Source organism: Letharia lupina (genome assembly GCF_014066315.1).
Source record: "Letharia lupina isolate WasteWater1 chromosome Unknown contig_19, whole genome shotgun sequence".
NCBI classification, from domain to species: domain Eukaryota; kingdom Fungi; phylum Ascomycota; class Lecanoromycetes; order Lecanorales; family Parmeliaceae; genus Letharia; species Letharia lupina.
This window is the reverse complement of record NW_023502988.1, coordinates 203,797-347,975: the sequence shown is the minus strand read 5'-3', so window position 1 is coordinate 347,975 and position 144,179 is coordinate 203,797. Positions and strand designations below refer to the sequence as shown.

The window sequence follows — 144,179 nt, the reverse complement described above, 5'->3', positions numbered from 1 at the left end:
GCGATATCTAAGTTTCTTATCTTTAAATATCTATAAGACTAAATTTAATAATTAATTTTTCTCTAAAAGCCTATATTTCGTTCTATAATTTAAAAAAAAAATCTTAAAATTTTAATAGAAAATTAAAAAGTTATTCTAAAATTAAATAATATATATCTATTTTTTAATTAAAACTATTCGACTATCGAGCGAACTTTAATAAGCGAACTTTAATAAGCGATATTTAAATTCCTTACGCTTTAATAATTAAAAGATTAAATTTAGAAATTCTTTTTTTATCGGAAAGCTCACATTTCGTTCTATAATTTAAAAAAAAAAATTAAAATTTTAATAGAAAATAGTAAAGTTATTAAAGGATTAAAAGTAGAATAAGATATTTTTAATAGTTACGAATATTAATTTATTTATTTACGATAATTTAATCGATCTAATTAAAGAGCGTAGTAACTCTAAATTTATAATTAACTATATATATAAATTTAAGATTTTTAAGCTTAATTCTATCTTATTCTTTTATATATATTAATAATAGAAGTTTATATTAGTATATATAATAGAATAAGATAGAACTAAATTAGAAAATCTTAAATTTATATATATAGTTAATTATAAATTTAAAGTTATTACGTTTTTTAGCTAGACTAACTAAGTTAGCTCGCTAGCCCTTCTAAGCTCCCTTATTAAAAATTTATATATAGAAGTTTTATACTCTAAAATAATTAGCTCTCTATAAATACTATTTCTTTATAATTTCGTAAATTATAGAGCTTAGTATACGCTTTCTAACGCTATAAAAATAATAAAGTTTAGTCTACTATTAGTGAATTAAATTGATATTTAAATATCGTAGTTATATTAAACGCGTTCGAGATCGATTAATAATCCTTTCTTCTATAATTCTACTAATCTATTAATTATAAATAAATTCGCTCTCGATATCTCTCGTCTAAATATTACTAAATATCTAAGATATATATCTCTTTTATCTATTTTTTAAATTTCTTATTAATAGTAATCGAGATTGTAAGCGAGCTTAATAACTATCTACTATTACTTATAAACGCGTTAAACGACCTTTAAAAAGAGTCTAAACGGATTTACAGTTATCGTTCTCTTCTATATACTTCTTTTAAGTTAGCGATACTCGATTAATCGCTTAATTAATATTATCTACTCTATTAGCTTAATAATCTACTTAATTAAATCGTTAATTAATTATTTAATTATTTACTTAATTAGCTACTTAGCTAGCTACTTAGTCTAATACTCTATAAGAGAAGAAATAAGAGAAGGAATTATAATAGATAAATACGAAGAATATTATAAAGAATACTATAAAGAATACTACGAAGAAATTAAGTAATAATAAAACTATTATTATTAAGAATATAACTTAGCTCTTTAAGATCTTATATTATATATTCTCTATAGATTTATATTAAATTATTATTTAATAAGCGTTATTAGTTAATTATTTAGTTATTTACTTAATTAGCTATTTAGCTAGTTATTTAGTCTAATACTCTATAAAAGAAGAAGTAAGAGAAGGAATTATAATAGATAAATGTAAAGAATACTACGGAGAATACTACGGAGAATACTATAAAGAATATTGCGGAGAAATTAAGCGATAATAAAGCTATTATTATTAAGAATACGGCTTAGCTCTCTAAGATCTCACGTTATATACTCTTTACGATTCTATATTAAATTATTACTTAATAAGTATTATTAGCTAGTTACTTAGTTATTTACTTAATTAGTTACTTAGCTAGTTACTTAATTTAATACTCTATAAGAGAAGAAGTAAGAGAAGAAATTATAATAGACTAATGCGGAGAATATTATAAAGAATACTATAAAGAATACTACGAAGAAATTAAGCGATAATAAGATTACTATCGTTAAGAATACGACTTAGCTCTTCAAGATTTCACGTTAAATTATTACTTAGTAAGCGAAGAATATTACTATAACTTAATCTATTATTCTTATTATATTAATATAGTATATTACTATAATAACGTTATAAGAGAAGAATCTATTACGACGATTATAGTTAATTAGGCCTTTATAGAAGAAATATTAGATAATATATATTTAAATAAATTAAAATTATTCGATATTTATAGCTATTTTATTATTCGAAAGATTTTACTATAATAGAAGATATTATGAAATTCATATTACTAATTAATATATTATCTTTATTTCTTTTCGATATTTCGATACTTCTTATTATAAGAATATGGCCTTTCTCTATTTTTTATAGATAATTATTATAAATTAATTCTCTATACTCGATATACCTTTCTAATTAAATCTTAGCGCGCCTCTCTTTACATATATATATCTATATATTATATAGATTAAATTAATTTTATAGTAGTAAAAGTAAGTTAAAAACGTATAGCAAGCGATTAGAGTTCGATTTAACTTAGAACTAGAGCTAAAATTCGATTTAACTTAGAAAAATTTAACTTTATAAATTTAATTCATAGGCCTTTACTTGTTATTATACAATATAATATATAACTTAATCTTAAATTAAGACTCTCTATTTATAAATAAATTCTAAATAATATTATATTAATATTTAAATATAAAGCGTAAACTAAGTATTATATTTTATTCTTAAATTAATAATTAAATTAAGAGATAAAATTAAGTTTTTAAATATTATTTATAAATATATTATAATTATAAATTAAATAATTAATCTAAGATCTTATTAATAATTATATTTATATATAATAATAATATATATATAAGTATTAATAAGATCTTATAAGAGCTACTAATAAGATATATAGTAGATTCTAAAAAATACTTTTAAAAATAGAATCTTAAGAGAGAAAGTATTATTTACTATAGAGTAAATAGATTAATTATAAAAAATAAAATTATATCTAAAAGAATTATAAAAGCGAGTATTAAAATAATAAGTAAAGTATTATAATAATAATTATAAGATTATAATTTTTAAAAAAAAGAATAAAGTATTATTATAAAGTTTAAATATATATATTTTATAATTAAAGAAGAAACTTAATTATAGATAATTTAGATTTTTTAAAGTGCTAAAAAAAATAGATATATAGATTTATAAATTAAATCTCTCTACTAGATATAAAAAAATCTATTCTATATTTTATATATTATTATTAAAATCGTAATACTCGTATAATAATAATTTAAAATTATAAGTAATCTTAATTAATAAAGAAGAAGAATAGGAGATTAATAAGATATTAGATAAAAGAGTTTATAAGAGCGAGATTAAATATCTTATTAATTAAAAAGACTTTTTATCTTATAAAGCTTTATAAAAATTAATAAAGTATCTTAAAAATATTAAAGATATAATTAAGAATTTTAAATAAGTAAAGAAATTATATAAATTAGTATTTAAAATAAAATTAAAAGTATAATTATTAAAGAAAATTAAGAAGTAAGATAGATTAAGAAAGTAGTAATAGTAGAGAGTTTAGATAGATAAATAAAATTATAATTAAAAGATTTAGCGAATATAATTAAAAAGTTTATAGATTTATTTTAAAGCGTTAAAGCGCTATATAGAATAAGAAAAATAATTATTAAAATTATATATATAACTATTACTATCTAATATTAATCTATCTATTCTCTTATATTAAAAAATAATTTTTTATTTAAAAAATTTATTAGATAATAAAAAGATTTAATATAAAAAATAGCGAGAGAAGTAGTTAAAAGAGAAGTAAAGATAATAATATTATATTAAAATTTCTCGATATAATAAATTACTATTTATATTAACTATATACTTTAATATATATTAATTAAAATTTATATTATTCTATATTTAAAGAATAAAATAAATATCTTTATTAAAGCGAGTTATAGCGAAAATAGTAATTTAAAAATAAAGAAAAGTCGAGTTTAAATAATATATATAACCTTTATAAAAATATCGTCTATATTTACGCTAGCGCGAGCTAATAAAAAGCGCGATATAAATTATATAAGAATTATATATAAGTATATATATATAATAAAAATAAAAGAGGTCTTAATATATATTAGCGTAATCTCTTAATTATTTAATATCTCTTTTATTTATAAATAGAGATAAAAATAGCGATAAAAGAAGCTATTAAGTCTTATTAGCTAAGTATATATTTAAAATAAATATAAATATCTATTAATTATAGTAGAGATAATAGAAATTATAATAATTATAAGAATTTAATAGCTCGTAGAGTTATAAGAGTAAAGATTATTTATTATTATTAATATATTAATATACTTCTTATACTATCTAGAAAGTATTATAAAGTATTCTTTAAGATACTTATTATATATAAAAAAAAGTTAAACGACTTTAATCTTACTTAATTATTATTTTAATCGATATATATATTATATTATTACGATAATATATAGCTCGCTATCGCGATATTATAATAAAAATAAATAAAGATAAAATAATAGATATAAAGAAGAATTAAGTATTTATTTATATTAATATTAATATTATTATTAAAAAGAATAGAAACTAAATTAAAAAGAAGACTTTTATATTTATTAGCGCGATTTTTATAATTATAATAATAGAATTATTATAATTATTAAAGTAATAATAATAATAATAGTATATAATAATAGTAATAATAGTATATTATAATAGAGTAATAATATATCTATATTTTATTAATTAAGATAATAATATATATAGCGATACTATCGCGATTTAGTATATAAATATATTAATATACTTAAGAAGATCTTAAGATAAGTAATTTAAATACGCTATTATTATAAATGTTAGTTTAAACTATATTTAAATTAATAATAAATAATATATAAAAAATTAGTAAATTTATAATATTTAATTATAAGATATAATAATAATAAGATTTAAAGATTATATCTTCTAAGAGAGAATATAATTATAAGAATAAAAATACTTAAAGCGAATTAATAAGCTCGCTTATATTATTTATTAGACTATAAGCTATATAGCTAGAATAAATATTTAATATATTTAATAAAGTCTTAAATACTTATAAATTCTCTTTCTTCTTCTTTTTTTTTAGTTATTAGTTTATCTAGTAACTAATCTATTAATTCTATTAATTACGTATCTAGATCTCGTAATTATATAGTTACTACGTAGTTTTATTAAAAGAGATCTTATTATCTTATACGCTTTAATAATTATAATACTAAATTTAAAAATTCTTTTTTTATCTAAAAGCCTATATTTCGTATTATAATTTAGAAAATATATTTTAATATTTTAATAGAAAATAAAAAAGTTATTTTATTTATAAATAATATATATCTAATTTCTAATAAGAAGATATAGAAGAATTATCGAGCTAATTTAATTAATCTAATTAAAGAGCGTAATAAACTCGAATTTATAATTAAATATATATATATAAATTTGTAATTTTATAGCTTAGCTTTATCTTATTCTATTATATATTATTAAGAAATAATTCTAAGTAAAATTATATATATAAATAATATATATATAATATAATTACTATAAATATAGACTTATAGTAAAAGAAGTCTCTATAGTATTAAGATATTAAGCTTAATCGAAACGTCTAGTAAAGAAATTCGTAATAAATATTATCGAAGAAGAAAAATGATAGCGTTCTCGCTATATAAAGACGTTAGAGATAAATTATATATTATAAATCTACTTCTCTTAATTCTTCTCTAAAATATCTATTCTTAATCTATAGTCTCTATATCTTTCGCGTAGTAAATATAATTAAATAAAGAGGCGAGAAGAGAGATAAGAAGAGAGATGAGTAGTAGAGCGTTATTAAGGTGAATAAGAGACTCTCTATAATAATATATAGTAGCTTAATATAGAATAATAGAGAGCGTATTTATATTATTATAGTCGCTACTATTAATAATACTCTACTTCTCCGTAATTTTCTCCGTAGATTTCTCCGTAGTTTTCTTCGTAGTTTTCTTTATAGGTTTCTCCGTAGTTTTCTTTATAATTAATTATTACTATAATTTATATTAAAAAGCGATAATTTGATATTTAATAAAGCGATACTTAGCTTTAATAGCTATTAGTTTAATCTCGAAGACTATTATAGTTTAATTAATTACGTCTATAATTATAACTTATAAAGAAACTATTTACTCTATTATAAAACTAGATATAGAGTTAAAAATATAACTATTATATATTATAATAATAGAATAAATAGTCTAGTAAAAGAATTATTATAAGATAGATTAATATCTATAGAGTCTTAATTAGATATTAAATAAAGACGAGATAAACGTTTAGAAGACTTTAAAGATACTATACTCGATAAGAGTAATATTCTCTATAGATTTCTCTAATAATAAGTATTATAGAATTCGTATAGATATTAAATAAAGATGAGATAGGCGAATATAATAAGAATAGCTAGTACTAGATTTAAATCGATCGAGATATTACTATTATTATTAAGAAATAATTCTAAGTAAAATTATATATATAAATAATATATATATAGTATAATAATTCTATAAATATAGATTTATAGTAAAAGAAGTCTCTATAATATTAAGATATTAAGCTTAATCGAAACGTCTAGTAAAGAAATTCGTAATATATATTAATATATATAAAAGAATAAGATAGAGCTAAGCTTAAAAATCTTGAATTTATATATATAGTTAATTATAAATTCGAGTTTATTACGCTTTTTAATTAGATTAACTAAGTTAGCCTAATAGCTCTCTCGCGTTTTTCTTATTAAAAATTTATATATAGAAGTTTTATACTTTAAAGTACTTAGCTTACGATATATATAGTTATTTTATAATTTCTTAAATTATAAAGCTCGCTTTACGCTTTCTAACGCTATAAAAATTATAAAGTTAGTCTACTATTAATAGATTAAATAAATATTTAAGTATAATAGTTATAGTAGTTATATTAAACGTATTCGATATTAAAAAATAATTCTTTCATCTATTTATATAATTATTCTTCTTTTATTATTCTATTAATCTATTAATATAAATATAATCGTTTTCGATATCTCTCGCGAAAATGTTACTAAGTATCTAAGATATATATTCCTTTCGTTCGTCTTTTAAATCTCTTACTAACGTCTTTACTACTAGTAATTAAGATCGTAAGCGAGTTTAATAGCTATCTGCTATTACTTATAAACGTATTAAAAGACTCTTAAAAAGAGTCTAAATAAATATATTTTTCTCTATATACTCCTTTTAAGCTAGCGATAATATCTTTTAATTTAGCGATGCTATCTCTTAAAACGCGTCTTTCTTCTCTATTTATTCTTTATTATTCTATTTTAAAGTCTCTTAACGCGTATTAGATTTTAAATATTATTAAAAAAAAGCTTCTAAACGAGAGAAAGACGCTATTAAAAACTTTCTATTACGAGATCTATTATTAGACTTCTTTAATAATAACTCTTTTAATAATTTATATTCTTTTAATCTATCTTTTAGCTCTTATTTAAGTTTTACTTAGTCTTTAATAAGACTCGTTAACTATATCGCGTATTATCTATATATTATAAAGTCTATATAATATAATTTAAAAAGTTTAATCTATTATTAATAAATTAAATTAATATTTAAATATAATAATTATATTAAACGCGTTCGAGATTAAATAATAATTCTTTTATCTATTTATATAATTATTCTTCTTCTATTATTCTATTAATTCTATTAATTCTATTAATATAAATATATTTATTCTCGATATTCTCGTACTTAGTTAAATAAGAGAAGAATCTATAATAGGCGAATATAAAGAATATTATAAAGAATATTACGAAGATAGTTATTAGTAGTAATAATATAATAGACTTACTCTTTACGATCTTATATTAATTTACTTAGTTAATATAAGAGAAGTTAATATAGTAGATGAATACGGAGAATATTACGAAGAAATTAAGCGATAATAAGACTCTTAGTATTAAAAATACGACTTAGCTCTCTAAAATCTTATATTATATACTCTCTATAGTTTTATATTAAATTATTACTTAATAAGCGAAGAATATTACTATAATTTAGTTTATTATTTCTACTATATTAAGAAGTAAAAGAAGAAATTATAATAGATAAATATAAAGAATATTGCGAAGAATATTATAAAGAATATTACGAAGAAACTAAGCGGTAATAAGATTATTATTATTAAGAATACGACTTAGCTCTTTAAGATCCTACGTTATATACTCTCTACGATTTCATATTAAATTATTACTTCGAAACGATATATATTTAAATGAATTAAAATCGTTCGATATCTATAACTATTTTATTATTCGAAAAATTTCACTGCGATAGAAGATATTATAGAATTCACACCACTAATTAATATATTATCTTTATTTCTTTTCGATATTTTAATACTTCTTATTATAAGAATATAGTCTTTCTCTATTTTTTATAGATAATTATTACGAATTAATTCTTTATACTTAATATATCTTTCTAATTAAATCTTAGCGCGCCTCTCTTTATATATATATATCTATATATTATATAGATTAAATTAATTTTATAATAATAAAAGTAGATTAAAAACGTATAGTAAGCGATTAAAGTTTAATTTAACTTAGAGCTAGAGCTAAAATTCGATTTAACTTAGAAAAATTTAACTTTATAAATTTAATTTATAGATCTTTACTTATTAATATATATAAAAGAATAAGATAGAGCTAAATTAGAAAATCTTAAATTTATATATATAATTAATTATTAATTTAAGATTATTACGCCTTTTAACTAGATCGGCTAAGTTATCGCGAGTAAATAAATTAGCGTTCGCAATTATCAAAATCTCGCTCTCCCGCGCCTTTCTTATTAAAAAAATAGGTATATATTATTTATAATAGTAATAACTTTTTTATTTTCTATTAAAATTCTAAAATTTTTTACTTTAAATTTTGAAACGCTATTTGCGCTTTTCGAATTTTTAAGAATTTTGAAATTTAGTCTTATAATTATTAAAGCGCAAGGAATTCAAATATCGCTTATCAAAGTTCGCTTATTAAAGATCGCTTATCTACTTACTCGATAGCTCTAATTAAAAAAATAATTATAAATTTAATTCATAGATCTTTACTCGTAATAATATAAAAGAATAAGATAGAGTTAAATTAAATAATCTTAAATTTATATATATAGCTAATTATAAATTTAAATTCGCTATACTCTTTAATTAGATTAATTAAGTTAGCTCGATAGCTCTCTTACGTCTTCTTATTAAAAATTAAATATACGTTATTTATAAATAAAATAACTTTTTTATCTTCTATTAAAATTTTAAAGTTTATTTTTTAAATTATAATATGAAATATAGGCTTTTAGATAAAAAAAGAGTTTTTAAATTTAATATTATAATTATTAAAGCGTAAGGAATTCAAATATCGCTCATCAAAGTTCATTCGCAACTATTAAAAAAATAGGTATACGTTATTAACGTATAAAATAACTTTTTTATTTTCTATCAAAGTTTTAAGATTTTTTTTTAAAATTATAGAACGAAATATAGGCTTTTAGAAAAAATAATAGTTTCTAAATTTAGTCTTATAACTATTAAAGCGTAAGGCGTTTAAATATCGCTTATTAAAGTTTACTCGATAGTCGAATAGCTCTAATTAGATATATATTATTTGATTTTAGAATAACTTTTTTATTTTCTATTAAAATTTTAGAATTTTTTTTAAATTATAGAATAAATTATAGGCTTTTAGATAAAAAAAAGAATTTCTAAATTTAATCTTATAAATATTTAAAGATAGAGGATTTAGATATCGCTTATTAAAAACTTATTATTTTAATTAAGAATACTCTTTTATATAAGCTTAGATAATCGAGTAATAATAATTTTAATAAATTTCGAAACTATTTCGCTTCGTTCTCGATTCGAATTCATTAATCTCCCTCGCTAAGAAATTATAAAATTGTAAAAATATAAAAATATAAAAATCGTAAAATCGTAAAATCGTAGAATTCGTAAAAATTATAAAACTAATAAAAATTTCATAAACTATAAAAAAAAAAAGTAATTAATATGAAAAGATTATAATAGATATTAAAACTAACTTCTTATTAATTAAATTTAAATTATTTTAAAGTTAATTAACTTTCTAGAAATCTATTATTAATATAACTTTTCTTTTTTCTATTAAAATTAATTAATTTTTTTTTTAATTATAGAACTTAATTTACGCTTTCTAATAATCTAATTTTTTTTAAAATTTAATCTTACAATTCTAAGTAAATCTTAAATCAAAATCTTTTTACTCTTCGAAGTTCGAGACTCGAATTTAATCTCGAAATCAGATTTAAAAATAAATTACTTTCTATGAATTTAATTTATGAGTTTAAACTTAGTAAATTATATAATAATATAAAGAGTAAGAGAATATAAAAACGCTATTAGTTTTATTTTTATTATATTAAAGATAATAGAAGTAATATAGAAGTATTAAGTCTTATTAAATTTATAATATAGCTTTAATTATCTATTAGTAATAATAATAAAGATAGAATTATATATAAAGAACTTCTCGATAATATCTAGAAGAGTTTAAAAAATAGCGAAATTAAAGAAAATAGAATAAGAGACTTTAAGATTTAAATAAACTTTCTCTCTTTTATTAATCGAGAATTTAAAATAAATTATTAAATTATTAAAAAGAATATTAAAAGAGTTATAAAAAATAATTAAGATTATAATATTATAAATTAAGCTATTTTTAAAGTTTAACTCTTTTTAAATTTTAAAATATAATATTATTATTAAAAAGATAAAACTATTAATAAATAGATATTAGATAAATTATAATATTAATAATAAAAGAAGATAAAGTAAAATAAGAAAAGATAAAAATAAGATTCTATAAAAGACGAAGACTATTAATTTTAAAAATAAAATTTATAAAATTTTATAATTATTAAAGAAAATATAGAATTAAATAAGATAAATAAGAAATAATAACATAAAGCTAAGATTTATCTCTTAATTTCTCTTTTTAAAAATATTAAATAAGAATATAGCGATTATTAATATATATAAAAGAATAAGATAGAGCTAAATGAGAAATTCTTAAATTTATATATATAGTTAATTATAAATTTAGAGTTATTACGTCTTTTAGCTAGACTAACTAACTTATCGCGAGTAAATAAATTAGCGTTCGTAACTATTAAAATCTCGCCCTTTCGTATCTCCTTTATTAAAAAAATAGATATATATTATTAATATATAGAATAACTTTTTTATTTTCTATTAAAATTTTAAGACTTTTTTTTTAAATTTTAAAGCGCTATTTATGCTTTTCGAGTTTTTAAGAACTTTGAAATTTAGTCTTATAATTATTAAAGCGTAAGAAATTTAAATATCGCTTATTAAAGTTCGCTCGACAGTTAAATAGCTCTAATTAGATATATATTATTTAATTTTAAAATAACTTTTTTATTTTCTATTAAAGTTTTAAGATTTTTTTTTTTAAATTATAGAATAAAAAATAGACTTTTAGAAGAAAAAAATTATTAAATTTAGTACTATAACTATTAACGTCTAATAAATTCAAATATCGCTTATTAAAGTTCGCTTATTAAAGATCGCTTATCTACTTACTCGATAGCTCTAATTAAAAAAAAAATTATAAATTTAATTTATAGACTTTTACTCGTATTTAAGAATAAGATAATAATAATATAAATAATTTTTTTCTCTTAATTATTTTAGATAGAATTAATTAATATTAATAAAATAATATATTCTCTTTTTAAATAAATAGATAATACTCTTATATAGAAAGAGAGATTATAGTTTATCTTTTAATAAAATTTTAATAAAATTTTAGAAATTAATAAAATATTACATTGATTTTTATAGATAATATTAAGAAAATTACTATTATAATTTATCTATTTCTTTTAAATTTATTTAAAAAAAGAGTATTATTTCTAAAAATTTAAAAAAAATAATATAATAGTTTTAAAAAAATTAAAGAAAGATAATTATATAGAATCTAAATTATATAAATTAATAATACTATTAAATATATTAAAAAAGATATTTAAAATAATAATAATTAAACGTTTAAGTAATTATATAGAGAATAATAATCTTTTAACTTTAGAATAAAAAAAGATAAAAAAAAAGAGATTTATAAAGATAATATTAAAAATAATAATCGAAGTAATATATATAATCTAGAATTACGATAGAGATAATATTATTTATCTTTTATATCTTAATATAATAAAAATCTTTAATAACGTTTTTAAATAAAAGTTACTTTATAATTTTAGAAAGAAAAATATATATATTTATTAATAAGATAAATTAAGAGTTTTTTAAAAAAATATAGTTATATTTATTATATTAAAAAGAAGAACTAACGTAATAAAATTCGCGGAAACTAATATTCTATAGAGATTTTCGATATTATTAATTTTATTTCTATTCTTTAATATATTATTTATTAAGAAAGTATTTATATTTATTTATTAGCGTATAGAGAATCGATTAATAAAACTATAAAGTTTTTAAATAGATTTATAAGATTTATCTTAAATAAGTAAAAATATATAAAGTAATTATCGCCCTTAAAAAATACGAGTTAATATACTTTATTTATAATTCGAAAAAGTTTAATATAAAAGTTATTATCGATTTAGAAATTATAATTATAAAATTTAAAAAAAGTATTTAAATTTCAAATTTTTATATTAATAAAAAAATTAAATAAAAAAATTATATTAAGAAAGTTAAGATAAAGATTATATTTAATAAGACGAGATAAATATATAATATTATAATAAGATTAATAATAATTTATAATAGAATATAAGAAAAGAACTTTATATAAATAAATATAGATTTTATATAAATATAAAGAATCGATTATTAAATTATTAAAGATTTATCTCTTTAAGTTATTTAATTTTAATTTATAGCTTATAATAAATTAAATTACTTCGAAGGTTATATCTTAGTCTTTTAGATATATTAATTCTATATATACGCTAAGTAAACTGATTACCCTGGCACACCTGGGCTATGGCTATGTGGCTGTAGCCCCCAGCCACATTGTGGCTAATGGCTATAAGCCGTCAAAACCAACACCCACCTCCGTACTCTGTACGGGTATCTGATAGCGGAAGAACGTACGACCAGTAGGCTATGATAACTATGGCCATTGACTACTGCGAAGAACATGATAAAGAAAGCACGAAGGCGGTCATGCTCCAGTCTAGAGTATATACACGAAAATGCCCGGACATCGGTCCTTTGACATCAACCGGATCTCCATGGCAAAGGCTACGTAGGCTGGGCGGATCTATGGGCGCACTTTTCGATATCCGACATGCGAGATAAGCAAGGCAACTAACGAATGCCAACAATCTTGAGCCAATTTATTAGGCTGATGCCCATCCCACAGTGCCAGACCTCAGCCTGACCTTACCCAGCTTTGCTTTTATGATTGATCGCATTCTCTTTCCGGGCAGGCTGAGGCGCATATATACTGGTGCCTAAATTGACCCTGCAGATAGCCATGCATCTGTCTTCATTCCTTTCCGCCTGAGAAAAAGCCGCGGAGATTCTTTGCACGACTTGCTGCTTACCTCTCAGCACTCCGACAACGCGAGAAGACCCTTGTTTTTCTCCGAACCGGAAAGAGAAGACACACGATGGAAGAAACCAGCAGTTTTACAACTTCCAACTGCTGCAGCAGTGGCTTTTGGTGAGTCTGAACCTGTACAGGCTGAACCTGAACAGACTGTAGTACATTGTCAGTTTTGCCTGCACTTCCATGATCTAGCAAGGAGATAGACTGGGGCGGCGTTATTAAGCGATAGTGTGTTGCATTGCAATAACTCGGCTGAGTCTACTACTGCAGAGTCTCAGCCTGATCTGATAGATATTTTTGGGGCGGCGTTATTAAGCGATGGTGTGTTGCATTGCAATAACTCGGCTGAGTCTACTACTGCAGAGTCTCAGCCTGATCTGATAGATATTTATGGGGCGGCGTTATTAAGCGATGGTGTGTTGCATTGCAATAATTCGGCTAAGTCTGCTACTGTAGAGTCTTAGTCTAATTTAATAGATATGTATGCAGCGGCGTTATTAAGCGATGGTGTGTTGCATTGCAATAACTCGGCTGAGTCTGCTACTGCAGAGTCTCAGCCTGGTCTGATAGATATTTATGGGAAGGCACACCCCTCCCTTGCCTACATCCTTGGATAATACGCCTTCAAACCCACCAAGTCAACGTGCTCTTATCTTGGTACCCCAAGTACATTTGCGAGGTTTGCAGCGAATTTAGTCGTCCAAGTATCGTCAATTTGCCCTGAAGAGATTTAAGGTCCATTTACTCTGAGTTCGCTCAAGATGAGGATTGAAGTGTTGTATCCCTCGACTGGAGATGATCTCAGAGCGCAATCTTTGAGTGTTGAGTAAGACAGCGTCCTTCACATTTGTATCTATTGCATTGCGTTTTGTGCGGCAGAAATGGCAAAACGGATTCCATCGCATGCTTCGTTGTTTAGAAACAAGTTGATATTCAAGGCGTTCGGAACCTTGAGCATCGCGCCGATGGAACATAGACGCTGAAGGTTCCGGCTTTACTTGACAACGTCATCATTAGTCTGGTCTCGACGAAGAGTTGCGATACAGTTTGTCGGATGCTGAAGTCATCAGTACAAACATGGAAGCCCCTAGACCTTGCTTCTTTATTATGGCAATAATGTATCGCTAAGATTCACATATTTCTGTAGTATCGTGGCTGTTCATGGCCTCGGAGCGAGTTCCTTCGACACTTGGTCATGTGCAGCGAAGTCTACCGAATCGACATCCTTCAGCTTGAAGGAAGCGGTCCCTTCGAATACCGTCAAATCCGGAGACACCGAAAAGGTATCATGGCTAAAGGATTTCCTGCCATTAGACTTACCACATGCTCGGATCATGACGGTTGAGCACGACTGGAATTTGCTTTCCAAGGATACAACAAGTCTCGTTGACGTTGCAAAGTCCTTGCTAACCAGCTTAATGGATAAGCGAAAGCACCCCTTTGTAAGCAAAAGGCCTTGATACTCTTTGGTACGCTCTAATGTGCATTGCTCTAGGAGCAGGAACGACCCATCATATTTGTGGGCCACTCTCTTGGAGGACTAATTATAGAGCAGGTGAGAGCGCCGTACTCGAATGTGGTTCTAGCATAGATCCCGAAAAGTTGCTGATCATGTAGGCTCTCTTATATGCCCACAACGAAAGTGTGTTTCACGAGATCGCCAAGTGCACGACTGCGATCCTATTCTTCGGAACACCGCAGAGAGGCATTGAGCGAAGCAACTTTACAGATGTTGTCGGCTCTTTGACACAGATACTGCCAAAGGAAACAACTCGCATTGTAAGTGCGTTGCAGGAAGGAAGTGACACTATCGCAAGATTGCACTCGGAGTTTGGACAACAGATCTCAAAATACAAAGTGGTCAGCTTTTATGAAACGCGGGAAACCAAGCTACCTTCGTCGTCATCAGCATTGGTAATTAATCTTAGCGGCAGATAACAGGATCTTTGGACTGACGTTTGTTAGATTGTTGAAAAGCACTCTGCTGTCCTGGATGTGACGTGGGAGTCTCAAGTAGCCGTGAACACAGACCATCAAAACATGTGCAAATTTGCATCTCGGGAGGATTACACATATCAGAAACTCCTGAAAAGCATCACCAGTATTCCTGAAACCCAAGCCGTTATGCACAAAGTGACTCGTAAGTACTAGGATCAGAAATGACAGGGTCTTGTTGACACCGAGTCTCAGGGAAGAACACGAATGGCAATCAATACTATGTAGTCCCTTTCCACCCCACAGAAGAGTACACAGGTAAAGCATATCTTGGAGCAATGCTCAAAGAAAAATGTCTCCCCTCAGGGAGGACAGAGGACTTCAATAAGATCTTCGTTTTGTTGGGGGTGGGTGGTATAGGGAAGACCCAGGCCTGCCTTAAATTTGCTCAGGACTGGCGTGAAAGGTAAGCCATGAGCTGGAATGCTTGTCCTATACTTCACAATCGATGAGCATGTTGTGCTAAAAATCTGCAGCTTTTGGGGTGTCTTTTGGATAAATGGTTCCACCGAAGCAAGCATTCAACAATCATTCTTTGACATCGCTCGAGCGTTCGGACTCGAAAGAGACATTGGAGCAGTAAAGCGACAATTATCAAACGCAGCAGAGTGTTGGCTCCTGATCATCGACAACTTTGATGATCCTTCCATAGGCTTGTCAAAATTTCTCCCCGCCGGCAATCAAGGATCGATTCTTATCAGCAGCCGGAATTATCAAAGTAAAATACACGAAACGGTCGGCTCATACAAGGTCAGGTATATGGACATCCGAGATGCCGTGGAACTTTTCCATCGGACTGCGGGCAGATTCGTTCCCTCCGATGACACGGCGGGGTTACGCGACGTATTATCGAGAGTGGAGATGCTATGGCTAGAAAAGATAGTGCTGATGCTGTGCCATCCCTTGACAATATGTCTTGCTGGTGCCTACATAAGAAATAGTACCTCCACGATGGAAGAGTACTACGAATCTTATCATCGAAAACAGCATCGTCTACATGTCATCCAAGAGCGGAGCAACAACTATCCCGATTCTACGCTACTTCCAGCGTGGGAGATCTCTTTCGAACATATAGAAAGACTAGGTACTGAGGTCTCTCGTGACGCTATTGAACTCTTCGATTTCTTCAGCTTCATCTCCTGTGATGAAGTCGATGCAGAGGAGCTTCTCAAGCAGGCTTGGAATAACTTTATGATGCTCGAAAAGCCCTCTCGATTTCCGAGGTATCAGCTACGTGTGCTCTACAATCCGACAAGCACGGAGTGGCAACCATCTAGGCTACAGGAAGCTCTCAAACTATTGGCATCATTCTCGCTGCTACAACAAGATCGAAATACCAAGAAAGTTTCCATGCACCCTCCTTTTCGCGATTATGTAACTCGTCGCCGGAACGAAGAGGATTCGTCCAAATTATCATTCATCACCGCCTCGACTCTAGCTTCTGCTACGAGCGCAAATTTTGAAGAACTGGATTACGGCTTCCAAGAAGAACTCCTGTCACAAATTAGCTTCCTTTTACGCCGTCATAACAATGATTTCGCCAGCGACATTAGCTTCGGGAAATGGCCAGAGGCCTTGAGCTCGTTTTCAATGGCGTTTCGCAACGGCGGGCAACGCGAGAGGGCTCTGGAATTCGAACTGACAGCGATGGAGCTGAGGAGCAGACTTCTTGGGAGTGAGCATCCAGATACCTTGAGATCAATGAATCGTGTGGGACGCTGTTTGCGTGAGCTTCAGCGCCCCCAGGAAGCGGTCGCACTAGACACACAAGTTTTGGAATCGCGAAAGAAACTTTTCAGTTACGAGCACCCCGAGATTTGGGAGTCTTTGGAGTGCCTAGCAACTAGCTACAACATGCTAGGCCAACTGCAAGACGGGGTGTTATTGATGGAAGAGGTAATGGCTGTAAAGGGGCTGATCTTTGAAGAAGCGCACATTGAAAGGCTCACGACTATGACCCATGTTGCCAGCTGTTACCGTGGGCTTGGTCGATACAAGGAAGCATTGAACCTAGAGCAAAGAGTGTTCTCGCGGAGACGACAGACCTTCGGCGAGGGACATCCGGAAACCTTGAACTCGATGAGAGACCTTGCCGTCACTTACGGCGAGCTTGGCCAGGATCACATGGCAGCCGAGCTGCATAAAAAGGCTTTGGAAGTCAGTTTGCGTGTCTTAGGCGACAGACATCCCGACTCTGCAACTTCAATGCACAATCTACTGGTCAGCTATAGTAAGCTCGGAAAACACGAAGAAGCAGCAGCTCTAGCAGAGCGAGTACTCGACCTGAGGAGGGGTCTCCTCGGCAATGATCATCCAGATACGCTCCAAGCAGCAGATACTCTTGCGAAGGCCTACGACACCACCAATCGGCACCGAGATGCCCTGAGATTGAGGGAACAACTGCTGAAACTAAGAGCAAGACAATTGGGCACTGACCATCCGGCTACTCTGAGAATAATGGCTGGGCTTGCCGCATCCAACGAGAAGATTGGTTTTTACCAAAACGCTATCCAGCTGAGAGAGGAATTGCTACTGCTATCTAAACAGCAACTTGGTCCTGAACATCCAGACACGTTGATCGTAATAGCTGACCTTGCCACTGCCTACGAGAGTACTGACCGCCGCCCCGCAGCGGCAGAGCTGAGGGAGTTTTTGTTGCAAACAAAAGATAGTACTGCGGGCGATCATGGCACACTAAATCCAATACGGAACCTAGACGTAGGCTCTGCTTCCGATACATACAGCAACTCATCTGACGACGAAACAATTGGCTCTAAATTGTCCAACGTTTCCAAAGATCCAACTATCTCGACCCAAACGTCTTCCGGGTCCGATCGAGTGAGTGTTGCCGAGCGTCTCGCTGTAGCATTTGAAGATGATCTGAATCTCCTCCTTTCTTATGAGGATTCACTGTTGATCATGAGCCGACGAAGATTTGTCCGAAGTCACATGCGCCTATTGAAGGCCTATTTCAAGGACGTACGTATTACGACATCAGAGCACCACCAGGCAATTAGATATCTCTGTGGAGTATCACAACGAAGAATGATAGCAGAGAAGATTTGTAACAGAAATTCAATCGATACTACGACCCAACAAGCAGCAAAGCAGACACTAGGGGAACCTTTGCAACTCAGTCGATTCCAACTACCTGGCAACCCAGCCGGCGAACTCACCGGCTTGTTGAACAATGAGCTTGAAGAACCAACTTCTTTGGACGATGTTTCTAGTGACGACAGTGATGGTTGCGACCGAGACACTTCCGATTCATTCGATGAAACCAATGTCACGGAAGTTGACAGATTAGTGCAATTACTCCTAAATCATGTTTCATTCTCCAAGTATAGAGACAATCTTCGAAGCTTCATCGGCCGGCGATACTCTCCGCGTACGCTCCGCTATGCGCTAAGTCTCGGTAATGTGAACGCTGTACGCGGCGTGATCGAGAGGCATTTCGAGGCAGTAGCAAAGGACGAGTACGACTGGCTCGAAGAGCTGAAAAGCCTCGGCTATGGCTCTTACGACATCGCGGAACTCCTTTTGGACGACTTCAACAAAACGCCATGGATCTTTTTCCACGCCCCAGAGCCACGAGAAGTCCTCGGTTTTCAAGATCTTCATCGACCAAACTGCGTCCACCAAGGAGTTAAGGAAATCAGTTCCGCGCCAAGATTGATCATGACCGACTACGAGAATGCTGAGGATGTGAAGAGATGGATAGCTGAGCAATGTGGTATTGCAGGAGTAGTCCCAAAATCTCGCAAGCTCGAAGATTGGACTGGCGATGTCACTTTTGCTGGTGACGCTCAGTCCGTGGCCTCGATTACCTATTTCATTGCTGGTTCTCATTTTGACATGGTATCACGCGTATGTGGAGCGCTACAGAAATTCTGCGGAATCGTGTCATATCTGAGAAAGAAAGAGTTGTGCTGTAATTCTTTCACTCTGTTGCATTACGCTTTCGGACACGACTTCCCGGCAATCGAACTCTCTCAAGTCAGTTTTGAACATGCTTTCAACCTCCTCGTGCAGACGCGGCTACTCCTACACAACTGGGAAAGTCCCGGTATTGTTCCGAAGTGCTTGCCCGAACTCAACCGCACAGCAGATATCATAATCAAGACTGTATGCGACACGAGAATACATGATCGGGAGGGTGAATTGGATTTCGAGAAGTGCTTCCATACTGTATCTTTGGCTGTTCAGATCTTGAGCCTTGGGCTTTACTTGTATAGTCAGGCCCACACGGGTGCTGTGCATCCTTTCTTCTTGGTGCATCCGCTACTTCGAATCGGCCTTTTTGGTGCCCAACCACCTCCCTTGGATTCGGAGAAGGCACATATATATGTATCTTTGTCTCAGCTTACATGCATGGCTGGGGTGACTGGAGATCTGGTTGCTGTTTTTGGATCGCGCCGTTGCTCAGAAGCGGAGAGTGCTCAGAGAGCCTACGACCTGCTAGCTTCCCCCGAGGATCTCGCAGACACTTGGGACGTGAGGAGGCTTGTTACTCATGGTGGAAGACCGGATAAGCACACTATCAATGCAGTGGAGATAGGTGATGGCCTCATCAGCTCCACCGACGAATTTGAAAAATCAACAGATCATGAGAATCCCATTCTGAGACTTCACTGGAGCAGAATAGACGAACCAGTGGATCTCAAGAAGTCTTTTCACTTGCGTTCGAAAGCATTGATTGGTACTACAACGGTCAACGCCGGGTGTCCTGTGGATGAGGATCAGAGCTGGCTGCTTGCGCAGGAGCAGATGGAGACTTTGGGTGCGGAAGAGGATTATTGGAAAGTCTACTCGAAACAAGCGGGGATTCAGGGTGGGAAATACCTTGTTGCCGCAATCAACGTCACCTGGGTCAGACAACCAGGCACGACTCTCAAACATATCCATCTGGGGCCCGATATCACACTCCCATTTCTCCAGTCTGACTGGGGACTCCAGATCAGCTGTTGCACTGGCGCCGCGCGGAGAGTTTCGCTTTGCAATCTACTTGCCGATGTGGCACCAATCCTCATGGATGCACTTGTCCAGAAATTGCCTGGTTGGAATAGCTTGCAGGTGCGGCACAACATGGCCGAGGCTTTGAAAGGAGACCATTTCAGAGATTGGTTCGACGGCTTGCCCCGTCGTTTACAAGGCGATGCCATGCACATCATCCGCTACGTCTTGCTAACGATTCAAGACACTGGGATCGATCGCTCTAATAAAAACCTTGTCGTTGCTTGGCCCCAAAAAGGCAACCCACTCGGGTGCTTCAAGATTCCTTGTAGAAAGACCAACTCCTGGGCACTAATGCTAGCCGACTCTGCACATTGCGCGACGTTTGCTTATGTGACCCCACTGTGTCTGGAGACGGACGAGTGCAAGTGTCAAAAGAGTGAGTCAGCACGTTGGCAGAACACCACCGCCGTGCTCAATACTGCTGTCTCTCTCTTCATCGACAATAGAAAAGTATCTGCGGTCTCGGTTAAGTCATGGGCATTGAGACATGAGGAAAGTTACCTAATCGGCAAGCCGGGGCTGATTCTGTATGGGAAAGTGGGAACTCCGACGTCACTGATTACGGTACATAATTGGGCTCGTCTGTACCTCTCGACCAGCAGGATTCCAAAAGCATTTAAACGAGTAAAACCGGAGCGAATCCGAGAAAAGCAGTGCACAAGTACACGATCGCAGCAGGTTATGGTCTTGGCGAAACACTGACGGCTTTGCTGATTTCTTAGAAAGGAAATGATAGATAGTGGGGTGCTTTTGCCTTTCATTTTCTCACCTGGATCCTGACATTCTTTTTTGTCATGCTTGTCATGTAATACCGCAGTACAACCTTGATTCCATATTGCAAGTTTCCAACCACAAGCTTCAGCGCATCCTGGTGATACAAAACTTCCATTTCTCTTTCAAGATTATGTGCATGCTAATCCAATATACAGCTCTTTTCATCGCAGCCAATCTACGTCGAGGATGTCCGGCTGGCGAGACGGAAAGACTGCATGCGATGGTATAGGCACATCGTGCTTGAGAACAGGCACCAAATGCTTCTATCACTTCTGTTCCCGTGGATGCAAGCCATCGAAGCTTGTCCAAGTTTGTACCCCGGGAGGATGTCGCATATCAGACTTTCCTGGCTAGTATCTGCAAAGATGTGAGGCTTCTTTTCTAGATTGTATTGGAGTCGTTGAGGATCAAATCAATTCTACACAATAAAAAAGCAAGGAAAAAAACGGATTTGACTGCTTTCATAGTTGAAGTTCCAAATACTTCGGTTGGGGCGGTTCTGCAGAGACCGGTATTGACAGCTTAACACTAGAGAGGTTTAGCAGTTTTTTTAAAAGAAATAATTTAAAATGGAAATAGTCTTATCCTTCTATCGCTAACTCGATTAAGTAATATTATGAACTTTAATAAAACCTTTATCGAAGAGTTATAAATCTCTTTAAATATATATATATATATCTTTTTTTACTATATATATATATTATAAACTTCTTTAATAATAAGATCTTCGTTATAATAATCTTTATAGTTATATTATTAGGCTATTAAGCTATAATCGCTATTATATTATATTATAAATATATCTTTCTAATAAAGTATAAGTAGATTAAGTTTAATTTAGATTTATAGATTCTTAAACGATTATAAAGAACTATACACTTTATAAAAGATAAATTTTTTTTTTTTTATATTATTTTAATTTAGAAAGTATTAATTATCGATAGAAAATTCGTCTTAATTTTAAATTTACTTTATATTTAATATTATATAAGCTTTTATAATTTAAATTATTATATAAATTTATATAAATCTTTAAATAATTAGAAGTTTATTTATTTATTATTTTTAATAATATATTTAAGTATTTATAAAGGCGTTATAATTTAATATTATTATAATATTTAACTCTCTCTTATAATTAAATTCGATTATACGCTTATATTATTAAATAACTTAATAAATATCGTAAATGAAGTATTATTTAGATTTTTATTAATAAAATATTTTAAAGAATTATAAGATTAGAAGATAAGAAGAATTTCTAATATTTAATTTATAAAAAATTTTATAATATAATATAGATAATAGTTATATGTCTAGATAATCTTATTAAAGCTATTTATAGCCCTTATAAAGAAAAGATAGTAGATATAAAAATACTTTAGATATCTAAAGTGCTTAAAAGACTCGATTAAGTATTTAAAGGAAAATCTAGATATTATTATTATTATCTTTTTAGAAATAAAGCTTATATTTATTAACGCTATATTATATTTTTTTTATAGATTTAATCTCTATAAAAAAATACTTTAATAGAATAATATTAAATATTAAAGTTATAATAAAATATAGCTTTAAATAAATATAAAATCTTTAAATCTCTAACGCTTTTAAATAATAATTAAAGATAAATCTTTAATTTATAGAAGATCTTTATCGAATAGCTATATTATTAATAAATTATTATATCTATTTTAGAGATAATAAGAATATAACTTATTTCGAAATTCGATCTTTTATTATATATTAATATCTTAATATTATAAAATAAGATTTTAATATTTAAATTATTTATATACTTTTTATAATTAAAGTTAATCTTTATTAAGTTCTTATCTTTATTTTATTATATATATAGATTATTTAAATTATCGCTTAAGCTATTAATATATCTCGTTATTATTATATAATTTTTAATTAAAATTTATATATTAAGAAAGACGAAGTCTTCTTTAAAGTCGCGAGTAATTAGACTCTTTATATTTATTTATTTAATCTTCTTATAAGCGATATTTATATTAAGAGTAAATAATAAGACCGACACATATAGAACTAAGTACTCTTATTTTCTACGCCCTCTATTTTCTAAAGTTAAACTTTATCGAATTTTTATATAACTATTTATTAATCGTTTAAGACGTTATAAAGAGTATATATATATCGAATTTTATTCTTTCAAGCGCCCTTAAATCCGCCAAGAGTTTATTTTATAATTTTAAATATATTATAAAGGAATTTTATCTAAATTTATAAGTATAATTATATATTTTTAATAGCGATTAAAGAAATCTTTAAGAAATTAATTAAAGTCTTAATTAAAATATAATAATAATATAAAATATAGATATTTTTTACGTAATTTCTAGGCGAGTAGATATATATTTTATATAAGACTATACTTTTAATATAAAGCGAAGGAATCGTTTTTCTATAGAAGAATATTATAACTTAGATTTAAATTTCTTTAATTTATATACTTTCGATAAAGCTTCTAATATATTCTATATATTATTTATATATATATTTTATAATCTTAAGAAGTTATTTATATATCTCTATATTACCCCCGTCGACCTCTAAAATATTATTTTACTTATTATATATTTTAAGTTCTTAGTCGATAAATAATTATTACTCTTTATTATTCTTTAATATTTATTAATAAATTTTCGCTATATTCTATATAGCTTTAATAAGAGTATATATTATACTATTTTTATAAATTATTAAGCTCTTAATAAGACTTTTTAATATAAAATTTTATATTTTTTTTAGAAGCTTTTAATTTTCTATTAAATACGCTATCTCTTTTTTTATATCAGCTAATATAAAAATAAGTTATTTTATTTAATTCTCTATATATCTAATATAAATTAAATAATTTTTTATATTATTTTAATAATCTTTAATATTATTAATTATAATATCTAACTATTCGTTTATTTAAATTTTATTAAATAATATTTAAATTTAATTAGATTAAGCTAACGATTATAGAGCTAATAATTAATATATAAATATTATAAGCTAATTTATTAGACGCTTAAGATATATAATTAAAGTTATTTTTAATTCGATAATTATAATTTTATAATTCTTCTTCTTTTTATAAGACTTATTAAAGATTTTCTTCTTCTTTTACTTCTTAATTCGTTTACGTAATATATTAAATAGCTTACTTATACTATTAAGATTCTTAATTATAATATATATATATAAATCTAAAAAATCGTTACTAGGGGTAATATCGTTTTTAAAAATAGAAGATTTTTATCTTAATATTAATATTAATAAGTTAAATAATAAGAGTTTAGATATAAAGCGATTACGTAATATAAGAAGATCGTTTAATAATATAAAAAAGTTATTATTTAAGATCTTATTAATACTACTCTCGTTATTATCGTTATTATTTTAATCTATAATCTTATCGCTATTAAATATATTATTCTTTCTCTTCTTATTATTTATTCTCTTATTTAGATACTTATAATCTTAATTATAATTTTATAAGTCTTATAACTTCTTTTTCTTCGCTTATTTATTAATATTCTTCTTCGCTTTATACTTCTTATAAGGTAGTAAGGTCTCTTTTAATAAAACTACGTAGTAGCTATATAATTACGAGGTTTAGATACGTAGTTAATAGAATAAATAGATTAATTACTAGATAAATTAATAACTAAAAAAAGAAGAAGAAGAAAGGGAACTTATAAGTATTTAAGACTTTATTAAGTATATTAAATACTCGCTTTAATTACGTAGCTTATAGTCTAATAAGCGATATAAGCGAGCCTATTAATTCGCTTTAAGTACTTCTACTCTTATAATTATATCTCTCTTTTAAAAGATTTAACCTCTAAGCTTTATTATTATTACATCTTATAATTAAATATTTATAAATTTATTAATTTCTTATATATTATTTATTATTAGCTTAGATATAGTCTAAACTAATATATATTATAATAATATATTTAAACTTCTTAGTCTAAAGTCTTCTTAAATATATTATTATATTTATATACTAAATCGCGATAGTATCGCTATATATATTATTATCTTAATTAATAGAATATAGATATATTACTATCTTATTACGATATACTATTATCGCTATTATTATATATTATTATTATTATTATTACTTTAATAATTATAGTAATTCTATTATTATAATTATAAAAGTCGCGCTAATAAGTATAAAAGCCTTACTTTTAATTTAACTTTTATTCTTTTTAATAATAATATTAATATCGACGCTATTATAAATAAGTACTTAGTTCTTCTTTATATCTATTATTTTATCTTTATTTATTCTTATTATAATATCGCGATAGCGAGTTATATATTATTATAATAATATAATATATATATTAATTAAGATAATAGTTAAATAAAATTAAAGTTATTTAAATTAACTTTATATATAATAAGTATCTTAAAGAATACTTTACGATACTTTTTAAATAGTATAAAAAGTATATTAATATATTAATAATAATATTAAATCTTCGCTTTTATAATTCTACGGGTTATTAAATACTCGTAATTATTATTATTTTTACGCCCTTCGCTATAACTAGTAGATATTTATCTCTACTTTAAAGATATACTTAGCTAAGAAGACTATTAGCCTCTCTTATCGCTATCCCCTCTATCGCTATTTCTTCTATTACTACTTTAAACGCTATTTATAAATAGAAGAGATATTAAATAACTAAGAGATTACGCTAATATATACTAATTTCCTTTTACTATTATTATATATATACTTTCGTATATAACTCTTATATAATTTATATCGCATTTTCTATTAGCTCGCGCTAGCGTAAATATAAGCGATACTCTCGCGAGGGTTATATATATATTATAAACTCGATCTCTATTTATTAGATAAATATTCTCGCTATAACTCATATTAATAAAGATATTTATACTATTCTTCGCCGTTAAATTAATATAAATTTTATTAATATATATTAAATTATATAGCTAATATATATAGTAACTCGTTATATTAAGAAACTTCGATATAATATCGCTATCTTCGCTTTTTTTTTAATTACTTCTCTCGCTATCCCTTATATTAAATCTTTTTATTATCTAATAAATCTTCTAAATAAATAATTACTTTTTAATATAAAATAATAGATAAACTAATATTAAATAGTAGTAATCTTATATATAACTTTAATAATTATTTTTCTTATTATATATAGCGCTTTAACGCTTTAAGATCGACTTATAAATATCTTAGCTATTTTCGCTAGATCTTTTAATTATAACTTATTTACTTTATAAAGTTTCTCTATTACTATTATTTTTTTAATCTATCTTACTTCTTAATTTCTCTTAATAATTATATCTTTAGCTTTATTTTAAATACTAATTTATATAATTTCTTTACTTACTCGAAGTCTTTAATTATATTTTTAGTATTTTCGAGATATTCTATTAATTCTTATAAAGTTTTATAAGATAGAGAGTTTTTTTAGTTAATAAAATATTTAGTCTTATTCTTATAAACTCTTTTATCTAATATCTTATTAACTTCTTATTCTTCTTCTTTATTAATTAAAACTATTTATAACTCTAAATTATTATTATATAAGTATTACGATTTTAATAGTAATATATAAAATATAAGATAAATTCTTCTATATCTAGTAGAAAGATCTAGCTTATAAGTCTATATACTTATTTTCTCTAATACTTTAAAAGACTTAAACTATCTATAATTAAGTTTCTTCTTTATTTATAAAATATATATATTTAAACTTTATAATAGTACTTTATTCTTTTTCTTAAAGATTATAGTCTTATAATTACTATTATAATACTTTATTTACTACTTTAACGCTTACTTTTATAATTCTTTTAAATATAATCTTATTTTTTATAATTATTCTACTCGCTCTATAATAAATAATACTTCTCCTCTTAAGATCTTATTTTTAAAAGTATTTTTTAAGTCTATTATATATCTTATTAATAGATCTTATAAGATCTTATTAATACTTATATATACGCTATTATTATATATAAATATAGCTATTAATAAGATTTTAGATTAGTTATTCTACTTATAATTATAATATATTTATAAATAATATTCTAATATCTAATTTTATCTTTTAATTTAATTATTAGTTTAAGAATAAAATATAATATTTAGTTTACGCTTTATATTTAGATATTAATATAGTATTATCTAGAATTTATTTATAAATAAAGAGTCTTAATCTAAGATTAAATTACGTATTATATCGCGTAGTAATATAAACTCTTACTATAAGATATTAATAAGACTATTAATCTTTAGATTCTTTATAATAATAATATATATTATATATTTAATTAGCTTATTTATTAAGATTAAGATAATATTATAAATTTTATTAATATATAAATCTCTTATAAATAATAGATTTATAATAAAATCTAATATTATAATATAAAATAGATTTATATTATTTAAAGAAATTAATATTAACTCGCTATACGACTTATAATAATAAATTTATATTTTTTAATAATCGAGATAAATACGAATATACTTTATTATATCGCTTATTATATCTATCTAATAATACTTAAATCTAATATTCTTTTTAATATACTTATAAATAAAGTATCTAATATTAAAATTATTATAATTTATATAAAGAATCTCTTTTTTTATAATAGAATTATTAGAAATATAGATTGCGAGGCTACGATATAGTAGTTTATTTTTATTAATTCTTTATTTTAAAAGTTTATTCTATTTAATAGCGTATTTCTAGCGTTATTTCTTATTTATAATAAAAGTATTTTTATATTATAATTTAAGTAATTATATTATTATTAATTCTTATAACTTTAAATAAAATCTCTTCGATTTTAAAATCTAGTAAATTAGAAGTTAAAACGATATTATAATATCTAGAATACGTATTTATCTATTAAGTACTCTCTTATTTAAATTAATAATTTAAGTATTTATAATAATAATATCGTTTAGTTACTTTATTAACGCTATAAATTTAATTATAATAAATATATTATTATATTTTTATAGATTAAATTAATATTTCTAATTGCGAAGTTTATTTTATAAGATAAAAAGAAAATTATTATTATTATTCTCGCTATTATTCGATTTAATAATATTAAACTTTCTTAATAATATATTTATAGAATTAAATTTTCTTTTATAATATTTAATTATAAAGTTAAACGTAATTAATTTCTTAATCTAGCGAATTTACTTTATATTAAATTTTTTTATTATTATAAAATAATATAAATTATTATAATCTAAAATTATATAAATAGAGTATTTATTATTTTATAAATAATATTTTTAATTCTTAAAGTCTAATATAATTATATAGAGCTTTTTATTATATATATCTTAATAAAATTTAATATCTTTAAATTTATAGCTAGAAAATATAATAAGATATTATTATCTATTCTCGCTTAATTAATTAAATATATTATCTATATTTATATTAAAAGTATTAATCTCTATAATAAATAATATTTTTTAATTATAATATTCTAGTATAAGTATAATAATAAATACTCGCTTAAGTATTTTAAAAGTCTTATATACTTTTTTATTAAATACGAAGAGTAATCTAATTTCGCTTTTCTTCGCTTTTTAAATTAAATTTATTAAAAATATAGCTATCTATAAAAAGTCTTATATAAATTATTAATAAAAATCTATAAATTTTAAAAAGATTAGAATATTCTTAATAGACTTTAATTCTAATTATTTAATAATAGTCTTAATATATAATAGCTTTATTTAAATATCGCGCTAGTTTATTAAAAACTCTAGAAAAATAATCTTATTATAATTAAAAGTATATTTCGATAATTTTATATAGAGTTAATACTTTAATAGTATATATAGTACTTTATATATATACTCTTAATATAACTCTTTTATTTTAAAATAGATTAATATATTATTTAAGTATATTATATAGAAGATATCGATATATAATTTAAATACTTTATTTATATAAATTTAGAAGATTATAAGAGTATTTATAAAATTAAAAGATATTATTTAATATTCGAATTAATTATAATAAATTCGAAAAGCGATTTTTTATTTATCTTTTTTTCATATTTATATTTAATAATATATATTATAAATCTTAATCTTAATAAAGTACTTTATATATATAAATCTTTCTAAAGTCTTTAAGAGTAATAATAATAGATAATTATTCTTAATAATTATTTTATTAGATTCTTAATAATTAATATATAATTATAGCGAGCTATCTAATTTCTTAATAAATAGTATTAATAAATTAATTTAACTAATTAAGAATTAAATTTATTTTCTCTTAAGCGTAATATTTAAATAATCTCTAATCGCTATAAGTTTATTATATAATATATTATAAATTAAATTATTTCTAAGTAGCTTTCTAGATAGTAAATTAATAAAATACTTAATTTAATTATATATATTAAGATTATTAAATAACTTTTCTAAAAAAACTTTTAATAGATTTTTAAGTTATTTAGATACGCTAGAGTTATCTAGCTATATAATATTATATTATATAGCTTTATTATAATTATCTTTATTACTTTTAAATAAAATCTAATATAAAAATATAATAAACGCTTATTTTAGATTATATATAATTATTATATTAATTAATAATATAAATTACTCTATATTTACTATTACGATATCTATTTACTTCTTATTATTTATAAAAAAATCGCGATAGATCTAGAATTATTTATATTAATAAATATTTAAATTAATATTATAAATTTAAGAAAAATTAAGAATAAGATTATATTTTTATATATTTATAATATATATCTTTAAAATTTACTTTTACTTTTTTTCTTAATTATTCGCGAGATTAAAGATTAAATTATACTTTTTATATAAGAGTATTTAATAATTATTAATAATATATATTATTATTAGCGCGTATTTAGATTTAGAAATCTATATTTTTTTAATAAAAGATTATAATATAAAGATTTTCTCGCTATTAATATCTATTAAAGTAGTTATCTTACGCTTTTTATTTAATATAATAATTTCGCCTCTTAATAATAGAGAGTAAGATTGTTATTTAATTAATAGCGTGCTTAATACTATAGCGATAAATATTAAACTTTATTTTTTATTTTATTTAATTTATAATTATATATTTCGTTATTTATAATATAATTTAAATATTTAAAAGAATTCTTATAATATCTTAATTATTTATAATTATAATATTATATTTTAATAAAAAACGTTTTAAACTTAATATAAGAGTTACTATCTTTAAATTTAATTTATATAAACTTTTAATCTTATAACGTCGAAGAGAATAAACTTTTCTTTTAATCTTATTAGTTCTTTATATACTATTTCTTAGACTTTATATATTATTAATTACTACTTCTCTAATTACTTATCTTATTATTAAAGCGAGTCTTATTTAGAATAAGAAACTCTTTTATTTTTTATAATCTTTATTTTATATTCTAATATTATTATAATAATATAATATAAATAATAAATTAAATAGCCTTCTTTATAGCTTTTAGAGAAATTTTCTCTATTACTCTATTTTATAGATCTTTTATATATTCTAAATCGATTATATAGCGATCTCGCTATAATTAGAGTATAATAAGATAATTATTAAAGCTAATTATTAATTACGCGTTTTTTATAATTACTTTAACTAATTAATATTCTATATTATAAAACTTAATAATTAAATTATAAACTTAATTTAAATATTATTCTTTATATTCCTTTTAGATAAATTTCTTAATATCGCGTAATATTATATCTCTAATATTTCTCTAGATCTACTTCTTAGTATTTATTAATAAAATAAAAGCTTAGCGAGTCTTTTCTTTATTTATATAAAAATCGATATAAGATATCGAGGCGATAAAATCGTTATAGTCTTAAAGAAATATAATTATTAAACTATAATTATTAAGATATTATATATTAGATATTTTAATAACGCTTATTTTCTTATAGCTTAAATTACGATAATAATTATCGCTATACTTATAACGATATTCTTATATATTCTATATTTCGATTAATTTAATTTTTTTAATAATTAGTTACTTTTTAATATTAAGCTCTAGAAGTTAATAGCGTTAAATTTAAATTAAGTTTATAAAATAAGAGTTTTTATTTATAAATAAAGAGTTATTAGATATAACGCTTTAACGATTATTATTTTTATTAATAATATTATTAGAATTTCTATTAATATTAGAATTAATATTATAATCGCTTAATTACGTAATAAGCGTATTTTAATAAAAGTTATCTATTAAATTAGAAATATCGCTAATTAATTATAATAAGATATTTCTACTTCGTAAGTTAATAGAATTAACTCGCGAGTTACTTATTATAATTAAATTAAATAACTTTATATAAATAAAGTTATTAGAATTATAAAATAGTAAAATCTCTTTTAATAAAACTATATAATAGTTATATAATTATAAGATTTAGATATATAGTTAATAGAATAAATAGATTAATTATTAGATAAATTAATAATTAAAGAAAGAAGAAGAGAAAAGAAGACTTATAAATATTTAAGACTTTATTAAGTATATTAAATATTCGCTTTAGCTGCGTAGCTTATAGTCTAGTAAGCGCCGTAAGCGAGCCTATTAATTCGCTTCGAGTACTTTTACTCTTATACTTCTATATTATCAGTTTCTAATTATTTATTATTCGAGTCTATAGATTCTTACGCGTTTAATAGCTATATTTTAATTTAGTATTCTATTTAAATTAATAATATCTTCATTTTAGATATTTCTTTATTCGATAATTAACACTATAAAAAGAAAACTCCGCGTTCTTTATATACTTTTCTTATACTCTTATTTAAAATATATATATCGATTTTACTTTATATCTCGCTTAGTATTTTAAAGTAATATTTATAAGAAGAATCTTATTATCTTTTATTATACGTTTTTCTAAAATAAGACGATAATTAGATTATCTTCTAGAACGACGTTTTTTTAATATATAAGATTAAGATTAAGAGTTAATTAATATAGACTAATTATTATATAGCTTTATAGCGTTAAGATCGTTTATTAATAGTAAGTTATTTTTATTACTAGCTAATAATATATATACTCTCTCTTTATCTTTTTTATTCCGCTTATTATTCTTTCTTTTCTTTTAAAAAGGCTTTAAATTATATAAATTCTTCTCTTTTTATTTATAAGAAGTTATATTTAGATATTACGAGATTATAGTAATATTAAAAGATATATATATTATAAAAGATAGCTAACTTCTTAATAGAGTAGAGTTAACTTTAAATAATTATAAGATATTAATTATAGATATTTACGTCTTTATAAGCTATATAGCGAATATATTAATATCTAAAATGTGTTCTCGCTTAGCTATTTTATATAAGAAGTATATATAATAATATTTAGATAGATAGATATAGTAAATAGATTATTTCTTTATTTTTACTATATTTAAATAAGTAGTTATATTAAGATCTAATTAGATAAGTAAAGACTTATAAATTAAATTTATAAAGTTAAATTTTTCATTTTTCTAAGTTAAATGAAGTTGAATTTTTCTAAGTTAAATGAAATTTTAGCTCTAGCCCTAAGTCAAATCAAACTCTAATCGCTTACTATACGTTTTTAATCTACTTTTACTATTATAAAATTAATAAAAAAGATAAAAGCTCTAACTCTAAATTAAATTAAATTCTATTTACTTTCTATACGATAAATAATCTACTTCTATTACTATAAATCGCTAATTAATTATATCCTTATTTAAGAAAGTAGTATCTACTTAATAATCTTATTTTTAATATACCTCGCTAACTAAATAAGTTATCTTCTTAATAAATTATTTAAAATTATAATTAATAGACTAGTCTTATTAATAACTCGACTTAAGATTATATATAATTAACTATAAATAAAGATCTCGAAATATAGATATAAATCGATCTGCTATAATAACTAGTTTTAGAACTCATTAAACATTATACTAAAAGCTAATTAGATTAGAAATTAAATATATTAAAAGAAAGTATATAAATTATTCGAATTAGACGGAATTAGAGGGATATATAATATATAATATTATTTATTATTATATTCGCCTTTAAAAATATAATAATTAAATATCTTAGATTTAATATACTTAATTTATAAACGTATTTTATTATATAAATCTATACGCTACTTTAAATTCCTTAATAATATTACTATATAATTCTATTTTAACTTTAAATAATAAAATAAAAGTAAAATTAATTTAAAGATATTTATTATTTTAATAGATAGAAGAAAGCTATTTTTCTTATTAACGATTTAATCTCTATTATTATAAATAATCTTAGCTCTAAGAAACTTATTAAAAATTTAACTATTAAACTAAGTAATATTCTTATTAAAAATATAAAGAATTATTCTAAATATATAGAAATTAGCTATTTAATATAAATTAAGATTATTATAAATAATATTAATTAGCTAAGTAATAAAGTTATCTAATAATTACTTAATAGATTAATTAATAGCTTTTTATTCTTCGAAGCTTATTAAGATATTATTATCTATATCTAATAGCCTTTAAGCGAATTTCTTTATATTAATTTAATCTTAATTAATTAGATTAGAGTTTCGAAGCCTTATATTTTCTATTAATCTAAGAATTTAAATATAATTTTAAAGATAAAACGCCCTTAACGTAGCTCGAGCGATACGATCTAACTTAATATCTTTAATAATTAAAAGAATTTAATAAAAGTTACTATAGAAATATATAACTATATTATTAAAAGAAGTAAAATTCTTTTAAATATCTTAAAGTATATAATCGACGGCCTCGATATCGTAGCGATTTTATATAAAGATCTTATTCTAGAAAATAAGCTTAATTATTTTTAATAACTAAGCTAAATTAGACTCTATCGATATATTATAATTAAACTAAATAATAATATTAAGAGAGATCTTAAAGTAAAAATAAGTAATAATATTATTTTAAAGAAGAATAAAGATAATACTAGATAAAGTTATAATAATAGCTATTTTAAAGTTATTTTATATTTTTTATAATATAATATTTTAAAATATAGTCTTATTAATATCTTTATAACTATTAAGAAAAAAGAGTTAGCTATTAAAATAAGAGATCGTATTTTAAATAACGTTAATTATAATAATTTAATTATTATTAAAATTTATTTATATCTAATTCTAGATATTAATTCGATAGCTATATACTTTATATAGAAGTTAAGTTTAATTATTAATATAATATTATTTATAGTCTCGCTAGATTACGAATAGATTAAAGCTAATAGTAAGACTAATATTCTTTATAAAGCTAGTATTTTTTTCTAAGCGAATTTAAATCAAATAAAAATAGAAGTCTTTAATAATAATCTATTTATATTATATATTATTTAATAGAGAAAGAATATAATATTAAGTCTAAAGAATATAAATAAGATTATTAAATAATTTAAATAAAGAATAATAAGTATTAGTTAAGAAATATATATAAAGTATAAGTAAAAAACTAAATTATTTATAAATAAAAAAAGAAAAAATATATCTAACGCGAAAAGTTTTAATAGCTAAAAAAAGAATATTATATTAAAAAAAGTCGCGATATTTTATAATTATCGTTAGCGCGATAATCTTCTTATTCTATAACTTAAAGCACTTTAACTTATTAAAGAAATTACTAAGAAAAAATATATCTAGTATAAAAAGTTTTAGTATATAAAAAAAGAAATACTATATTAAAAAAAGTCGTAATATTTTAATATCACCGTTAGCGCGGTAAGCTATTTATATTACACTTAAAGTATTTCTATTCGATAAAGAAGAAATTACTTATATATCTTAATTTATAATTATTTTATAAATCTAGAGAGTTATTAGGCTTATATTATAGTAGAATTATTACGAAGAGACTTTATAAATAATATTCTCTCTTTTAAATCGCTACTTTATTTAATACTTAATCTTATTTAATATTATTATAAAGTAAATCTCTCGCTATATAGATATTATAATAGAAAAAAAGAATATTATTATCTATTATACGTAAGTCTTTAAAGAATATAGAGTTTAATATATTTAGAAGAAGATATTATAGATAGAAGAGCTTCTTAGCGTTTAAATTAATATAGTATATTCTTATAATAATACCCCTACGTCTCTAACGTAAACTTTATTTAAATATATCTCGCTTATTCTTTTTCTAGATATATTATATTAATAGATCGATATAGAAGAGATCTTCTACTTATCTTCGCTATTAATATTATTAATTTAACTAAAAGAAGACTATTAGCTTAATCTAGCGTTTATCTACTATATTAATTATTTAATTTAGATTATTATTATTATTAAATATTATATTATATTAATTTAAGAGATAAATAGATAATCGTTTAATAGAAGGATTATAATTATATAATTTAAAGCTAAAAATCCTTTAATAGACTTTCGTAGAGCCTATCTACCGTATATTTTAATACTCTTAAATCTTATTTATCTAATCTAAGCCTATATTATTCTAATTTATATCGCTTTTATACTTTATTTAAAAACTAACTTAATCGCTATTCTTATAAATATACTTAAAAATATATTTATAGATTTTAATATTAATATAAATCTCTATATTAATATAAGCGTTATACTTAATCGATAAATAGAGATTATAGAGTATTACTTAGTAATTCTACTTAGATTTATTATCTAGTATTTTAGTAGATCTATATCGATAATATATAGAATACTTAAAGTCTAATTTAAAGACGATATAGTTATTAAAGTCCTTCGAAAATTGCTTATTATATATATTTTTATCTAAGTCTTAATAAGATAAGATAGTATCTATTCTATTAATAATATATTAACTATAATTCTTATAAAGTATATATCTAATAACGATTATATAGAGATTAGAAAATAGATTTTAATTAGAAATCTTAGTATTAATAGCGATATTTATCTTAGTAATATTAAAAAATTAGTTTTTAAAGTATAATATAATAAAAATATAGATATATAATAAACCTCGTTTTTAAAATTCTATAATATAGATATAGGTGAGAACTCGATTTATTACTCATAAAGTTAGTTAGAATTAGAGCTAATCGATATTTTAACCGACCGTACTTCGCCTTTATAGGGGTGGAAAAAAAATAGATAATATCGTAGGGCTAATCGATAGAAATTATAGCGTGTAAAGGGCTAAATTATATTAGAAGTACTCTTAGAGATTATAATCTATATTAATTGCTTAATTAATATATTATTTAAAGAGCTACTCTATTAGATAGAAAGAAGGAAGACTACTATACTATAATGGGGGGTAAAAAGAATAGAAATATATCTAATATCTTCTTCTTTAGAATATTATTTATAAGAGTTTTTAGCTTTAATCTAAATACTCTAATAATTAAATTAAGTCGATTAATAACTCGTTTATCGAGTAAAAGATTTTTAATAATTTTAATTTATTTTAAATTATAGATGAAAGTTATAAAGAGATTTAACTAGCTAAACTTAGTAGATAAGATAATAATATTCTAATAGAGTTATTTTATAAATTATAAGTCTTCTTAATAGAAGAAAGAGAGAACGATACGTTATTTACCAGTCTAATCACCTATAATAGCTTTATCGACATAAGTATTAACAACTACTTAATAGATATTAGTCTAAATAATCTTCTAATTCATCTTTAGTTAATAGAGTTTATTACTTTCGATAGTTATATAGATATCGTAGATAAAATACTATAGTAGTTTATTATAATAAAGAAAGCGATTAAACTTACTAAGATAATTTTATATTATATATTTATAAGAAGTTAGCGACTAATAGAATAAAAGAAATAGATAATATAAACCTATAATATAAGATAAGCGTTATTCGTATAAAGCTATCTTAGCTAGTAATTCCTCTAACTTATAAGATAACTTCGCTATTTCTACTTCGCTAGATAAAAAGACTCTTATTTAATATATTATCTATATAAAATATATTATTATATTATAAATATTTATTAAATAAGAAGATAAGAGAATAGCGTAGAGGTATATAGATTAAATATTAATATAAAATACTAAATCTCTTATTATTTCGAGTCTTTATTAATATATTTCTAGTCTTAATAAGAGAGTATTAGAAGTTATTACCCTCGAGATTTACCCGGCTACTACTAACTTCCCCACTAAAATACTACTATAAATACTTCTAAATAGTTTATTATGAAGTATAATACACCCCCACATACGCCTACTCATAGGCCTCGTCGTCAGGAAGCTACTACTCGTAAGAAAGCCAAATTCTATGAAGCTATTGATACCCGGAAGGACAGCGGAAAAACAATGAAAGATATATATATAGAAAAGAATATTGTATATGATATAGGCAAATATTGGGTGAAAATGAGACAGCATTTGGGCTCCCCCGGTACTAGACGACATGGGAAATGGCGTTCCGGACGTCCTTCCAAGGTTAATTAATCTATATACGATACTCTACGCGGCGTCAATAATCCTGTACGCAATCAGAAGCCTGAACGCCAGCTTCAATATCATACTATTCCAATCGCCCCCCGCACGCTACGACGACACGCTTTTAAGTACACTTAGAATACTTAGATATATAAGTAACGACTAGTCAAAAAAGTCTCGGAGTCGAATGCGGAGAAAAGGCTAGAATATGGGTATAAACATGGTCGAGAGTATTATACGATGAACGATTTTTGATATTTTATTATATAAACGAACGAAAAGTATTAAAACGTTAAATTTATATAGTAAGGCCGCATATTTCGAGACGCTGGTACCGCTGAGAACCCTCAAAACACACAGTCTATACCCTCAAAGCAAGGTACCTCAATTCACATATCCGCGGATATCTTATAATATTATAAAGATAAGCTACGATTCTATTATAACGAGCTTAATCGACCTTAAATTATAATCGAAAAACCCTTGAAACCACGTCGTCGTCCAAAGAATGGCAACGAAGAAGAATATCAAAAGCGTGTCCGTCAGTGGGAAGCGAATCTTCCCCATGATCCTGATATCCAGTCGACTGGAAACAGTATGACAATGGAGTATTACACCAAACATCAGCTTCCGGACTACTGCGAGAGTGTGAATTAACTATAAATTAGATACGATTATGATATTCTATAAAAAGACGATAATTTAAGTTATAGAATAATTCGGAGTAAGGAGGACATTGAGGCTGATACGGAAAACATCGCCACACAGCTGAAATTCGATAATTGGATTGAGACTCTAGAACATTCTATATAATTATCTAATCTCAATTTAATCGAGACTATTTAAAATCTTCTAAATGAACGGGTTCATCAACGGCAATGGAATGATCAATACGAATATCGTACGGTGATTCAGGAGGAATGGGATCGAATCGAACTCAGTGAAATTCAGGCCCGAATTGCTGAAATGCCTTGGCGATGTAGAATGCTACGAGAGGGCAATCACACCAAGCTTATTAAGTCTAAGCTGTGGTAGAAATGTATGTATTTAAAAGATAGAAATGTATGTATTTAATAGGAAGTTAGTAGTAGTCGAGTAAACCCCGAAGGTAATAACTTCTAACACCCTCGTGAAATATATCTAGTAAATTATTAATATTACTCTTTTAGATGATAGCGATTTTATCTAAAGTAAAATGATTATAGATATATAAATTATAATATTATAAATTCTTATAAAATAGCTTATAGTCTCTTATATTTAAATTAGCCTTTAATCTTTTAAATATTAATTTAAGAATATTAATATAGAGATTAATACTTTTAAAAATTATAGTTATTTTATAATAAAGCGTCTAATTAATATAGTTATAGTAGCTATATCTAATAAAGTTAATATAGAAAACGTAATTAAAAAGAAGTTATATCGTATTATAAATTAATCTTAAATACTATTTATAATATAGATTTAATTAAAGATTAATTTTTTACTCTTTAAAGATATTAAGATAAATATATAAGTAGTAATTACTCTCTAGATTTTATATATATAGAGGGCGATTAAATAATTAATAGTAATCTACTATAAAGCTATAAAGATTATATTATTATACTAAACGCTATAATAGCGAAATTCTTTATAATTATTAATAAAATTTAAAGTCTCTAGCGTTAAAGAATAGAGGATTTAATTAATAATATACTCGCTAAGATTAATCGAATTATTTATACTTATTTCGACGCTCTTATAACTCTATTCTATATTATTTACTTCTTAATTAATATCTATTTTAGATATATTAACTTTAGTCTTTTCGCTATTATAGTATTACTCGATAATTTTATCTTTTTATAATATCGCGCTATAGCTATTATAAATCTAATTTATAAAATTTAAATTATATTATATAGATTTTATAATATATAAATAACGCGTAATATAGCTAGCGAGTCTTATTAAAGACTAAGTAGGAGTTAAATAAGGGCTAAAAGATAAATTAGAAGAACGTAGACTATCGAAATCGTTATTAAAGAAGTCTACTAATAAGTCTCGTAATAGAGAATCTTCTATATCGTCTTTCTCTCGTTTAAAAGCTTCTTTTTAATAATATTTAGAATATAATACGCGTTAAGAGACTTTAAAATAGAATAATAAAGAACGAATTAAAGAGGAAGACGCGTCTTAAAAGATAGTATCGCTAAGTTAAAAGATATTATCGCTAGTTTAAAAGAAGTATATAGAGAAAGATATATTCGTTTAAACTCTTTTTAAGAGTCTTTTAACGCGTTTATAAGTAGTAGTAAGTAGCTATTAGACTCGCTTATAGCCTCGATTATTAGTAATAGCGAATTTATTAAGAAATAGCTTAGAGGCGTTAATAGAGACTCTAAGAGGCGAATAAAGAAGTATATATATCTTATAGATCTAGTAATATAAGAGCGAGAGGTAGAGATAGTAAATATATTTATAATTAGTGAATTAATAGAATTATAGAAGAAATATAATTATATAAATAGATAAAAGAATTATTATTTAATCTCGAACGCGTTTAATATAACTATAATATTTAAATATTAATTTAATTTATTAATAGTAGACTAAACTTTATTATTTTTATAGCGTTAGAAAGCGTATATTAAGTTCTATAATTTACGAAATTATAAAGAAATAGTATTTATAGAGAGCTAGTTATTTTAGAGTGTAAAACTTCTATATATAAATTTTTAATAAGAAGGCTTAAGAGGGCTAGCGGGCTAACTTAGTCGATCTAATTAAAGAGCGTAGATCTAATAAATTAATAATTAACTATATATATAAATTCAAGGTTTTCTAATTTAACTCTATCTTATTCTTTTATATATACTAATAATTAAGCTTTTAAATTAATAATTTAAATTATAAATTAGTAATTTAAAAGCTCGATTAAGTTTTAAACTACGTACTATCTTATATAATTAGTTGATAGCGTTATTACCCTTTTTGGTTTTAAATCAGTCTTTTAAATCAGTTGCTAAACCTCCCTACTGTCGCAAAAGGTGCCCCAAGCAAGTTGCGAAGGATGGTAAATGAGGTCCTGTGCGGTTTGGTAGGAGCCCCCCACACGGTCTCATGCGGATGTTCGGTTCCGGGCGCATGGAAAGAGTTCAACTCTGACTGTATCTACGCATGCTACATGCATCAAGAAGGTGCGCTGACCTGCAGATGCGAGAGTAGCGCAGCCCTTGCTATAGGTGTATAGTCCAGCCCGGCTCTGGTTAGTGGTCGGAGGGATCTGCGCCGCTGAAGAGATGACAATGTACGGAACGATCGTAAACCGCCTGATAAGAAAGAGTCTCAAATGTTGGTAGCCATCCATCGAGTACTATGCATTGTCCCCGCTACCACATCACATAGATCTTCTTACTTGGCGAGGAAGTTCTCAGAGAAATTAGTTCCCGAACATGAGCAACGATGTGAGGCTTTTTTAGAGTTGCTGGACTTACAAATCATTTCTACAAAGTAAACGGATCCGACTACTTCAATGGTGGAGGACATGTGTGAGATTCTCTGACGGTGTTTTAAGACAATTCTGTAGAACACGGATGAAACTACCTCAATGATAAAGGGTGTGAGAGACTTTCGGCGTACACTCGGGAACCTACATTTATGAATTGCAAAACTAGTACTGTCTCGCGTAACGTCCCATGAAAACTACACGCACAAATGAGTTCTAAATAATAATTAGCTAGATCTTAAGGCCTAGCCGCATATAGACAGCGATTTACTATATAGCTTAACTCTAGAAAAACTCCCTCTATGTAAAATAAAAGACCTAGAGTCTAAATATAAGAAAACGCTAAAAAATAAAGCGCGGGTAGATAGAAAAAGTTTAAAAAACCTCTTTTTATAATAAGAGGAATAAGAATAAAGAGTAAGAAACGAGAGGAATATCGTCTATTTAAAGCTCTTTTAATATAATAATCTCGACTATTCTATTATAAATATATACTATATCTCTCTTTTACTAGCTCTTAATTAAGCTATAGCGACTAATATTATCTTATATAATATTCTATAAAAACTATATATATAAATAAGTTCTAAATAATAATTAATTAGATTTTAAGGTCTAATTATATATAGATAGCAATTTACTATATAGTTTAAACCTAGAAAAACTCTTAAAATAGATTTATATCTAATAAGAATTATTAGCTTTAAATTAAATAAGAACGCTAAAGATAATATAATACGACGAGGATATAGACTAGATATATTTCGATATATAGATAATATAAGTTAGACTTTTAATAGTTAAGTAATTAAATCTTATTATTAATTAAATCGACGTTTCTCGCGAAGATAGCGATCTCTCTATAAAAAGAGTATTTTAAATAGTAACTCGAGTAATTAAGTATATATAGAGTACTATATAGCGATAACGTATTATCTTATAAAGATCTTATTTAAATTAAATAATAGTAATAATTTATTAATAGAAAAGCGAGTAAATAAGTTTTATAGCGAATAAATAAAATAAGTATTATTATTTATAGCGGTAATAAATAGAGTAATCTCTCTTTTAAATAAATTCGTCTTTAAGATTAATAAAGATAGTTTTATATAATAACTATAAAGCGTAACTAAATATCTTATAATATATTATTATTCGAAGTCGCTATTTTTAGATTTAATCTAAGATTATATAAATTCGTCTATATAAAGAAATATAGTAAATATAAGATAAAAGAAAGTATATAAGATAACTCTCTCTAAGAAAGTCTTATTAAATTAGATAAGAATATAAAGTAGTAGATCTTATATAATTAAACGATATTCTTTAATATCGGCCTTACTACGTAATCTATAAATATTAATAATTATTTACTATAATAATAGATAATAAAAAACCTCGAGATTCTCGAATTCTATATTTATATAAACTAATTAAACGTCTATAAGATAGATCTTAATAGATTTAATCTAAATATAATAGTTAGCTAAATATACTATTTAGTTAATAAATAATTAAATAATAGCGAAAAACGCGATAATTCTCGATAGAGTATAAAATTCGATATAGAAGGCCTTCGCCGTTTAATAGCTATTTCTTATTTTATTAACTAGATCTTATTAGAGATATCTCGCAATATTATAATTTAAAGAAGTTTTCTTATATTATAACTTAGATAGATTATAGCTTAATAATTTCTATATAAATTAAAAGCGCTTAACTATAAATATAAATTAATAATTTTATTAAATTTAAAGCGAGAGAGTAAGTTAACTAAAGTATTTTACTTAATAGAAATTTAAATTATATTATAAATAATATCGTATTAAGCGAATAGTATAACTATTTATCTAAGCGATATTATAATTAATTTATATATAAAATTATTATAAATACTCTTAACGACGATATTATTATTATAGTAGAGTATAAGATATAATTAATATAAGTAAGATAACTATCTATAAATAGTTATAAGAATAATAAGTATCTCTTTAAATTAAATATCTTTCTTATAGTAGCGAGTAGCGAAGTATATACTAAATATATTATCTAATTTAAGACGAGTAATAATATTCTTAAAAATATACTCTCTTATTTTATATTTATTAAAAGCGTTTATTTATATAAAATAATAATAATATATAGCTATATAACGAAGTAGATATATTTTATTTTATCTAAATAGAAAGATATCTTATTAGCGTAGATTCGCTGCGATTGCGATAGTAATATAATAATATTCTTATTTTTTAAATAGTGCGAAGTAAAGCTTTCTTAGAAAAGCTTTATTAAAGATTATTACTTTAATAGAGAAGAATAATAAATCTATCGCTAACTTAAGCTTATTATAAGAAATACTCTATCTATTTAAAAGGACTTTTATTAACTTTCTCGCTTATTTTAACTTATCGAGAAAAAGTCTAATTTTTATCTTCTCAATATTAAATTAGATTTCTAAAAATTTAATAAAAATATTTTTCTCGTTTATAATATAATTTATCTTTAAGTTATAATTATTATAGACGATATTAAAGTCCTCGCTAAATTAAACTATATCGCTATTAGACGAAAGAATAGCGAAGAAATCGTTTAAATAGTAAAATACGATACTTTAGAAGAGAATAGTAATAAGTATTTAATAAAGGGTCTTAGCGAATAGATTAAAAATAAAAGGCGCGATACGTAAATTAAATAATAAGAATCTATTAATATAATAGAAGTCGTTCTAAAAGAAACTTAATAGCTAAAAGTTCGACTTAACTATAGAAATATATCTAAATATATTAATAAGATCTTATTTAATTATAATTATATTCTAATTCTAAATAAGTAAAATATCGATAATATCGTTTAATATAATATACTCGAGTACTTTATAAATCTTATAAATATAATAATTAATAAAGTATAGCCGTAGAAAAAAAAGATTATAAATTCTTCTTTAATTATTATTATACTTCGAGATAAGATCTAATAAAGACGAAATAAAGTATTTCGAGAGTTTTATATCTAATCTTATTAGATAATTATTATTTTTCTACTTTTAAAAGTCTTTAAATAGTATTTTAAGTATTATAGCGATATTAAGATAAGATTTACTTAATAGTAATTAACTAAGATCTTAATAATCTATTTTAATATTATAGATAATAATTGCGAGTAAGATATTAACGAATATTTAATCGAGATAATTCTTAAGCTATTTCTTTTAGTTATCTTTCTTTAATAAGTTATATCTCTTTAGTAGAGACTTACTTAGCAAGATAAGTATATATAAAAATAATTTAATTATAGACTTAAGACTTCTCGATATTAATTATAATTAAGAGATAAGAGAGAATCTTATACTTAGCGAGATAGTATTAATAAAGACTTTATTAATATAACTAATAATAGAATATAATTAATTATATATATTATATATATATAAATAGCGATAGCCTTAAACGTTATAGAATTTATTATAATTAAACTAATTATAGTAGAATAATTAAGAATTTTAAATATTTTAATAAGAAGATATAAGAGTAATATTACGATATATCTAGAATAAAGTCTAATTTAGATATAAATTATATAATAAATAAACTCTTAATTAAATCGACGAGGATCGCTATCTTAGAATTCGATTTTCTAAATAATTATTAGATATTTACTATATATAGATATCGTCTTAATAAAGCTAAATTTTACTATAAATAAAGATCTTATAAAAATAATATATTAATTAAAAGATATAGATAGTTAATAGATTAGAAATATAATAGTAATAATTTAATAGAGCTTCTTAAAGAGATAGAGTAATTATTTTATAGATAAAGAAATATATAATTTAATTATAGATCTTAAAATATTAAAGAAGCTCTTTAAATTTCTTAATCTTCTTATTATTACTAGCGAGATAATTAATAAAGCTATTAAATAATTTATTAAAATATTTAATATCGAATATTCTATAATTACTAGCCGGAAAGATATAATATATTTTATGAAATATTTCATACTAAGTAATATTATATCGTATTCGAATATAATATAAGTAGGATTAGATATTATTTTATTTTTCTAATATAAGTTTAGAATCTTAACGAGATATCTTATAATATAATATATCTATAATATTATATTATAATATAATATATATATAAGATATCTTAGTTAAGATTTCTATATTTATAGAATAATCTAATTAAGATATATAGAATATATTTATTCTTCTTTATTAAGAGAGAGGGAATATAAAGAGTAATTTAATATAGTTATTTATCTTTTTATTAATAGTAATAATTAGAATAATAATTAGAATTATAAGCGTCTCTATTATTTTTTCTAAAATTATAATATAAAAGAATATTCTAAATTTTAAATCTTTAAATATTATAAAAATAAAATTCTATAATTATCTTTATTTATATATTTATTTTAACGCGTTAGATAAACTTAATAAATTTTATATTTATTCTTTATTTAAATTCTATTTTACTCTTTTATTTTACTCTATTTTAATTCTTTTAAATATTCTAAATCTATCTCTATTTAATTAAACTTATTAATTATTTATAAATAAATTTATTTCTCGAGTTATTTTAGATCTCTTTATTAAGATTAAATTTATTATTATTAATTCTCTCTAATTATAAGCTTATTAATTATTTCTTTATAAAATTATAAAGTATTAGCGATATATCTTAATAAATTTATAAATATTAGATTTATTAAAATACTTTTTATAAGCTTATTATCTTCGCTAATATAATTATTATAATTATTAATTAAATTTTTATATAAAGTATTATTAGCTCTTTTAATCTAATCTAATATACTAAGATCTTCTTTAAAATTAAATTTAATCTATTTAAACTTATTTTTTTAATATTTTATATAAAGAATTATTATTAGAGTATAGAATATCGCTAATAAATAATACTTCTAAATATTATAATATCTTTTAGTTATTAAGAAATATCGCTTATATATAATAATCTTCGTAAGAGAATAAAAAATATTATAAGCTATTCGAGCGATTATAATATATTTAAATTTTTATTTTTATTATTATTTTAGAATTAAAAAGTTCGCTAGATTAATAAAAGAAGCTTTATAAAAATTAGAAGTAAAATTATAATTAGAATAATAATTAGAAGACTTATTATTTCTTCTATATTATTAAAATTAATTATATTTATTCTTATTATCTAAATTCTTAATCTCAAATTTTATTATTTAATTAAGCGTATTTTTATTTAATTAATTTATTCGCTTAACTCTTTATAATTAATTACTTATATTAATATTTTAATAATTTTAAAATATTCTTTTAAGCGCTTTTTAATAGATCTTTATTTATAATTTCTTTTTAATATTAATCTTTTAATTTAATTTTTTTAACTTTATATTATTATAATTTAAATATAAAAGTATAATTTATTTATATAGATAGTCTAAATTTAATTAAATTCGATTATAATAGATAATTAATTTCTTATAAGCCGCTTTAAAAGCTTTAAAAAATTCTTTTTTTAAAGAAACTCTCTTTCTTCTTAATTTTCTAAGCTTTTTATTTATATAATTAAATAAATAATTATAAATATTAAAGACGTAATAAATTATAGTCTTCTTTTCTTTATTTATTAATTTTATAAATTTATAAAAAGATTTAATAAGCTAAATTAAATATTAAATCTATTAAAAATTAATCGAAAATTATTTAGATATCTAAACTATAATTTCTATTTATAATTATTTTTTATTATTTAATTTTAAATAAATTATTTATTTATTTTTTAAAAAGTATATAATATTAATATAAAGAAGTAAAGCGCGAATTAATATCTAATAAATTAAATCTTAATAAATCTTAATATTTTAAAAAAGTTTAAAAAAGCGTTTTTAATAATATTACTTCTTTTTAAAAAGTTAATATTTATTTAATATTAAAATATTCTTATTTTAAAGTCGTTTAGCTTATAATATAAAAAAGATCTCTTTACACTAGTTATTAATATTAATATATATAATAATTTTTTAAATTTTAATATAATTAATAATATAATAATTAGAATAATAATAAGAAATATTATATTTTTATTAGAGTTATTAATAAGTTAATTATATTTATTTAAACTTAATTCTTATTTTCTTTATTATCTTCATTTTTTTAAAAATTTTTATTTATTAAAATAATTTTAATATTATCTAGAAGTTCTTTTAAGACTAATTAAATAATATATACTATATAAAAAATATATTATAAATAATTTAAAAACTTAAATTCTTTAATATTAAGTAAGTTATTTATTATAAAAATAGAAAAATAAATAATTAAATTATTAAAGAGTATATTATTATTATTAGCGTTATTAATTATAAATTTAAATATATAAAATTAAATCTTATATTCTATAAGAATTAAATTAATAATATTTATAAATTTTTAATTAATATATTTATCTTCGATATATTTAAAATCTATAAGAATTTTATACTATTATTAATTAATATTAATAAAAAAGATTAGAATTATTATAAATAATTAATAATTATAAAATAATTAATAATTTAAAGTTAAAGAGATTTTAATATTATTAATTAATAAATTTTTTAATAATTTTATCTCTAGCTTTATAACTTTTTTTATTAATTAATTCTTTATAATAAATATTAATTTTAATTATATATTAAAGTTAAGATAATATAAAAGTTATAATATCTTAAAATTATTAATAATTATAAATAAAATATTAATATTTATAATTTAGCGATAAAATTATTCTAAAAAGTCTTCGCGTATAAACTTTTAATTTTCTAATATTATAAGAGAATTTTAATATTATTTTTTCTAGAGTAAATAGTAAGCTAGATATTTTATTTATTATTTTATTTATTAATAGTTTATATCGTCTAGTTTAGAAATATATTTAATTTTTATAATTATTAATTAGATTTATTTATTATAAATTACTTAAATTAGATTTCTTAATATATCTCTTAAACTTAATATATACTTTTATATCGCTTATTTTATAATCTATAAATAAATAAATTAGAATCTTATTATAGTAATAATAAATAATATATAACTCTCTAAAATTCATAAGCGTATATTTATTAAATTATATTTATTTCTAGAATTTTCTAATTTTTAAGTCTTAATAAATAAGTTAATAATCGCTATTAGATTTAAACTAATTCTATATAATCTATATTATCTTTATTTACTATTATATTTATTATTCTTTATTATTAATATTAAAAAAAAAATAAGATTTATTATTATTTTTATATTAAAATATATTTATTAATATCTTATATTAAGTATTATTAATTAAGAAAGTTAAGCTTATACTAAATAAAGATCTAATTAATATCTTAAGATTAAGATATTTAAAAAGAAATTAAAAGAGATATATAAATAAATAAAATATTAGAAATAAAATAAAATTAATATTTAATATATAAATTCTATCTTCTCGCTATAATAAAAACTTATATTACTTTAATAATATATCGCTATATTATTTTTAATATTTTAAATTAAAGACTAATTCTTTCTAATTAATATTATAATTAATAATTATATATTTAAAAGTATATAATAATATTAATATAGAATTAATATTTAATTTTATTAATTTAAAACTCTAATTAGTTTAATTATTAACGCTTCTCTACTTAATATAATATATACTTTATTTATTTTAATATTAATATTTATTTACTATTATATTATTTTAATTATTAGAATTAAAAATTATATCTATTTAATTAATATTCTAATTATTAATTATATTAATAAGAGTATATATTAATATCTTAAAATTATTAAATTAATTTTATTAGATATTAATATAGAATTAAAATCTAATTTAAACGCTTTAATAATTTAATTAGCTAGATTAATTATTATCTAAATCTTCTATATATAAAAATTAAATCTTTTATCGCGCTAAGATTATTTTTAAATTTTAAAATCTTTCTTATTAATATAACTCTCTCTTATTTAAGTAATATTATAATATCTTTTATTTAGATATTAAAATATTAAAATATTATATTCTTCGCTTTTAATTAGATAATATTATTTTTAAATTAATATTTTTAATTTTATAAAAATAGTAATTAATTCGTTATAGACGAAGGCGAAAAAGAAATAATATCTTCTTCTATTTTTATAATAGAAGAAGAGAAAAGAGTAAATAAATTAATTATAAGCTATAAACGATCTAATATCTAAGAATAATAAATTAATAAAGTTATAATATTAAAATAAAGAGCTTTTTTTATAATTAGTAAATATAAGATTAAATAGAAATTAATTAAATTAATAAGATTATCTTTAATAGATATATCGCGTATATAAAGAATATTAAAATATATGAAATATAAGAGAGAGCGTATATATATAGCTATAAATATTTAAAGTATATTTAAAATATAGAAAGAAGCGCTTATATATAGCTTTATAATACGTATTAATAAAAAAGAAATTAATTTCTTTTTCTAATTAGCTTTTTAATTAATATTTAAATTTAATTTATTTTTAAATAGTATTTTATTTTAATAAGATTTTAGTTATATAATATTAATTAGTTTAATAATAAATATTTAATATTATTCTTTTCTAATTTACTCTTTTCTTTTTTAAAAATTCTTTTTATTATTATAATATTTATATTATAATATACTTATTTATTATAATATTATCTATATCTAGAGAAAATAAAATTATTTTCTTTATACTCTATAATTAAATTAGATTAATAATATTATTTTTATAAAGTAAGTATATATCTAATAGCGCTATATCTTTTAATATAATAATTAATTATAATATTAATTATAATTCGTTAATATATAATATTATTATTTATTAAAGCTATTAACTCGATAGTTATAAAAGTTTAGAAATTCTTAATAATTTATTAATTATTAATTTAGATTTATTTAAATTATCGAAGTAAAGTAAAGATAAGATTTCGTAAAAGTAAAAATTAGAAGATTATATACGAAGTTTAAGAAGTATAATTATAAATAAGAAAAGTGCGTAGTTATATTAATTATATATATTTAAATTAGATAATAAATTAATTATATATATCTATTATATTATTATTAATTAGATTTTAAAGTTTATATATTAAAGAAAAATTATAAATTATAGAGATTAATAAATTTAATTATTTTTTAAATTATATTTATTTAAATAATAAAGAAGATTTTAATTTATATAACTTTAAATTTAATTAGTTCGCTTTAAATTTAAATCTCTATATTAAATATATTTTAAGAAATTATAAAGATAAAATTAGCGAGTAATTTTAATAATATAATTTACTCTTTAATAATTATAAATAAAGAAAATTATTAACTAATATCTAGCGACTTAATTATATATATTTTATATAAAAAAAATTACTTTATAATTAAAAGATATATAGCTTTTTAAATAATTATAATAAGATATAAGTTTATAAATAATAATATAATATTATTAAAGTCTAGATATAGTTTTTATAAAAAGAAAATATATAATAAATAAAGAAAAAATTATTCTAAGTTAAGAATAAGATATTTTAATTATTATTCTATTTATTATATTTAATTAATAATATTTAGCTATTATACTTAATCTAATAATTTTATATATTTTATATTTATAAAATAAAACTTCTTAAATTAATTTAAATATAGATATATATTTATAAAAATACTATTACTTTAATAAAAGAGGTTTTTTATTCTAAAATCTATATTAAATTAAAGATTATATTCTTATATTTAATAGCTTTAATTTCTATAATTACTATTAATATTATAATTAAATTTATATAGTAATAATACGTCTTTTTTATTAGTGAGTATTTTTATATTCGATAGTTTTAATTCTTATAATTACTATTAATATCGCGATTAAATTTATATAGTAATAATATATCTTTCTTATTAGCGAATATCTCTATATCTAATAGCTTTAGTTTTTATAATTATTATTAATATCGCGATTAAATTTATATAGTAATAGTATATCTTTCTTATTAGCGAATATCTCTATATTTAATAACTTTAATTCTTATAGTTATTATTAATATCGCGATTAAATTTATATAATAATAGTATATCTTTCTTATTAATAAGTATCTTTATATTTAATAGTTTTAGTTTTTATAATTATTATTAATATTATAATTAAATTCGTATAATAATAGTATATCTTTAATTTTCGTTATTATTCGCGAAGAATAAGAATTAATTAATATTATTTTAAATAAATTTATTTAATATAATAGATTAAGAAGTAAATTAATAAATTATAAAAGAGTTAATATAATTATTAAAAGATTAGTTTTTTTAGAGTTAATTAATATAATTATAATAATAATTAGAAGTATAATTATTATATTATATAGCGTAATTTAATAGATTAAATTTAATAGATTTCGCTAATATAATATTAGATAGATTTTAAAATATTAAAATTATAAGTAGAAATTCTCTCTTTCTTTCTTTCTTATTATCTTATTATAAATTAAATATTTTCTCTTATTAATATTTTATATTATAATTATTTTATTTTATTTATTTTAATCTAATTTAATAATAATATATTATTAATAATTATTAATCTTAATAGTAATTTTATTATATTATTATTATATAGAGATAGCGATATCGATCTATATATTAAATTAGTTTATTTAAAAAATAATATAAATCTTAATAATCTTCTTAATGATATAAATAATTAGTTAAATAATTATCTATTTAATCTTTATATTAAAACTTTAAATTAAAAGAAAATTTTAAAGTCTTCTAATTATAAAAAGATAATTACGAAAAAAATCGAATAAGATAAGTCTTTAGTTATTCGCGCTTTTAATATAAAGATTATAAAAAAGAGTATATTAAGATCTTTATTTATAAAGATTAAAAATTAATATTAAAAGTAAGAAAGTAAGTATAGTAATATAATATATTAATAAGTAATATATATATATAATTAATAATATTTTAGCTATTACTTTATAAGAGATTAAAAAATATTAAAAATTAATTAATTTACTTTTTTTAAAAAGATCTTTTACTTATATAATATAAGAGATTATTAATATAATATTATTATTTTATTATATTATATAAATTTAGATTTTTATATTAAATATGTTATAAGAAGCTATTAAAGTAGCTTTAATATCGAAATTTTATTATATATTAACTTTTTATTAAATTATTATTCTATTAATAAATTATATAATTAATAATCTTTATACTATTTATAATAAAAAAATTATATTAATAATTAAGAATATAAAGCTTATATAAATAATATATTAATATATAATAAAAGAAAGTGCGTAAAAAATAAGAATAAGATAATTAAAAATACTTTATTTAGATAGAAGAGAGTTAAAATACTTAATATAGAATAGAATTCTAATTATTTTTTTAATTATTAAAAAATGTATAAATTTATTCTTCTAATAATAATCTCTTTATATTTTCTTTATTAATAAGAATTTCTTATTTAAAGAGATATATAGTTAACGATCTTAATACGGAAAATAAGATCTTAAATTTTTAGATTTTAAAGTATTATAAATTAAATAATAGTTATAAAGAAACTTAATATAAATTAAATTAGAAGTAAGAATTTAATATAATAATAGAAATTAAAGATATTATCTATAAGATTAAAGAAGAAAAAGTTAAAAAGTTAAAAAAGAAAGATAAATATAAATTTAATAGAAATATTAAAGCTAATAAGAAGAAAGATTTAAAGAGAATAAAATATATATTTAATAATTATAGATATTTAAATAATTTAAATAGTTTTTTAATTAATAATATTTATAAAGATATAGATATAAATCTTAATTAAAAAATACTATTTATTTCTAGATATATCTATAAAAAGAAAGCACTTATCGCGCTTATTATTAATATCTCTTTTAAAATAACGAAAAAAGATATTATAGTCGAGAAGAATTATATTTTAAAATTAATTATAATTTTTAATAGAAATATTAAAGAGACTTATAAGATAAATAGCGTAAATAACTAAAAACTTAATAGTATAAAATTATCGCTTTATTATTATTAAGTATAAAGAGTAGCTTTTATAAAGAATTAAGAGATTAATAATAAAGAGCTATTAAGTAATATATTAGTAAATTTATTATCTTTTAATTATTTTAAAAAAAATTTATAGACTCTAAAACTTCGAAGAGAGATATTATAGATCTTAATAAAATTTTAATAATAATTAATTTAATTAAAAGTAGATAATAGCTCTCTTATTATTAATTAGATATTTTTTTTTATTCTCTATTAGTTTTATCTATAAAGAGCGTTAATTAATATCTCTTTAATAATACTAGCTAATTCGCTATCTCTTAGCGAGAAATATTATTAAAATATATAAATTTAAATTATTATATTATTTAATAGTTATAAAATTAATATTATTAATAAAAAAATTTATTTATAATTTTTATTATATAGCTTTTTAATATCTATATTATAATCTATAAATATTTATCTTATTTAATAATAGATATCTTTTCTAGCTAATATAATTATTTAAAAAAAAATTATTTTCTTTTATATTTATTATAAATTCTTATCTTTTTTAATACTATAACTTATTTCTTTATTTAAATTTTAAACTTATCGCGATATTAAAATAATCTAGATTTTAAATAAAGAATATAATATATAATATAAGAATTAGTATTCGATATAAAGAAAAAGAATTTATATTATAGAATTCTAAATATCTTTTTAATTAATAAATAGCGAAATCTATTATAATCTCTTCTTTTAAACTTTTATATCTAAGTATTTATATCTTAATAATAAAAATAAAAAATAATTTAAAATTTTATTATTATAATTATTAGCTATTATTTAAAAGATTTTTTTTACTCTATTTTTATTTTTATTTAATTTTTATTTATTTAATATATAGTTATAATTTTTTAATTACTATTTAGTTAAGTTTAATAAATTTAGAAAATTATTATTATTTATATTAAATTATTATACTATTAAATTTCTTTATATTATATATTTAATTTTATTAAAATAAATATATAAAGATAATAAGTTAAATTTTAATTAATTAGTCTAGATAATTTTTAATATACTTTTATTAAAGAGAGAGTAATAAATAAAAAAAGTATTTACTATAGAATTCATTTATATATAATTATATATTTTTCTAATTTAAAAATTATAAATTAATAATTTTATATACGCGAGAAATAATAATAATATATCTTATAATTAATTTTAGAAGAATAATCTTATATTATAAAATCTCTATATTTATATATTTTAATTATATAATAAAATTTATAGTTATAAGAGTTAATATATATTATTTTCGCTTATAAAGATTAATAAGCTTTTTATTAAAAATTTTAAATTATTATAAAGATAAGAAGTAATCTTTATTTATAAGATTATTTAATTATATTAGATAATCTAATTAATAACTTTAAATTATTATTTAATAATATATTTATCTCTTATTTTTTCTCTTTTTTTATTTATTTTAAAATTATAAGATAAATAAAATTATTTAATATTTTCTTCTTTATTAAATCTTTTTATTATAAAATTATACTCTTATTATTATTAATAGCGCTTTTTTATTTTTAATTATTTAAACTTAATTATATAATTAATATAGATATATACTTTTCCTTTAAAATATTAAATAAAAAAATTATATATATTAATATCTAATAATATTATAATATAGTCAATCTTATTATTTATAGAAATATATATCTTTAATCTCTTATAATATCTTTTTCTACTTCTCTAAATTTATATTTTTAAATCTATTTATATTTTTAACTTTATCTCTTATAATTAATATTATATTAAAATTAATATTATATATTTTTTATAAGCGAGCTTTAAGTAAATTATATATTTCGAGAGTTATTATATATTAATAAGATTTAATAATATAAGAATTCTAAGAGAGCTCTTCTATCGCTTTATATTTATAATTTTTAATATTAATTAAATAATTATAAGATCTTAATAGCGATAAAAATAAAAAGAATTTAATTAAAAGATTATTATTATAAAGTATTTATTAAAGATTATCTATATTATCTACTTCTATATATATAATTAAAATTATAAATTTAATTTTACTTTATAATAATAAAGAATTTTATCTTTTATTTTTAATAATAGATTATTTATAATTCTATTATTATTTATTTTCTCGCTATATAAAATTACTATTATATTAATTTTATAGTATATATATTTACTAGATCTATAAATAATAGTATTTAAAAGATATTTTATAAGAAGAAAATAAAATATAATTTCTAAGTATCTTTCTAATTATCTTTCTAATTATTATAATATTATAATAAATAAAAGAAAAAAAGAAAAAAAGAAAGAAGTAATATATAAAAAGTTTATTATTTTTATTTTAATTTATAGCGCTCGCGTAAAATTTAAGATAATAATTAATATTATAAAATTATAAGATTTTTAGATAAAGAAGAATAAAATAGATATAATAAAAAATTTAAAAAAGAATTTAAATTTAAATTTAAAGAAAAGTTTATAAGTTTAATTATATATTAATAAATTAATTAATAATTAATAATTAATTTTATTAATATATATAATAGAATAAGATAGAGCTAAGCTTAAAAATCTTAAATTTATATATATAATTAATTATAAATTTAGAGTTATTACGCCTTTTAATTAAATCGATTAAATTATCGCGAGTAAATAAATTAATATTTATAATTATAAAAAAAATATAATCAAATAGCTCTAATTAAAAAATAGATATATATTATTTAATTTTAGAATAACTTTTTTATTTTCTATTAAAATTTTAAGATTCTTTTTTAAAATTATAGAACGAAATAAGAACTTTTAAATAAAAAAAGAATTTTTAAATTTAATTTAATAATTATTAAAGTATAAGAAATTTAAATATCGCTTATTAAAGTTCGCTTAATAGTCGAATAACTCGCTTATTAAAGTTCGCTTATTAAAAATTATTTATTTATTTACTCGATAGCTCTAATTAAAAAAATAATTATAAATTTAATTTATAAGTCTTTACTAATAAAAAATATAATATTTTATAGATTTTAATAGAATCTTTTATTTTTTAAGATAATAATAGAAATTTATTATTAAATATAATATTTATTAATTAAATAAGAAAATAAGATATTTAAACTATACTTATAATACTTATAATTTTATAATAATAGATTTTTTTTATAATTTAATAGAATATAATTTTTAATATAATATAATTTTTTAAAAGTATAAATTAAATACTTTATATAGTATTAATTATAAAGATAATTAGAATTCTAAATTAAATACGAATTTAAAATTAATATAATAAATAAATATCTTATAGATTTTAATTAAAATCTTTTATTTTTTAAAATAATAATAAGATCTATTATATAAATATAGTATTTATTAATTAAATAAGTAAGTATAATAAATATATTTTTATATTAAAACTATTATTATAATATAGATAATTTTATAATAATAACTTATTTTAATTTTTTAATATAATATAATTTTTTAGAATTATAAATTAATAATTTTATATAATATTAATTATAAAGATAATTAGAATTCTAAATTAAGAATTAATATAATAATTAAATATATATAAATTTTAATAAAATCTTTTATTTTTTAAAATAATAATAAGAATTTATAAAAATATATATTTATTATTAATTAGATAAGAAAATATAATATATATTTATATTAAAATTATAATTATAATATAAATAATTTTATAATAATAAATAATATTAATTCTTTAATATAATATAAATCTTTTAAATTATAAATTAAATATATTATATAATATTAATTTTAAAGATAACTAAAATTCGAAGTAGAATATAATCTTATAAATAATATTATAATTAAAAATTATATTATAAATTAAAAAAGTTAATAATTTAATTATAAAGTATTTTATTTTATTATTTATAATAATTTAATAGTTTATCTAAACTAAATTATAAGCTTTTAATCTATCTTTATACTTATATATAACTTAATATTATATAATTTTAGAAGTTTATATAAAAGTAGTATATTCTTAATCTATAATATTACGTATTTACTATAAATTATTAATAATTAAATATTTATATTTTATTATTAGCGAATTTTATATAAGAATAATAAAAAGTTTTATTTAAAAAATTATTAGATAGAAAAGATTCTATCGCCTTCTATATCGTCTTAATAATAAAATTTTATTAATAATATTTAATATTATTCTTAAGTTTATTTATTATATTTAATAAAAATTTTTAAATAAATTTTTAATATAAAGCTTTCGAAATTAATAATATAATTAATTTTTAAAAATATTTAATTTCGCGAAGAGCGATAATTAATAGATTATAATTAGAAAGATAATTAGAAGTATATATAAAGATTAAACTTATTATTTAAATAAAATCTATATAGTTTTTTTACTTTAAATATATAATTAATAACGCTTTTCTTTTTATCTATACTCTTTTCACTTATAATAGATTTTTTAAAAATCTTATTACTCGATTTTCTAGTTACTTTTACTATTAATAATACTTAAAATATTCTTTTATTTATTATAGCCGCCGCGAGAAGTATAATAGATTTCCTCTTTCTAAATTTCTTATTATATTTTTTTTTTTTTTTAGTAATTTACTTATAAATAGATATTCTTTAGCTATTATAATTTTAATATTTTTATTATATATATTATTAAAATTTCTATTTTTATAAATAATATCTTAAGATTAAAAATTAATCTAATCTTAAAATAGAGTTTTATTATTATTATTAAATATATCGTTATTAAATATATATATTAACTCTTTATTTTTATTAATATATTTTTAAATTTATTTAATTTAGAAAATTAGATAATTAGAATAATAATTAGAAAAGAGAAGATTATATCTAAATTCTTTTTTATTATAATAATTAGAATTATAAGAATTATTTCTTCTTCTTCTAATCGTATTAATTACTTATATATTAAAATTAATAAATTTATATAAATTTATTATAAAATTTATTACTAGATTATAATATTACTATTTTTATTATATATTAGAAGTTTTTAATCTCCAGCTTCTTTCGTAATAAAGTCTATCTCTTCTTTTTTTAATATAATTAAATTTATTAATAAATTATTATTTAAATCTATTAATTAATTATTTCTAGAACTTTATAATTAATTACTTTTAGAATTTTCTAATTAAGTATTTTTAGAATTTTCTAATTAATTACTTTTAAAATTTTTTAATTAAATATCTCTAAAACTTTCTAATTAATTACTTCGAGAACTTTTTAATTTATCGCTTTTAAAATCTTTTAATTAATTTAATATTTTTTTAGAATTAAAAAATTAGATAGCTAGTTAAGAATTTATTAATAAAAATTCTTAATTAAAAGTATTTATATTTATTATTATATCTTTTTAAATATAAATATAAAATAAATAATATTCTAAAAATAAGCGATTTAATTAATATTTTAATTATCTTTCTAATAATTCTTTAAAAAAGAAAATATATATAATAAATCGAAAGTATAAAATAAAATCTTAAAAAAGATAAATTTATTTTATAGAATTCTTAGATCTAGATTTTTAGAAGCTTAAAATAGATATCTATTATTATATAAAAGTTAGAAAAAGTTTATTATTAATAATAATCCTTAACTATTCTAATTAGATTATTAAATTTAAAAAAATTTAATTAAAATTTAATTTTATAATATTAAAGATTAGTATTAGATATTTTTATAAATAAGATTTTAAAAAAAGCGAAAATACGCTAATAAATTAGCCTATTTTTTTATTAACGTATTTTTAAATTTTCTTATATTTTAATTTTTTCTAATACTTTTTTTAATTATATTATCTTTTATAATAATATAATTCTACTTAAATTTTTTTATTATTTCTATTATAATATTAATATACTCTTTATAATATATTCTTTAATATCTTATAATAAGCTTTTTATACGAAAATTATTATTATAATTATTTTAAATAAGAATTTAATTAAGTAAGTAAATTTATATATTTTTTATTATTTTTTAATATTATAAAAGCTAATATTATTAATAAAGATAATAATTTTAATTCGCTCTATTATATTATCTTTAAAAAAATAAAAATATTTTAAAAGCTTTAATAATAATAAGATATAAAAAATAGTAGATAAATATTTTAAAAATAAGAATATAATAAAGTCGCGTTAATATTTAATAAGTTTAAATATATACGAATTATTAAGAATAACTTTAAGAAAATAAAATAATATAAATATAATAGCGAAATCTATAATTAAAAAAAAACTTTTAACTTTCTTTAAATATTAAATAGCTACTTTTAAAAAAAAGAAGAAAATAAAAAAAAGAATTATCGAATATATTATATATAATTAATATATTTATTATAAATTCTAATTATTATTATAATTATTTTTATATCTTTCTAATATTATAGCTAATATTTACGCGTAATATTTTATATATTATATCGAAGATAATAAATTCTATAAACGATTAAATTTATTAAATATAATTTTAATTTTAAATTTTATTAAGAATATTAATATAGAGTATAATAAGTAATTTAATATAAAGAAAGAAGATAAAGATATAATTATCGATATATAGTTAAATATTATTAATTAAAAAATTAAGCGATTTAAAAATCTTTAATTTTTTTTAAAGAATATAAATTTTTTAATAATATTAATAGAAAAGATATAAATATAAAAGATTAAAATATTTATCGATATTTTTTTATTATAATAATAAGTATAATAAATTATAATTAAATCTATTAGAAAGAAGATTAAATATCTAGAAATTTTCGAAGATATAATAAACTCTTAAAAGAATATCTATTCTTATTACGTAAGAGTCTTATATAATTTATAAAAATTTTCTTAAAAAAGAATCGCTAAAATAATATTTATTAATATAAATTTTTTTTTATATTAATTTTAATTTTAATATTTTAATCTATATTTAAATAAACTCGTTATTTATATATTAATTTTATTTATATTAAACTTATTTATTAATTATCTTTAATTATAAAGTCTAAAAAAATTTATTATCTTTTTTTTTCATATATATTTTTTATTAGAATAAAATATATAATTCTTAAAAATTATATAGTATAGGCGCTTAAGAATAAAAAAGAATAAATATTATTATTAGAATCGACTAGATAATAATTTAAGAATTATAATATAATAAAATATAGATTTATATTTAATAAAGCGAGCGAAGAAATATAAGAGACTTTTAAGCTTATTAGTATTAAATTAATATATAAGAATATCGCTAATATATTTAAACGATCTAAGCGCTTTTATAAGAATATAAATTATTTAAATTTAAAATCTTAATAAGTTAATTATATAATTCTAATTCTAGATTAAAAATAAGAATATAAGTATTTTTCGCTATTATAATTATCTTTAAATAATAATAATTAGAAAGATAATTAGAATTCTCTATCGCTATAAAAATATATATCGCGATTTATAATTTTTTATATAATAGATTCTTTTTTTAATTAGATTATATTTAAAAGTCTTAAATAATAAGATATTATTTAATACGCGATTAGATATTTATATAAAAATAATATATAAACTTTAATCTAATTAATAGATTTAATAAGAAAATAAAAATAAGCTTTTAAGTAGATTAGATAAAATATAATAGATAAATAATAAATAACTTCGAAGTCTAATTATTATTCTAATAAGTATATTTATATTTTAATAATATTATATAAAAAAAATACGCGAGTATAATTTAGAGAAAGTCTAGAGTTTTACTTATTACGTAAATTATTATATATATAAATAAAGATAAGAGCTTAGATTATAAAAGTATAAATAATATTAAAGCTAAATAAGATATAAGTATTAAGAATAAATTTATTATATATACTAATAATTAAATAAACTTTATCTTTTAAATTACTTAAAAGCGCGATATAAAATTTAATAATAAGCTTTATTATAATTTAAATATAATAATATTAATACGTTAATTAATAAATATTAAGCTATTATAAAAATCTTAAAATATTAAATATAATTATATCTAAAAGATAAAATTATAAATCTTTATTAATATATAATTAATCTAATATATAATAATAAAAAATCTATTATAAAAGCTACGCTATTTAAGTTAATACTTTAATTTTAATTATTATTTTTATTATTATACGAGTAATATAAAGCTATTTCTTATTTAAGTATATTTAATTTTTAATTTTAATTATTATTATAGATATCGTTAATTTATTCTAGAATTATTAAATATACTTTTATATACTTTTTATATCTCATCTTTTTTTTAATTAGATAGCGATTAAATTTTAAATTAAAATAAATATTTAGAAGAGAAAAGTTTATAAATACTTAATTATATAATTTTATTTTTTTTATACTTTTTATAATTATTAGAGTAATTAATAATATATAATTATATCTTATAATTAATTTTATAATAATTAATTAATTTAATAGCTAAATTATATAAAGATAAATATATTTTTATTTTTAATTTAAATAATTTAGCTAAAATAATTATAAAATCTAAATTCTTTTTTTATAATATAACTCGCTTTTTATATATTATATAAAGATAAATATTTATTTAAATAGAGATTATTAGAGCTAATTATAAAGCGTAATAATAAAAGACTTACTCTTAAACTAATAAATTAGAAAAACTTTTATTATTTTATATAATACTTTAAAAGTAAATTTTTAAATATAATAGCGCTTTAATAGATTTTAATTAAATATAATTTAATAAATTAGATATTAAAAGAAGAGTTTAAAGATTATAAGATTAATTAATTTTTAATAGTAATAAATTTTATATAAAGCTTAAGTTATAGCTTATATTAATTATATATAATAAGTATAATAATAATTAGAAGAATATATTATTTAATTTTTATTAATACTTTAATATTATTAAAGTAAAGATAATATTTATTAAAGTAAAAATAATATTTATTAAAGCGATAATAATAGCGATTAAAGTAATAATAATATTTAATAAAGACTTTACTCTAACGCTATATTTAATACTCTAGAATAATATTAACTTTTTCGAAGAGCTATTAATAATAGATTAAGTATATATAAATTAAGCTCTTTACGCGATCTATCTATATATTAATTTAAAGTTATTAAAAGATAAAGAATAAATATATAATTTAATAATTATATTATATTTTTAATATCGCTATAATAATATTAAATTATTTAAATAAAAGTTTAATATATAAAGAAGATAGTCTAATAATAAGAAAGATTAATATAAAAAAGAAAGTTTTAAAGAGAAAGAAAAGAGAAAGAAAAGCTTAGATATCTATCGCGTATATTAAATTTTTAAATTATTTTATATTATCTAACTTAAATTAGATATTAATAAAATACTTTCTCTTTAATTTTAAAGATTTAAATTTAAGCGAATTATACTTATTAAGCGCTATTATCTAATATAATCTTAATTACTTTTATAATAATTATAATTATTATTATAATTTATATAAATTAAAAAATAAAAGATTTAAAAGAGTAAATTAATAAGTAATTATCTTTATCTAATTTAATTAGCGTTAAATTATTATAATTTATTAAAATTTTTATATATTTTATTCTTACTTTCTTATCTTTAAGTCTTATTATCTTTATAAAAATAATTATTTTTTAAATTAAACTTTATAATAATATATTTAAAATAGCGTATAATATATATTCTCTTTATTTCTAATATCGATATTTACTAGAATTAACGTACTTTTTAATAAAATAAATTTTAATTAAAATTAAGAATAGCTTAATATTTATAGATATTCGTATAAGCCCTTTAATTCTTTTATATATATTTATTAATTTATTTTTTTATAGTAATTAAAGTAGAAAAGATTAAGTCTAATAATTTATTATAATAAATATTAAATATTAATAATAATAATAATATTAAAAAGTTTTAATATAAATTAATTAAATAATAATTAAATTCTTAATTAAATAAAAAGCGAAGAATAAATTTAATTAAAATAAAAATATTAAGAAATCGCAATAGCGAATAAATATATTTATATTTAAGAAGAAACTAATTAAAAAAATAAAGAAAGTCGATATCTTAATTATTAATTATACTATAATTATTAAAAAGTATAAAGTTAAATATATTAATATATTATTATTATAATAGAAATAAGCTTTTAAATAAATTAGATAAGATATAATAAATAAGCGATAAATAGCTTCTAATTCTAATTATTATTCTAATAGACTTATATTTTAATAGTATTATATAAAAAAAGTACGCGAGCATAATTGCGAAGAAGTCTAAAGTTTCGCTTATTATATAAATTATTATATATATAAATAAAGATAAAAGCTTAAATTAGAAGAAAATAAATAATATCGAAGTTAAATAAGATATAAGTATTAAGAATAATCTTATTATATATATTAATAATTAAGTAAATTCTATTTTTTAAGCTATTTAAGAGTATAATATAGAATTTAATAATAAGTATTATTATAATTTAGATATAATAATATTAATACGCTAGCTAATAAGTATTAAGCTATTATAAAAATTTTAAAATATTAAATATAATTATATCTAGAAGATAAAATTATAAATCTTTATTTATATATAATTAATCTAATATATAATAATAAAAAGTTTATTATAAAAGCTATACTATCTAAATTAATATTCTAATCTTAATTATTATTATCGCTATTATATAAATAATATAAAATTATCTTTTATTTAAGTATATCTAATTTTTAATTTTAATTATTATTATAGATATCGTTAATTTATTCTAAAATTATTAAATATACTTTTATATACTTTCTATATCTAATCTTTTTTTTATATATCGCGAGAAGGTAGTTTAGAGAAATATAACTTATTATATTAAGCTATAATACTTTTAAGAGAATATTAAGAAATATATTAATTTTTCTAGATTAATAATTTAATAAAAAGATTATAATTATAATATATATAATTTTATACTAGATAGCGATATCGAAAATATATAATAGATATATAAAATTATTATTAATAGTTTTAATTATGAAATATTGGCGGATTTCGCGTAGTTAATATTAGAAAAAGATAAGTTTTTCTTATTATTAATAGATATAACTCGCTTTCTTTTATATATATAAAGTAATAAAATATAATTATATTTAATTTTATATCTTATTAATTTAGCGTAATTATTAATTAGAATAATAATTAAAATAACTATTTCTAAATATAAAAATCTTAATCGAGATATTCTATATATATATTATTTTATAGTATAATATTATAGATATATTATATCGTAGAATATCTTATTAAGATCTTATATTATACTAGATATAAAATTATATAAATCTTAATAATCTATATTATATTAGAGTATAATATAATAGATTAATATCTTATATTATATTATATCTTTTCGACTAGTATCTATAGTAGATTTATTTAATATATTTAAAATTCACCGCTTTAAAACGAAGAAGAAGGGAGATTATTATAAGATTATTATTTTAATATAAGAAGAAGCGACGCGGTATTACTTTCGTCTTAGATAATATTAATATTCTCTACTACGATAAGACTAAAGTTAATTATAAGATCTAAAAAAATATAGATAATAATTAAGAAGATAAAGTAAATAGAAATAACTAATAAATTAATAATATAAGGGCTTAGAATATAGACTAATATAAGATAGAGATAGTTAATTAGCGATAAATATAAATCTTATTAATCTCGCTTTATATATAAGCGAGTTTATTATAATTCTAAAATATATTATTTTCGTCGATCTATTCTCGTTTAAGTTCTTAATAAGCGAGTTATAATTAAATAATATAGAGATTAAGAATTAATTTTAATAAGATAAGAGATTTTATTAAAGAATCTAGCTAGTAAATAAAAGATATAGCGAGAATAGAGGAAGGTAAGAGTTTATTAGAGAGCCCTTCTATGAATTTAATAGGCGATTTTTATAAGAGTAATAATCTAATAATAATAGTCTAACGTATAACTATAATCTTTATAATAGACTTATAAGAATATTTAGAAGCTATTAATAGTAGCTAATTAGTAATAATATAGATAGAAGAATAATATATTTTTTAAATGAAAATTACTTTCGTCTAATATCTAGAAAGAGAAAAAGATTAAAAAATCTCTTCTTATAACGAGAGGAATAAGAATAAGGAGTAAGAAACGGGGGGGACACCGCCTATTCAAGGCTCTTCCAACATGGCAATCTCGGCTATCCTACCATAAGTGTATACTGTGCCTCTCCCTCACTAGTCTCCAATTAAGTTATGGCGATTAAATAAGAATACTTAATAAAACTAATTTAGCTCCGCCTCCGACTTTTTATTAGCGCCATTTATAGAAAATTATAGAGAACGTACTTACTACTCTTATAAAGGTTATAGAGAAGATAAAGGATTTTAATTAATATTACGTAGTATTTTATTATAACTACTCTATTATCTCCATAGTTAAATACTTTAAATCTCGTTTAAATATCTTAATTTCGTCGTTAAATATATAGTCTATAGTACTTTACTTAAAATACTTTATCGCAAATCTATTACAGCTACTAATATCGATTATATACTTTAGAAATCCTTTAAAATCGTTCTAAAAGATCGTTAATTTATCTTAATATAGCTACGGCTTTTAACGCTAATAATTAAAAAGAGCGTCTAAAGTAGTAGATAAGAGGCTACGATATCGCCCATATAAATATATCTATTATAAGGAATTACGGTGTCATTATAGATAGTAAGATTTCGCTCTTATCGATACGCCGTTAATATACTAAAATAGATATTCGCAGTTACGACTTTAGATCGCTAATAAAATTCGAGTAAGAGTTAATATAAGATAGTAAGATCTTCTTTAATAAAACTACGTAGTAGCTATATAATTACGAGGTCTAGATACGTAATTAATAAAATAAATAGATTAATTACTAGATAAACTAATAACTAAAAAAAAAAAAAAAAAAAAAAAAGAACTTATAAGTATTTAAGACTTTATTAAATATATTAAATACTCGCTCTAGCTATATAGCTTATAATCTAATAAATAATATAAGCGAGTCTATTAATTCGCTTTAAATACTTTTATCTTTATAATTATATTCTCTCTTAGAAGATTTAATTCTTAAATCTTATTATTATTATATCTTAGAATTAAATATTTATAAACTTATTAATTCTTTATATATTATCTATTATTAGCTTAGATATAGTCTAAATTAATATATACTATAATAATATATTTAGACTTCTTATCTTAAGATCTCTTTAAATATATTAATATATTTATATACTAAATCGCGATAGTATTACTATATATATTATTACCTTAATTAATAAAATATAGATATATTATTATTTAATTGCAATATACTATTATTACTATTATTATACGCTATTATTATTATTATTACTTTAATAATCGTAATAATTCTATTATTATAATTATAAAAGTTATATTAATAAGTATAAAAGTCTTATTTTTAATCTAACTTTTATTCTTTTTAGTAATAATATTAATATTAATACTATTATAAGTAAGTATCTAATTCTTCTTTATATCTACTATCTTATCTTTATTTATTTCTATTATAATATCGCGATAGCGAGCTACGTATTATTATAATAATATAATATATATATTAATTAAGATAATAGTTAAATAAGATTAAAGTTATTTAAATTAACTTTATATATAATAAATATCTCGAAAAATACTTTATAATACTTTTTAAATAATATAAGAAGTATATTAATATATTAATAGTAATACTAAATCTTCGCTTTTATAATTTTATAGACTATTAAATACTTATAGCTATTATTATTTCTACGCCTCTCGCTATAACTAATAAATATTTATATCTATTTTAAAGATATACTTAACTAAGAAGACTTAATAGCTTCTTCTATTACTATTTCTATCTTTATTTATAAATAAAAGAGATATTAAATAATTAAGAGATTACGCTAATATATATTAAGACTTCTTTTATTCTTATTATATATATACGCTTATATATAACTCTTATATAATTTATATTATATTTTCTACTAGCTCGCGCTAACGTAAATATAAATAATATTTTTATAAGAGTTATATATATAAAGTAAATCTAATACTCTCTTATTATTAGATTATTATCTTCGCTATAATTTACTTTAATAAAAATATTTATATTACTCTTTAGATATAAAATAATATAAATTTTAATTAATATATATTAGAGTACGTAGTTAATATATATAATAACTTATTATATCAAGAAACTTCGATATAATATCGTCGTCTTCGCTTCCCCTTCGACTATTTCTCTTACTACTCTCATTATTAAATTTTCTTATTATCTAATAAATCTTCTAAATAAAAAGTTACTTTTTAATATAAAAGAATATATAAATTAATATTAGATAGTAGTAATTATATATATAACTCTAATAATTACTTTTTTATAGTATATAACGCTTTAACGCTTTAGAATATATCTATAAATATCTTAACTATTTTCGCTAGATCTTTTAATTATAACTTATTTATCTATTTAAGCTCTCTATTACTACTACTTTCTTAATTTATCTTATTTTTTAATTTCTCTTAAATATTATATCTTTAATTTTATCTTAGATATTAATTTATATAATTTCTTTACTCGCTTAAAGTTCTTAATTATATCTTTAATATTTTTAAGATACTTTATTAATTTCTATAAAGCTTTATAAGATAAAGAGTTTTTCTAATTAATAAGATATTTAATCTTATCTTTATAAATCCTTTTATCTAATATCTTATTATCTCTTACTCTTCTTTTTTATTAATTAAAACTATTTATAACTTCGAATTATTATTACGTAAGTATTATAACTCTAATAATAATATATAAAATATAAAATAAATTCTTTTATATCTAATAAAAAAGTCTAGCTTATAAACTTATATATTTATTTTCTCTAATATTTTAAAAGACTTAAGCTATCTATAATTAAGCTTCTTCTTTAATTATAAAATATATATATTTAAACTTTATAATAATACTTTATTTCTTTTCTTAAAGATTATAGCTTTATAATTACTATTATAATACTTTACTTATTACTTCGATACTCGCTCTTATAATTTTTTTAGATATAATCTTATCTCTTATAATTAATTTACTTACTCTATAATAAGTAATACTTCCTCTTTTAAAATTCTATCTTTAAAAATATTTTCTAAATTTACTATGTATCGCATTAATAACTCTTATAAGATCTTATTAATATTTATATATATATTATTATTATATATAAATATAATTATTAATAAAATCTTAAGCTAATTATTCTATTTCTAATTATAGTATATTAGTATATATAATAGAATAAGATAGAGCTAAATTAGAAAATCTTAAATTTATATATATAGTTAATTATAAATTTAAGATTATTACGTCTTTTAATTAGACTAACTAAGTTAACTCGCTAGCCCTCTTAAGCTCTCTTATTAAAAATCTATATATAGAAGTTTTATACTCTAAAATAACTAGCTTTCTACGAATACTATTTCTTTATAATTTCGTAAATTATAGAGCTTAGTATACGCTTTCTAACGCTATAAAAATAATAAAGTTTAATCTACTATTAATAGATTAAATTAATATTTAAATATTATAGTTATATTAAACGCGTCCGAGATCGAATAATAATCCTTTCATCTATTTATATAATTATTCTTCTTTTATTATTCTATTAATTCTATTAATTTTATTAATATAAATATATTTACTCTTAATACCCTCGCACTTAATTAAATAAGAGAAGAATCTATAATAGACGAATATGAAGAATATTACGAAGAATATTGCGAAGATAATTATTAATAGTAGTAATATAATAGATCTACTCTTTACGATCTTATATTAATTTACTTAGTTAATATAAGAGAAGTTAATATAGTAGACGAATATAAAGAATACTATAAAGAAATTAAGTGGTAAATAAAATCTTTAATACTAAGAATACGGCTTAACTCTTTAAAATCTTATATTATATACTCTTTACGATTTTATATTAAATTATTACTTAGTAAGTAAAGAATACTACTATAACTTAGTTTATTATTCTTACTATATTAAGAAGTAAAAGAAGAAATTATAATAGATAAATACGGAGAATATTATAAAGAAATTAAGTAATAATAAAATCTTTAATATTAAGAATATAGCTTAGCTCTTTAAGATCCTATATTATATACTCTCTATAATTTTATATTAAATTATTACTTAGTAAGCGAAGAATATTACTATAACTTAATCTATTATCTCTACTATATTAAGAAATAAGAGAAGAAATTATAATAGATAAATACGAAGAATATTATAAAGAAATTAAGCGGTAATAAGACTATTATCGTTAAGAATACGACTTAGCTCTCTAAGATTTCACATTATATACTCTTTATAGTTTTATATTAAATTATTACTTAGTAAGCGGAGAATATTACTATAACTTAGTCTATTATTTCTACTATATTAAGAAGTAAGAGAAGAAACTATAATAGATAAATGCGGAGAATATTACGGAGAAATTAAGTAGTAATAAGACTATTATTATTAAGAATACGGCTTAGCTCTTTAAGATCTTATATCATATACTCTTTACGATTCTATATTAAATTATTACTTAGTAAGCGAAGAATACTACTATAACTTAATCTATTATTCTTACTATATTAATATAATATATTACTATAATAACGTTATAAGAGAAGAATCTACTATTATAGTTAATTAGATCTCTATAGAAGAAATATCGAACGATATATATTTAGACGAATTAAAATCGTTCGATATTTATAGCTATTTTATTATTCGAAAGATTTTACTACGATAAAAGATATTATAGAATTTATATCACTAATTAATACGTTATCTTTATTTCTTTTCGATATTTCGATACTTCTTATTATAAGAATATAGTCTTTCTCTATTTTTTATAGATAATTATTACGAATTAATTCTTTATACTTAATATATCTTTCTAATTAAATCTTAGCGCGTCTCTCTTCGTATATATATATCTATATATAGATTAAAAACGTATAGTAAGCGATTAGAGTTCGATTTAACTTAGAGCTAAGACTAAAATTCGATTTAACTTAGAAAATTCAACTCTATAAATTTAATTTATAGGTCTTTACTTATTTATAGATAATATTTTAATATCTAATTTTATTTTTTAGTCTAATTATTAGTCTAAAAATAAAATATAATATTAAATCTACGCTTTATATTTAAATATTAATATAGCGTTATTTAGAATTTACTTATAAATAAAGAGTCTTAATTTAAAATTAAGTTATATATTATATTATATAATAATATAAATTTCTATTATAAAATATTAATAAGACTATTAATTTTTAGATTTTTTATAATTATAATATATATTATATACTTAATTAGCTTATTTATTAAGATTAAAATAATATTATAAGTTTTATTAATATATAGATTAATCTATAATAAAATCTATTATTATAATATAAAATAAATTTATATTACTTAATAAGATTAATATTAGCTCGCTATACGACTTATAATAATAAATTTATACTCTTTAATAATTAAAATAAGTACGAATATACTCTATTATATCGTTTATTATATCTATCTAATAATATTTAAATTTAATATTCTCTTTAATACGCTTATAAATAAAGTATTTAATATTAAAATTATTATAATTTATATAAAGAATCTCTTTCTTTATAATAAGATTATTAGATATATAAACTATAAGACTATAACGTAATAATCTATTCTTACTAACTTCTTATTTCGAAAGCTTATTCTATTTAATAGCGTATTTTTAACGCTATTTCTTATTTATAATAAAAGCGTTTTTATATTATAATTTAAGTAATTATATTATTATTAATTCTTATAATTTTAAATAGAATAAAATCTTTTTAACTTTAAAATCTAATAAATTAGAAATTAAGACGATATTATAGTATTTAAAATATATATTTATCTATTAAATACTCTCTTATTTAAGTTAATAACTTAGATATCTATAATAATAATATTATCTAATTACTTTATTAACGCTATAAATTTAATTATAATAAATATACTATTATATTTTTATAGATTAAATTAATATTTTTAATTATAAAGCTTATTTTATAGAATAAAAATAAAAATATTATTATTATTTTCGCTACTATTTAATTTAATAATATTAAATCTTCTTAATAATATATTTATAGAATTAAATTTTTTTTTATAATATTTAATTATAAAGTTAAATATAGCTAATTTTTTAATCTAGCGAATTTACTTTATATTAAACTCTTTTATTATTATAAATTAATATAAATTATTATAATCTAAGATTATATAAATAAAATACTTACTATCTTATAAATAATATCTTTAATTCTTAAAGTCTAATATAATTATATAAAGCTTTTTATTATATATATTTTAATAAAACTTAATACTTTTAAATTTATAATTAAAAAATATAATAGAGTATTATTATTTATTCTCGCTTAGTTAACTAAGTATATTATCTATATCTATATTAAAAGTATTAATCTTTATAATAAATAATACTTTTTAATTATAATATTCTAATATAAATATAATAATAAATACTTACTTAAATATTTTAAAAGTCTTATATACTTTTTTATTAAATACTAAGAGTAATCTAATCTTATCTTTCTTCGCTTTTTAAATTAGATTTATTAAAGATATAGCTATCTATAAAAAGCCTTATATAAATTATTAATAAAAGTCTATAAATTTTAAAAAGATTAAGATATTTTTAATAGATTTCGATTTTAATTATTTAATAATAGTTTTAATACGCGATAGCTTTATTTAAATATTACGCTAGTTTATTAAAAATCTTAAAAAAATAATCTTATTATAATTAAAAGTATATTTTAATAATTTTATATAGAGTCGATATTCTAATAATACGCGTAGTATTTTATATATATACTTCTAATATAACTCTTCTATTTCGAAATAGATTAATATATTATTTAAATATATTATATAGAAGATATTAATATATAATTTAAATACTTTATTTATATAAACTTAAAAGATTATAAAAGTATTTATAAAATTAAAAGATATTATTTAATACTTAAACTAGTTATAGCGAATTCGAAAAATAATTTTCTACTTATTTTTCTTTTATATTTATATTCTATAATATATATTATAAATATTAATTTTAATAAAGTATTTTATATATATAAAACTTTTTAAAGTCTTTAAGAGTAATAATAATAAATAATTATTTTTAAGAATTATTTTATTAAGTTTTTAATAATTAATATATAATTATAGCGAGTTATTTAATTTTTTAATAAATAGTATTAACGAGTTAATTTAACTAATTAAGAGTTAAATTTATTTTCTCTTAAATATAATATCTAAATAATCTTTAATCGCTATAAGTTTATTATATAATATATTATAAATTAAATTATTTCTAAATAGCTTTCTAGATAATAGATTAATAAAATATTTAATTTAATTATATATATTAAGATTATTAAATAACTCTTCTAAAAAGACTTTTAATAGATTTTTAAGTTATTTAAATATATATAAGTTATCTAGCTATATAATATTATATTATATAACTTTATTATAATTATTTTTATTATTTTTAAATAAAATCTAATATAGAAATATAATAAATACTTATTCTAGATTATATATAATTATTATATTAATTAATAATATAAATTACTCTATATTTATTATTACGATATTTATTTATATTCTATTATTTATAGAAAAATCGCGATAGATCTAAAACTATTTATATTAATAAATATTTAAATTAATATTATAAATTTAAGAAAAATTAAAAATAAGATTATATTCTTATATATTTACGATATATATCTTTAAGATTTACTCTTACTTTCTTTTTTAATTATTTATAAAATTAAAAATTAAATTATATTTCTTATATAAGAATATTTAATAATTATTAATAATATATATTATTATTAGCGCGTATTTAAATTTAGAAATTTATATCTCTTTAATAAAAGATTATAATATAAAGATTCTTTTACTATCGATATCTATTAGAATAATTATTTTATACTTTTTATTTAATATAATAATTTTATTTTTTAATAATAAAGAGCGAGATTATTATTTAATTAATAGTATATTTAATATTATAATAATAAGTATTAAACTTTATTTTTTCTCTTATTCGATCTATAATTATATACTTCGTTATCTATAATATAATTTAAATATTTAAAAAAAAACTTATAATATTCTAGCTATTTATAATTATAATATTATATCTTAATAAGAGATATCTTAAACTTAATATAAGAGTTATTACTTTTAAATTTAATTCGCTTAAACTTTTAATCTTACGACGTTATAAAAATAAACTCTTCTTTTAATCTTATTAACTCTTTATATATTATTCTTTAAATTTCGTATAATATTAATTACTATTTCTCTAATTACTTATCTTATTATTAAAGCGAGTCTTATCTAGAGTAGAAAGCTCTTTCATTTTTTATAGTTTTTACTTTATATTCTAATATTATTATAATAGTATAGTATAGATAATAAATTAAGTAGTCTTCTTTATAACTTCTAGAAAAATTTTCTCTATTACTCTATCTTATAGATCTTTTATATATTCTAGATTAATTATATAGTAATCTCGCTATAATTAAAGTATAGTAAAATAGTTATTAAAGCTAGCTATTAACTATATATCTCTTATAATTACTTTAATTAATTAATATTCTATATTATAAGATTTAATAATTAGATTATAAACTTAATTTAAATATTATCTCTTATATTTCTTCTAGATAAATTTCTTAATATCGTATAATATAATATTTTTAATATTTACTTAAATCTACTTCTTAGTATCTATTAAGAGAATAAAAGTCTAGCGAGTTTTTTCTTTATTTATATAAAAATCGATATAAGATATTAAGATAATAAAATTATTATAATTTTAAAGAAATATAATTATTAAGCTATAATTATTAAGATATTATATATTAGATATTTTAATAACGCTTATCTTTTTATAACTCGAATTATAATAATAATTATTACTATATTTATAACGATATTTTTATATATTCTATATTTTAATTAGCTTAAATTTTTTAATAATTAATTACTTCTTAATATTAAACTTTAAAAATTAATAGTATTAAATTTAAATTAAGTCTATAAAATAAGAGTCTTTATTTATAAATAAAGAATTATTAAATATAACGATTTAATAATTATTATTTTCGTCGATAATATTATTAAAATTCTTATCGATATTAAAATTAATATTATAATCGCTTAATTATATAGTAAATATATTTTAATAAGAGTTATCTATTAAATTAAAAATGTTATTAATTAATTATAATAGAATTAACTCGCGAGTTATTTATTATAATTAAATTAAATAACTTTATATAAATAAAGTTATTAAAATTATAAGATAGTAAGATCTCTTTTAATAAAACTACGTAATAATTATATAATTATAAAATTTAAATATATAATTAATAGAATAAATAAATTAATTACTAGATAAATTAATAATTAAAAAAAAAGAAAAAAAAAGAGAACTTATAAATATTTAAGACTTTATTAAATATATTAAATACTCGCTCTAGCTACGTAGCTTATAGTTTAATAAGTAATATAAGCGAGCCTATTAATTCGCTTCGAGTACTTTCACCCTTATAATTAGATACGCTGGCGTATAGAGGGATCCTTTCTAAATAGTAACATCGCGTTCGAAGTAAGAGCTGGCGATATAACTATTACACGCCTAAGTTAAAAATAAAATATTAGAAAAAGCGTATATACTCACTAGCTTCGATATTACGAATATTTAACTAAGATAGTAGACGATAATAACTATTGCAAGAGTAACAAGTACATTCTCTACAATTTTCTATAAATAACGCTAATAAAAAGTCGGAGGCGGAGCTAAATCAGCTTTGCCAAGCATTCTTATTTAATTTGCAATTCATAAATTCATTAGGTTTTTATTTGCCGTGTTCTTCCGACATCGCCTCGACTTGCTTTTTCAACGCACGATGAATTCACGTTCGCGTATGTTGATATTGTTTCAAAATTGAGTCTTAGAACTCATGGCAATACTCTGATCCTCTCTGCTTTGTCTTGCCTTCCCAAAGGTTTAGAAGAAAACAACAAAGATGTCGTGTTCTTTGGCCAATTCTGAAAAGTTCCCTCTACTATTTAAAGAAGCCGTCACGTCAGCAACTACTTCCGAACGTGACGTTCTTGTACTCGACGCCGAGCACACAGTATCCGATAAGCGTCGAGAGGCAACAAATTTAGCCCTTTGTTGCCTCGGCGTTTATCGTATACCTCTGCTTTGCAGGATGACGCAACTAATGCCGATCCCTTGCTGCAATGTAACGTCGCGCTGACCCCCGAGAATGAGCGATTGTGTTTCGTCGTAGGATACCTCTAGAGATCCTTCAGCTCGGATGAAGCAGTTTCGGAGGCCGCAGGATGGTGGCGCAGTGCAGCTTGCATGTAAGCTACCAGATAGCGCTAAAAAGGCGCAATGGTCTTTTTCTTCCAGGCGCAGCTTGCTACCACGCATGCCAGATTGCTGCCCTGCTATCTTAGCAGCACTGTCCTACGTCTTCATGCATATTCTTATGAGGCATCCGAGCCACTTCCTCCTGGAACTTGATTTTCCTTCTCTTTTGTGCACTGTATTTTCATCTGGTTCTCGCCATGGTTCTGTATCTGAAGAAACTGTTCATCATCTTCTTGGTCCGAAGATTGTGCTCGGGTCAATCAACGTCAGGTGGGTGTCGATCAGCGTAATGAAACTCTCGACTGCTCATTTTGTCAAGGAGACTATTGCAGTACTTGTAGTGCAGCACCAACATGCACAGGCTACAATGTGAACGCAGATGTGGTTACCTCGCGCGGCACTTCTTGGACTTATTTTAACCCCTATGAACCTGGAGTTGCGTAAGCATGAAACCCTGACACTGCTATATTGCGGCTAATAGATACAACGAGCAGCACTTCTTTTACTGACTATAACCCCGCATATGCGTAAGTGCGAAGCTCCGATTCCGTTATCTACAACTGAGATATACAATCACAGACAAGCATTCTTGCAAGCTTCTCTCATTTTTACAGCATACTCTGTCACCTCGACCTCATCAGTGACAGGGAACTGCCTTACATATACTAGCTCACCGGTCCCATTGGTCGATGCACAAATTTTCCCCGTTCCCTTGACTGTTGAAACTGAGAACTACAGCAGCTTCGTGAATGACGCATACTCCTCTTTCTATGCCACATTAGGTTACAAGGGATGTATTGCTGCCTTGACGCCAGGTCAATCATTACCAACATACCAAGGAATGTTCATAACATCAACCTCAGCGACGACACTCATCTCGGCAACTGCGGCAGAGACCTCAGCAACTACATTACCGTCGGTGACGTCGGCGAAGACCGCAGTACTCTCGCAACATGTCCACTCTACGCAAATCATCATCCTCTCTATTGTAGTGCCAAGTGCTGGACTGATAATACTCCTCCTTTACTTCATCTTCATCCGTCGATACCGGAAGAAGCGAAGCCTGGCAGCGTCCACGAACCATCCAGCAATGACATCGAATGTGCAACTTTACCTGGACCAGAAAGCGGAACTAGAAGATGAAGAACGAAGAAAACACGAACTAGATGCAGGAGGAAATACGTATGAGATGGAAGGAAAAGACTGCATATTCGAGATGCCAGGCGCCGGAAACACAGAAACGAGGTCAGCATCGTGTGACAAGGTACACGAGTTGAGAGGCGCGGAACATTCGAGAGAACTCGAAGTCCTCGGTAAAGTTGAGGCCGCAAGTGGGAGCCCGAGGTGATTATGTACGAAGTCATCAAGGGGGATCGCGTTTGCAGCACCGCGAGTATTAGGTATGTGGGATCTCAGCCCTTTTTCAGTTAGTACAACATACGAGCTGGAGCTACGCTCGCCTTTTCATTCTTTGATCGCAGACACGGGACGCGTTCACACGTAAAAAGTTTGACGACTTCTCTGGAGTGGTCTGTCGCGCAGAGAGCCGGAGACATCGATTGAAGGCGGGAGAAAAGTGGAAAACAATGATCGTGTAACGGAGATGCCAGAGGAGAGGGGATCAGGGATGCGATATTTGCCCGTGGGACACGAGTTGAATGGCAATGACCGTTTGAAGGAAATGTGAGTGCCTTCGTGCTGCTTCAGCCGTCGATGATCTTCCTGCAACCGACGTCTAATAAGAATGAGGCAGGGCAACACAAATTCGAACTCTAATAGGACTATCCTAAAACTGGCAAGAATATGGATGGTACCGTTCCTCTATGACGCATTCTTATGTCTTAAACTGCGTTTCGGATCATCGACACCAATCGCGTGCTCGTCCGCGCCGTGCGCATAATGCACGCCTGCAGATTCAAGCGAGCCAACGATACTCGCTTATAGACCTCCATGCCGTGACACCAAGTGGGGTTAAAAGCAGGGCGCACACTGCAACAAAATGTTGGCACAGGGAAAGGTAGTCAGCAAGCCATGCGATTGGAATCAACTTAAACCGGAGGCACTAGCTCTCGCAAGCACATCCCCTTTCGTCAATAGCAACCGACTTATTCACTAGCGCTACTACCCATCATGCTTGGTATGGGAAAAACCATTTTTGCCGCAACGGTCTTCTCTCCACATATACCTTACAGAGTCACAGAATGGCTCGGTAGACTGGAGGAAAGAATCTGTTGGGCATGGTCTTAAGACCATTCGGATTTCTCGATGTATTGGAAGATGACCCTACTGATCGCTTGTGTCATCCCGGGCTTGGGCTTTTGCTTTGGTCGGTCGGTATCAGCTCTGGGAGCCGGTAAGCTTTGACCACAATATTTGCATTATCAACATGGGCGCAATCCAACTTTTCTATGACAGTGAATCCAAATTCTACAACTCCCACGAGCATTTCGTCATTGAAATCGTTCGGTGCAGCTCCAACAGCACTACCAGCGTCACAAGCGACACCCCTAAGCGAGGCGGATGGTCAATCGGCAGCAGCCTCATCCGTGAGGGCATCGGCGTCCATAAGCTTATCATCCGCAGCATTGTCACAACTAGCCGCAGCAGCATCGTCACAAGCAATAGCAGCCGCGTCAAGCTTCACCAATTCTGGCTCCGAAGTGGGCATCTTTGCTCAGGTCATCATAGCCATTGGTGTCCTTCCAATCGAAGTACTTATCGTGACAATTGTGCTTGGAATCCATAGGCTTATGCATCGAAAGCCATCACGACCTCTCCGGACTAGGGTCGATATCACGAAACCAAAACGCGACTCACTACCTTACCTCCAGCCAAAGGCAGAGCTGGAAGATGAGCAGAGAAGAAGGCATGAGTTACATGGCGAGCACCTCGTACATGAATTGGATGGTAAGGATGAGATCTATCAGATGCCTGACGAGACGGATAGTCTGGTCCTGCCTTTGCAGGGAAGACCAGGCATACATGAGATGCCAGAGGGGAGTCATGTGAGCTGGGAGATGCCTCTTCAAGGAAGGCATAAGGTGATGGGTTGTGAGAATGCTCAAGAACTCGAGTCTCCAGCCCAGAAGAGAAACGAGTCCATCAGAGTGGAACGTCCGCAAGAGCTTGAGTCTCCGGTACGGTCAAGGAATGAGCCCATGGTGTTAGAGTCCGCTCAACAGCTTGGCTCTCCAGTAGGAGCAAAGAACAAAGTGGAAGACGCTCAGGGTCTTGCCGCTCCGGTTGAAGATCCCGTTACAGACTCTACGCATGTCAACCCAAGTCGAAGCCATTTCATGTTGAGGCAGCAACAAATGTTAGACATCGATGCTGTAACGGTAACAGCTCAGAACGACGCCAGTGAAGCATGATATAACTTGGATATGCCACTTCAATAAGAGAGAAGAAGTTGTGTGAAAAAATTTCGGAATATTGAGAGGAGATATGAGCTTCTGGTTAACGATCTACTCAAGTATCTATGTTTCATTCGGCGCGATTTTCTTTTCACGATTCTATACCAATCTGCACCACCGTTAGCAATACATGGATTTTGAAAGCTTGCGGACCGGTGTTTTCGTGTTCATAGTGTTTCGTTCTAAGATGTCAAGTGCTTCTCTCCCAAACAGGAGTCTTCGACACCCAGAGAATTCAGGACCCAATTCTCGAAACACTCGACTGTTGGACAGGCTTGTGGCGTCATAGGCACCAATAACGGCCGTTCATGCAAGATATGATGCGTGGGATCACCTTCGCAGACGCTTCCAACGAGCTCCTGATCTAGGATCTGGGCTCTAACGTTCGCTGAGTTGATGGAGTCTCTTCGATGTGCACTCGAAACCTCATGTTGCTTCCGAAATTTCACCCCCTGTCGCTCGGAGACGGCGTCGGGTGACCTTGTTCCGCGACACAGAGGCATTCGGACACTGCTTTCTCGAGCTAATCAGAGTCCGAGGCGTCGGCACCGCGCACTTGGTATTGAGATGGTCCTTGTGAAGCTAATCCAAGGACATGGTTTCCGTCCTGAGAATGATGTTTAAGGGGAACTGGGTTTGGGCAACATTCCAGATGCCTTAGAGAGTACAAGAGTGCTCATGAGGAGGCGCAGAAAGCTTGACTGTATGTGGAGAGATGTCATGTAGAGGGGACGGACCGATCGGCACAAGTGAGCATCTGGAATTAGGAGCTAGTCTGCATCTTTATTTGGTGCTTATATTTAGGCTATAGATGTCGCAGTTGGCAGTGGGTCGTCTTTTGAATGTAGTTGGACGTCGGTACTCGCATGTAGAGCCGATCTTGATTCATCCAAATGATGCAATAGGCAAGACGAATCTTCTTCCCAGCCACCACTTAGGCCGCGTAAGAACTGGATGGTTTCAGAGGCAGCCCAGCTTCTTTGCAGGCTCCATCCATCATCTCCATCTGCCTGATAGAATCCTCACCATCGATCCATACTCCGGAACCGTGTCTCCCTTGCACCCGGGTCACAAACTGCTCGAGTTGATGCCGGTACGTGCTCCAGGAAGCATCACCAAAATTGCTTGAAATATGTGTTTTTTGTCCACTGTTTTTCAACACGACTACCTTTCGTATGCTGAAGAGTATGATCTTCTATAATGTCAATTCGATGCCATATCGATGCGAGAAGGGCGTCCCAAATAATGACAATTTTCGTAGTAATCGTCTCCATCTCTTCCAATGTTGGATATCGGATAGTCTTTTCACGATCTTTGACTGAGCACATAGGAGCCTTGATTGACGGCAGACCGCTCGTTAGCCAAGGAGGAAATGGCCTCCTGTTGCGGCAAAATCTGAGACAATGTTCCCAATGCCGCCATTTGGGAATATCCAGCTGGCACCGAACGCCTGGTCAGTGTTCTGATCTAATCCGTTCGGCATACGTCTCACACTAACTGCGAGGCACTCGACAGGCTCAGTGCCCAAGACTTGCCGTGGCATTTGCACGTTGTAGGACCCAGAATCCATCAAGGGGCTAATTACCGAATCATACCCCTACACCAAAATTTGGGGTATGATTCGGTAAGGATTCATAGTCTCGGGGTATGAATTAGTAATTAGCCCATCCATCAAGCAACCCCCAGATAGATCATATTGGAACATCGCTGGGCATAAGACCCTTGGGAAGGTGGTGTGTAGATGTCGCTTCAACGATTTTGACGAGTCTATAAAGGAGAGAAATTTCTGCCACGCAGGACGGAATCGGATGTGGACGGCGTCCAATGAGATTACCGCTTGCAGAGAAGATTTTCCACCTTTCGCTACAAGCGGATTCCGGAGAAGACTACGCGCCTCTGAAGGGTTAGATCCCGAAGGCTTTTCGAGTGAAACATGTTTCCCAGCCTTGAGTGCTTCCATAGCAGAGAACCTAGAATACACAGCTTGCAAGAGCTCAGGGGCGAAGAGCATTCGGAAGAGCTAGAAGTTCCGCAGCGGTATAGTTGAACGGAAGGATGCTGCGAGCCTTCATGAAATTTCCCTGTGTCTTATATGTTCTTCGCAGAACCACCTCCCTTCATGGCCCGCGCCGTACCGGAGCCTTCTGCTCCTTGCGGCGCAGCCATGCATAACCAAATAGCACATGAAACCAAACAGCACATGAAACCAAACGATATCCGGATAAGATTTTACATCGATGAACCCAGTTACAGATTTGGCACAATGAAGGCACAGTGCAGCTAAATCTATGCGCTTGGAGGATTTCGCAGTCTATTCACTTCTATAACATCTGAGCCCCGACATTTTGCTCTGGAAGCAGCGTCGCAGGCGCAGTGCATGCGTTGAGTGCAGATCAGTAGAGTAAAGTGCTTAGATGTCCCGCTGTTTTCTACCCATTTATGCTTCTTTTCCAAAAATCCCAGCTAGTCTTCGTAAGTGTTCGCAATTGTTCTGTCTAGCATGTGTAAGTAATGCTCTGTTCCGTTTGAATCGTGCTTGGCGTGGTCTATATCACAGGTTCGTTCGGACTATGCACAAGCTAATAGCCGATGTATGTCGCAGTCGCCTCGCGTAGCCGTCTATCCTAATTGAGACTAACCTTGGATCAGCATGAACAGCACCCCTACCTTCGGACTATGCGGTGGGTGTATAATAGAGCCAATGTACCCTGATTGTGCTTACTCGAACGGCAACACCATTGTCCAAGGACCTCCTGATCACCCTCCTATCTCCTTTGAGGGCTTTGGCGCTGGGTAAGCGTCACTTGCACCCCCAAGTTAATCTATTTCAACTGATCTGCTTGTGCAGTACGCCGTTTACTACGATTGGGTATGATTTCGTAGGATATACGTCTTTCTCTGCATATTCGAACGACACAGGGTGCACAACGAGCTCAACCGAAATCCGTTTATCGAAGACCTTCTTCGTCCCCACACCCTCTGGTCTTGACTGGAATTATTGGCTGTCGGCGGCGGAAACATCATTCGTCTCTAACCTAGACTTTCCGTCGTGTTCCATGAAAGTGCCACCCGTTGTAATTCAACTCGGCGCTGCGCCAATCCCGGTCTTCCAGACATTAAATTCATCGCACACACTATCTTTGTCATCTTTCCCACGATCAGCAGTACCGTTTCGACCTACGGCTACGCCGTCTTCATCGTCATCTTCGCGGTCGGCGTTACCATCGCAGCCTCTAGCTACAACGGCAACCTTACCACCGTCGCAACATACACAGAGTTCGTCTGTAAGCACGCGAGAGATGAGTAAACTTGTCGTCGGCCTCGCCGTTGGAATCGCCGTCCTGGTCCTACTCGTCCCGATAGGTCTGGCTTTGTTTTGTACCATTCGGAGACGGCGGCGAAGGAAAGACAAAGTTGCCACAGTACATCAAGGCGTTGATAGGACGGGCGGCGAAGGGGAAAGTCCTCAATCGTGTTTTCAGCAGAATGTGGAATTTGTTGATGAGCAACGGAGACATGAGATGGAAACCATAGAAATCAGGTACGAGTTGCAAGGGGAGGATGACATACATTAGATGCCGGTAGAAGAAAGAGGAAGACTTTCTCGCGGACGGGAGCTACGAGGTGAGGATCATTCGAAATTAGTTGATCACAGAGTTTTGGGACTGTCGCTTTTCGAAGGTATTGAAATTTTCGCCAATACTATCAGCGTCACTGAGGTCTCAGAAGATCAAAAACCCAGTCAAGATACGCCGAACTCGAGTTCGTACCCCCAATCCAGCTCGAATCGTGACAGGAGGCCGTGAGTGTTTCAAAATACCTGATGGTCACAGTGGGACTGGAGGTTAATGGGTCTCATGATATTGACGCTGTTTTAAGCCCTTGCCAGGTACCCTGTAAGGGGTAGGAGACGGGTGTCCTCTACGAGCTATGTAGTCACCTTTTTTGCAATTGTCAATGGCTCTTCATTCGATTTCGTCTCTTTCAGAGCCATTGCAAACTTTTGTCCCACACACCCACGCCTGTACCATTTCACTTCAAGGTCTATGCCATAGGCATGGCATTTTCTTTTACGCTGGGGTACGAGAATATGCCATTCCATGCCTCTATTTTGGCCTGTCCAGGCTTGCTATCCCCAGCGTGAGAACGCCCAAACACTTATTCACATCCTATGTGGGCCCTATTTGGACATGTGATGTTTGTTTGGCCCAAATGGGACAACTAAGTCTTTATAACATCCAACCCAGTCTTTTGTATGAACACCCAATCCTGGTCACAACGTTAGTGTACGCACTTCAGTATAGCGCGATTCAGCTTAACTGACAGTTACCAACACCGGGAGCTTAGACAATGCGAAGCGCACTATCGAAGCATATCCGCCTCTCCAAATCTGCCCCCTGGCCCCTCCCATAATGTCGCCCACAACCTTCTCAGCGTAGACCGAAGGCACCATCCGTGGCGTTCCGTCCTCGCCCCTCGCTCGACCCGCTATATCTTTCTCAATACTCTTGTACATCGAATTAGGCGGAAGTTTGAAGTTGGTGCCGTTGGCAAGACCATTCGTTTTGACAGCTCCAGTGTTGACTGTCACAACCGCAACGCCCAATGGCGCTAGCTCAAGACGAAGAGCCTCTGTGATTGCGGTCATGGCAGCCTTGGACCCTGCGTAGACGCCTATTCCTCTGGGTAAGGGGCGGACGACAGACCTGAGGGCTTTGGGAACTCACCCATCCAAGGCGTGATCACGCTGGTAGATATAGAGCCAATGCTCACAAGGGTACCTTTGGCGGCTACGAGCAGCGGCGCAAATTCCTGCGTCACGCGGACCATGCCCCAGACATTAATGTCATACATCTCCTTTGCAGTCTCAATGTCGAAGTCCAACGTTGGCATGATGGTCGTCTGGCCGGCGTTGTTCACCAGGTAGTCGAGCGTTCCCCCAGTCTGAGCGCGCACAGTTTCGACGGCGGTCTGTACACTGGCTGGTGAAGTAGGATCAAGCGAGAGGAGCGTCACATTGGGTATCTTGTCTAGTTGTGACATCTTGGATGGATCGCGCGCGGTTGCAAAGACATGAAGATTGCGCTTCTGGAACGCTTCGACCAAGGCAAAACCAATGCCCCCTGCACTACAGCCCGTGATGAGGACCGATTTGAGCGTCATGGTGCGAGTGAGAGGTGTCACAGTACGTTGAAACTACTGGCGAATAGGTGGTGGGTAAGCTATAAAGATTGGAGAGCTCGAATGTGGGAGCTACAGCCTACGAGTTTCGTAGGGTGGGATGCCAGTGAAACACAGTCGCGTGACTACAGAGAGAAGTCTCAGCGAAAAGATGAAAGTCTATGCCAAGCCACTAATCTTAGAGCGGGCTGCCGGCTGAGAGTGTCTGTCTGCGTGTTATGCAGGTATCCTTCGGACCTTGTCCAGGATGGCATGTGATTTCACAACGCAGCCAGAATCAGCACTAAAGGCATCAGGATTCCAGCGTCCAGCCCTAGGGAATTGCCAAGGGTTCTATCAAGAGTGGGCGCAGGAAATGCTTCGACAAAGGCTAGCGCTCTTGATCTATTCTTTCTCTTCCTACCACCGTATATTTCTATCGATTCGGAACGGGATATGACCAGGTTTCTCTTCAGGCGAAACTTCCGTGTCATAGCTCCATTAGAGCCGAGCCTCTACAACCTAGCTTCTCAGACGATGTCGAGAGTTCCAATGATGCAAGAGAGACACCCCGAGCTCTTCATGAGCTTCAACCAGGACCTGCGAAAATGCAGGCGCGTAGTGCCAATGGGAGTTCTGAGTCCGAGAATGCTGCGTACGGGAACAGCGGAACAGCGCGTATGACATCCCCAAACGATTGTACGCTTTCTAGACTGCTGACCTTGCACTTAGGAATGCAGCTCGCTCTGGGCATGCAAGGGTATCCGTGCTATTACGGTCTCACCCTCACCACCAAATTCCGCGATACCGATATGAGGATCGATCACTAAACCCCCAACCTCCCGGGATGAGTTGTTCATCGGTCAAGACAAGAGGTTTCTCAGTATGAGCTCTCAAGATTGGCGCAGCTAGAACAACATAATTTTTTGCTTGACTTCTAGAGTTCGAATGAGTTAGTGTAACGTAATGTCGTAGTGGAGAAGCGCGAAAAGAAGCGATCTCAACTCCTCAGTGCTTGTAGTGAAAGCTGGTCCCAAAGTGGCATACTTCGAGGAGCACATTGGAGTCCATACGAAGCCATTCTAACCTTGGGATTGAGTCATACGAGTATTGTGAAAGTGGGACAAAGAAGGTAAAGTGCAGTTTTGGTCCCTAGTTTGGCACGTCTGAGAAACTGAGGCAAAGCCTTTGTCCTCAGGAACAGCCGTCATACGCAGTGGAGGGGGAAAACGTGAGCTGAGCATATATGAGGAGGGTTTTGAGCAATCAGGACATCCTTAGGATCAAGATCGTTGAGTGGAAGTATATATCTTTGAGACTTTCCTCAAGCTCAGAAGATATGGCACTCGAAAGTTTGGCATCGCGCTGGCACTTGAATATAAGATATCTCCATGTATAAAGCGCTCGAATCGGTCAATGGGTCAATCAGTCGTTTATTGAGTCTTTCGAGCCTTTGCTTGCTTGCAGCTCCAGGTGGCATTGGGTCCCTGAGCGAATCCCAAAGACTTCCGTTTCAGACCTGCCCTGAAAATATCACCACGCCACCATGTTTTAGATTAAGAGGCAGAGAGCTCTAGATGTTGAAGATATGGGCAAGTAGTGATACCGGCTTTTGTGGTATGCGACTTGCCGAATGGCAAATATCGGACCACCAGACTGTGGAGTTAGGTTTCGGATCTCAGGGGTAAAATGCCGTGATACAAAAGGAGTAGGTACTTACCACGCTGTCGGTAACCAAGCAAGAGTTTGAAATTCCTCGGACGTAGGTGTGCCATACGTAGGCAGAACTCCCCAATCCCGCCTGACGCTCCTCGCGGTGGTGGTGGAGTCACGGTGCCGCCTTCGACATCGGATCAAATGAGTTAACCACGTAATTACTAAATAATCGAATGCTCGGAGCGCCTGGTTCTTGCAGCCTCGCCGCAGCGATCGCATCATAATATTAGCCTTTCTTGAACTTTTCATTTCGCTTCTTTTTGGTGTGTTTTCTGACCCCTGCGTACAACAATGCGTCAATCTCAACAACCCGGTGATGGGAACATCGCAGGGATCGCATTGCTGCTATGGTGATTTGCTTCCAGCACCGAGCAGCCAGGTTGCCCACGCTGATTATCGCTCGAGTTGTACTGGATACGGACCCGACTCGTGTAGGTCCATGCAAGATTGGAGGTTGTGGGCCCAATGCCTTGTCGGTCAATCTGACTGGACTTGACGGCAACGTGGGCAGCAACAATTCGAGCTTAGACACGAATAGAACACTAGCGGCCACTGCGGTCTACGGTATTGTAAGTAAAGACTCTTCGATCGCTTCCACTATTCGCAACAGTGGGACTGTGGGTTAGTGGGTCCATTATGAGGCCATAGCGTTGCTCGGGGGCGTCAAAAGTCACCGTTTTCCGAGGTTTACCCAGCCACTCTGGCATCCCACCAAAATAGTAGTGTAAACATTTCTAAATAATCAACAATAAATCATAATGAACCCCCTCATATACCTATACGAAAGCCTTATCGTTAGGAGGCTATTATGCGTAAAAAGGCTAAATTCTATAAAGCTTATAATACTTAGGAATTCGGAATTACGCTTAAAGATCTTTGTATTTAGAGAAATATTCTATCTAGTATAAGTAGAGATTAAATACGACTTCGAGAGATTTAGAACTCTCTCGGTATTAGAAGGCACGGTAAATAGCGTTCTAGATATCTCTCTAAAGTTAATTAAGCTATTTATAATACTCTATAAGATATTAATAATCTCGTATAAGATTAATCGATAAAACGTTAAGTTAAACATTATGAGATTCTTATTTATCCTCGAATTATTAAGCGTAATCGTTATAAATATATTAATAATACTTAATTATATAAGTAACGTTCGACTAAAAAAGTATTCGAGTTAAATGCGAAAAAGAGATCGAAATATGAGTATATATATAAAGATAACACTATTAAGAATTTTTAGTAATTCGTTACTTAAACGAACGAAAAGTATTAGGACGTTAAATTTATATAATAGAACCGCATATTTCGAGACGCTAATATTGTCGAGGACCTTAAAAATATATAGATAATACTTTTAAAAAGAAGGTACCTCGATTTATATTTTTGTAGATATCTCTTGGAATCATAAAGGCAAATTGCGCTTCTATCATGACGAGCTCGATCGACCTCGAGTTATAGTCGATAAGCCTCCGAAGTCATATCGACGTCCTTAGAATAGAAATGAGGAGGAGTATCAAGAGCGTGTACGTCAATAGAAAGCTATTATTTCTTACGATCCTATTATATAATTATTCGAGAATAGTATAATAATAAAATACTATATTAAGCATTAGCTTTTAAATTATTATAACTCGATTAATTAGCTTCGAGTTAAATACGAGCGTGATATTTTATAAGAGAACGGTAATTTAAGTTATGGAAAGAAATAGAGTAAAGAGAATAAAGAAGTCGATATATAAAATATAGCTACGTAATTAAAAATCGATAATTAGATTAAGATTCTCGAGTATTCGATTTAATTACCTAATCTTAATCTAATTAAAGCTATTTAAAATCTTCTTAACGAATAAGTATATCGAAGAAAGTAAGATAATTAATATAAGCTTTATACGATAATCTCGAAGAAATAAAAGCGAATTATATTAAAGGAAATCTAAGCTAGAATAGCTAAAATGCTTTAGCGATATCGTATATTATATATAGATAATTACGTTAAGCTAATTAAGTTAAAGCTATAGTAGAATTATATATAAATAACTTCATATTTGATGGGATGCTAGAGTGGCTGGGTAAACCTCGGAAAACGGTGACTTTTGACGCCCCCGCGTTGATGGCTATTTGATCAGCCGTTTCATCATTATGCGACTATGCGATATGCGATAGTAGAGAGATAAATAAGTATAGCGAGTACTATTTATATAGCCATTACACCAGAAGTAAGCTCTTTATTCAAATTATTCTCTTTAGAGTTATATTATTATTCTTCTTTTTTTATAGTTAAATTTATATATATTAGCTTTATTTAATTATTATAAATATATTTTATACTCTTATATACTTTATAATAGCTTTCGCTAATATTATTAGATTTAAAAAAGCGATTATATAAATTATATTTATCTTTAAAGTTATTAAAAAAATCTTTAACGTCGCTAATAAGATCTTTAAGACCTCTAAAATTAAAAAGATTATTAAGATTAAAATATCTCTTCTTTATAAGAAAATTCTTATATATAAAACGCTATCGAGGATTATTATCTTAAATAAGATTAATAAAATATTTTTATTTATTAGAGAATTTAAAGTAGATTTTATAAAATTAATAGCTTAGCTATTTAAGATCTAAGAGAAATAAAATTATCGCTATTATTATAAAGATCGAGTTTATTATAAAAATTATATTTATAAATTATATTATTATTATCCCTATCGCTATAATTATAAATATTATTATTATTATTTTAATATATTAAATTTAAACTTATTTAACTCTAAATTAAATTAAGAGAAAAGAAGAGAAATTTTATTTCGTTATTTAAAAGATAAAAAGTCCTTTTTTAATATTATTAAAAGATTTTAAAATATAAATATTAAGTACTTTAAGTAAATCTTCTTTAAGATTTTTAAAATTAAAAACTTCGTTAAATTAATTTATATATATATTATTTTAATTAAAGAGAATAAGAATATTAATAACTATAATTATATAATATATTATTTTTTTATATACTTAATAATCGCTAATCGCTTTATTTATATAAGCGTAAAGAAAGACTTAAATAAGACTCTTTATATATATACTATTTATTTATTATAACTATTTCTTATTTATAAATTTAACTCTATTCTTATTTATTATCTTATCTTTATTATTATATATATTTAGAATAATTAAAATAATCTTAAGATCTAAAAAATAAATAATTAGAGCTATAGAGATCTTCTTATATTTAAAAAAATTTATATAAATAATAATAAGTTAAATATTAATATATCTAACTTTAATAAGCCCGTTATAATCGAAGAATTTAAAATTTATAAAAGTTTTAATAGAGATAGCTATTTTCGCGAGCGCTATTCTTATTTATATATCTATTTAATTTATTAATAAAATTACTTATTAGATAAATATTTTAAAATCTATAATTTAGCGATAAGTATCTCTAATTAATTATTATTAAGTAATTATATTATTAGACTAAAATAATTTTTAGAGTATCTATAGATATTATAATCGCTATAGTATATATTTAAGAAATTTTTATACGCGCTATATAATCTATTAAATCTAGATTTATTTTATTAAAAATTATTAATAGTTAATAATTAATTTAAATAATTAAATAATTACTCGAATTTAATATTTACTAAGATTATTTTAACTATTTTTTAAAAAGACGTTAAGATAGATTTTTAAGGCTCTATCTTAGCTTATTATAATTAAAATTATTTATTAATATATTAAATACTCTAAATACTATTAGCGAATCTTTAAAAATAGTTTTAATAATATTATCTAATTAAGATTAACTCTTAAAACGAGCCTTATTACATCTATTCGCTATTCGAATTAATATTAAAATATAATAAAGATTAAAAACGAATTTATAATCTCTTATTTTTATATAATTATTTAATTAATAATAATATTTAGACGAAGTAAGGTATATTAAAATATATTATATATAATAATATAGTAGTAATATTATTATAGAAAGATCTAAAGACTTAATTCGTTAAAAGAGATCTTAAAGACGCCTTTAGATATATATTTATCGCTATATTAAATTAATAGCTACTTAATTTTAATTACGATAAACACTATTAAAAAGAATAATATCTATTATTTAAACTATATATATTACTATTTCTATTTAATCTCTTTATAAAGATCTTTATTTAAATCTTAATCGCGATTTTTTTATAAAAAATAATACTTTACTACTTAAACGATTTCTTTATAATTCTTTTATTAAGTAATAATATAGCTATATATACTTAATAGTTCGACTAGCTATATAATAAATTAAGTCTTTAAATTAATTATATAAAGAATATAATAGATTTTATAGTTAAATTTTTAGAAATTGAATTCGATAATATTTATATATAAATAAGACTTCCTCTAAATAAGCTAATTAAAGCGAGAATTATAATTAAAAATCTTCTAAAAAGGATAATTATCTTATATTAGAAGCTCGAGTTAATAATTAACTTTCTCTCTTTCGCTATTAAAGTCGTAATTTTAAAAAGAGTATTCTTAAGATAACTTTTTAATATTTTTTAAAGATTTATAATAATTATATAAATTATAGATAATATAAAAGTAGACTTATTATAGTAGAATATCTTTCTAAAATATTAGAATAATATCGCCTTAATATATTATATCGATAGTCGAGTTATATAATATATATAGATTAATATATCTAGAAAATTCGATATAGAAGACTATATTCTTAATTATTTTAATTATATTTAATTAATTTAATTTAAAAACGTTTTTAATATTAAAATAGCTATATATTATTATTTTAAAGATATATAATTTAAAGAAATAAAGATTATTTATTATACGATAAAGCTATAATTATATTAATTATAAGAATCTCGCTTAATTCTCTACTACGATAATAATATATATATTAATAAATTATATAAATTCTTTATATATAAATTAATTATAGCTCTATTACGCGATATAATTATATTAATAACTACTTATAATATTATAATAATATTTATTTAAATATCTATAAAGATTAATTAGCTAGTCGATAATCTATTATATTTTTAATATTAAAAAATCGCTAATATATATTTATAGCTAAAAAATCTTATATCTTTATTAAAATAGAGTAAGATCTATTAGAATATTAATATAATTAAATTATACTATTTTAAGAGATTATACAATTTCTCTAATAAGAACTTATTATTAAAATTAAAAAGATATATATAACTCTAGTAAGATCTTACATCTACAAATCTAAAAAGTTCCTTTCCGCACGATTTCCGCCGAGTCCGCACTATAAATACAATTTAGCTTATTCAGCAGACTTTGCCTATATTCAATCCTTTTCGCCGATTTAATAACTATCTTAACTTTTTCCACTAGTTCTATTAATTTAATAATTTTAAAAATTTTTAATAACTTTAAAAATTTTACGTAATATACTCTAATATACTCTAAGTATTATTCTATATATATATAATATTAATATATATTATTAATAATATATATATTATTATACGCTATATTAGAGTATTATCTACGCGATTAATTTTATTAAATTATCTAATTCCGTAGCTAAATTTAAATTAACGTTAATACTTATTATTATAAAATTTTATCGTTATAACGTCGATTATTAGAACTTTTCTTTTTTTATATATATTATTATTAAATTAATAGAACTAGCGAAAAAGATTAAAATAGTTACTAAATCGGCGGAATTTAGATAGATTCTAATTAGATTTACTAAATCGATAGAATTTAGATAGATTCTAATTAGATTTATTAATTCGACGGATTTTATAATTTCCGCGATAAACGCGCAATTAGTAATTTCAAATTTTATAGAAACTTTTCAAATTTATAGATGTATATAACTTACTATATACTTATAAAGATTTAATCTCTCTTTTTAATAATTATAAATACTCTTATAAGCTAGATTATTAATCTAAATACTTATTATATTAAGTTAAAGTTTATAAAAATATATCTTATTAGTTTTAAATTAGTCTATATAAATATAGAATTTAATAATTTCTTAATATTTTATTATTCTTAATTATAATATATTATTATAAATAGTTAACGTTTTTATAGCGAAGCTAATATAAAGAAAAAACGTTTAATTACTAAGAATCTATTATTTTAAATTCTTTCTTATTTCGATAAATTAATCTATATTAAAGTAACTCTATATATCTTCTTTTATCTTATCTTCGCGATATTTTTATATATAAATAAATTTATTTATAATAAGCGAGATCTTTAATAGAAGAACTTTAATAAATAATTTCTTATATATTACTTAATAAAGCTATTCGATAATTACTTAGAACTTATACTTTTAATATTTAAAACGAACTTATTTCGCTATAAGATTATATTTATAATAATTATATTAAGCGATAATATATATATAGTTAAAGTCTTATATTATCTCTTTAAATAAAAAATCTTATTTAATATATCGCTATTCTAGCTAAAAGGCTTCTTCTTTATTAAAAAAACCGTTATTAATAACCTTTATAAGATATTAATATTACTTAATATTAAGGGCTATTATTTAGACTATTTTTTTTATAGAGAGATTATAATATTAATATATAATTTTAATCTTAATAATAATAAGATTTAATTACTAGATTATTAAAAGTTAGATTTCTATTATCTATATATTATTATTTATTTAATTTATATACTTAAAGTATTACTATAATATTAATATCTTTTAATTTATTCGCGCTAATATTATTAATCTCTACTACTTATTATAATAAATATTATTAAAAATCCTTTTTAAGATCTTTATTCTTTTAGATAATATTTTAAATTTAAGAGTTTTTCTAGCGCTAAGAGAATCTTTTTCGGGCTATCTACTTAATCTAAATATCTAAAAAACTTTTAATTATCTTAATATTAAATATATTTAATTATATATTTATAGATTTATTTATATATATAAGATTTTTATATAATCTTATTATCTATAAATACTAATCGTAATAATAAAATTATAAATTAATAAATTTATTATAAGACTATAGCGTTAATAATTATTTAATTAATTATTTTATTATTATATAATTATATAATATATAATAGTAGAGAGATAAATAAATATAGCGAGTATTATTTATATAGTTACTATATTAAAAGTAAGCTCTTTATTTAAATTATTCTCTTTAGAATTATATTATTATTCTTTCTTCTATTTATATCTATATATAGCTTTATTTTATTTTAGAATATATTACTTAGATATAAGAGTTTTTCTAGCGCTAAGAAATCTTTTTTATAGTTATTTACTTAATCTAAATATCTAAAAAGCTCTTAGTTACCTTAGTATTAGATATATCTAATCATATATCTATATATCTACTTATGTATGCGTTATTTCTATATGGCCTCACTGTTTGCGAGCACTAAGTCAGAAAACACCACTGCCATCCACTGCAACATCTTCATCGAGAACACCCTCGTCATCTACAGGAATACCATCAGAAATGATTATGGCCATCATTGTTGTTGTAGTACCGGTTGCCGTGGTATGTGTGTTCTTGTTGCATGTTGTTCAATTTCGGAAGTATCGAAAAAAGCGCTTGTTGAGTTGCCAACCGATGAGATAATGCTTGGGAAACGGGCGTTGAGAAGTGCAGAGCAATCGAAGTATCTGCAAGCTCCCTATTGAGGCTTTTATTGAAGAAGCTAAGACAACAAAAGTAAGTCTGTAAGCAACTCGTTTCGCACCGTTCCTCGCGAATCCACTCCGCCCTCACACGCGCCGTACCGTCACACTGCATGTCAGCTTTCGGCAAAGTCACGGCTCCGCTGCAAGCGAGCCAACCACATTTAGCTGCAAAGTCCGGTTCGAATCCTTCGAAACTCCTTTCGATAAGCCTGGAGAGATTGCTAGGACGAAGGAATAGGCGAAGTGCAGTCCTTGTTTGGGAGCCTGCTAGAGTATGTCAAGAGCAGATTGTTCGGGCGTTCTGACGCGTGCACTGCGGATGAAGCGAACGGCAAAATGCATCATGTCTTTATGCTGGCCTTTTTGTCTGTCGTTGTGGAGATCATGCTGAGTATCTAAGGGGTCGCTTCCTGCATGTGTTATGCTTACCACAGTGCCCTAGGCCATTGCCTCTATCTCAAGTTGTTGCCTAATTTCTGTTATCCTGCCTCACACAGCAATGCTTGCGCCGTGTGGCGAAGCAGCCAAACACGCAGAGGAACTCTGTCGCGTTTCAGCCCGAATTCCATTAAAATTTGGAGTTCACCTGCATTGATGCAGCCCATAGAGTCGCTGCCCACATCTTTTTGATATGCTTGTGCTGCAAAGTACAGCTTTGCTCTCGTGAATATACCCTATCCTATCCTATCAACCTCATCCTTCCCCCTTTTCTATAGAGATTTCGTGCTACGTCGGTGGGAAACTAACCTCTGATCCATACTACTCTTCTTTCCTCGCAATCCAAAGTCTCTGCTACCACTCTCATCCGCACGACCTATTGACCATCACCAGATTGAGTCCGGCTCTAGACGCTTCAGCATGTCGAGCTATTTCTCTTCCTCAGGCTACGTTCTTCTACTTGTTTCCTCCATCATCGCAACCTTGACAGTTGCTCTGAGGTTCTGGGCGAGGAGGATTCAAAAAATTCGCCTGGAGCTGAACGACTACCTTATCGTGCTTGGGCTAGTATGAGATCTCTGCACCCTCGTGCTTCTCACTTTCTAATTTGTGTGAGGTCTTTGCACTGGCTGAGGTTATCGTGGACATTTATGGTAGTCCTTCGTCTCTTACGCTGAAGATGTATTGGTCAGCAAACGACCCACACGTCCAAGAAATAGACGCCGGAAACTACCAAGCAGCTTACTCGTTGGTCTCTAAGGGACTTGTTCTTCTCCCTAGTACAACAAATTAAGACTAACAGCACACAGCTTTTCTTCATATCACATATCCTCTGGGCAATCGCCGTAACCCTCATCCGCTCCTCCATCATCCTTCTCTACATCCGGATATTCCCCGCGCGACCATTCCGCCTTACCTGCTACGCCGTTCTAACCCTCAACGTCGCCTTCTTCATCAGTAGCATTATCGATCAGTGTCTTCTCTGCATTCCCGTCTCTTGTCGATGGGATAGTAGGATAAGATGCAGTTATTGTGATAATCAAAAAATAATTGATCTCTTCAACGCAAGTATCAATCTTCTCTTGGATATCACGTTGGTGATTTTGCCGACGCCTGTACTGTGGGGCTTGCAGATGGCGGTGAGTAAAAAGGCAACGTTAAGTGGGATGTTTGGGCTGGGTATTCTGTAAGCTCTGCTCCTTCTTTGCCCAAAAAATCGTCTTCATATGCTGTACTTTATGTATTGATCGCCTTGCTACATCAGAACCTGCGCGATTACAGCCGATCGGCTTCAAAAGACAACCACGGTCAGCCCGGTGGGTAACGATTATGTTAACAAAACCACTCCGACACTCGCGTTCCTGAAGTGTCTCGAAGCGATCCTCGGCGTCCTCAACGCTTGCCTACCGGTCTTAAAACCTGTCTTTAGCAAGTTTCGCGATTCGATGAAGAAATTATGCGGCAGCGAAATCAGAAGTAGATCTTTGAAATGTGGTAGTATTCCTATGTTTATGCGAGTGAAGCACATGTGGAAGTCAAGGTCTAGGAAACGCGCTGGGAGAGAGGAGTTGGACTCGATAATCTCAATGGAGGATTTGAGGAGGAACCAGAACGGCGTTCAATCTACGTCGAAAGCAGAAAGAGTTGTAGGGACAAAAGTATTCGAGATTCATGTGCAGAGGGATGTCCATGTTGAGAGCTCTTCCTGTGAAGACTGAACTTTGCTGCTCGAATAGCACAGGGAAAAGCGTATTTTGTATCGTCAGCACTAGGAGTAACAGCGATACTAATTGTGGGGCATATAAGGTCATTCATCGTCGTATTGGAGAAACAAGTTGAGGGATCCATTTCGGCGCGAGATTGTAGCTTGGGAACAGCGACCCACGAGACTTAGGTTAGCGGGAGCCAGCACACACCATTCCTTAGATGTATACAGTCCGTCTATCTCTCCGAGTCTAGGACCACCACTCCGTAACCGCCAAGTTTCCCACGGTTTTAGTAGCACCGAAACATTTGCTTTAGCTGCCTCTGAAGGTCCCAGGCTGTATGTATCGGTCGAAGTTTAGCCGCGATGAATCTCGAATATTGCGTGTGGGAGCCACGGAGGAAGGTGCAGTTGTTCCTGGAACCCTATACTCCGGAATGTAATGCGGTGGTGTTACAAGGCAACGGCAACTTAGAATGCATAGCTAAGCCTTGCTTGCGAAGTGTTTTTGTTTCCGGACGGCGTAGGAGTTCAAATACCTAGAAGAAAAACCAATGAGGCCTTCGGCACCTGTAGTCGTACCTGAGGTAAGGATCTATCAAGCTTTGTAATTTTCGTGAGTCAAGGTATCTAAGGGGCGTTGATCACCACCAGAACCGTACCGTGCACTGCCCTGTGGCTCGTTCACCGCACACCACTTTCCGTCACTCATTTGCTCGCCAATAAGGCGGCGCTCACCCTAATCTCTTCAGGGGACTAGTCCCTTGATGGGCCAAGGAATTTTTCAACTGCCGCCGTCTACTGTTTCTTCTCCATTCACATCGATAATTCTACATGCTGCAGCATTGGTATTCACTCCTTGCTGAAAATATCGAACCTGCTCCTGACCGCTACTCGCAAGAGTGTTGTTTGGCTCTGAACTGTGTCAGGTCTGTTCTGGATCCGCTTTCTTAGCAGGCAACTGAGAGTCAGCTACTCACAGCTCCAACCTGCATCCCACAAGCACCTGACAACCACAGTTACGTAATGGAGCTGAACTCAAATAACGGAGGCAAAGGCCCTAACCATGTATCTTCTATCTTCTCGGGTTTTCTTCTTTTCACAATACGAGGCGAAGAAAGTTCATAGTTCTCCGAGTACCTCCACCTCATTACCATTTATGATCATTCAGCTGATCACGGTTCTGTAGGCGTCTACGTACGCTGGATTTAATGCCCGGGGATCTCTTTTTCTCTAGTCCCTCACATCCTTTACTCGATTTCTCCCAACTCAGCGGCTCGATCTCCCATGAGAGTCATCAAGTAACCGCACCAGACGACTGTAGGCCACTCACCATCTTCTCTAATGACCGGGCAACCATCCAAGCTGCTCTTGCTGGCCAAAACCCTCATTGCAATCACAGGCTGACTGTTGTCGAGGTCACCACTATCGTCCTCGGGGTACTGCTTTCGGCACACCAAAAGCCGAAAGGGTCTGGACTCTTTTGAGTGCCTTTAATGCACCGTCTTTAACTACAGCACATTCTGCGAGACCATGCTTTAGCCAGAGTTGGGAAGTGGTCCTGCTATAGTAGTACTCGAAGGCTTCCTTGTTTAATCAGCGGAAGAAGAGGATGACGCTTCGCATCGGTTTGCGTATGTCGGAGGCGAATAGAATTTTCTCAGGTGAAGGTATAGATGTGATGCCGAATCTCTAGAGGTGAGACCAACAGTGTGGATACAGTGGTCGTTGCCTTCTGCAATTTTTATCACGGAAATTGACGGACAAGGATTGCAGAGCCTATCAGTTTTTTCGGTGAGACCCAGGCTTGTGGATCGTCCGAGAATCCTGGACTAGCAGACATGCACCTCACGAATTGAAACAACAGGAAACTTCTTAGAGTTTCACGTTTGTTTCTGTTGCGTGCAGTGTCTTCACTTGGATATACTTGTAGTACGAGACTTGGCTGAGACTGGCTCGGTGGAGATTGATACAGAAATCTAATGGCATAGTAATATGCAGCAAGTCTCGAATCAAAGACGATTGATCTAGATAGCTTCAGCATTCAGCCCTTCACAGTTGGCGAAGTATATGATGCATGCAAGACCAAAAATGGGGAAGGATCGGTACAAGGTACTTCTGTTTTCAAAAGCGGTAAGGTATCATGGAAAAGGGGTCCAACGAATCTTACGTAAGCGGGACGAAAAAAATCGGATTCATTACCTCGCTCTTTCCCCACTTTTCCCGGCCAGCCCCCCAGCCCCCGGTATCATAACCTCATCACTCAGCACTTGGACTACACCCGCTAAGCAAATAACAATCGTATCATTCACCCTCGCACATCGCGCAATACGAGATCCATACATACAAAACGGACCAACCACTTTCGCAATCGTCAATGAGAATGGGGAGAATAGGTGACGGTGATGTCCATGCTGCCTATGTCGAGTTCCGCGCAAAAGAATCTGACAAGGTATGTTACCATCTTTACCACCCATACCAAACCATCCTTGCTCCCATCCAGGTTTTCATCTTCATCAATACCCGACACAATAATACTCATCCTCATCCTCATCCTCTTCCTCATCCTCATACTCATACTCATACTCATCAAACCATACACAGTGTCTCTCCGCACAATGCATCTACTGCCAATCTGTTCGCGCAAAAAATACCTCCCGTCAGCGTCAACACTTGCTCGAGTGTCCCAATTATCTTAGTGCTATGAAAGAGCATAATCCTGACAACCCAATCCTCCACGAATCCATCAACGGCACTCCTACCGTCACTCCCTCCGCCAAACCGAAGAAGCGTGATCACGACACCATGATCGGCTTCCAAGGCGACTCCTCTGCCTCGCGCTCCTTTCCCATCCCCAAACCTGTTCTCGAGCGCGATTTCCAGATGAGTGTCCAGCTGAACCCGAAGATCAGTGTTGGACCTGGCATTTGGGGACAACGGAACTGGGTTGGCTACATCTCCGGTCACTGGAATGGTCGTTGGGGGAAAGGCACGGTTGTGGTAAGTCTGGTGTTGTGCTCATCACCTAGCTATGCTGACGGCTTCACTGCAGCCAGGCGGACAAGACAAACAACTCGTCGCACCCGACCTCTCCACCCACCTCGACTCTAGCTACCTCCTTCAAACCCATGACCACCCTCCTGCATACATCTCGGTTAGAAATGAAGGATGGCGTGTCGGGCCTAGGGAGACCTTGGAGAAGCTGGATGACCCGGCTCAGGCAGATGAAGTCGACCCCAAGACCTACTCTTTCAGACTCTACATCCACATGGAGACTGGCGACTCGAGGTACTTGCACTTGAACACCGGCATGTGGATTGGGAGTGGAATCCGTCGCGGCACTGAAGGTATGTACCACCAAATGCTACTGAGTTGGAAGCTGACATCTACCGCAGTCATCTACGATGCTTACCGCGTCATCTGAGTCTTCTACTTCAACGATCACCACTACTTGACAGCTTCACCTACCCACTGCACTACGTCAGGCTCTAACATTGGCGTCGATTCCCTCAGGGTTTCCGCCTACTGCTGGTGCTTCCATTGGCGTCACATCCTTTCGAACCTTTGTTCGGCTCAGACTCATGCTTATGCTTCAACTACCATGCTCTCGGATGAGCATTTTTTGATGGTTTCTGGTTGCTTCAGGAAACGACATGAAAATCTCAGATGCGCTGGAGTGCTAGGATTTCTTCTTCCAAGAGCTGAAATGAAATGGCACTATTGCCTACAAATGTAAAATACTGCCCCACGATTTTTCCTCTTGACTTAGCCTATTCAACATGAATTGGACCTTGCTGCCTATGCTTCTGACTCTGCTTCCATCCTCCTACCTCATCCTGCCTCATCTACCCGGCCGCATGTCCGACTTCACTCTCTCTCCGTGAAGCCCTAGGAGATCACTAAAACTTGCGAATATTCTTGCTAGCTAGGGCGTCGAACTAGTACTCACCCTCGCCTCTTCCCTTCATCTCCACTACACTTTCTCACATCTTCCTCCCACACTTCCAACACCAAAGCACATCGTGTGTCGTGAACCAAGCGGTGATTGGCTGTCCACAAGTTGAGCCTTGAACCCTTTTTCCTGTCCCCATCCTTGAGACCCTCATGCCTTCGATCTTACAACACTGGATCGAACAGATACACGATAGTAACCAACAACCTGAGCCCTGAAATCCATATCATGCACAATTGCATTCTCGGCGTATCACTCCCTCGCGTCCCCGTGTTGCCTGATCCTCGAGCTGAAAACTTGTCACATCGGTCCAACAGCCTGTGACTTATATTTACGAGCCTGCCTCCACTGCACCAGAGGTCTTGTGTTTGCCACACGCCCATTTTTCAAAACAAAAAGTGAAAAAAAATTACAACCCCCCAAACGCCAATCGTCGAAGACCCGCCCATCCGTCCGTCCATCCTTGGTACATCCACTTCACGCCACAATACCACTGACACCGCCACTCCACCCCGCAGCTCCAAATAAACCATCATTCCATCCATCAGTCGCTCCCTCTTCCCCTCCAACACGCTCTTCGACATATCCCGAGACAGCGATGGTAAAGGGATAAGCGGCTCGTCGCTGAGAAAATACAGGCTTTGGATTGCGGATGCATGATTGGGGTGGGATTGGGCGCTGTTGGATGATGGCTACGGGTGTGGGTAGGGAGATGTAGAAGATGCTTGCGCGTCGGAGGTGGGTGTTTCGTGGGGGAAATTGCTGTAACTACTTGCCAGCTGAGAGGTTGGGAAGGCAAGGCAAGGCATGGTATGCGGCCGTTGATATCTAGCTATCTGGGGTGGTGCACCCAGTGCTTTGGGGGAAGGGATGAGAGTTGTGCGCGTGACGGGAATTGGAAATTTCTTGATATCTTTGCTGGGATGTTTTTGCATGGAGCAGATGCGTCTGGTGATTAAGGGTGAATTCCGTCAACCTGACAATCCGTCTCTTTCTATAATAACAACCATCATTTCCTCCACCCACGACCTTACAGCTCACAGTGACAAAACCACCACATTAACGCCTTTTTTCCATCCATCCATCCATCAAAAATACACCCTCCAAGTCGGAACCCCCTTAAAACACCACGACGATCAACAAACCAAGCACCAACGCCGACATCGAATACAGCAAACTCAACGAACCACGATCCGCCTTCCCAGCAAACGCAGACCCTCCAACCTCAACGGTAGGACTGGCCAAAGACAGCGTAACAGTGCTATTACCAATGTCCAAAACGCCCGACGCTCGCAAGCGGACCGGGGTCCCGGAGATCACAACGCCAGGACCACCAGCCGAGATGGTAGTCCCGTCGATGGAGAACGCGGTAGGGTTTGCCGTGAAGACTTGCCCCGCTACCGTAAAGACCGACGATGATGGTGCCGCGGCAGGGACGAGCAAGGACCCCGGTACGACGACGCCGGGCGCGCCGGGCGTCACCGTCTGGCCGCCGATGACGTACGCGCCCGCGTCGTCGGCGGTGAAGGTTCGAGAGCCGATGATGATGGGTGGGAGCGTGGGGCCGGGGCGGAGGAGCTCGGTGCGGCCGCCTACGACCACGGCCGAGGCGTCGGGGGCTAGGCTGATCGGGGTGTTGGAGATTGTGAGGGCGGGGGCGCCGGGGATGAGGGTTTGGTTGTCTATGATGTAGTCGGAGGCGCTGTTGGCGGTGATGGTTTGGGAGTTGAATGTTAAGGGGGGAGGTGGGAGGATGGGGTCGAGTGTGATGGTGTTGCTTCCGATGACTGCTTGAGAGGCGGTTGGAGCGAGACTGATGGGGGTGCCGGATATTGTTATAGCTGGAGCACCTGGTATTAGGGTTTGACCGTCTATGATGTAGTCGGATGCGCTGTTCGCGGTGAAGGTTTGAGAGCCGAATGTCAATGGGGGAGGCGTGGAGGCGGGGCCAAGTGTGATGGTACTGCTTCCGATGACTACTTGAGAGGGGGTTGGAGCGAGACTGATGGGGGTGCCGGATACTGTTATAGCTGGAGCACCTGGTATCAGGGTTTGACCGTCTATGATGTAGTCGGATGCGCTGTTGGCGGTGAAGGTTTGAGAGCCGAATGTCAATGGAGGAGGGGTATTGGCGGGCGTAAGATCTATGGTGCTGCTTCCCAAGACGAACTGCGTCGCGCCCGGAGCGAGGCTGAGTCGCGTCCCTGAGACCGTGACTGCTGGACCTCCTGGGGTGAGTATTTGTCCAGCGATCGTGTATTCGGACTTGCTGTCTGCGGTATAGGTTTGAGAGCCAACTGTCAATGCAGGTGGTAGTGCGAAGGTGGATCCGAGTCCAATCGTGCTACTACCGACGACAACCTGGGTACCGCTTGGAGCGAGGCTGATGCGCGTTCCTGAAATTGTGACCGCTGGAGCTCCTGGCGTAAGTGTCTGCCCGCCTACTACGTATTTTGATGCACTATTGGCGGTAACAACTTCACCTCCCACCGTGAATGCTGGCGCGCTGGTAGAGCTTAGCACAATCGTGCTACCAGCGATGACGATTGCACTCGCGGAAGGCGCAAGGGACACTTCGGTACCCTGTACGTTGATTGGTCGTGCTCCAGGTATGAGCGTTTGGCCTGCTACCACATACTGAGAAGCAGCGTTCTGGGAGATCTGCTGCGAGCCCACGGCAACTGATGTGATTCCAGCGACAGTTAGCCCCTCGGGTCCACCAGCCGGTAAGACGGACGTGACGCCATTAACTACTACAGCTGAGGCGGAGGGAGCGATTGAGATACTGTAGATTGGTGTTGGTGTGAGCATTGGGTATGGTTGGACACCCTGGATCTCAGGTAGAGAAGTGGAAGTGATGCCAATGGCGCCAGCTATGATAGCGCCTAAACCTTGAAAAGTTGAAGGAGGCTTGGCTGGGTTGGCTGGCGGAGGGTTTGCCCCGTGAACATCTTCTGGAGAGTTCACCAAGGGATTTTCGGAAGAACCTATTGGCATTGACAGTGGTTGATTAGCCTCCCCAGGTGGCGAAAGGCTTGGAACCTTAGGTTGAAGGCTTGGAGGAGGGTTGACCGCTTGGGTTTCCGGAGAGATGGCTGGCGTGCTGCTTGGATTTTCTACTGGCGTTGGCAGAGGTAGACTTGGAGCTTGTGGAGGCGAAGGGTTTTTGGGGTCAGCGGCGAAAGATGCTAGAAGCATCATTAGTTGCCGTGAATCTCTTACTGAAGATGACACAAATTGGACTTACTGTCTTGACCATGCGCAGTGCTGGATGCTCCAGCTTTCGGCAGTCGCTCAGCTTCAGGAGTGACTTCTGGCGTCGCAGCAACGGCCGTGGCACCTGGTGCTGCTGGAGTGGGGCATGCACCAGGATGGAAACACCCTTTCCCAGCGATTGTGACTGTCGACGAGACGGTCAACTCCGGTTCTCCAATCTGAACGTGGATAAAGTTGGGGAGTAGCTTAGCTTGATGGGGGCAAAAGTAAGCGAAAAGATTGACGGAAGGTCCTCCTGGCAAGCAAGAGGCGATGCCAGGAAATTTTGAGATGTATTCGGAATCCTGGGCCATCCAATCAATGAGAGTGTCAGGGACATAGCCGAAATTCTCATTGAAAACCTTGGACGGGAACTGGTCGCTAAGAGGAGGGTAGACAAAAGGCTTTGAAAATGAAACGTGTATCACGTCAAGAGCTTCCTGCTTTGAACCTGAGTCGAAGTATCTTTCTGCGTTAGAATTGATGCCCGTAATGTAAAGTGCACTTTTTGTTGCTGCACTTTCGGTGTGGTTGTCCAGCCTGGTGGCGTTGTAATTCCAACTCGCGTACGTCTGGGCTCGACATGTAGCCTGATACGTTGACGTCGTAGCACATGCTGCACGGCCATCTTCGTCTACGACAGCTGGGACACTGATGACCTTGACACTCGGGAACACGTAATATTGTGTTGGGGAGATGCTTTGCGCGCGGTCAAAGAGGTCTATGATATCACAGGAAGGGGCTTACCTACATAGTTTCTCCAAGGGTTGTAGCTAGAGACCCATTGAGCCCAATCTGCGTCACCGAGGGGCCGGGTGCTACATTATAAATATTGGGGATTTCCGGGAACCCCAACGCACTTTCTACAGTAGAGGTGTGAGTGAGTGTCCCTCTGACTGTAGAAACGTTGGTGGTGACAGTCGTGTCTATGTACTGAGTGGCAAACGTGATGAAAGTCGTTACGTGGGTTGAAACGACCGTACTGTAAGTGAAGTAGTCTTTGATCACAATTGGTCAGCAAGAAATTCTCCAAGGTATTCTTTTAGAATCACCCACCGGCCCAATACCTCACGTCGATCGTATCTTGGACGACGAAACAGCAAATGCTCGAAGAAAAAGCAGTGTTGACCGAAGTCTCATTCTTGAAGGTAGAATTGTAAATGCTGGGAGCAGTCGGAGACGTCTTTGAGCTGTTCGAAGAGACTTCATATCCCGTAAAGGCGCCGGATGGTGTCATGACGCTATTGGACGAGACATTGTATCCAAGTGGCGACGCTGTGCCTTGAGTCAGCCTGGTCGGACTCATGACATTTTTGGTTATTCAGAACAAATTACCTCGAAGAGACAAAGCACTAACATCAATTATGCCTAGAATCGCCCAGTAAACGAAGTGGAAGGAGACGGTCGGCATGTTGATCGGTCAATGGCGGTCTGAGGATACTTTTTCCCTTCACGAAACAGAGAACCTGCCTGTATATCATAAGGCTGCTGGGACGAGGCTGAGAGTCCTTGTTCCTGGAGACCCGCAGTTACGCTTGGCAGCCAATTTTCCGTGGACCGGCTCATGCATCAAATGCCATAGCCACGCCAGAAGCGGATGAAATCAGGCTCGCGTGAGATGATCGCCGTCGGAGAAGAGGAAGCTATTGGTTGATAAAGTGGGACCCTTGGGGAGCCTAGATCGCCATTCTTCGTCTGGAAAATCCCTTGAGATGGAAAAGGCACGATTGGCTGAATTTCTCAGCCGAAATGTCATGCTATCCCAGGCTGCCTGCATATGCAGTCGATCATCCTGCAGCGACGCGTCGTAAAAACAACCCTTTCGTCTAAAGAAGGCCGCAGAAATCAGTCAGCTTATGTTCCCCTAGATCAAAACATAAGAAGACATCGGTATTTCGACGCAATTGCGCAGTCCGCGATGCTTTTACAGATCCTTTTCGGGTGAGAGTACCTCTAGAAGTGTCCGACTTTTATTCGCTTTTTCCAGAGCTAGGACTTCTGCTCCAATACCGCGGATGGCTTCCTCTACTCCAGCACCAATAGTGATACCTCCCAGTCAAGATTTCGACGGCAATGACGGTCCTTGGTCTTCTTTTTACCTTGAGATCGGTTCCCCTGCCCAAGATGTCAAGGTTCTGATTTCGACAGCTGGCTATCAAACGTGGGCCGTCGTCCCACAGGGTTGCGTTGCTTCTGATCCTCCGGATTGCGCGACGTTGCGCGGTGGCTTGTTCATACCCAGCCAGTCCAGTACATGGAGTTATAACAATGCAAGCATCAATGGGACCTTCACGCTGGAGCTTGAGACTAACCTTGACTTTTCCGGCAATGGAGATTATGGCTACGATACCATAGTACTTGGTTACCAAGGTAGCAATGGACCCTCCCTCCAACAGCAAACCATAGCAGGTATCGCAACAAAAGAATTCTACCTTGGCGTCTTCGGTCTGAATCCTCGGTCGACCAATTTCTCCACGTTCGATGACCCTGTACCCAGCTACATGGCGACTCTGAAGGACAGATCTATGATTCCGTCCTTGTCTTGGGGTTATACAGCAGGAAATCAGTATCGCCCTGGCACAGTTCTGGGCAGCCTCACGTTGGGGGGCTATGACTCATCACGGTTCGTCACGAATGACGTGACGTTTGCCTTCAATCAAGTGGATGAGCGCGATCTTACAGTCAATATTGAGAGCATCCTCATGACCACCAGCAACAACACTGTCCATCTGTTGAACAACAGCATAGCAGCGTATATTGATTCCACTATACCCTATTTCTACCTCCCGTTAGATGTATGTCAGCAATTCGAGGATGCTTTCGGAATACTGTGGGACAACGATGTTCAGGCTTATCTGGTCAACGACACTCTGCACAAATCTCTACAGACCCAGAATGCCACGGTGATCTTTTCAGTTAGCAACACGACACACTCAGTCAGCATCTCATTGCCATACGCGGCCTTTGATTTGATCGCAGAATACCCTTTGGTCACCAATACAACTCGATACTTTCCCCTCATGCGCGCCATGAACGACAGCCAATATACCCTTGGCAGAGCGTTCCTTCAAGAAGCGTAACCGTTCACTGCGTTTTATCGACCTGGCAGATTTAAGATGCTGACGTGTCTCTAGATACATTATTGCCGACTACGAGCGCCGCAATTTCTCGATTTCTCAATGCAGCTGGGATCCCGGAGCTCAAGAAAGCGTTGTCGCCATCGAGTCACCGGCCAACTCAGAGGCGAGCGGAAAGCTAGTTGCTGGTACCGATACTAGGGGCTTGACTTCTGGGCGCATTGCTGGAATCGTAGTCGGCAGCATTGTTGGCCTTCTTTTCGTTGTTTTCTTGGCTTTTAGGGGCAAAAGGAAGGTTACTACGAATGTGGATACGGGATTTCAAGGAAAGCCCGAGTTGGCCGCAAAAGACGCGCCACTCTTCCACGGAGACAAAACTTCGAACGCAAAGACGCTAGGACTTGACGGCGGGAGCGATAGGGAACGCGAACTCGACAGTTACATGCATCCAGCTGCAGAGCTTGAAGCCAGTAGAGACATACAGGAGATGAAGAGCAACGAGGAAGTCGGAATTGAGTTGGCAATTTCGAACTTGCAAGTCAGCGAGCTGCCGTCCTAGCTGACTGTCACTGCCGGGCCCATGCAAAAATCAAGCAGATTACGAATTTGTGGGTCAAGAAAGGGTGGGCTGAGTTAACAGGCGTGACTTCCTTGCAGGCATTTGCAGCTAGCTACATGTAGAATAGCTGCTTGGTGGAGGGGCTACCTTCCTGCAGCAGGCTTCCATAAAATTCATCATCCTTTGCTACCCACATAGTAGAACTGTTCCGTTCAACGGGCTGAGAGACTTTTCGAGGTTGGACCGTAATATTAGAAAGCCAAGAGTTTGTTTAGTGTTGGGTCTGCATCCCTAAGCCATTCTGGATAGTGGACCGGCAGACTTTCGGACTTTTCTGGAGGTGCAACCTATAGATCTAGAGATCTGTCCAAGAGCGTGATATACGTGTAGAGGGGTAGAGCTCACGCACGCTCCACAGCGTTCCATTAAAGCCAGTTGAGATCTGTGAAAATGGCTGCGACGAGACTATGGCCCAAGAAGTCTCTTACAACTAGACTCGAGGGCGCTCGATGAGGTGCAGGAAAAGTGGAGAAAGACAAGGCTGAAGGGCTTCACGAGCCTCGGCAGATAATGTCCAGTGGGACAGGCGTCGCTGGAACACGTGGCATGGATTTTTTGGGGCGTTGCTTGACGGTGCAGTCTACCCGTAGCTGAATATTAGGCGTGCTGAGTGGACGTAGGATTGGAAGGAATGGTGAGAGCAGTGCCGAGGTTGTTTCCACTCAAGGCAAATGACGCTAGTCTGACGTTGGTATAGCGCTCTGCAGCCTATAAATAGCGCTTGCCCCCCTTTCCGTCTGACCTTCACTCAAGGTCCGCGTTGATAATTGTAAACCTCTGGAACGAGAGGCCTGCCTATAACATCATGAGCAGGACAAATCTGGTGTGGTATGTCTTGATGGTCTGAGGGAAAGATTGGCGCGACTTCCAGGGAAGATGCTCCTTCCCGCGTTCCAGGCGCAGTGCCTGCATCACGTCTGAACATCTGCAGTCAGCGTCGAATGTAACGATCCATCATAGACTCCTGCCTCATGTGCCTTAAGGCGCAGTCGACAGTCGTCATGCTTTCTCGTCAGTCGCAGCAAACAATGCCTCCCGTTGTCTGGCACAATTTTACATACATAGTCTGCGACGATAGCAAAGACGTCCAGCTCCGACCTCCTGCCGTTGTCTTCTCGTCGCCAAAGTTTCAAACATGCCATCCTGCCCTGATGGAGGCCGATTCCAAGTCTGCTCCTTGACGAATCGGTTCGTAGGGTGTTGCAGCACTTCAGCGTGCCATGATGGCGCCCAGGGCTGTCCGCGTGACGGTTTGAGGCCAGCGAGCTTCAATCCAGATATTAGATATCAAAATCAAGACTGCCGCCAAGGCGGCCCTTGGTACAACTGCCCTTTCACAACTCCACCGCCGTTCATGGGCTGTTGCAACGACGTCCTCTTCAATTAGCAGCTTTGCGTCGTCCCCTACGTCCACCAATACAGCAGACACACCTGCAGGGGCGAATACAGTAGCTTCTGCTGCGCAGGGTCTCCATACACTCTCTGGTAGCGTGCCAACAGTAAATGCAGCGGCCCAGTCAGTAATCCATGCTGTTACATCTCCTCCAAAGTCAAACACTGCCGCAATTGCTGGAGGTGTAGTGGGAGGCATCGTCGGTCTAGCTCTTCTACTTGCACTTCTCACCATACATCGTCGCTGGCGAACCACTCGACGACTGCAAGATATGGGTGAAGGGAGATCACCGACATGGGGCTCGGGGAATGCTCGTTCCTTGCAACCCGGTGAAGCTGAGCTGGAGGAGATGAAGCAAGGGCCTTCTCCAAGTAAGCGTACATTGTCACTCCGACCGTGCATAGAGCTGACTGCGTCTCTTCAGCATCTTCAACTTTGCTTCCGCCTTCGCCTTTACCCTCGCCTTTACCGCCGCCACCTGCCTACACAGCATACAGATCGCACGGCAATGAGCTAGATAGGTCATCCAACCTTTCCCAGCCATCCGCTAGTTCTCCGTATCCCTCTCACGACCTTGTGTCTCCAGAGTCGCCACCTTCGCCTCCGCCGCTGAAAACTCGCCTTTCCCAACATTCAGCAGATCAACACTCGGACGAACGGAGCGTGTCGCCGATATCATCACACTACCAGCATCAACCATCTGATGAGACTGGAGGCCCGGAGTCGAGTATGTACTCGGAGTTCTCGTCAAGCGAAATGCTCCACACTCACAGCATGCGACCATGATACTAGCCAGTAATGAAAGTTCAAATTCCAGTGGCATGTTCATGAGAGCGGTCTATTAAGACGCCAAGATTGCCTCCGTCACTTGGAAATTCGAGTATACGAAGTAAATATTTTCAACATCGTTAGCGCCAAACTCGTTCTACGTTCGTAAATCACTGGCTACGTATCTAACGGCTTTGTACCAAGATTTTCTTTGGACTACTCCAGCATGGAATGAAGGCAAAAGGCTAAAGGGGGGGATTTCCTGTTCATGAACCTGGCGCTTAGGGTCGTAATTGAACAGCTGGCAAAGCTCGAAATATTCAGCATGCGTTTCAATATTTCTTCATCTGTTCAACGATAGCTCCAGTGGCACCACTTGACATGTTTTCCGCCGAATTTAGCGGCTTTTCCGGTAGAGCCCGTATCCGGTTCGCCGTATATTTAAGGCCAGGATCCCATGTTTCATCGCCGCTTAAAGTACCCAAGTCTCTGTTTCCTCGGCAGAGCCTTCCGTAGGGTTTCGCCCCACCTCCTCTTTCCTTGGAGGAGACAGATGTCCCGGGTAGACCTCACCAAACCTCTTCCCGGCGCTTTCGTGCTTCCGTTAACACTTGAGAGACGCAAATCAGCCAATCGCAGGGCCGCCCTGTATCTGCATGTGACCTCGCGCTACGGCTACCTGCCTGTCAGGCGGTCTTCTTCCACATAGCCATGACACACCTACCCACTGATCTCAGGCGGTTCGTTTCGGCTGCGTCTTGAGGTATCGAGCTTGACTCCGGTTTGAGCTTCTTCTGCCCCCAACGACCGTCTCCTTATCGCTTTCTCATTACCTCATCATCATGTTCCTACAGCCAATCATAGCAACCTTGCCCATGCGGATCTCTTCCGTTGCCATGGTTTCACTTTCGCTTCTCTGCCACACAACACAGTTAAGACTGATCTACACCAGAGCCGTTGTGGACGGAACGCTACCAGACCCGAGACCTTGGGCGTCTTGATTCTGCTAGATTGCGTCGCACTTCAAGTGCTACGCCTGAGCTCCACACCCTTCCGTCTCGTGACATGACTCAAAATTGTCACCCGCGTGATGGGCTATATCTTGACTGGTCAGATACTGAGCGCCGCCCTTCGTTTCAAAGTTTCCCTCCATCATTCTGCCAAGCTGCCGCGTCTCTGCTTGCGTATTTTCGATCATGCGCAGGCTTTGATTGGACTCAGTATCCATCGGGCATACCCTTTCCCTTCATCAAGAGTGAAGGTCATCGTGTCCTGAAACCTCTTATTTCGCTTTGTTAGAGTGTGTGGACTTTGTAGAACATTTCGGTCACGCTACTGGATGGCCGCCCTTGTGTTACACAACCTCTTCATCAGAATTCGAAGCAGAGTGGGCGGATCGAAGCTCTCTGACCATGGTCTTGGATTGTTTTGCCAGGCGGCCGACATCTCATCACTATAAAAGCAAGCTTTCCCACCCCTTTAATCCATCTTACCAGACGTTCTGCTTCTACCTTCTTCGCATCTACCACTTTTCTCTGAGCTATTATTGAATCGGCATTCGGTCTCCAATCCCTCATCTACCAACTGGCTTGGTCAGACACACTCTCGCAGCACGCTACACATAAGGCGAGACGATATCTACTCAAGTGTTAATCATCAGTGGTGAGCCGAAACACTTCGCCTTCTATAACTCGTAATGTTCAATGACCAGCTCTATCTGACCTCACACAGTTCGCCATGGCAGCACCCGGCCCGAACCCGAGACCACAACAAGCCTGGCCATCCTTACCTTCTCTCAGTGATGCTGAGACAATGGTGCGACAGGCGCTGGAAAATCGACACACTTGGGATACCATCATTTTGTGCACCCTAGTAGATGATCTCTTTGGAAGGCCCATCTATAGCAAGGAAATTGCAAGCGTCATCAGCGTTCGCGACGGTCGTACAAACGTCCCTTTCCACACGGCTATCGTCGTGTACATGTTCGACATTGCGCAGCTGCCATTCATTGAAGAGGTTTGTCCTCTGACGTGTCGGTACAAAAAATGGGAAGAAGTCAAGAACAAGTTTATGGCACGCAATGGGCAAAGAGACTACGACGATATGGAAGAGATGAGCGCATGGATCCTCTACAACGAGACGTTGACGACTGCGAATCTGATAGCATCCAATCAGTTAGGTTCGTCATCAGCAAGGCAGTAAGGAGAGGGTGAACACCTGTCTGCCGAAGGAGACAAGGCCCGATAAGATGGTGAGCGCTAGGGGCGATTTCTGACTGTTGGTTCATTTGAATGTCATGCTGTGTGGGCTCTTTCTGATCTACTGTCGTCAAATTTGTTCGCAGGTCGGAAGTCACTCATTGAGGGAATTCTAGCATGCGTCTCGGCGTTCTTGTCTACGGCTTTGTACTGCATCAAAGCTTTGATATCTAATAGTCTGTTTCAAAGGTCACCTTCTGTGGCACAATCCAGGGCACCCATTGCGCATGCTGCTTCAACTTCTTGGTCCGTGTGGGCATGATCTCAGTAGACTAGCTTTCGAGCTGGGAAGGAACCGCTATACAGCTCAGTCTTCTACATGTGAACACCTCTCGCACTGTCCGGTACTTACTCCCTTTGAGAGGTTGTTGAACACTTCGCAGCTACAGGCTCTCGTTCATACGCGCATTCAACAAAGTACTCAGAGCTTCCGAAGTATTTTCTCGAGGCTTGGCGCCATGGCCCAGGTAAGCTAACAGAAGAAGTGAATGTCTCGGGTGCTGAAACTGTCCGTTTTAAGGCGGACTTCACCCATGACTCTGGAGAAACTTAGTCTTTCGTGACTATGAGGGCTTCCGAAAGGCGTTCAACAAGACATTGCCCTCGCTTGCTTCTGCTACCTTCTTTGATGTTTTCAGGATTCGTACTACATTCACTGCGACTTCCCTTGGCGTTTGTTCTGAGCTGCGGAAAAAAGAAACTTTGGAATTGTTCCTCTATATACATATGGGTATTTTCCTCCCTGGATACCCAAATCTCCTTGTATTCTACTACTGGAAGACTAATTTGCCAGTGAACTCGCACTAGCTATCCTCAAGGCGTATTTATGCCAGTCCTATTTCTTGCCCTTTGATACCTATCTTTCAGCCTTAACGCCTCGCTTTCGTCTTGGCACGGCTACTGAAAAGGTCTTTCCTGTGCACTCAGCTAGCTGATGACAACAATACGATGTCTGACTACAAACACACTTTTCTGTCCTGGTATCAAAGATTAGAAGCATCCAAAGCTGTCTGATAACTTGGTTGATATGCTGAATGTAGCTGGTGAGTCTGTCAAATCCGCGTGTCTCTTTCGATGTCCCATTTGATTTGAGGCTAACAAAGATCAGACCCACTTCGATGACTTGATCCGAAGCGGAAGATCGATGGGAGTCGTCCACGCCATGTCAGCAGCCATGCAAAATCGCCAGGTTCAAAAACCCTCCATCGGTGAGAGAGTCGAGAGCGACCAGCCAAATGAACACCTAAACATATCAGCGCACATCGCATAATTCCAAGGAATCTCAGAAGTCAACAGAGAAGACCGCAGCCAGACTTTCGCTTCTACTCTCGACTGAGGGTTGACTCCCAAGCCCAAGATGGCAAAAAGTTGACCGAGATTAAGGTCACGACAGTAGGTGGTCGCGGCTCTCCAGCCGATGTGCAGCTTGACTGTCGGTTTAGTAGAGATTTCCGACTCGCGGACCGTGCGAACAAGGCTTTCTGTCTCTCTGAGATTAGTATGTTAGATTCGTTGATGACGCAAATCTACAATTGCATGTTTGCGCTTGAATAACCCTGCTTTCACTCAGAACTGTCTCAGCTTCATTCGCATTTGGAATACTTTGATAGCGAAAGGGGCGCCGGTGATCGTCTACAGAGCGTTGCGCTGCAACTCCATGTTGAAAAAGCCTACTTCAATAGCTAGGCTGTCGGTATGATCCTGCAGATGAGAAGCGCCAGTGGCACTTTGAAGAGTCAGTTGCAACTTTTGGTACGGAACCAGGTGGGGAATGGCTTAGTCTGTGCCTCTCACAATCTTTCACCGGTTAATCATCACCCCTGCAAGAATTGTTCAGAGTCACGGTGGAGTTTTTGAATTACATTCTACGAGAACATGATAGTAATCACCCTATTCTTTGTACCAGATCTCCCTGTCAACATGCGACTCAGTCTCCAAACTTTCAGTGCCCTTGAAATCTACTCCTATCTTCTCTGGAATTTCACCCTGGCGAGGATGAGAATCTGGACGGCAATCTGTCCACAAGATTTGTCTCTTTTCGTTCTCTCAAGTTTAGCTTGAAAAGGATCTAAACCCTTGAAACTTCTGCATCTGTTAAAATATGGCTTGCAATTCAAAGTATACTACTGAGTGAGTAAAAACCTATCGAGTCGGGGGCGATGAGAACGTGTTGTTACAATCGCCGCCCTAGCAATACTCTGAAAGTACAGAACGGACATGGAAGAGTCTCGAAACAAATACCTCTCAGTTGCTTGACTTCTTGCGCCCTCAGCATCCACCAGATCGGGTCCTCCAGGCTGGAAAGGTCTCGTGTTTGGCTTGCAAGCATCACGAAGAGCTCACCACGCTACTCTCAAGATCGGCGAGTTCAAAAAGGCCACAAAAGCATTCAAGGTCAGTATCACCATGATCGCAACGTCTTGCTACTCAGTCGATGGGACGTGTAATCCTCAGCTCAATTTGTCGAATATGACCACTGTGGGAGGTAGAAATGGGGCTATCATGAAGACTCTCAGATTCAACATGCAGTGCATACGTATCCATACTCAACACCGCCTTGATCCAGAAACTTGGCGCTAGTCATAAGTCGCTCACCGACGAAGATTCCGACCATACTGAGAATCAAGGGGATCCCTGCGTCATCCCCGTACCTTGACCGGCTCACTCGCCTGCAGATCACGCACAAGGTTCAGAGCACTGCACGTTACCTGTTTCACACTCGACTTATGGCGCTGAGAGTGGCCGACAGAGAGGCTGCTGAGAGCCAAGCCGGAGCATGTTAGGTTGTTCCCTCCGAAGAGTATGGACCTTTCCGATGCCTGGACTGCCGCATTGGTGCGGTCTAATCTTGGGAGGAGTTTCAGGTTGCGACTCTCCCGAATGATCACATCTCGCCTTCAATTGGCACCAAAATACGATCAAGTCACCGAAGTTAGTACAGTTACAATTCCTTCAATCGCTACCCGCCTGACCGATCGTTAGAACATCATTATCACTGATGGCGGTTTCAGCGCTTTCATGATCCACATGGTTCTCATTCGTTCATTCCACGCAGGTTGCAAGTTGTACATTGCTGAATGGCATTATGGGAGTTTTCTTGCGCTGGGGTACGAGAAATATGCCTGTTAGGCCTCTATTTAGGCCTATTCAGGCTTGCTATCCCCGGCGTGAGACGGCCCAACCACTATCTACACTCTACGTGGGCCCATATACGTGCATTGATGCGTGTTTTTCATGAATGGGACAACTAACGTGAGCTTGGGAAGCGACCTGTGGACTGAGAGCGAAGGACTGAGGAAGCTAAAAGAGGGTGAGGATAAAGTTCCAAGGACCAAGCCGGGTTCCAAACGTCCCTTGAGCTACAACTTCTGGCGATATACAAGGGTCCGCGGCGAGTCTCACAAGGGGGCCCCGTCAAATACAGAGTCATATGAAGAAAACAGCGATAACAGTGGTCAGCTTGCAAGCCATTCCCAACGAACTCTTCTTTGACTCGAAACTCGTCTGTGATCCTGGCACCTCCCTGATGATTCTAACCGGATGTTTTCCAAAGCTCTTCGATCTGTACTTGGGAGGATCCTACCAGAGCTTACCTCGGAGCCGGACGGGCTTACGTAGCCAATATTCTTGATGTTAGAGGGACATGCCTAGAAGAGCCGAATGGAAGTTCTCAAGTCAACGTATGCAATACTTCCTTCATTAACGGTTCGATCAAGAAGCTGTTGGGTAAACAGACCGAGGTCTTCCCACTTCGGCATCGCATGTCCGTACTCTGACCAGCGACGAGAGACGCGTAAGGCATTGTTGAAGGCTGGACTGCAGAACATCCGAGTCGGCACAATCGAATTCTGGCAGGGCGAAGAGATTGACCTGATGATTATGGACCTCGTTCACGCGGGAAATGACCACGGCGCTCTCGACTTCCTAGGCAAGAAGGAGCGTCTGAAATGTTCTTCTTACTCGACAGACCCAGCATCTATTCGTCTATGGAGCAAGGAAAAACACGCCACTCGGAAGATCCGGTGCGGTATTTCTGGGCATCACTTCGACCTGGAAAACACAGCTCGATCGCAGCATGAGCCGTAAAGCTCAGCGAAGTGTACTTCAAGCTCCCGAAATGGGAAGAACAAGCCAGAAAGACCTCTCTACTTTGGTCACCATCTACGAAGCTGGAGAGAGCCTTGAAATCAAAATGGACCAAGGAGTGTCACGACCAGAATCGAGCGGAGATCAAAGCAGAGATGTTGACGAATCTGGCTTGAAGTGGGCTGATAAGTCTTCCGAAACTGCTATGCTCTCTCCACAATACGTGTTTGCTTCTTTCTAGCATATCATGGACAAACGTGTTCACGTCTCTGCTTTCTATCAAATTCGGGCTCTGGTTTTTGGCAGATTCACGGAGCTTTGCTAAGGTTATCTAGCACCCGAGGACGTGGAAAAAGAAGCTGAAAGCGAAGCTAGCCAAGCGGCGCGTGCGACCCTGAAAAGCAACCTTCAACAACAGATCAACCAGGAATTGAAGGATCAGCTCCGAAAGGAGCTGAGAGGAGAGATGGAGGCGAGCATAAGGTCGGAGATTCAACAGGAGGTGAAGGCGGCCTACCAGGCCAAACTGGCAAGTCTGGACTGATGGAAATGGTCTGCTCAGTGCTGGCAAGTCTCTGTGAATGAAGCCCAATTTGATACGTTAAGCGGTTTATTTGGTCTTCTATCCTATGCGAATTACTGATGACTTAACGATTGCGATACTGGTTTGCTATTTGTGCTAGGAGAAGGGGAAGAGATCTATTGGACGACAGTGTATATTAGCAGCTTGGTTCTCGCATGGGAGCTCGCTTCTAAAAAGGGGGTGCTTTGTGGGGGTGGCCATTGCCACTCCCAAGGAAGTCGCATTTTGCTAAGCTAAATGTGGCTAGCACGATCACATAAATAGCAATCTCGTAGCAAGAAAATACGAACATCTTACACACCACGGAAATCACCCTTTTCAACGAGTTGGTTTTTTCAGGCAGGGGGTGGGCTGTTAGGTTGCTTTGCAGACGTCATTTAGCGTATTCAAAACACTCTAGAATGCTTGGCACCGGAGATCTTTCACATCACACCCAAATTCGTACTGTAGCATTGATATCTCTCCGCAAAATCATTCAATAACACTGCTATCGTTATATACTGAAGTCTTGGCTTGTTCCTCAGCCCTCCAATCGCCATGCCTCTTCCCCTTGGTACTCCTGCTCAGGCGAAAGCCGAGCATCTTCTTCATTCCTACTGGAGGTCTTCGCAAGTAGCCAAAGAGATCCGCTTTTCTCTCAGTACTGTTTATAGCTGGAATCAGCGCCTACAAATGTATCGCACTATGGGCCCCGGCGGTTCGATGACTACTACGTTATTGATGCGTTTAGGAGGCATGGCTGAGGTTTATAGCTTCAAAGTTGACCAAATGCGACTATTTGCGATGTGACTACTTGATTTGAATGATTTTGCGGAGAGATGTCTATGCTACAGTACGAATTCGCTCTGGTGCCAAGCATTCCAGAGGGTTTTGAATACGCTAAATGACTTTTACTTGGCGGAGCAAGCATTTAGCACTTTCGTTTGGTAGATAGAACTTAACGAATTTAATGACTATACTCACCTGATGATTGATAGTGAAAATTAGTCTTCTTCATGTACTAGACGCACTTTCCGCAGGTCGCATGCCAAAACTTCATTCTCGAAAGTAAATATCTTTTTAGGTGTCACTATGTCGTCGTGACGATTTACTTCGCACGCACTGAAGCCGCTTGTAATCGCCAGAGAGGTGATGAGACGGACTTTGTCAAAATTTAGATCTGGTAGGAAGAGCGATGTGTAGGTTGCATGAATTCTTCTATCTCAGGACTCCCCTGGGCCAGTATTTGTACCCCTCACAAATTCAGAAAATAAAAGACCGCTACACCATTGTACCAGCGCCAATAGGAATCGAACCTATTACGGATTAGATACCCTCTGAACTAAATTAGGTGTTTGTTCCCACAGGTGGCTGGGAGGAGGCAGATTGAACCGTTTTCTTAATTGTATCTCAAACTTTGGTGGCGGGTTTCCACACACCGAGATGTTGGAAAGCGGACGGTGGTCTGAATGTCAATGATTTGGAGGAAGGTATGTACATAGAATCACCGCGATCACAACCAACACTGCCGTTACCCAACCGTTGTCCCAAAAACCGTGAACGCCTCATTCTACCGGTGACAAGACCCTGCCATTTCCGTTTCCATTTCCATTAACATTGCCATTTCCGTTCAAGAGTTCCTTCATTTTCTCGGCCGAAGGCCCTAACTCCGGATCCCGATTCGCACTCTCGTACTCAAGCGCTTTTATAAGCTTATAGAGCAGGACTGCGAAAAGAGAGCCGCAGATGGGGCCAACCCAGTAAATCCATTGCGTGGTGTAGAAGGTGTGGCTGGCGACGGCGGGACCGAAGGAGCGAGCGGGGTTGAGGGAGCCGCCGGTCCAGAAGACGCCTGGGGGTGGATGTTAGCGGTATTCGCTTGTGATGAAATGGGACGTCTGGGGCTGGAAAGTAGCGGGATTGGAGTGCTCCAGGCTCAGAAATCGGTAAAGACTCACCTACGAGCTCCGCGATGAAAAGACTCAATCCGATCCCTACTGGCGCGATGAAGTTCCCCTGGTGCTTTTCTGCTGCCAGCATGAATATCGTGAAGACGAGTTGCGCGGTCAGAATCATCTCTATAATGACGCCCTGGGCGATTGTGGTTCCGCCTCCAAGCGTGGTTGAGACCGCAAGTTTGCCTTGGAATAACGCCTGTACGATATATGCCGCGACTATGCCCGCGACGATTTGGATGACAAAGAGGAGAATGCCGCGAACGAGTGAGATGGCGCCGATGAGAACCATGCCGACCGTTACCTGGGTATGTTAGCCTTGGCCTGGAATACTGGAAGCTCGCGGCGCAGGCCAACTCCATGGGACTTTGATCACCCACAGCTGGATTGAACAAGCCTCCGCTGATCCTAAAGAAGACCCATGCATTGACGGCCAGCGAGAAACCGAAGCTCAAGCTTATATACAGTAACTCGGAAGGGTTCTTCTCCGCGACTTGTGTAATGACTGTAGTCCCTGTGTTGGTGTTGGAAGAAATATTGGCGACTCTGCAGCGGTCCTCAGCAATCAGCATCTCCTTCTTATGACCGGCGTGTGACTCGTAAGACATGCTCTGACGGTATAAGGTGAAACGTGCTCCAGAAGGCATTTGGGAGTAATATGGCGGTAAAGACAGAGCAAGGGATGAATTGGATGACACCTACTGGGTGCCAGCAAAAGCGAAGAAGAGGAAAGAGATGGTGCCGACGAATTCACCTATAACGGCGACGGTGTGCCCACGGGTTGTGGGAGGAAGGGTACGGAGAAGTCGGCGCACCGGCCCGTCTACAGGGGCGGTGATGGGTGCGCCGGTGTTCATGGTGAAGGAGTCGGTTTATTGGGTGTGAGTGCTAGGATGCAAGGAAGAATGATGGATGCAGCGAACGTGGCGACATACGTTAGAAACATCATCCAAGCATGGCGTCATCTCGAGAAGCTGGACGCGCCGGCACTTCCCATCCCCACATTGTTTTGGATTTTCTCTATCAACAAACACAAGTCGGAAGATTTACCGGAAGATTATTGGCTTTTTCGACGCCCCCAGATTCATGGGAAGTTTAGCTACAAAGCTTCTTTGTTGTAGGCGTAAAGTCTCAGCCACAGATCGTCTTGGGCTGGACTGCTTCCGGCTTTTCATCATTAGGGTCAAGTGATGGACATCTTCACTTCTCTCGGTCGTCTCATCCATTCGTGGCACTGGTATTTTGTCTTTCATGAGGATATAACTGTCCTTCGACTGCCTTTACTCTCCAAGCACATGTTGGCCAGGCACTGTGCAAATTTCAGCCGAAGAAATTTGTCAGGAAGAACAATCAATCCTCTATAGAAAAGACTACCCAAATTCCTCGTGTTGTAAGAGCTAAAGTAATGCTAAGAGCCAACGATCAAATTTGCCGTTTCCGGCCGTCTGGAAGTTCGGATCGTCCGAATGCGGTTAGTGCAGATCACGGCATCGATCGTCGATTTAGCGTATTCAAAACCGTCTGGAATGCTTGGCACCGGAGATCTTTCACACCACACACCCAAATTCGTGCTGTAGCATAGACATCTCTCCGCAAAATCATTTTAAATCAAGTAGCCACATCGCAAATAGTCGCATTTAGTCGGTTTTGAAGCTATACAACTACAAACAGTACCAAGAGAATAGCGGATCCCTTTGACTACTTGCGAAGGCCTCCAGTAAGAGTAGAGAAGATGCTCGGCCTTCGCCTGAGTAGAAGTATCAAGAGGGAGAGGTATGGCGATTGAGAGGCTAAGGAACATCCCAAGACTTCAGTATAGCTTCATTTTTTTCATTTTGGGATCTATAATAATAATAGCAGTGTTGTTGAATGATTCTGCCCTGCGCCCAAGCAACAGAAACGGTGTCAAACATCCAGGCTTGGAGCGTAAGTAAGAAGAAATTTCATGTGGGAAGAGGGGATACCATCAGAAGAAAAGAATGCATCTGCATGGCGATACCGTCGAAAGTGCTTTGGTATCTTTTCTTATTGAATTCCAGCTGTCTCGATCCCCTTCCTTATGATCGCTACTTACCGCTAGTCTCAATCAACCCTGTAATATTAGGCAAAGTAATGAAGCCCGAAGGCGCTGAAGTCGCTCCTGCAACAGTGGGCGGGCCGTCCGGGATAGTCCTGTCCTCCGCCGAGCCACTCGTCATAATGAGAACTCCAATGCTTCCTTGGTCCCCTAGCAGCATTTCAAGGTCAGTGTCGAGTTCTTCGGTATTCAAAAAGAAAAACGACACCACAGGTTTCATGCCCTCTATTCCGTCCGCCCAAAAACCAATAGAAGAAGATTTCCTCTCCTTCATCGAAACATCACTCACCCGCAGCAACCCATCCCGCCTTCCCATGCCGCACACACTCAAAATCAACCTTCATCGCCGCATGCCACATCGCATCAAACGTCGCCACATCCGTCTCCTCATACCTTTCCCTGAAATCCGACCCGGGCAGTTCCCTGGGTTGGAATCGATCCATCATGGCTATCGTGACCACGCAGGTCCCATACTCGTATTTCCTCGGCGTCATTATCTTGGGCAAATCGGCGTCCTCGTGGTCGTAGCGCTCAGGGACGTGAATTCGAACCGCTCGCTTTCGCGCGGGCGGACTTCGTTGTTGTAGATGTAGTCGGTGATGGCGAGGCAGTCTCTACGGTAGAACCCGTTTGCGACCCAGGTGCGCGCTTCGGTGCATAGGGTGCCGATGTTATTGCTGGGGAGGGTGAGGATAGGGGTTGTGGTGTTCGCAATCGGAGTTGCGGTCGTAGAGATGAGGAGGTTTAGGCTTTGTATCACGAGGTGGATACTTGCTAGAGCTGTTCTGAAAGCTAGGGGCATGCTGAATGTCTGTCGAACTTTGCTCGGGTCCAGCGGGCCTTGACGGGTATTGTATTCGGTTGCATACGCTATGGCATGTATCGGCTATGCGCATCCTCAATCTCCAACGCTAGTCGTCCATCCATCGCGCTCGCTCATCGATGGCGCCGCGGCAGTGAGTCCCCCTCTGCAATAACCCACAACCTCCGATCCCACGAACGCTAGCGTCCACGCCGATCCATCACTCCTCCCAACCTCGCTCTCTCCTCCCAACCGCCTCAGGAGGCGGACTCTGCGAATACCACAACACCCCCGCGGCCACGGTCCCCTGCTCGACCACATCAACATCGAAATCCACCGGATGCAACCGCCCCGGTTCGCCCCCCTCCATAAACCCCAACAACCCATCCAACACCCACTCCAACTGCAGCCACGTGAACACCTTGCCCTCGTTGCCCCGGATGCGTACCGCAATCGTGTCCCGCCACCGCTGGCTGTACAAGCTGTGGAACCACGGCAGCGGCGCGACGGCCTCGTCGGGATGCCAGGCGACGCTCTCTCTGATCGCGGCGTGCGCGCCCGAACAGAGCGCTTCGACGAGCGAGGCCGCGAACCAGCTTTCGCCAACGTGCGCGATGCGGAGGGAGATGTCCGCGCCGGGTGCGGGGACGGTGATGGGGAGGGAGACGGTGGTGTGAGGGGCGGTCGGGGTGGCGTCCAGTAGCGGCGGCGGTGGTGTCCGTGGCGTCGAGTCCTGTCGCTGGAGAATGCCGTCCGAGATTGAGCTCCTGGGTTCCGCAGGGGCAAGAACCGCGGCTGATGCTACTGCGAGAGCGGCACTGCTGAGGAGGAGTAATGAGAAGGACGTGCGCGCACACGTTGGATAATCGTATCTACCCCCATTCGCGCCATACCCCCATTTGCGCCATCTTAAATCCGATAAATCCGACATAGATAGCTACCACTACCATAGCTACCACTACCACTCATTCAAATAGCCTACTATCAATGTCTATCATAATGGCTAATACTACGGTACCATAGTCGCCGTCTATAGGCCTGGCATAGTAGGTATCCCTACCCTAGACTCAAATGTGGCCTACTTAAGCCCAATTAAGAAAAAGACTACTCCACCTCTCACATTAGGCCTACTACTACTATTAAACCTCGCTCTATTACAGTAATAATAGCGAGATAGAAGAGATAAAAGAGGTAAGAAAATAGTAGAAGAAGAGATAGAAGAAGAAGAGGTAGAAGAAGAAGAGGTAGTAGAAGAAGAGGTAGTGACGGTTTTTTCAAGACATGATAGGCCGATAAGGCCCAAAAAATAATGATTTAGGCTCTCCGATATAGAAGCCTTGGTAGCAATGATAGATCAATATTATTGTGCTAGTTTGCCATACAAATTTGGTGAAAGGTAGGCATTTTGGTGTTGCGTCGGAATTATCGGATTTAAGATGGCGCAAATGGGGGTATGGCGCGAATGGGGGTAGATACGATTACATCTTCTCTCGGCGTATCGATTCCTCGCAAGGAACATACTCTACATCCAGTGCCCGATGTCGTGATGTTTTCACTCCACTCTGTTCCGTCGCCAGAATTCCGTTTACGAGTCGCTGGGTAGGGATGCGCATAAGCGACCGACCTTCTTCTCTTCACGGGTTTGGCCCACTCGGCGCGTCTGTGCGGAGTAGGTAAGATCTACCCACGCCTATATCTCTCGTCGGCTAGGATTTCGGCCAGGGTTTGGCTGCCATTCGGGAGTCTGCGGTAGAAGTACCGGCCTCGGACTCAAGGACTCGGCGCGTGTAGAACGAACGTCACGGTTGTTTGGATCGGTGTTTGGTGTAGGCCGCAGATCTAGAATGAGAGATGGTTTGTTTGGAGAGGATTGGTTTCTTGATTGATTGTCGTCATATGGTTAATGTTATTGAATGGGGTACTCGCCTTGCCTTGTCTTTTTATGCACACAAGATATTGCTTTTTCGAATCTCACCACTCGTGCCATCCTTTACACTTATCACTTCGCTCAAAGGGATCTTGAGAGAGCCAGCTGCGTCACGTATGCAGAGCTCATCAATGGATTTGCAGCCCCTTCTTTTCAAATAGAAAACGGTAGCTTCACAATCATCAAAATCCCCACTTGCGTAGCTCCACTCTCGCTTCTCCGACCCCTAATCCATCAAAAAACACCGGTCGCTTCAACCCCCCTTCCCCTTCGCTTGATCGTCATAAACACCAAGATCCCCAGACCCAGCGCCGTCGCCCCTTCCCTTCCTCCGTCTCCGGCCTCTTCATCCGCGAAACACACCCTTCCGCCCCACACTCACACACCCGATTCCGCCAATACCCAACCCCATAATCCACCGTCAGCTCCTCAAACACCTCAATATCCCTCACCGCCTGCACCACAGTCCGATGCCGGCCCCCCAACGTCACCGACGCAAACCTCGTCGACGCCTCGCACGAGTGGTTGACAAAGCGCGTCCAGTTCCCGAACCGCCCCGCGTTGATCGTCGCGACCACCTCATCGGTTCGCCGGCCCGGTTCGCTGAAGTCGAGCACGTAGGTCGGATCCACGGCGTAGGCCGCCGGGTGCACCTCGCCGACGTACTCGCCCAGGATGGCGCCGGTGGGGATGCGCTCGAGGGCGCGCACGCCGACGCCTTTGGGGCCGTAGGCGCGGAGCTCGGTGAGCGGGTGCCAGGTCCGGGCGTGGAAGAGGCAGGCGCAGGGGGCGTGGGGGCCGCTGGTCGGGCAGGGGTGGGGGCTCGGGTCGCGGACGCGGGTGGGGTCGGAGGGGTAGGGGCGGTCGGCGGGCCAGCTGGGTGGGCGAGGGCTGTTGGCGAAGGAAGCGGCGCGGTAGATGTTGGTGTGGATGTTGATTTGCGGCTCGCCTTCGAAGTGGGGAGGGTGGACGTCGGAGAGATTGTCGGTGACGACCCATTTGTGCGGGTGCACTTCGTCCCGTGGCTCGCTGGGGAGGTGGCGTTCGAAATCCTGGGGGAGGAAGGGAGGGGAGAGGCCGTTGAGGCGGATTAGCTCCGTCCACCATTCTAGGCTGTGCCCTTGCGCGAAGACGGTGAGGCTCACGGCATTCTCGGCGATGCTGGTGGAGATTGCGTTCCAGGCTTCTGCGTCGAGGAGGGTTATCGCGTCTTGGAAGGTAACGGAGTGGGCTAGTATGCCTAGTAGCGTCCAGTCGTGACGAGACGCCAGCTTGCTGCATCGCTCGCAGACGGGACCGTCAAAAGATGAACTTCTGACCGTGTTATCGCCGTGTTGCCAAATCCTGCTGGATTCGGGGCTTGCAGGGTTGCGTTGGTAGGCGAGCACGGCTTCTGTCGATGAATTAGCAATTGTATATGTAGAATCGAGTGCCCTGACCTACTTATAGCCGTACCCACACCATCTGATACCTTTCGAAGTGCGAGATCAATCCCACCGAGCTCTCCGAGAGAAAGTCTATCGGTCTGAGTTTCTCCAGAAGCGGCTTTTGAGGCTTGAGCGGCCGCGACAGTGTACAGATCCTGGTAGATCTGCGCCATCAGCCTATTCACATTGTATTTAGAACACCTACCGACATCCCTAGAGGAGCTTTTATCGGCCTCCTTCTTGGAGTCTTTTTCTTTCAGAACGTCAAAAAGCTGTGCTCGTACTGTCTCATCATCAGCACTGATCTCGCGGGTGGAACCGAAAAATGTCTGCCATTTCTTGTCTCCCCGCGGAATTTCCCCCTTTGTTGCTTTACAAACCCCACCTGAAGTCTCCGTTCTTGCTGATTGTTTCTTTACCCCGGAATCGGTAGGATGCGACGCGGCTTTCTTGCTAGCTGTGGAGCTGCCAGAGCTTCCGCTCCTTGGAGGGGACTTCATGGTTTCGAAGAGGGTGTTGAGGCTGCTCAAATGAAGAAGTCGCAAACGGTGAGTGTCCTAGAGTTGGAGAAGTTGGCTGGGCAATGATGATATAGAAGAGTGTTAGAAGTCAGTGGATATGAGAAAGAAAAATTGAATTTGACTAAAGCTTAGGAATTCTTCGCCCATGTCAAATAGCAAAAACAATGGCCATTGTGTAAAGGTCCCAATTCGAGTAGTGAAATAAAAGCGAGACATGAAGGTTTGTGTCATAAAGGTTTGTGAGGTTCCCGTGCCTGCGTGAAGAGACACGAGAGGACACGTGCGCCATACAACAACACAATAGAGCGCACAATGCCAATGACAGTAGCACAAGCGAACAAAGGCTGCACCAGAGTGTGCAAAGAGAACTTCATCCGATTGCTCTCGCTACGAAAGTATGACTCCCGAGAACAAAGGCACAGTGTCACAGTTCAGGGCTGGCAACGGTGGAAATAGTTGGTTTTGGAGGGCAAACTGCACCAACTACTAGATTTGGAAATCGAAACTGCACCAACTACTATATATTGAAAACCAGTTACCCCATCATCAGTGTAACTGATAGTGGAGTAGTTGTAATAAACGATAAAATATCGCTCAGTGGGGGCCCAATATATCAAGTGTCAAGCATGCGGGCTATCAGAATAAGTGGCAGTTCCGCCAAGAAGGGTAACGAGAATATTAAAGGCTAAGTCAACAATGAAAGGATTTTGAAACTCACTTTTGCTTGTAGGAATATAGGACTACTAATCGTAGCAACTTTGTAATTGAAATAATCTTCTTGAAACCTCTTCTTGTTGAGTTCTCGTCGATAACTCGAAGCGCCAAGACTGCCACTTATTCTAGTGGTCAGCCTGCAAGCCTTATCAGCCCTATGAGCCCTACTTCAGCCCTATAAATGTTAGCCTATTACCTAGCTCTTTTGACTTAAAACCGACTTCTTTATTTTTGTTTGTGAATTGCTCCTTTGTCAGTTGAATCAGTTGGTTTTGAGGTTAGAACTACACCAACTACCAATCGGTAGACTTCAAACTGCACCATCAACTACGAGAAACTTATGGTTTCACGGGTAGTAGACCAGTTAGTTGGTTCACCATTGCCAGCCCTAGTGTCACTGAATAGCGAGTGAAGTCCGAGCCGTCGCCACAACCTGATACCGCTGTGGGAACCGAGTAGCCTCCTCCTTAGAAAGCAAGTAAGAAGGGATCAAAGGTGATGTATAACCTCTAGAGCTCTTTTAAGGGAAATGCTATAGGTTCTTTACCATGACTTACCCACATCCTATCGAGACTTTTGACGGATCCCATACTGAATTGACGGCTACATTGTATAGCGATAATGAGAATGTTTGCAAAGAACGGTCATACTCGGCGATCGTACGAGTACAACTGACCTAAGGCTCTAGTAGCCCCTTTTTGATGGTATGCTCCGGCCTTTGAGCCTTGACGTACCTAATTTCCTCCCGTTCTTGCTCAAAATGCACACTACCGTACCGGAGCAATTCTGCAAACGTCCCGGGCGCTACATCCTTCCCCTGGTTCTCTTCCATATCCCACAGAACGCCCAGCGCGAGTCCCTTGGTTAAATTCTTCCCATGCGTAATCTTCTGCATACTTGATTGCGTCAGCAGCCTCCAAATGGTTTTATATGCCGCCTGGTATTCCTCTGATTCTGAGCCTGCATCGCATCTCGTCGTCAGCACGTTGAAAAGGTCCTGCCCCGAGAAACCAATAGTTGCTTCCGCGCCCCAGTCCTCGGACAGTGAGTCGAACAGCAGGACTTTGTCCTCGTAGTACTCCGCGCCGTTGAAGCCGTCGTTCGGATCTTCGAGCATGCACAGTCGCAGCCAGGCCAGAACCTGCCCGATGTATTCCATGACCGTGCGGGGTTCGACCTTAAACTCCCAATGGTATTTCATTGCCTGTGAGTCCTCGAATTTGAATTGCTTGCCGAACGAGACCAAAGGATTTTCAGTCATACCACCGGGGTTGATGCGGTCCTTCCATAGGTGAACGAAAAGATCATGCCTTGGGATGTCAGTATATGGAAGGAAGAGAGAAGCGCTAGAAGAGAAGAAAGCGAATAGCGACGAAGATTAGCAGGCATCGAATATAGTAGATCATATTGAGCACTGTCCTTGATAATCTTCATGCACCTCGTCGTATCCTTTCCCCCTTTTCATGCAAACGAGAAGTACGTGAATGTTGACTTACCAGCGCTTGATGAATGGATTACCTTTCCGGCTTGCGACGAAATGGTTTGCCATGACTGTGCCATACATCCATGGGACGGAGACCTCGAAAGGCGAATCAGGGTCCTCAAGCTGCCTCCAGCAGATGTTCTCAAGCCGACGGATAAGAATGATACCGACATCCATCCAGACGCCGCCGTAAAGGAAAAGACACGCGCCACGCAAAAAATCCGCACTGTGCGGGCCGGTATAGGGACCGTCCATGGTGCCCTTGACGAAGGTTTCCGGGAGCAGTCCTGCAGAGACCCAGTTGAGTGCATTGTTTGGCGAGCTGGGAACATTGTCGAGGATACGGATGGACCACGACGGACCGCTTAGGCGAACCCAGTTCACGACATTGCGCTGGCACCAGGCGGGCATGGAGCGGACGCCGGAGTGCCAGTAGGTCCATACATTCTTCTCCGAGGTGACGGGCGCATGCTCGGACAGTGAATCTAGAATCTCCTCGTTTGATCGTGTGTCAAGAGCTTCGACGTAATGGAGGTCAGAATGGAACTCAGCTGGGATAGGTACCTGGGATTCTTGCATTTTGAAATCCTGTGGACACTGAAAATGTCCCGATTGCAGCTGCTATGAAAGATGAAAGGTACCTCGAACCTTCTGGACAACTGAATACTTTGTCTTTCACCGGCACCATTTCGGGTCAGCTGACGTGAGACCAGTGGTGGCCCTGGAACTAGGGTGGTGCTAATTGCCACTCGACTACGGGAGCTTCCGGGCAAAAAGTCGTCCCTAACTGAAAATATGTCCATGCGGACTGAGCTAAGGTAAGTAGCCGTTTCATCTCGACCGTGGTCAGACCAGTCTCGATAAATCCTCTTTCACAAATCTCGCCGGTCAGGTAAATGTTGCCGTCAGCTTGACTCACTTTTACACGGAAAGGTCGATGGAGACTACTGTTTCACGAACCCCATCAAGTACGGAAGACCGAACCTGAAATCCCCCGCAGTAGAGACACTCCCGGCTGTTTCTCCGTGTGTTAGCCGACTATTGCCTCCGCGATGATGATGATGGCTTTGCATATCAGCAAACAGTGAGATCTACAACTCAGAGGCGTTCAACGTCGGTTCCATAGCAACGAGTTCAAGAAAGCCAACAACATCGTCACCAAGTTCCGAACTGCCATCCAATCAGCCAGATCCAACAGATCAGTGAGCGACAAACAGATGCGATATCTGGAATCTTTGGCCGACGCCACATAATGTGAGTATTCGGAGTCCCGGGATTTGGACCGAGTCGAAACCGAGCGAGCGCTTCACAATGGTCCGGATGGAGTCTCATTGCTGGTACCATGAAAGATTTTCGTAATTCGAAACAATTGGAGCAAAGATCCTAGACTCCTTCAATTTCCTCGTCCTGGATACGACCTGCGTCCAGATCTCCCCAGATCTCTTGACCCTGCCTACTCCAAGCCCCGATATCGGAAGACCCTCGATGCCGCTCAGTCGAGAAATCACAGGATCATGGACGAAATCGTCCCATGACTCAAGACAGGAGGCAAGGAGCAGAAGTGAGTGTATGGGGCAATGTCTCAGTATTGTGGGAACGAGTGATAAGTTTGGTTGAAAAGTCTCGGAATACTTCTGAGATTATTTTCAGGGTATTTTGCCCTCTCCTGAAGACCGAGGAAGTTTCTTTCGCTAGCGGAAGACATCCGTAGCGACATTGCTGACTACCCACTGTATTATAAGGGAACAGGAGATTAAGGCCATTGTGATCAGAAATATTCAAAAAGACGCGACTTGAAAGAGTCTATATGGGAATGTCAGAAGGAAGACGGTTGCTAGCTATTCACTTTTGAAAAGAGAATTCCCTGTTGGTAGCTGCTGCCGCACATGAACGATGCTCCCGTGGTCAAGAAGGTACTAAAATCCATCAATCGAATCGAAAGAGCCACCCATGCCCAGCTGTAGAAGGAACACTGTTTCGCAAAGGCACTGAATCAAGCTAGCCGCCCACCGCAGACCCACGCCTTACTCAATCATATCAATTGGGCGTCGGGCTGCAGACGTCCACAGTGGTAGTTGACTCAGGCTCAACCACAAAGGTGGTGGTTTCAATCGGCTAGAGTTCGTCATCAGCAAAGATTTCATATGCTCAGCAGGCCAAATTAGAAAGCGAAACGTACAAGCCCGTGTCCATAGCAGTCTCTCGGAATGACGGTCACCTCACTGCAACCTTGGCAATCAAAGGACTGGGTGGCGGTAGCAACGAACGACACCTCGTACACGGTGATCGTCTTAACGTCACCTCCTGGAGGAGGCGCGCAGGGAGTGGCGGTGAAGGTGCATGGCTGTTCTGGCCCCCCTGGGTTGATTGAGCCGCCTTGGGCTAGGGCGAAGCTGTGTCTATCATCAAGATGTCAGAGAAAGGAAGGACGCTGCGTAGCGAGGTGGGTGGGGGTATTTACATTGTTGCTGCGTAAGCGATGATGCTTGCAATGATTGCTTGGTATTTCATATTGAGCTTGAGGGTGGTAAATTGATGCCTTATGGGTCCGAGTTAATCTTAGCTAGATTATATTTGAGGGGAGGATGACTAATAAGGATTTGCTGTTGATGGATGATCGTGGGGGACTCAATGAGGGAGTGAGGCTTTATATATGCTTTTAGGGATCACAGAGGGGCCATTTAGCTCCGTCTGATGCCTGTGCTGAGTATGACGTTCGACCTCCGATCCTGGGCTGAGCAAGGAAAAATTTGGAAATACAGAGGTCCCCAATGTTGACTGGATGGTGGAGGCTCTTGCCCCGGCAGCTGACTCACGCCACATGTTGTGTGGAGCAGTATGCGAGCTGGAAATAAGCAGTCAAATTGATTTGGCGAAAAAGTTGGCTAGGAACCGGGTCCGTCTTACTGTCACATAGAGCCGGGACCGTAAGAAGTCCATATGACCATCACGATGCAGAAGAGTTGGATTAGATTGGTTGAAAGTCATGCACACCTGATTTTAGCACGATGATCGTAAAGAAGACTTCATCGATCTAGATCTTGATGAACAGAATCCTATGAATTTGACATATAGCCCAACAGTATGCGGGCTTCATTCGCTGACTATCATCATGGCTTGACTCTTGCAAAAGTAGCTTGCAGCATCTCTGGCTCGTCCGACCAGCGAATCAGATCCGTCACACCCTATGGGTTTCTACGCCCGGGGAGCCTGTCTAGACGACTTTGTGACACGATTTCGGAGGTAGCGGCCTAGTGGGATTTACTCGTGATCCTATTAGTAAGCTTACCTCGGTATTCCACGCTCTGGTGACGCATTAAACAGTCGTCTCTTCACCGTTGCTGAATTTGCGTCTGTATGGTCTCGCATTTTGGTGTCCGCGAGCCATCGAAGCGCAGCAGCCTCTCACCCACTGGATTGAGGCTTGTGAAATAAGCTGGGGCTGTACAGTTTGTTGCTTCTCGATCTTGGTTACGGCCGCACGTGGCTAATGGACCTGGAAATTATTGGTGTCCTATTCAGAGCTGCAGAGGCCGCCCCGCGCCAAACTTTTACGTTCGTTCACATTTCTGGCATGAGCACAGGAAATTACGCTTGTTTCCGTCGGGCTGGGATAGGTCTCGCGATCCAGAAGCTGCTCGTGGGATACTTGCTGGGATAACGGAGGCTTCGTTCTCTGAAATCAGCTAGCGTAAGGAAAGTATTGCTCGTTGCGTACTCAAAAAGATGGTCACACCGCCTTCAGCTCCGTCTCATTCTGGTCTGGGAAGAAGAGGTGACGGTTGATACCGATCGAGTGGTACGAAACCTCATGATCGAGATCTTTTTGGTTCAGTCATTGGCCCGGATGACCGAGGCTCCATTCTCTAGGGCGGGTTCGTGTGGGGAAAACATTGGCTGTGGCAACTCGCAAGGCTAGAAGTTTCTGGGAACGCCATCAAATCTTCAGCTTCGTCTGATTCTGGCCTGAATATGAAAGCTGACGTCGGATAAATGTGGCTCTGAGTGAGACGGAGCCGCGTGATTCGACGCCTGTTGCCCCTCAGTTGACAGGCTGGGCAATAGATGAAAGGTTTCCCGCAGATGACTATTTCGGGGGACGAGTTGCTCACTGCAACTCCAGCAAGTCTAAGATTTACATTACGTAAAGCATCGGTTAGGCTTGCAGTGGAGCATTGGGACCCTGCGTCGATTGTGGGATGTGTTTCCCTGTTGCCTTTAAGACGTGCATCAATTGACTATGCTTGGCCGACCAGGTTTGTCACCGAATTTGTTGAGGGAATATTTTCGCGCGTCGAGTCGAAAACGGAGAGCTGAGCGGTACTGGACGCCTACTACCTCGAAAGGAAATAATTCGCGAGCTGAAGACAACACCTCAAGGTCACAGGGAGCCCCAGCGAAGTGATACCTTCTCCTGTCTTGGAGTAGGACAGGCCTCCGAATTGCGGGCTTCGGTACTCCATCAGGTCATCTTGTGCTCCGCCTGTGTCAGCAAATCAACCAATCCGGATTGCCCGTGCCCATGCCCATCCAATGTGTGACAAGGTCGACATATAATTTAGGCGCCAGCCCGCCCACATGGCACATGCGGAGCATGCTTCGCTCTCGGCGTTCTGTGATAATTTTTCCAGTTAAAGTTCTGACATGTAGCCTTTCTGGGCTGAAATTGCGGTCGCCCAATCTGGGTAGTTGCATATTGAAAAATAGGTGGGTACTTAATGTCATAACACTCTGGTTCGGGCGCTCGAGATTTTTCAGGTAGCTGGCTGCAGGACATGCTCTGATTGCCTGAGCGGCCGTGTCTCGCATACTTTGCAGGTAGGCTTACCTCATCTTGCCATCAGTCTTCGTATGACGTTGTTTCTGCGGAGGCCGTCTCCATTCGCGATATTATAGCCAGACTTCAAGTCCTGGCAAGTTGTATGTGAATACATGCCGCAAGGATACCGTATCAACGATGCTGACTGGATGTTGATTCTTGGTTCCTCTCTTCCTTCGACGCCCCAACCAGAGATCGATAGCCAATATCTTTGAAGTGCAGACTCAATCAGCGTCGACTATAATCCAGATCTGTACTAATACTGCGAGCCATTGTATGAAAAGGTTTCGAAGAAGAAAAGGAAGGGTTGTGAACGGAAGTGCTAACGGTGTCTTTTGTCTTTTGTTTCCGACATAATTCCGAGTGCCGAGGTTGAGCCGGCAATATGACGATTTCGATAGCGGAGATGCTGTTCCCAAGTCTCAGTGGCCCCACCGCCAAGTGGGTCTGAGCAGGAAATCCTGCCAAGACTTATTTTTTTGGTGTATTGCCCGATATGTAATATTCACACCCTGCGTATATATGATCCTTAACAAAAATACGTAACTACGTGATATAGCCTTTTTTGAAATTCTTAAAAAAAGTCGAATAAATAGTTAAATAGGCCCTCGTCAAATTAGAAGCTATAGTATAGTGATTAAGAAGTAGACTTTTAATTTTATTTTATTAAAAAATTTAGCTAACTTAGCTATAGTAGCGATATTAATACTTAAGAACGCTGTATATCTTAATAGACGCGTAGTACTATATAGAAATTTCTTTATAGTATATTAATCCTCGAGGTAACCGCTATGATACTCGTCGGATTAATAGTATAGCGTATTGAAGAAAATGTCGTAGCCTCGCTAGTTAGTTTATTACTTTAATTAAATATCGTAATCTCCTCTATTTTTTAAATAACTAGGCTTATAAGAGTCGTCGCGGCGATATATATAAATAAGTAAGTAAGTATGTATGTATGCATGTAAGTACGCAAGTAATTGTATAGCTATCGAACTTGCGGAGAGTAGAGCGGAGAGCGAAGTAGAGATAATTTATTCTTTTAATGTGAAGTTAGATATTAATAGCGGCGATATCGATAAATAAGAATATCTCGTACGACGTCGAAGTCTCTTATAGGTATATAAAATGTAGAAAAAGACGTCTTTAAATATAGAAAGGTCTACGTCGTCGTTATAAACGATCTAATCGAATATCGCTTAGTTATCTCCTCTCTACTTTTATACTCGGAAACTAAATATATAAATTTTTAAATTTCTTTTAATCCGAATTATTAAAAGTTTTTAGACTTCGCTATTATATAGAGAAAGAATATTATTATAAGATATAGAGAGATTAATATCTAAAGTTCGAAGATATCTCGTTGTTATTATTATAGAGAAATTTGGGTATCTAAATATCTCTAATATATTTTATACTTATACGAGCTCGTTCTAGGCGTGTCAACCGCGTTAATATTATTTAAAATATATATATTATAATCCCTTTAACTTCTAAGTAAAGCGTATTTAAGTTAATATATATTTCTATAGAGATAATATTTTAAGTACTTAACTTTCTAATTAAGAGTAATATAATAAATCTATCTTAATAATTTTTTAATTCGATTCGTTATATAATCTTTTAATAATATTAAATATAATACGCTATCGTCTAAGGTTTTCTCGATAAAGATTAATTAATTAAAGATGAGTATTATAAGCGTTAGCGAAGATCGTAATCTTAAATTAACTTATATAATAATAATAAGTTATTCGATTTTAATAAAAGGCTTAAATATTTAATTAGCGATCTCGATAGATTTATTTTCTTCGCGATTAACTTTAAAGAATTATATAATAATTATAGAAAAATTATTAAAAGTCGTAAATTTCGCATTTCGATCATCTATAAATCTGAAAAATTAATTTCCATACGATTTCCGCCGGGTTCGCACGATTAGTACGATTTAGTCTATTTAGTAGACTTTATCTATATCTAAATCCTTTTTATTAATTCTATTAATTTAGCAACTTCAAAAATTTTTAATAACTTTAAAATTTTTATATAATATACTTTAATATACTTTAAATATTATTCTATATATATATAGTATTAATATATATTATTATTAATATATATATTATTATACGCTATATTAGAGTATTATCTACGCGATTAATTTTATTAAATTATTTAATTCTATAGCTAAATTTAAGTTAGCGTTAATACTCGTTATTATAAAATCTTATTATCGCAATATTAATTATTAGAACTTTTCTTTTTTCGTATATATTGCTATTAAACTAATAGAATTAACGAAAAAGATTAAAATAGTTACTAAATCGGCGGAATTTAGATAGATTCTAATCAGATTTGCTAATCCGGCGGATTTTATAATTTCCGCGATATACGCGCGATCAGCAATTTCAAATTTTGCAGGAACTTTTCAGATTTGCAGATGATTAATTATTGCGGATATCTTATATAAAATAACGATTAATATAGCGATTTTAGGATTTTCTATTTAGATTTTAAGAGAGAGGTATATCGTAATGAGCTTGCGATATGATTGGCCTCTGAAGCGAGGCATTCGTGTAGGGCTGGCCATAGGTACCCCGGCTAGTCGTGAGTCTGAATTACTGAGACTAGCTGTTCCCAAAAGCTGTCAGCTCCTCTTGCTTGCGAACCTGATGCGAACGCCAATGGTCTTGCTGTATTCCTCCAACGTCAATTGCAATATTGCGACCTGTTAGTGCATCAGACATGTCCTCTTTGCTGAGGACCGTCAACCGAACAGCGATTCGGCAGCTGCAACAGCAGAGATCTTTCTCTCATTGCTTAAGTGGAAAGACACCGACGAAAAGCCCATCAGATCCGCTACAGAATTCGAGATCATATCCTACTACTCCTTCAAGAAGTCCTTTCTCAACAATGGCCGCTCTCAAGTCCAATGCCCCCGCAATGGCCGGCGTCAGGGAATTCGATCCAGAGATCAAGGACATGGCCAGCTACATCCACAATTACAGAGTCGACTCGGACCTTGCTGTATGTGAATACCCCTATCAAGTCTCCCAGTGGGATCGCCATTGACTCTCTTCGCTCGACAGTATGAAACCGCACGCTACGTTTTCCTCGATACCATCGGCTGCGGCCTTGAAGCTCTTCGGTTCAAAGAATGCACCAAGCTCCTCGGACCTATCGTTGAAGGTACCATCGTCCCACATGGCACTCGAGTGCCCGGTACCCCCTACGTCCTCGATCCTGTCAATGGCGCCTTCAACATTGGAGCGATGATCCGATGGCTCGACTACAATGACTGTTGGTTAGCAGCTGAATGGGGCCACCCTTCAGACAATCTGGGAGGGATATTGGCGGTGGCTGACTGGATATCGAGAACGAATCGTGCTGGAGGGCATGTTGGGAACGGGACCATTGTCAAGATCAAGGATGTCCTGGAAGCTATGATCAAGGCGCATGAGATACAAGGATGCTTGGCGCTGGAGAATTCCTACAACAAGGTTGGGTTGGATCATGTTGTGCTGGTCAAGGTCGCCACCGCGGCCGTAGTCTCGAAGATGCTGGGTCTACCGGAAAGAAAGACCGCGGATGCCATATCACAGGCTTGGGTTGATGGGCAGAGCCTGCGGACATACCGACACTCGCCGAACACGATGTCGAGAAAGTCCTGGGCGGCGGGCGATGCCTGTCAAAGAGCCGTCAACTTGGTACTGAAAGTGCAAAAAGGCGAGCATGGTGTTCCTACAGTCCTCTCGGCCCCAGTATGGGGGTTCTACGACGTAGCCTTCAAAGGCAAGAAGTTCGAATTCCAGCGGCCGTATGGGAGCTACGTGATGGAGAACATCTTATTCAAAGTCTCATACCCAGGTACATCCCCTCTTCGGCTGTCTACTTGCAGCAACGCTAACCGTTTCCGTACCCAGCCGAATTCCACTCCCAAACCGCCATCGAAGCCGCCAAAAAGATCAACGCCCAGCTCTCGGAACAAGGAAAGTCCGCGGAAGACATCAAGTCCATCACCTGCCGCACCCACGAAGCTTGCATCCGCATCATTGACAAACAACACAAACCCATGGACAACTTCGCCGACAGAGACCACTGCATACAGTACATGGTAGCGACCATGCTCGTCTTCAACCGTCTGCACGCGACAGACTATACCGATGGCTCGGAAGCTGCCACCAGCCCGCTCGTCGAGGAGTTGAGGAGGAACATCTCTTGCGTCGAAGACCCCGAGTTCACCAGAGCCTACCACGATCCCAACATGCGGACGATACCCAACGCCCTCACCGTCACGCTCGAGGATGGCACCGTGCTCGAAGAGACGGTCGTGGAGGCACCATTGGGGCACAAGCTGAGGCGGGAGGAGGCGAAGCCGGAAATCCTGGAGAAATTCGAGAGGCACCTCGGGCCACATTTTGAGTCGGAGAAAGTGCAAGAGCTGGTCGAGCTGGGGAAGAATAAGGAAAGGCTGGAGAACATGGGCGTCGATGAGTACATGGACAAGTACGTGAAGGAGAAAATGGAGTGGTAGCATCATGGGCAATGCATAGATGAACCTCCCTTTGAGATGTCGTATATACCCTACCAACCGAATGAACTCATCCCCTATCATCCATCCTCCATCAACTCAACAGCTCACATCGACAGTACCTACCCAACCAGCCCTAGTACCTATTCTACACGCACTCATTACCTCGGAAACCCCCAATGTCTGAGAACCGGCGCCGGGCCGTGCTGTTCCTGGTCAGGCATGGCGTAGCATGACATGTGCGGGTACAAAATCGTGGGGGGGGACTGGCATGGAAGAAGGGTTGAAGAATGAAAGAGTGAGATACTATTAGGGAAGGGAAGAGATATCGATTCCCGAAATTTCCCCACCCCCATGCTCCCCGAGTTCTTTTCGTCCTCACCTCCACGACCCCCTTCCCCTCCGCCATCTCCGGCCGCGGATCCAAATCCAAATCCGAACCCCCATAACCCATCCACACCCCTTCCCCCCTCCCTCCCCTCCCCTCTCTAGCCCGCGCCCGTAAAAGCCACTCCTGTCCCACTCCGTCCCATTCTCACCACGGCCGTGACCTTTTCTTCCCTTCCACCCTTCCTTCGTCTCCCCACCCACGTAAGCGCAACTCCGATTACACATACGTGTGCGTTTCGTTTGATGGATATACTTGCATGCGTGGTGTGGTGAGATGGGATGGGATGGGATGGGATGGGATGGGCGAAAATAGCATAGCATTGGATCCCGACGTCGATTCTGCTGATGATGCAGCTGGATAAGTAAGTGTAATACTATACCGTCGTAAGTAGCGTGCGTGCGTGCGTGCGTGTTCGACATAGCCCCTTTCGATCGGACGCAGTTGGTTTCCGAGTTGGGATCTCGCGTCTTGCGATAAGTTTTGGAAGGGGGGGAAGGTAATGGGTTTGTGGTATTTGAACTCGGCTGGACTTTTTACTCGGCTGGGGATTCACTGTCAGATGCGTTGCGAGGGTGGTGGAGGGTTTGTCATGCCGGTGAACGCTGAGACTGAGAAGCCCAGTGTGTAAAGCATCGATAAACGGCCGTGGGCTCGAGCGCCGCAAGGTCAGATAGTGATCGTGTGTTTCAGAGGCCTAAATCGGCTCGTGGCATACTCCAAAGGGATATACAGTACGATGCCTCGATGTTCGATTCGGGGACGAGCGGTGAGCTGTCGAGAACGGCATCTCAAAGAACGATGACGAAGAAATAATGAGAGGCGCGTGAATACTTCCGAATAGCTATGTCCCAGTCGAACGAAACGTTTACAGTCGTGGAGTATTGAATGACTGACGGACCGAAACAAACACACGCACGAACGACAGACAGCGATAAAGGAAACGGGAGAAGGAGAAACGCATCTGAAACCTAGCTTTTCCCGGCCAAGAACCACCCACGCGCAATTGAATGACTGACGGACCGAAACAAAAACACGCACGAACGACAGACAGCGATAAAGGAAACGGGAGAAGGAGAAACACATCTGAAACCTAGCTTTTCCCGGCCAAGAACCGCCCACGCGCAAAGGGGGGGGGGCCGAGATGCGGAATGGGCCGGGCACTCGAAACGAAAAGAGAGAAGAGCTTGAAGCGGTGGATGGGTGTCAAGACACCACAAGGAAGGGACGTTCAAATCTGTCGCAAAGTATGCTTGCTCAGCTCTGCGCGCTCTCGCGGGTATACCGGATTGCAGAGACTGCGGTGGGCATTCACGTGTGACGATATTTATGGAGACGCTACGATGGGAATACTTGTGGTAAGTCTTACCTTAAAGTGAAATGGTGTTGTGATATGAAGATGCTCGGGATCTACGACAGGAGGTGAGCGCGGGATAGCTGCAGGGTGTGTGCCCCACGCGCTGTAGGTGAAAGTGGCGAGGGCAAGCGCTCTGGAGTCTAGGTTCGATGAACGAATGTGGGCGGAGCTTCTGTTTGTTATTGTAAATGTGCGGTTGGACCTTGGGGTAGCGATATGGTTAGAGATTGATGGCGGTGCTACTGCTCGTTGAGATGGAACCAATTCGGGGTATTCGTGGTTGTCATTCATGGTTGTCAATGCCCCAATCAGTGCTAATAATGCAATATCAACGGAGGGCGGGGTAAGAGGAGGTATCTAGGTTGCGGAGAAGGAACATCGACGTTGACTTGAAGATAGGAAGACGGTAAGATTCATTTTGATACCGGAATCAAAAGAAAGTATGCACATCTCAAAAAAGACGTCGATAGCTCAAGCCAACGACAGCATCAAAGAAAAATTATTGAACGGGCCAATCGGCCCATCGCGGATAGACGGACGAACGCGCGGGCATTGGGGCACCACATCACATGCCGAGAACGCCCGCGGCGAGAACATGCTGTTCACGGAATCGCGAGGCATCTCGATGACAATCCCAGATACTGGTAGACAAAGCAAACGAGATGCCATCACTTGGCGGCTCCACCTGCAGGGACATGTGGCTGACGGTGAGCCAGTAGTTGCGACGTAGCAATTTCCTGGGTGTCAGGTGCTCTCTCAGGTGGCCATTCAGAGCGTCCCGGACGGTTATCTCAATTTGTTTTTTCCTTTTCCTTTCTTTATCTCTTTTTGAATTGCTTCTTTGCATGCAGGGGGCAGGTATGTCGCGCAGAAAAACTGGAGAGCTTGCAGAAAGCATTCTGTTTTCAATCCACAGGACACGGTGGGTAGGTAGCAGTCGATGGGATCCGACCTGCGGCCGGAGAGTGCGGCCGCCGCGCAGGAGACGCACGGGGTGCATTGCGAGGTCGCTCGAAGTGAGCGGGGTCTCCGCAAAAGGTGGAGGTTTTCCGACCTGGTTCCACGAGGCGTACCTGTCGACCTCCCGCGCGCTCTCCGTCATGATGACACTCATGGCAAATACCAATTTCTGGCATCCTCTATTCAGCCCCTGGATTCGACCTCACATCTACTTATCTTGCAGAGTGAAATAAAATATTTGCCGGGAAGAGGTAAGGAAACCTCCCTGTAGCACGCTCGCCCGGCATGCGACCGCAATTGCGAGTTCCAGGGTGCAGCACGGTTGCCTCTCGTGCGTTTGCTGTGCATAAGCTCGTCGGGATGCATGTGCAACACAGAGACATATGCACCAGGCATGCATTGCGCGCAGTCTGCAGCACGGAAAAGTCTGTTGTCCGGCAAATGATTTTGGCCGTGGGGTAAGTTGTTTGCAATCGCCGTTGAGCCCGACTACCTGTAATTATTGATCAACGGCGGACCACTCGGACCAGAGTAGGTATAATATTATTGCTTCCAGAGATTGATTGCCAGTGATCACGGTCATGATCAGTACCATATCGAAGACGCCTTATCGTCTTCGTCGATAAAAGCAGCGCGCGTCAAATGCTCCGAGGCACTCTCCCCACCCTCGAGGCTCAAATCCCCCTTGCCATCCCGGCAAAATCGGCAAAAACTATCCCGCCGCCAAGCCCCCTCCCTACTCTATCACCGAAAACCCCCCCTGAGGGTGTGCGAGCGGGTAACCCTGCATCCACAAGACTAGCCGCTAGCCGCATGCCGTATTTTTGACAAGCACTGTTACCGTACGACCTCGCAGGCCCCGCACGTTCCAGGTCCCCAATAATCAAAAATGTACCCCTGCCCGTGCATAATGCAACACTTAACGCATCGTGTGGTTTAATGCACCACGACTTTGTTAAATATCCCGAGGAGCCCGAGGATCTCCCTACGAGCGTCGGTGCAGAATCGTGGCTTGGGTTCGCCTCATGGGGCCGTCTGCAGCTCGTATTTCGCCTGATGGGAAAGGGAATGGGTTTAGTACGTTAATAATTGGTGGACCTTACAGAGTTGGTGAGGTCATCGTCAACTGAACTGGAAATAGCTATTTCGATCAGTAGTAGTATTATTATTATTATTATTTGTCATTTGTGCGCATTGATTGAGGAAAAGGAAGGATGGGGGCCTTCTGTCCAATAGTCAAGTAGGTTAAAGTAGTTAGGGGAGTAGGGGAGTACCTAGGGGATTAATGATTTTCGATGCGCCGGATCTTTTCTTCATCGCGATCTCTGACGAAAGCTTGCTGGGACTGGGATACTTACTTTCCGCTAGTAATGACCGTGGCAGATAACCGGGCATGACAGCCATGGAACAGACAGACTTTCTCGAGCCACGTTCATGAGACTTTTTCCCCAATTTGAAAGCCTGAGGTCAAGACAAGGTTGGCTCGGGTAATCAATCCTTTCTGACGTAAATCGATGCACCAACTGTGTGAGCTTGATAATACCCGGAAGCCACCGATTCAAGCATAAGGCCCTTTTCTGCTCCTTCCCCTTGCTTGGAGCGTCTCCACTTCCCAAGACCCTGGTGGATCCTGTGAAAGCCGTGGTCAATAATCCCATGATTGATCAGGCCATGTGGAGATGAAAGCCCAGCTGCAACGTCAGCATCAAATTACCACATCCTTTTCGCCCAAGTCCAACGGTGCTAGCTCGAATTGTTTCCGAAGGCGCGAATTGCGGCTTTCGGAGCAACGTCCTGTCCAAAACCGGAAGAGCATGCATCGCCTGTTCGTGCACATCGCTACCGAATCCTCACCGGCCACTCAAAGTTGGAAAGGTTGAAGTTCTTCCCTGTTTTGGATGCGCCCACTGCTTCAGGTGTAGCTTGCGACCTCTAGATGGGACGGAGACCAGCTTGACAGGGGAGACGGTGGGCCAGAACGTGACTAGGCAAGGGGCGTGAAACGCCATGGATTTGGGAAGGGTGAAGACTAGTACAAGTCTGTTGTTCTCGAAATAGATCTTTCCGATGTCATACCTGACCTAGTTGGCGATCCAGATTGGCAGAGATAACGAGGAAAAAGGCGGCACATTCATCCTATCGAGAGTGATAGACTGGATAAAGATAAGGGAATTGGAAAGAGGAAATAACAGATAGTCGGGAAATAGAAGGCAGATAGATGGCAGACATGTTGTGACTTGTGAAGGCAGTAGTTGATATTAGGTATTGTGTGGAGTTAGCAGCGACGACAAGCTTGTCGCCCTGATCCGAGAGTGTCGTTCCGTCTATATATGTATCCATCATTAAAACTGCCTCCCCATCTATATACCAGTAACTTGCATCAAAGCCAGCTACCATAGCCGAAACAGATCTTCAACGCTTGGAGTAAGCCATGGATAAAACCAAGCGTAAAATGTCGCCGAAAACTCCTCCGCCTGCTTGGCCGCTGTGAAACGCCAGAAAATGAAGCCGAAAATGCGAGGGTATCGAGGGCGACGGGTTTATTTGCCGACATTCGGCTTATCCCCGACTTGTTGCCACATCTTCACAGACGAGATGGTAAATTGGGCCGTCTCAGGCTTCCAGGTTGGATACCACTGATCCTTGCCAGCCAAGAAATCTTTGGGCGCAGTCTTCGACTTGTCGACCCATGGCTTGCCGGCCGCGCCGTCCTTGAACCACCCGTTCGTACCTCCAACGGCCAAATTGATGATGAGGTAAAACTCTTGATCAAAGGGCGCGTTCAAATTGGGGTCGTTGACCCAAGGGTTGGTGAGCGTGGTGCCGTTGGAGTTGGACAGAGGGAACTGTCCACGGGTCCAGAGGTACTCATTGAAAGGGTTGTAGAGGATCTGCAGGAGACGGGTATCTATGTAGGTGAAAAGGTATTTCTCGCTCCACTCCAAACCATAGGTATGCTGACCGGCGGCGTAAGTAGTATGAAGAGCTGATTGCTTCTTGCTGGTGCGCCAATACCCGTCATCCTTCTGGTCAGGACCCCAGTGGAGAGTGCTAGTGACGATGTTGTTTCCGCCAGTAGCGTAGCTGTAGTTGTTGCCTCGGGACTCAGCGATATCGATTTCACCAGATGCGGGCCAAGCGCCGAATGTGTTGTTGACAGGCAACATCCAGATGGCGGGCCAAAGCCAGTCGCCCTCTGGCATTGTAGCTACAACCTCGACACGACCGTATTTGATGGTTGCACCTTTGAGGGTGTTGATGCGGCCGGATTTGACTGGAGGGACAATGGTGCCGTTAGTGACGTTGGTGGCAGCGTTGCAGTCGTAGTATTGGGTCGAAGTGCAGTCCGGAAGGGTCAGGTTGTTGTTTGTGGTGAGGAGGGTCTCGTCTTGAAGGGTAGGCTTGATGATGAGCTTGCCATTCTCGATCATGACATTTTCTTCCGTGCCGGTAGTTTGTTCGAATTCGCCGTTTCTAAGAACACTGTCAGCAAGCCAGAAAGAAGGTGCTGAGCTTTAGACATGGCAGCGTACCCAAAGCCTCCGAGGTTCACTTCCTTGGTCCAGACATCGGTATTAAAGCCCTTGCTCCAATCCTCGTCGAGCACGAGTGTGTAGGTGTGATTGACAATGGTGCTGAGACCGTTGTAGACAAGGTACCCAGCGACGAGAAAGCCCAAAGCAAGCCCGATCAAAGGAATGATGGTGACCCATTTCTCCCTTGGGTCCTTGGTTGCCTTCCAGGGATGGTCGACCTCGCCCTTCTTCACTCGCCGAGAGCGGAAGTATTTTTGGTTTTGCTTTTGTTGATGGATATGAATGGCCGAAGAATTCTTCGAGGTGCCCAAAGGGGTTGCGTTGAAAGGGTTCCTTGGGGCGGGATTGATGCTGTCACTGCCAGTGTTGCTTCCGGTCTCGAGAGAGCGACGTCGGTATGGGGTCTGCTGTGGTGTCTGATCTGGTGAGTAGATGCTGTTTCCCGAGCTTGGGAGGCCCCCGTCGAAAGGGTCTTGGTTACGGCGGTGCATCTCCATGATGAACGAGTGTGGGTTGACGAATGAAAGAATAGGAGATGTGAAGTTCTGTAGACAAACGAGACAAAGGTACCAAAGGAAAGAAGCTCGCTTGGAGGGGGAATGAAGGATTTAAGAGATGAGCAAGGTAAAGTAGGGCAGGACAGGGAAGGGGAGATATGGGAGCATGGCGAGGCTAGGATGTATCAAACACTGGGCTGAGATAGTGGATATGGAATACGACTTGTCTTGGACAAAGATTGACAGATACTGGCAGACTACCGATCACTCATAGGCTCGTGGACCTCCATTGAGCAAGACTCTGGCCACGATCTAGGCCTGATTGGTCGGCAGTCTGGGCGGATCTGTGCTTGTTGGCTTTGGTCGGCAGCACTTGATGTCGATCGTTGCCCGCCTGTGGCTACCTGTAACGCTCGAAGGGGATGAAAGGGGATGTGAGAGCATCCGAAAAGCGTAATCGACTAAAGTGTGTTTCAGCCAGGCAAAAGACAGCCTGGATAGAAGTGGAAAGGAATATGACGTTTTCAAATTTCACAAGCGTCAAGATAGCCGCTTGGTAGATTACCGCTAATGCGGGACAGGGATCAAGCCTCTCTTAGCGTCATCTACTTCGGGATGAAAGCAAACGGTGAAACCGGTACTCTAAAAATACTGTAAAGTACCGAATTAATTGGCATATAAAAGACCACATCATTATAAGACCCCTTTGCATATAAGATACCGTTCAAAATAACGGTTTTCAGACGTAGGCCATAATTAGACTGTAAGATAGGGATCCCAGCAGCCTGCTGAGTAATGGTACTTAATTGTACTA

General features: G+C 32.7%; 19 protein-coding genes across 19 annotated transcripts; 11 read left to right on the top strand and 8 right to left on the bottom strand.

Annotated features, from left to right (window-relative positions):
* Nucleotides 1–15,073: 15,073 nt before the first annotated feature.
* HO133_003951 (uncharacterized protein) lies at nucleotides 15,074–21,368 on the top strand (the record flags this gene model as incomplete). The annotated part of the gene is made up of 5 exons (XM_037294872.1): nucleotides 15,074–15,097; nucleotides 15,273–15,569; nucleotides 15,621–15,795; nucleotides 15,846–16,056; nucleotides 16,127–21,368. The coding sequence occupies 5 exons, from the start codon at nucleotides 15,074–15,076 to the stop codon at nucleotides 21,366–21,368; spliced, it is 5,949 nt and encodes a 1,982-aa protein (XP_037148919.1).
* A 55,089-nt stretch (nucleotides 21,369–76,457) lies between these two features.
* HO133_003950 (uncharacterized protein) lies at nucleotides 76,458–77,608 on the top strand (the record flags this gene model as incomplete). The annotated part of the gene is made up of 4 exons (XM_037294871.1): nucleotides 76,458–76,530; nucleotides 76,580–76,700; nucleotides 76,755–76,787; nucleotides 76,840–77,608. 4 exons carry the CDS (start codon nucleotides 76,458–76,460, stop codon nucleotides 77,606–77,608), a joined length of 996 nt encoding a protein of 331 aa, XP_037148918.1.
* A 255-nt stretch (nucleotides 77,609–77,863) lies between these two features.
* On the top strand, nucleotides 77,864–79,631 carry HO133_003949 (uncharacterized protein; the record flags this gene model as incomplete). Its single annotated transcript, XM_037294870.1, has 4 exons — nucleotides 77,864–77,943; nucleotides 78,602–78,613; nucleotides 78,676–78,806; nucleotides 78,844–79,631. The coding sequence occupies 4 exons, from the start codon at nucleotides 77,864–77,866 to the stop codon at nucleotides 79,629–79,631; spliced, it is 1,011 nt and encodes a 336-aa protein (XP_037148917.1).
* A 2,743-nt stretch (nucleotides 79,632–82,374) lies between these two features.
* Nucleotides 82,375–82,980, top strand: HO133_003948 (uncharacterized protein; the record flags this gene model as incomplete). The annotated part of the gene is made up of 4 exons (XM_037294869.1): nucleotides 82,375–82,466; nucleotides 82,522–82,542; nucleotides 82,593–82,639; nucleotides 82,787–82,980. The coding sequence occupies 4 exons, from the start codon at nucleotides 82,375–82,377 to the stop codon at nucleotides 82,978–82,980; spliced, it is 354 nt and encodes a 117-aa protein (XP_037148916.1).
* Nucleotides 82,981–83,894: 914 nt separating this feature from the next.
* On the bottom strand, nucleotides 83,895–84,836 carry HO133_003947 (uncharacterized protein; the record flags this gene model as incomplete). The annotated part of the gene is made up of 3 exons (XM_037294868.1): nucleotides 83,895–83,942; nucleotides 83,998–84,347; nucleotides 84,401–84,836. 3 exons carry the CDS (start codon nucleotides 84,834–84,836, stop codon nucleotides 83,895–83,897), a joined length of 834 nt encoding a protein of 277 aa, XP_037148915.1.
* A 10,280-nt stretch (nucleotides 84,837–95,116) lies between these two features.
* On the top strand, nucleotides 95,117–95,489 carry HO133_003946 (uncharacterized protein; the record flags this gene model as incomplete). Its single annotated transcript, XM_037294867.1, has 2 exons — nucleotides 95,117–95,263; nucleotides 95,313–95,489. 2 exons carry the CDS (start codon nucleotides 95,117–95,119, stop codon nucleotides 95,487–95,489), a joined length of 324 nt encoding a protein of 107 aa, XP_037148914.1.
* A 3,295-nt stretch (nucleotides 95,490–98,784) lies between these two features.
* Nucleotides 98,785–99,825, top strand: HO133_003945 (uncharacterized protein; the record flags this gene model as incomplete). The annotated part of the gene is made up of 4 exons (XM_037294866.1): nucleotides 98,785–98,853; nucleotides 99,006–99,401; nucleotides 99,454–99,748; nucleotides 99,797–99,825. 4 exons carry the CDS (start codon nucleotides 98,785–98,787, stop codon nucleotides 99,823–99,825), a joined length of 789 nt encoding a protein of 262 aa, XP_037148913.1.
* Nucleotides 99,826–101,472: 1,647 nt separating this feature from the next.
* Nucleotides 101,473–105,019, bottom strand: HO133_003944 (uncharacterized protein; the record flags this gene model as incomplete). The annotated part of the gene is made up of 6 exons (XM_037294865.1): nucleotides 101,473–103,541; nucleotides 103,601–104,307; nucleotides 104,356–104,381; nucleotides 104,587–104,606; nucleotides 104,665–104,883; nucleotides 104,944–105,019. The coding sequence occupies 6 exons, from the start codon at nucleotides 105,017–105,019 to the stop codon at nucleotides 101,473–101,475; spliced, it is 3,117 nt and encodes a 1,038-aa protein (XP_037148912.1).
* A 604-nt stretch (nucleotides 105,020–105,623) lies between these two features.
* Nucleotides 105,624–107,244, top strand: HO133_003943 (uncharacterized protein; the record flags this gene model as incomplete). Its single annotated transcript, XM_037294864.1, has 2 exons — nucleotides 105,624–106,684; nucleotides 106,743–107,244. 2 exons carry the CDS (start codon nucleotides 105,624–105,626, stop codon nucleotides 107,242–107,244), a joined length of 1,563 nt encoding a protein of 520 aa, XP_037148911.1.
* Nucleotides 107,245–108,332: 1,088 nt separating this feature from the next.
* HO133_003942 (uncharacterized protein) lies at nucleotides 108,333–109,483 on the top strand (the record flags this gene model as incomplete). The annotated part of the gene is made up of 3 exons (XM_037294863.1): nucleotides 108,333–108,472; nucleotides 108,692–109,068; nucleotides 109,122–109,483. The coding sequence occupies 3 exons, from the start codon at nucleotides 108,333–108,335 to the stop codon at nucleotides 109,481–109,483; spliced, it is 879 nt and encodes a 292-aa protein (XP_037148910.1).
* A 1,719-nt stretch (nucleotides 109,484–111,202) lies between these two features.
* HO133_003941 (uncharacterized protein) lies at nucleotides 111,203–111,667 on the top strand (the record flags this gene model as incomplete). The annotated part of the gene is made up of 1 exon (XM_037294862.1): nucleotides 111,203–111,667. The coding sequence occupies one exon, from the start codon at nucleotides 111,203–111,205 to the stop codon at nucleotides 111,665–111,667; it is 465 nt and encodes a 154-aa protein (XP_037148909.1).
* Nucleotides 111,668–115,383: 3,716 nt separating this feature from the next.
* HO133_003940 (uncharacterized protein) lies at nucleotides 115,384–116,353 on the top strand (the record flags this gene model as incomplete). Its single annotated transcript, XM_037294861.1, has 3 exons — nucleotides 115,384–115,403; nucleotides 115,458–115,750; nucleotides 116,145–116,353. 3 exons carry the CDS (start codon nucleotides 115,384–115,386, stop codon nucleotides 116,351–116,353), a joined length of 522 nt encoding a protein of 173 aa, XP_037148908.1.
* A 1,583-nt stretch (nucleotides 116,354–117,936) lies between these two features.
* On the bottom strand, nucleotides 117,937–119,183 carry HO133_003939 (uncharacterized protein; the record flags this gene model as incomplete). Its single annotated transcript, XM_037294860.1, has 4 exons — nucleotides 117,937–118,223; nucleotides 118,330–118,630; nucleotides 118,707–118,872; nucleotides 119,029–119,183. The coding sequence occupies 4 exons, from the start codon at nucleotides 119,181–119,183 to the stop codon at nucleotides 117,937–117,939; spliced, it is 909 nt and encodes a 302-aa protein (XP_037148907.1).
* Nucleotides 119,184–120,392: 1,209 nt separating this feature from the next.
* HO133_003938 (uncharacterized protein) lies at nucleotides 120,393–121,205 on the bottom strand (the record flags this gene model as incomplete). Its single annotated transcript, XM_037294859.1, is given in 3 exon segments — nucleotides 120,393–120,628; nucleotides 120,693–120,960; nucleotides 120,978–121,205. The coding sequence occupies 3 exon segments, from the start codon at nucleotides 121,203–121,205 to the stop codon at nucleotides 120,393–120,395; spliced, it is 732 nt and encodes a 243-aa protein (XP_037148906.1).
* Nucleotides 121,206–121,425: 220 nt separating this feature from the next.
* On the bottom strand, nucleotides 121,426–122,113 carry HO133_003937 (uncharacterized protein; the record flags this gene model as incomplete). The annotated part of the gene is made up of 2 exons (XM_037294858.1): nucleotides 121,426–122,026; nucleotides 122,082–122,113. The coding sequence occupies 2 exons, from the start codon at nucleotides 122,111–122,113 to the stop codon at nucleotides 121,426–121,428; spliced, it is 633 nt and encodes a 210-aa protein (XP_037148905.1).
* Nucleotides 122,114–123,385: 1,272 nt separating this feature from the next.
* HO133_003936 (uncharacterized protein) lies at nucleotides 123,386–125,059 on the bottom strand (the record flags this gene model as incomplete). The annotated part of the gene is made up of 3 exons (XM_037294857.1): nucleotides 123,386–123,457; nucleotides 123,519–124,525; nucleotides 124,576–125,059. 3 exons carry the CDS (start codon nucleotides 125,057–125,059, stop codon nucleotides 123,386–123,388), a joined length of 1,563 nt encoding a protein of 520 aa, XP_037148904.1.
* A 1,411-nt stretch (nucleotides 125,060–126,470) lies between these two features.
* Nucleotides 126,471–127,856, bottom strand: HO133_003935 (uncharacterized protein; the record flags this gene model as incomplete). Its single annotated transcript, XM_037294856.1, has 2 exons — nucleotides 126,471–127,104; nucleotides 127,291–127,856. 2 exons carry the CDS (start codon nucleotides 127,854–127,856, stop codon nucleotides 126,471–126,473), a joined length of 1,200 nt encoding a protein of 399 aa, XP_037148903.1.
* A 7,153-nt stretch (nucleotides 127,857–135,009) lies between these two features.
* On the top strand, nucleotides 135,010–136,630 carry HO133_003934 (uncharacterized protein; the record flags this gene model as incomplete). The annotated part of the gene is made up of 3 exons (XM_037294855.1): nucleotides 135,010–135,123; nucleotides 135,186–135,963; nucleotides 136,020–136,630. 3 exons carry the CDS (start codon nucleotides 135,010–135,012, stop codon nucleotides 136,628–136,630), a joined length of 1,503 nt encoding a protein of 500 aa, XP_037148902.1.
* A 5,242-nt stretch (nucleotides 136,631–141,872) lies between these two features.
* On the bottom strand, nucleotides 141,873–143,365 carry HO133_003933 (uncharacterized protein; the record flags this gene model as incomplete). Its single annotated transcript, XM_037294854.1, has 2 exons — nucleotides 141,873–142,806; nucleotides 142,866–143,365. 2 exons carry the CDS (start codon nucleotides 143,363–143,365, stop codon nucleotides 141,873–141,875), a joined length of 1,434 nt encoding a protein of 477 aa, XP_037148901.1.
* Between the last annotated feature and the right edge of the window lie 814 nt (nucleotides 143,366–144,179).